This window comes from Danio rerio, chromosome 22, assembly GCF_052040795.2.
Source record: "Danio rerio strain M-AB ecotype USA chromosome 22, GRCz13ab, whole genome shotgun sequence".
In the NCBI taxonomy this organism is placed as follows: domain Eukaryota; kingdom Metazoa; phylum Chordata; class Actinopteri; order Cypriniformes; family Danionidae; genus Danio; species Danio rerio.
The window spans coordinates 11,113,955-11,239,722 of NC_141042.1; the positions used below are offsets into that span (position 1 = coordinate 11,113,955).

Here is a 125,768-nt window from a genome sequence, read left to right on the forward strand (position 1 = left end):
TCACATGGTCACAGGACTCAAAAACAGGCGCATATGATAACCTTTCACTCCATTATTGTCAAACTCTGCAGTAACTGCACAAATGTCATGTGCTGAGCTGTGGCTCCTAATCAACTATAATCCAGACTCAACATTGTACACTGTGAAACTATGTAAAATCTATGTAAAAGTTTAAATGTAAAGAAGAAAGGAATAATTGACGATGGGCAGGGCTGTTGAATAGACACTTTTCACAAGATTCTTATGACGCATTTAACGAATATCATCATTTTAAATCATTTAAGGTTTTAAATATTTAAATAAAAAATATATTTATATGTATTTAATATTCATTAAATCATCTTTGCATCAAATTACAAAAACGGAGTTACCGCATATGTGAGGTGTTTCTAATGCAGTGTCTACGGAAAGGACTAAATTTGACGTTTTTCTCTCTTCTGGCTGCCGTTCAGTCTCACACAATTTATTTTCCTTTTTCTAAAAGTCTTGATAACACTATTATTGAGTTTTTGTTAATATTTCAGCAAATAGTCGGTGCAATAGCCTAGTGGTTAGTGCGCCCACAAATGGTGCAATTGCACGTCAAGGTGTCGCGAGTTCGAATCCCGGCTCAAGGACATTTCCCTACCCTACGTCCTCTCTCTCTCTCTCCCACTTCGCTTCCTGTCTCAATACTGTCCTATCTAATAAAGGCAAAAAGGCCAAAAATAAATCTAAAAAAAAAAAAAATTCAGCAAATAGGATTGTAAAAAAATAGTTAGTTGTACTCTCCCTTTCACTGTGCTTTTAGTTTACCCAATCATGACGCTGCTGAGAATCAAGGAAATGTGAAAAGGGGTTGATTATTCGAAAATAACACATACCTAAAGTGGTGTTGTGGTCCTGTTGCAAACTGCACATTGCATTATTTTCTAATAATTTGATGGTCAGGTGTTAATTATTTATATTATACTATGATTTGATTTATATTACACTTTTCAGATGTTAAATTTAAGTCTTTTATCAGGTTTTTGTCCTCAAACTAATCCTGTGTGTAGGACTAGTTTCTTACAGGTCTCATCCAAAGCCATTTGTATTTATTTCCAAATTTTGTAGCTGTAAAATAACAGAAATCAATTAGTGTAGTAGTGATATGGGACTGTAATGCAGTTAAAACCACCCTGGGGCTACTGTAGCTGAGTGTTTATCCGAAAATAACTCCACACACAATCAGAATCAAGCATTTAAAAGCCCAACAGTATAAGGAATAATTGACAACAGGCTGTTGAATTACTAGAAATAATGCATTAAAGAACGGTTGGATATGGAAACTCCCAGACTTGATTTATTAAAGATGACATTAAATGGCATATTTAAAGGGATAGTTCACCCAACAATTTAAATTTACTCCATTTACACTCCCTCAAATGGTTACAAATATTTATTAGCTTCTTAATTCTGTTAAAAAAAGAAAATGTTTTGAATAAAGCAGGAAATCTGTAACATTTGACTACCACAGTAGGATAAATGAATACTATAGAAGTCAATGGTTACAGGTGCCAGCATTTTTCACAATATCTTCTTTTGTGTTCAACAGAAGGAAATCAAACAGGTTATGAAGAAGTCAAATGTGAGTGAATGATAATAGAATGTTTAGTTTTTGGTAAACTATCCCTTCAATTGCAGTAATATAAGTAATCGCACTTTTTATTTTTAATAATGACACCTTTTTCCCCAAAAAAGTTAAATAATTATATAAATAAATGTGGTTTCTCTTAGAAATGGGTAAAAAGTTTTTTGTATTTATTTTTTGGTCAACTAAGCTACTCTCTGGTTTCTGAAATGTAGGCTCCAGGTGGTGATGTCCAGTCCAGTGCTGTCTAAATGCCTGACTCTGGAGACCACCTACAGTATCGTCCATCTGTGTGTGAGATTTCTGTCGTTTATCATCTGTAATGACGAGATGGCCTCTAAGCTCTGCTTGCATGACTGTGAGTGTCTTTTTTAGTCTTCCATTTAAATGTATTTTTATTTGCATGATTTAAAAAAAAACCTCCCTCTTCCTCCAGATCCGTGTCCTTTTCTTAAAATATTCCAGTACGTCACATCCAGACCGGATAAATCCTCTACTGAGGACGCGTGGAGTCGCTTGGAGCTTGTGGTAATTCATCTTGTACGTTTTTGTTTAGAAATGTATTACTTGCATAAACGCTGTATGAAATATCAGATTCCTCTGTGTACAGGTCATCCGGTTATTGACTAAGCTGTTCACACAGAGGGCAGGAACATGGGCGGCTCTGTGCGAATCATCATGCCAGTGTGTTAATGAGGTTTGATCCAGAAATGTTTATTTATTTATTTATTTTTTAGATTTAAAATGGAAGGGGGTGGGGGAATTAATGGTAATATTTTCATTTAAAGCAGAGATGCCCAAAGTTGCCTATATTTGAGCGCAATAAGTTTTGCGAATGAACAGAGGAACTTGGCATGCGAGCAAAGAAGTTTGCGCGCTCGTACTACATGAATGCGCTCCTCACTTGTAATACTGTGCTCACAATGTTTGTCATTGAAATAACGCCATATAGATCAGATCTGGTGCAAAGTGCTAAACATATTTCAGTTCATTGGGGTCACATGACTCGGCAGGGAAAGTAATCAAAAATATCGACCTGGAAAAATTTGATCGATTATAGGTACTGAATGTCGATTTCAATTACTTTTCGATTAATCGCCCAGCACTAGTTTTAATAACTCATTTCTAATAACTGATTTCTTTTATCTCTGCCATGATGACAGTACATTATATTTTACTTTTACAAGTTTATTATGCAAGTCATTGTTTAGCGATTGGTTTATTCTTTAGACTATTAAGAAAAAAAAGGCTTAAGGGAGCTAATAATATTGAGCTTATATTAGTTTTTAAAAAATTAAAAACTGCTTATTTTGGCCGAAATAAAACAAGAATTTCTGCAGGAGACAACATATTATAGGAAATACCATGGAAATCCTTTCTCAGTTAAACATCATTTGGGAAATATTTGAAAAAGAAAACAAAAATTCACCGGAGGGCTTAATTTTGACTTCAACTGTAAATGTTTTCCCTCTTCAGGTGGTGCGGACGGTCGTTGTAGTTTTACACCGACAGTGGCTGAAAACGAAATGCAGAGGAGGTCAAACGGTGGGTACACAGATCTGGTCCAGTCCTGGATTGCAAGTTCTGAGAGAAGCACTGATGTTACTGCACTGGCTGCTGTTGAAGGATTCAGCATTTTCCGAACACTGTCTGGACGTCTTACACATGTACGATCAGGTCATTCCCGCCATCAGGGACACTTTCCGTCTGCTCCCAGATCTGTCCGAGAGCGAAGGTGGGTTCATGCATTTTTATTTGATTATGGGAATACATGTTAATATTGCTTTATATGGCTTTAAATTAAAATAGAGTTATGAATCTTTAAATGGATTGTTCACCGCATGAATGAAGATTTGCTGTTAATTTACTCAGGTTTTCCACAGTGTAACTGACTACTTACTTTCAGATTTATTTAGCTGAAACTTTGGTATTTGATGATTCAAGTCAGTTGCTGCCTGCGTTTTGAGGGTTAAAAACAAAGGCTAAAAAAATTAATACCTGTTGTTCCCTATGTTCTTCTAATGAAGATATCCTGAGGCGAGAAGTAAATTAATAGCCAAATTATTTTTGGGGGGTGGACTAAGCCTAAAGGTTTAAACATATTTGGTTTAAAAATAGTCAGTTATGATGGATTGAACTTTATATGTTGTTGTTTGGTTGCAGAACTGGCTCTGGAGGAGATCTGCAGGTCTGAAACGGAGTATGTTGAGGACATGGATGTGGAAACAGGGTCATAACAATCAAATATAAAGTCAAATTTTGTAACAAACGATGAAAGTTGGTAGAAGCAGTCTGATTTTTTGTCTCATGTCCTCATTTTTAAGACTACAGAACATTGATGATTGGAAATTAAAGAATTAATTCTACATCACATGTGGTGCTCAGATTCCTTAGGGACTACAGAATATTAATACTTTGAAAGCACATTACTGTTGAATAGTCACTGTCTATAATCCAAAGAAAAGTCAACAGCAAGTGACGAATTAGTAATATTTATCTGGCCTGAGTAGAAGTAATTGTATGGGTGTAATGTGCAGGGTAAGAAACATGCTTTAATGACTTGCTGCTTACCTTTCTTTATAATGCTACTAATGAAAGAATTTAATATTCTATATAAAAATTGTTGTATAGTTTAACCATTGTAGTCACGTATTAACCCACACTAATCATTGTTTAACCACAGTATTTTGTGGTAGATATAGGTGGTTGTAGAAAGAGTATAAATATAAATATATATATATATATATATATATATATATATATATATATATATATATATATATATATATATATATATATATATATATATAAAGGATCCTGGCTTGTAAAACGTGATCCAATAATGATAATCTCGAAGTACAAAATAATCAGTCTAACAACATGACGAACACTGCCAAAAAATATGAATGGATATCTGAGGTAAGTAACAAAGCCGATTTACTGAACGCGGAGTGATACAGGAGACGTGAAAGTAGCACCGGTTTCTGTTATCGCTGACGGTTGATGAAGGCGGGCGAATATTATTAGAAGATACCACAGCTGAATGACAAGTGAGAAATGCTAATGCTAGCAAGAAGACATGAGGACGGTGTTTGTGACAGGACAATAAATGGTATGTGCTGTAAGACTGTATAATATGGCTGTAACGCAAAGTAAATTACCATTATGTAGTTAATTAAACAGTAGTGAACTGTTTTATTGAAAATTAACCGTTGTATTCTTAGTAATACTATGGTCATATAAATCAGTACACAAAACGGCTACTAAACTAGCTCAGTTTATTTTCGTAAGGTCGTACACTTTTTAACTTTCTATGTTAGTCAAATAATGTGAAAATGTAAATCATGTGAGGGAAATGTCATTTGTTGGCAGTGAAATTGATTTTAAACTGGCTCCAGCACAATTTCTATTTTATTTGCCATGAGTTGCAAACATGGAGATGCTTGAATACAAACGTTTGAACAAAACACTGATTAGTAAGTAACATTAGTACAGTTAATAACTAAACGAGCACATCTCTAAAACATAACTCAATAGAAATATATGCAAGATTGTACAGAGTGATATAAATGATCTTTAACACAGTGTGTCGCCAGAGAGCTATGCAACAGTTGAACAACACCTTAAAATTTCACCTTTTTATGACCTGGAGTGATTTATTTATATATATATATACACTGTATTTTATATATATATATATATATATATATATATATATATTAGTTGTCAAAAGCAAGTTTCACATTTGGCTTAGAATAACAGATGTTTTTCCTCACAGCTTTTTAGACCCTCAATTAAATAACTCTTAAGGTAAATTTATAAAATGTCTTCTTTCCAATTGCAGCGCTACAACATACTCATTTTTAAAATGGCATCCTCTTACTCCTCAAATCAAAACACGCAGGGGGAATGTTGTAATTTAAGGTGTCCACTTATTTCTTGCTGCATAAGCTGCATCAAATAAGGCATATTCTGGAAATCTTTGCATGAGAACACTGCTACAAACATTCGCAGAAACCTGAATTGTACGTAAACTGTGAAAAAATCATGCTGGCATCGCTCAAATTAACCAACGGATAAAGTGTCAAGTTTGTGCAAATTCCCAGGATGAAACGAAGCTGACGAGATTTAAGGCGTATAGCAGTTTATCAAAAACAAACATATTCCCTTTTTTAGTAGAAGTAAAATCAGAATATGGCTTGGAGTCACAGATAATGGCCGGAAAAGATAAAAAAATACATTTATATAAAATGAAGTGTAAAGAAAGCAATCGCTGGCACACAGAGTTTAAAGCTACAATGATAGCAGACACCATTTTCGTTTTCAACCTGACTGGGGGATTCTGTCCACAGTAGCTGTACAATCACAATTGTAGTAGAACCTGCTCATGAAACTGCACAAAATGAACCATCCAGCTTGTGGTTTAGTAGCCGGGCTTTGGTGGCTCCACATACGCGGGATTATAGGCTGGTTGAGTTGCACTGTAGTCTGTTGGTGGATGTTGTTGAGGATAACCAGGCTGACCATAAGCTGGTTGACCATAACCTGGTTGACCGTAACCAGGCTGAGCGGGTGGTTGCATGGGATATGAGGCCTGTCCACCATCAAAAGCAGCCTGACTGTAGGGAACAGGATATCCCGGGCCTCCTAAAAACACAGGAAGATTTACAGCTTCATTCTGAGTCAATGATAGCTCTATCCTGTTTTTTTTACTTTCCAAAAAACAAACAAATTTAACCCAAATTAAGTTGAAATGGATAACACACTACACAGCTTAGTACAAATTTAGCATTTAATACTCAAAGAATGCTTTAAATTGAGAAAATACCTATATAAAATCATGAAACTTATCTATTTTAAATAAATGATGTTTCTCGCATGTTTCATCGCTGCTGATGTGTAATATACAGGAGAGCACGCGTGTCTTCCTCTGCTTGTAAACTCGTGAACAATGAGATCGGCCAGATTGGTGAGTACCGATGAAGTAAAAAAAAATTGTGATTATCGGTCGATACCGGTCTCTGGTCAATTGATCGTAGCATCCCTAGAATGTACTGCTTCAGTTCCGTTTTACATTCAGTATTGTCGGGATTTTATAAAAATACATAAATTATTCAAATTTGTTTCCAATCTGGTCATTTCTGACAGTGAACAACAAACTGACTTTATTTCAGGGAATTTAAAATTGTCCACGATTTTTTCTTTTATTGTGTGTTCACTGGTGGTTTAACGATACATCGTAATATTAAGAAACAATACTCATCATCACTTCGTTACTTATGTGTTGCAAAATTACTTATGAGCTGTACTGACACGTGGGTTTATTCACCATACAGAAAGAGGAAGCACCCATGAACATGTCATTATGCCACAAGACGCTCGTAGTGCATACTTCATTGTACATGCTCAGGCTGTGAATAACGAGTAATGCAGTTGTAAATGTTCGGTTTGCTTGCGTAAAGCAATCACTTTGCTAAATAAGACCTCAGCGCAACATTTGTAGCTACTCGGGTAGGAATTATAATTTTTTTTTTCAAAATATCTAATACACATTTTATGACTTGATCAATACTCGCTTATCACCAATCGTAGGTGTTTTGCGGTAAGTTTGTGGCTTTACAAGGAGAGGAAGATTAATTTTAACTTTAGAATCAAAACTGCACTCCAAATTTTTTCTTCATTGAGGCATGTTGAATTCTTCCATCATTTGCAGCATTTCCAAATTGCATTGTCAGTTATTTTTCTTACCAAATGTTTTACCCGTGTAATCTATTATTTTCTGTAAAGCTGCTTCTGACCATGATGTGTCCACACTTAATGGTTACAAGTGACTCGTTTAAAGGATCACATGCATCATTCTTTATTTATTCGTTTAAGAAAGGAGTTACCTCCACCTAAGTGTTGTACTTAGATGGAAAATTAGCTTTATGCAATGTTAAAGTTATATAAAGCTTGAAGCATCAGAATCAGTACTTGGTATCAGCCGATCACCATGACGAGGACTCAGTACTCTGTATCGGCTTTAAAAATCCTGATCGGAACATAACTGTATAACTTTGAGTATAATGCCTAAAAATGCAAGAGGGAACCTGATAATGACGAATGTCTGAAATGTCAAAAAGTAAAAATGGTCTTTATAATATGTAGTCAATGACAGAGTGGAAACATGCATCAAACATAATAATTCAACTACAGAATTATAAATAGTTGTATTCTGATGTCCAGCGAATTGAGATCCAGGATTAAAATCTGTTCAAGTCTATACTAAATTTAGCAGTTTAGCCAACAGTAGGCACACATATTGTATTATTATTGTCTGTTTTTTTTTTATGTTCATTTTGAGAAATAACAATATAAATAATACTGTTAAAATAATCGAGACAATATTGTATCATGAAATGTGTAAATTCATGCAGAAATAACCCAGTTACCCAGATTTGTACCATTCCAATGACATAAATGTATGAATAACTGGGAACCACAAAAACTGGGAACCACATAACAACTCTGTCATGCTTTTGACTCACAAGTCATGAGACAAGAACGAATTGCGAAACTACTTAATGACATATAATTGCTCAATGCTGAGATTTGAGAAGGTTGAGAAAAACGTTTTCATGCATGTCTGTATATGTCCTTTCAGTTGCGTAAAGCTGTGTAAAGTTAGTTTTTTATCTTACCAGCTTCCTGATATGGTGGAGGGGGTCCGGCTGCGTACGGATGACCCTGATAAGGTGCTTTTGGCATTGGTGTCGCTCCATAACCTGGTGCACCACTGTAGCCAGACTGGGGCGGAATGGGCTGATATGGTGGGTACTGCCCGCCCTGAACCACTGGCTGCTGAATGCACTGAGTGCTTACCACTGTGGTAGTTGTTGCTCCCATTACAGCTGGAGGGAGGGAAAAAAGGCATTTAGAGCGGATAGTTTTACTTGTTTATACCAATATGTGTAGGTCATAAGGATTTTTGAGCATGAAAACTATGAATATTAGAATGTGCTGATAATGTCAATCACACATTTTTCACATTAATACCATCATTCAGATTCAGAGCAAAACTGATTTGATCATATGCATGATCTTATTTAACGACAGACACAATGCAGCTTAGATTACAGATTCATTGTCATTTTGCATATTTATACTTTGGCAATATCCTTCAAACCACTGTTTTACCCAATAAATTTAGCATTAGCTGCATTTTAATTTTTAATAAGATGCGAAAATAAGTGCGCAGTTGAGTTTTAATACAAATATATTGAATGATGTCTAAACATAGTTTTAATCATCTTTTTTTTTATTCCTGGTATTAACAATAGTTGTTTAAAGCATTAAAATAGAAACTTGCATTAAAGGCCTAACATGTAATTTTTTGCTACTAGAGTTCATGTATTCACAACAAACAAAGGTGTATATTGATAACGCAGTGATAGAGTACTTATAAAATATTTTATGACCACATTAAAATTAAGGAATTAAAAAATAAAACACACTGGTACTATTTTGTTTTTATCTGAATAAATAATGCCATGCCAGTAATATCCATGCCCAGGTGGGCCAGTCCGTTTTTTGGCCGCGAGGGCCGGTGTCCCTAGCTCCAGAATCTGTTGCTCTCAGCAGTCACACTTTTTAAATTAATTAATTTATTTACTTGACCACAGTCTTCTTATTCATTATTTTACCGCAGCTCTCTGCTCTTTTTATATATAACCAGCCTGCAGGTTCATAATGTTATAAGTCACCTTTCACTATACAACCGTTGTGGTCCAGTGGTTAGCAAGTTAGATTACAACATCGCCGACCCGGGTTTGATCCTTGCCTGAGTATGTTATTATTTTCATTTTTATTGTTGAGACATATAATACTGTTTGGGTTGTTGAACATTTGAAGTTCTAAAGCAGCTGTTTTCTCAACAAAAAAAAAAGACGTGACAGTGTAATTAGAAACTGAATTGGAAATGACCTTATTTTAATATAGTCAGTCGTGAACTGAAGTGGGCCGGTCTGAGGCTTGAAACTCCAGGGCTGAAAAGGAGTCTCACTCCGGCCCTGTCCATGCCCACAATCAACTACTTCCTTCTTAAGAGTATTAGAGGGATGTTTGTCAGACACATTGTTTATTTAGAGTTATTCATGAGATCACATGTCCTCATCCTATGACAAGATGCACTGCTTAATTATTCATGACAGCAGGTGTTGCTTTCTCGACAGACACCTCAGTCAAGCTATAAAGAAGAGACATGTTCATGGTTCAAGTGACTGTTTTTGCTTTTTACACCTGTGTAGCGTAAATTCTCTACACACCTTGAACACAAACTATATGTTCCCTTTGTGACACTCTTCTCAACAGAAAAACGTCACTAAATAAACATTATGCCACATCATGTTCATAATTTATTTGTGCTACATAAATATTGATATTATATTGATTTCCAAGCTCTACAGATATCAATTGGCGTACTGTCAATCATATTGTTAAAAATGGTCAATTATATCTTAATTCTAAACATTGAACTTTAATAATATGATAAACCTTAAGTTGACCGAAAATAAAACCAATCCACCCTATGAAGAAATGCTGCTCTGCAACCTCACTGACAACATAGTCCGCTTTGTTATGGTTAACTAAAAACATAAGCAATATTGAACTCGAGGCAAATTTTAAAGCTAGCTGACATGGCAACCTGTCTAATTAATTTTATTTGATGTAATAAATATACACTGTTTCCCAGAGATGGGTTGCGGCTGGAAGGGCATCCGCTGTGTAAAAACGTGTTGGATAAGTTGGCGGTTCATTCCGCTGGGTTGACCCCGGGTTAATAAAGGGACTAAGCCGACAAGAAAATGAATAAATGAAAAATACACTGATAAACTTCTTGAAGGCACAGTGTACAATAAGCTTTTTTTTAGGTACACTGTCACTTTTTAGAAGGGCACTACATTTACACTACCCGGATAGGGAAGTCAAACTTCACTTTTTCACTCTATTTAGAACATTGGTAACAGAAGTTACACAGGTAAACATCAGCTGTCTTGTGATGATGATAGTTATTAACAGCAGCTTTTGCCAGAGCTATAGGCCTCTTCCTGTGCCTCTCGCCCTCTGTCTGTGGTTGCTGTGGACTTTATGAGTCAGACTGGGTGGGGAAATCCCAGAATGCTTCAGAGTTTAGATTTTCCACTCTGAGAAATCGCAGTATAGCATTTGTATCTTTGGTCAGAGAAAGTCTAAACAACTTTTATGCCCCGTTACCAAACAAAAAAAACACATTGGGCACACATTTTATCCCCAAAAATCAAAATTAAGAAAGTTGGAAATTCTCATTCTAATCCATCCCAATGTTTTTGATTATTATGAATATTATTCTATTGATATTATTATCTAATTAATATAGTGTACTAGAAAAATATGATGAAACTAAATGTTAATAAAGTGGTTTTTCAGTAAAAACTACATTTATTTTTATTTAAATCGGCACAAATACTCAATTCTTGAACTTTCATATAAATAATATCCCAATTAACTTGTTTCTAATTAAATTGAGCTTGTAAATTCAATAAATACTTTTCCATCGGCTTTACATTTATTTACAATTTATACTTGTATATATGCGCAACTTACGTCTGGGTTTTCTGCAGATTTTGTAGATGCAGCAGCAGGGACAAACACAGCAGACGATGAACACAATGATGAGGAGCACAATCCCAGTTATTGTCACTCCGACAACGATGGGTTTATTAAAATCATTGCTGAAGGACAGACAGTGAAAAACAACACATTTTATTGATTCAAATAAACCTTAATCAGGATCTTATTTTAATTTGCAAATCATTTTTGACCAAAACATGTAATGACTACTAATCTGTGGTAACATGAATCAATGATTTCAGACTTAAAAATAAGGATCATTAAAGGAAAACCATTGTTTTTAGTACTGAAAGTCTAAATGTATAGGCGGTTTGATTACATGTGTGAAAGATGGGTATATTCTATTATACTTACGAAAAAAAACAGTCGTCTTGTTGATCTTCTGTTAACTTACTCAGTGGATTAGAGCAGCAGTATCTGTTATCACAATTCCCACAACAGAATTGTAAAAATCCACAATCAATGGACGTCCTCATTTTACCACTGCTGGTAATGTAGGGCTTGCAGTCGTCATCGGCTAAACAACAAAAAAAGACAAAGACGTGGCTCAAAATTATGCTTTTAAAGTGCAAGTCATAAGATTTTTATCCAACGTCAGAAAAAAAAATTTACGTTTTTTTTATTTACTTTATGTAAAATTATGTTATCGCATTAGAAGTCCATCTATTCAAAATGTTTTTGAAAAATTAAACTCATATGTGCAGTTAAACAAAAAATAAAGAAAACAACTCAAGTTGGGATTTATGAGATTGTTTGACATATATACTATAGTATATTAATAGACTGTCAACATCCATTGTTCTTAAACTATAGATTACAGAAATTGACTTTTTTGTTTTATGCAAGAAAAAATATATTAAAAAATATATGAATATATGATGATTTTATATCAATTGTATGCATATGTATAGGTTTTTACTAAAGCTTTTTGGCACCCTCAAGTAATTGGGGTTCAAAGCCCCCATAAATATATTTGAAGGCCCCCTAGCCCTATTTATCTTTTCAAAACTTATTTTAATGTTTCTTTACTGAACAGTCAGTAAAATAATCATCAATGCATCATTAAACAGCATGTTGATGTACTTCCAACAGAGCAAAATATTGTGTAGGGGCGGGGCAAACTAAAGGTTGGAGTGGCATGGTTAATATCAAACAGATGTTATCAGAGAAGGTCAGGAAGTGGTCAGGCTTTAATTGAAGATTACCAAAACAAACTTTTTTCCAGTGGATTAACATGCGCGATAAAAAACAATGTGCACCAATAAAATAAACATTGTACATTTTGATTTCATACATTCATTTATTTTCTTTTCGGCTTAGTCCCTTTATTAATCTGGGGTCCCACTGGGGGCCACTGCATCCCCCATTTTGATTCCACACATATATTTTATATTTATTATATTCCACAAATATAAAAGTTAAGAAAAATATTTACAGTATTTAGCTTTTCTTGGTGGATTTATTTCTGTTATTACACATTTTCCAAAGTCAAATTTAAGCACTTTTTAGATGCATTTTCAAACTTTTCCAGCACTTTACAAGCGTGGCAAATGACAGATTTACATACATATACATACTTCATGCAACATCAGATGCTATTAGATGAGTATTCTGTCGATTGGTATGAAATAATAACCTAATAAACAATGTTGATGGTTTGCCCCAAGCAGGCCTGGATTGGCTAATCGGGAGGACCGGGAGAATTCCCGGTGGGCTGGTCCGTTTTTTTGGCCGCGAGGGCCGGTGTCCCTAGCTCCAGAATCTGTTGCTCCCAGCAGTCACACTTTTTAAATTAATTTATTTATTTACTTGACCACAGTCTTCTTATTCATTATTTTACCGCAGCTCTTCTCTTTTTATCTATTTTCTCGCAGCCTCATGAGCAGCTGTTGTGGTCCAGTGGTTAGCACAAGATTACGACGCCTCCGACCTGGGTTTGATCCTTGTCTAAGTAATTTTTTTTTTTTTTCATTTTTATTGTTAAGACATATAATACTGTTTGGGTTGTTGAACATTTGAAGTTCTAAAGCAGCTGTTTTCTCAAAAAAAGACGTGACAGTGTCATTAGAAACTAAATTGGAAATGACCTTATAATATAGTCAGTCGTGAACTGAAGTGGGCTGGTCTGAGGCTTGAAACTCCAGGGCTGAAAAGGAGTCCCACTCCAGCCCTGGCCTCAAGCCTAACATTGAATTACTGTCCTTTACTCTTGATTATTACCTAATAAGCAATAAACTATGAAAGAAACAAAAAATATATTTTCCAGCACTTCATCCAAAATGTATGTAAGCACTTTTCAAACCTTACTTCAATATTTACAGCACCCGTAAGAACCCTGTATTCTTTTTACAGGGCATATAAACTTGGAAATTAGCATTCATTACAAAACCACCCATTACTTCCCATTTTATTATTATGTAAAGTTTCCTGGTTTGGAAATCACTAGATAAAAATAAAAAAATTAGGGGCACATTTTGATGTTTGTTTATCTTATTTTAATATATTTTAAATAAAATTTATTTTAGCAGTCATCTTAGGCCTCGAAGAGTGTCCCCGGCCCCTGGTTAAGAACCACTTTTTTAAGGTGGGTTGCGTCACTTGTTGTGAGCAAATTTTAGACTCCTGGTATGATAAAAAGTAGGAAATTCATCTTTACACAAGAATAACATTAAAAAACACAAAATGAATATCGCAAAGGAATATCCTTTAGACAAGCAAACTAAATGTTTACTTATTAGGCAGTATTTACGATTACAAAAAAACGACCACTACTAAAAACAACCCTTAAAACCAACATCAGGAAAACTCATACGTGGCACACATGAAAAGGAGATGTTTGGTTTACAGATATATCTGGAGGTTAATACACTAAGTGCCAACAAAAACTAGCACGTTTTGCGGTTTTGACATGCCACCGCCAGTCATGTCGTGCGTTTATCAGGGCAGGTCCAGCTATACACTAAATATTCATCTGTTTACGTGACATAAACAACAAAACATACCACATAAACAAGACTGAACGTTAACAAAAGCAATTCTTTACATATTTTAATTACTTACCGAGCGTCGCCGTGAATAAACCCGCAAACAGGAGCAGAAGAACCGGGACGGTGGACGCCATAGCGCTGCTCTCTCGCGTTCAGTCCGGCTGGTGTAATATGAGAAGAAAAGACGCCCACAGCCTGAAGAAAACAGCCCGGCCCTGCTTATCTTACTGGTTTACCTCGTGCCCGCAAGACTCCCGACACTGTGACGTCTAGATCACAATAACGAGCCAAAACGTTTTTGCGTGAAATTGGTAATAAAACGGCACATAACAAATGGGTTAGGATGTTGGGTTGACAACAATAGGAATGAATATGGCTGAATGAACCGGAAATCGGTCACAATGCGGATCACCCATGAAATTGCCCCCCCTTAGCAGGAGCTTTTTGGGAGAAACGAAAACGAAACAAACTCTACAATTGTGTAATATAGAAGTACACTTTGACCAAACTTGAACGGAATTGCATGAGAAAGGTTGTCTTCACCTTAGTTAAATACTAAGCTAGTTTTGCGCTAAATTATGGGTTTAAAGAGATGCTCAAAATGATCACGCTCTCTCTAACTCTCCCTTGTGTGGGTCTTAAACCTTTAGAAGTTTCCTTTTTGATACAAAAATGTTGGTTGCTTGTACCCATCAACTTCTATAGGAAACACTATTAATTGCTATGGAAGTTGAAGAGTGAATTATCTCTTTAAAGAACTTTGATTTTTCAATCTCAGAGTACTTTTTGCAACTTTACTGACCCAATAAGCCTTTCATTGTCTGGTGATTTTGCCTATAGTTTAGAAATAGGCCTGTTGTTGGTTTGTGTGCGTTTCATAATACTAAAGATTTTAATGAGTGTTAAAGACTGTTTTCAGAACTTTTTAGTAACCATATAAGATATGATTTTAAATTTTATTAGTTCATATACACTCACCGGCCACTTTATTAGGTACACCTTACTAGTACCATGTTGATTAACTGCTTATCTTTCGTGGCATAAATTCAACAAGGTACTGGAAATATTCCTCCGAGATTTTTAGTCCATATTGGCATGATAGCATCACGCAGTTGCAGCAGATTTGTTGGTTCTCTCATTCCATCACATCCCAAAGGTGCTCTATTGGCTTGAGATCTGGTGACTGTAAAGGCCATTTGATTACATTGAACTTATTGTCATGTTTAGTCTGAGATGATTCGCGCTTAATGACATTACGTGTCACAATGGTCAGGTAGACTGCGGCGATGACACAATGCTCAATTGGTACTAATGGGCCCAAAGGTGTTCCAAGAAAATATCCCCCGCACCATTACACCACCCTAGCCTAAACCACTGATACAAGGCAGGATGAAACCATGCTTTCATGTTGTTGACACCAAATTCTGACCCTACTATCCGAATGTCGCAACAGAAATCGAGACTTGTCAGACCAGGCAACGTTTTTCCAATCTTCTATTGTACAATTTTGGTGAGCCTGTGCGAATTGTAGCCTCAGTTTCCTGTTCTTAGCTGACAGGAGTGGCACCCGGTGTGGTCTTCTGCTGATGTAGCCCATCTGCCTCAAGGTTAGACGTGTTGTGCATTCTGAGATGCTCTTCTGCATACCTCAGTGGTAACGAATGGTTATTTGAGTTACTGTTGCCTTCCTATAAGCTGGAACCAGTCTGGCCATTTTCCTGTGACCTCTGGCATCAACAAGGCATTTGTTCTTACAGAACTGCTGCTCTCTGGATATTTTCTGTTTTTCAGACCATTCTCTGTAAACCCTAGATATGGTTGTGCGTGAAAATCCCAGTAGGTCAGCATTTCTGAAATACGGTGAGTGTGTGTATATAAATATTCATGTATAAACTCTGTCCTCTAAATAAAGAGAGCAGGTTTAAAAACGCATTAAAATGGTATGTCTGCATCTCGTTCCCGGGGGCCATCTAAATAAAGTGAATTTTGCTTACGTAAAAATATAATCTTAACGCAAATTGAAAACAGATTTTTCAGAATGTCAATTACTAAATGCAGATTCATGCCATTAGCTCGGCCCTCAAATCATATGCAAGGTTAACTCAGAGTCAGCTTACTCAGTCTGACTGAACTAACTCTATTCATCAGATTTGAAACCGTAAACCCAGAGTTTCCCATCTGAAAGTCAACTCAAGAGTTCAAGTTTAATCTCAGAGTAGGTTGAAACTCCTTATCGAAACGAGCCCTGTAGATTAGTGTTAAATGTACAACATTTAAAAGTGCAAATAAAGCCCTGTCAAAACCTTACTTGCACTTTACACTATATTTTGTGTCTCAAAGTAAAAATACAACAGTGTTCACAGATATCCACATAACCATGAGCCAAATAGGAAACAGGAAACGCGTCATGCAGAAAAAAAGTTAGGTGCAAAGACCACAAGTGTGGGTATTTAAAAACTTCCTTTACATCCTGAACAAGAACAACTGAGGTTGCTTGAAGGCTTTTAGTTTTAGATGTAGGTCCACATTATATTAATAATAGATCAATATAATATAATTAATATAATAAATTATATTAATATGATTTGAATGAATCAGTGTGCTGATTTGTAAAGGATGTATAGTCTCAGACGGTATATGATTTTGGACGACCATTTTTATAATGTTTCTCTATCAGAGACAATCGAGCCAATTAGAGTAGTTGGACCCGCACACCAAGCACAGCTCTCTTTATCGGGCGGAAGCTTTTGTCACAGAAGTTATGAATTGCTTTTGAGCATACTGTAAAATTAAAATACACAATTAAGGATACAAAAATACAGTTCAAGGATCCCATGGGCTTACATTGATGGTTGGTAACAAATTAGCCATGGATTTATTATAGTAAAATTGTAGTAACAATGTTTTTGTAGCGTAGTGTTTAGTATAAGTACCTCCCGTTCCACCACATCCCAAAGGTGCTCTATTGCAGTGGTCCCCAACCTTTTTATCACGCGGACCGGTCAACGGTTGTCAATTTTACAACGGACGGGTATGGGCCGGGGGGTGTTCACGTTAACACAGCTGCTGCGCTCGTGCATCCAGGTTAATCCTGAACAGCTCAGTGCACATGCGCTAGTTGCACTATCGCGGTCTGATTATGTTTCAATCAAGGTTTGTATGCATCAAATACATAACATCTGTGCCAAACATTTCAACTGACGAACATATTAACAATAATACAATCAATCGTATAAGTTAGCCGAATTAAAACATAACGTTATATGCACAATCCTTAAATGCTCTGCTGATTTGGACTCTATAATACCTGTTTTATAACTTTAAACTATCAACAACCACCACTGAGCTATATTCTAGCGATCGTTCTTCCCGCTCCGTGGTGGACTTGAGATACGTGAGATGGCGGGGCTGAGTGGAAGAAACCAAGTCGCGGGGGGAATATTTTCTACAGAAATAATTTATGATTTCTTATGTCGCCCGGTACCAATTGTTCCACGCAGCCTGGTGGTTAGGGACCACTGCTCTATTGGATTGAGTTCTGGTGACCGTGGAGGCCATTTAAGTACAGTGAACTTATTGTCATGTTTAGTCTGAAATGATTCCCACTTTATGACATAGCGTGTTATCCTGCTGGAAGTAGCCATTAGAAGATGCGTACACTGTGGTCATAAAGGGATGGACATGGTCAGCAACAATACTCTCGTAGGCTGTGGCATTGACACAATGGTCAATTGGCACTAATGCGTTCAAAGTGTGCCAAGAAACTATCCACCACACCTTTACACCACCACCTCTAGCCTGAACCACTGATACAAGGCAGGATGGATCCATGCTTTCATGTTGTTGACGGCAAATTCTGACCCTACCATCCGAATGTCACAGCAGAAATCAAGACTCATCAGACCAGGCAATGTTTTTCCAATTTTCTAATGTCTAATTTTGGATTTATTATAGTAGAATTGTAGTAACCACGTTTTTTACATAGTGTTTACTATAAATACCATGGTTAAACTATAGTTAGTGAAGCAAAATCATGGTTAAACTGTTTTGTACCATAGTTTAACGACGCCAAACATGTTAATTAGGTAGTTTTTCTCACAATAAATGTAACATCTTGAGGAAACGAGGACTATGTTAACACCGTGAAAAATTACGACTAATATACAGTAGGATTTGTAGAATCATATTCAAAACATTTATTCAACATCAAAACAATAAAAGTTAAAAAGAGTAAACTGCACATTCTTGCAGTTTGATAAACTATACAAACACTAGGCATTGTTTCTTATTTCTTTCAGAAACATTCAAATGGTGAACATACATAAACTGTTGCCTTAAAGTCCTGTTTTTCACAGGTTTAAACATCTGAGATCAGTTGTTTTGTTTTCTTTTTTGAGCCATGCGTGTTTCACATCTCTCACACAGTAAGCTCTTCTGAATAAATCGGCTGTTGAAATGTACAAGAGTTGTAACCGGTAGACATAACCTGACATAATATAAAAGAAACTGTACAAAACCAAGTGCTTTCTTAATCTTTGCTTTTCACTAGCTAAAAGCGAGAATCTGCATATAATTGCAGACTACAGCATTTGAATATTGTAAGCTGCTTAGTTATTTAAATCTAACTGCATTTTAGTAGAACTCTAAATTGTTTTAAAACAATCACAGATAATGCTAGTTGATATATTAAAATTACAGATTTTTCATGTTCAAAATTGAATAAAACTGAAACTGAATCATGTCAACTAGCAAAAACTCGAACTCTTTTAGTATCTTTGATATATTATACAGCTCAATACTGCACTGTTAAACACTGGAAAATCACTTAGAAACTGCTAGTAAATTGCACAATTAAAAAGAAACAGTAACACATTGAATTTAATGTAAAATTTTCAAGTCAAAGGCTAAACTGAAATGGTATATTCTTGTAAAGGCTCAGTCGAATACTAGTCGTCACCTGATTAATTCATTTTGTCTTGCAGCACATTGCACCGTTTTCCTGTCATGCAATGTGCATCAACCTCCAGACTTCAATAGAGACGTGACAGACGCGTGCGGTTTTTAAAAACCTGTTTTTGCTGGCTGCGTGTAGGCAGGGTTGTAGGCCAACTGATGCAATGTCTCTTGGTGCAGATGACCTGGCTGTGTCTGGGGGTACATGGCCTGAGCAGTGGGATATCCAGGGCTCACTGGAACCAAACAGACACTTATTACTTTTGACATACTATATACGAAACATGCATCACATGAATAAGCAGTAAAACCAATCATATCAGAAAGTATCTACACACTGTAAAATTGGCTGATTTAAAAATGTGTAACCTGGTTAACAGTAAGTTTCCTTGATGAATAACCGTAAATGGACTTTCCCAGAATTCCCTGAACATGACATTACTATGTGATTTTTTTCTTTTGTTTGTGTATCAAAGTAGGGGTGGGCGATACTGAAAAATTTGGTATCGATACGATACTAACCCAGCAGCCACATAACATTATAAGACGTTAATATTGGGTTAGATTTAGATCATGGCGTCAGGTGATCAAAATTCAATGTCCAGCCAGCGTCTAAGGACAACGTTATTTTGAGGTCCAATAACAATGTCAAATTACGTAGATTTTTGGTTGATTTTAGGTTGTGTTAAAAGTGACCAAAATTCAACGTTTGATGGATGTCATAGTGGTAACATCCACACAACGTCAAAGTGTAGCATGATTAGACGTAGATTTTAGGTTGTTGATTTTAGATCTTAGGGTTGTTATTGTTGTTGTCGTTGTCGCACGCGTACTGAAGAGCGGTGTTGTCGTGCGCGTTCTGATCAGCTGTGTTGTCGCGTGCGTACTCAAGAGCGGTGTTGTTGCGCGCCTACTGAAGGGCGGGATGGAGGGTGTGTCGCGTCGCGGGGGCACTTTTGATCATTTTGGAAGGGCACTTTATATCCAAGACTAAAAAGGGCATGTACGCTGCACAGGTTGAGCCCTATGTGTGCACGTGCCTGGCCTGCAGGGAAGTAAATACACGGCCAGTATCGGCGATATTGGTGTCAGTACCGATACCAATGTTGGTATTGATACTATAAATATTACTGTCGATCGACCCCTATAACAAATGATATGATGATGATTATCACTCTAATTAAATGATAGTATTTCACAATATAAATAAGAAATTTTGTCAGTGCCAGTGGTGTAGTGGTTAGTACGTCGACACATGCACTTTGGTGCTCACAGCTACCTGAGTTCGATTTCGCCTCGCAGTCCTATCAATTTTCTCTACTTTCTTATCCGATAAAGGTGAACACCCCGAAAAAAATTATTATAAAAAAATGCGAAATTTCTTTTACAGTTTGTACCGTATTTTTAAATAGTAAAGTTGTCAACTACAGCTGTCATTTACCGCTACCGTTTTTTAGAGTGCACTTTTACTTAAGAGACCAGTTCTCTGTATTTTGGTCTTTTTTTTCCATTTTAATAATCAAATGTTAGTAAAGTAAAAAAAAAACATTTAAGAATCAACCTACAAATGTTTTTAGAATAAAAAAATAAATAAATAAAACTCATAGCTTGTGACTTACAACTCACATACGAGTGTGATTCACTCGCATACAAAATAAAACAACTTTGGTCAACAGTTTCTTCAGTTTAGCATCAGCTGAGTGTGCGCAAAAATATTCTTGTAGCTTCATAAAATTACGGTTACACCACAGAAGACCCGTGAACAGTTTTGGGACTCTTGTTGTCTATGGAGGGTCAGAGAGCTCTCAGATTTCATCAAAAATATATTAAATTGCTTTTCAAAGATGAACAAAGGTCTTACAAGTTTGGAGTTACATGAGGGTGAGTAATTAATCATTTAATAACACAATTTTCATTTCTGGGTTAACTAACCTATTAATAGCTGGTGGAAAAGAAGTCTACTTACTGGCTGTGTTATTTGGGACAGGTGCAGATAGCTGGGGTGGATATGGTCCCACTTGTGCAGGCTGAGCGCTGTAACCTGGTTGAGTCGGCACAGGCTGGTATGCTGGATTCTGAATGCCAGGCTGCTGCTGTACTAACTGTGTATTCATGACTGTAGTTACATGTGCTCCTGCCACAGCTGTTGGAAAAACAAGACTGCATCATTCCGTTTTTAAATTTTTACTGTATCATATTTACTTTAACATGGTAACACTTACGTCTGGTTCTTCTGCACATCCTGCAGACGAAGCAGCAGACGATGATCCCAATGATGATGATCACAACTCCCACGACTAAGGCAATGATAATATCATTATTGCTGTTGGACAGACGTGTAAATATATGAATTAGAAACACCCTTTGGTATGTTATAGTATTTATATAATCTTTTGTATTTTTTATTTTTCATTCTAAATTATTTTACATGACAGTTTAAAATGTTTATTTTCCCGACACTGAAAATAATTAGCTTTCACTTCAAAAATGATGTGTGAATCAAATTTGAAACAGAAAAAAAACAAGTTATTTAGTTAGTTTTTGTTGTTGTTAAAAACAGATTAGAATTAGTTTTAGAAGACAATACTAATTTAGTTATATACATACATACATACACACTCACCGGCCACTTTATAAGATACACTTGTCCAACTGCGTGTAAATGCAAATTTCTAATCAGCCAATCACATGGCAGCAACTCAATGCATTTAGGCATGTAGACATGGTCAAGATGATCTGCTGCAGTTCAAACCGAGCAACAGAATGGAGAAGAAAGGTGATTTAAGTGACTTTAAACGTGGCATGGTTGTTGGTGCCAGACGGACTGGTCTTAGTATTTCAGAAACTGCCGATCTACTGGGATTTTCACACACAATCATCTCTAGGGTTTACAGAGAATGGTCAGAAAAAGAGAACATATCCAGTGAGCGGCAGTTCTGTGGGTGCAAATGCCTTGTTGATGCCAGAGGAGAATGGCATCCAATAGAGAACCAAAATCTCTAAGGAATATTTTCAGTATCTTGTTGAATCTATGCCACAAAGGAATAAGGCAGTTCTGAAGGCAAAAGGGGGTCCAACCCGGTACTAGTAAGGTATACCTAATAAAGTAGCCAGTGAATGTGTGTGTAAAAACTGAATTGCATTGCTATTTTCTTAATCATATTAGTATATAAACATTAGCTCATATTATAAAAGGTTTGCAGGTTGTGCATTGCTTTTCTGCACCAAATTATTTTTCACTAACAAAAAAAAAGGAAATTGTGTCATGTTACTTTTCCTTTTGTCTTAAAAAACAAGAATTATTTTTTTTTTTGTCTTCAAAATTAATCTGGCTTTTTTCAACTACATTTTATTCTTTGATGTTAAAGCCATCTACTGCGGGAAGTTCATCTGCAAACTGCAGCTCAGTAAAAACAACCACAATCTGTGTTAGTGAAGCAGAGCGGAAAACAAAACCTCAATTTGTGCCCTACATTACAAAAATAATAAAACAACAGGTATCAAAACCACCACACGCGACCCATTTCACCTGAAATCAAATGTATGCGGGAGAAAATTACAAAGGGTTTAAGTAAAAATGGTTCTTTTTTGTAGATGTAAAACACAATGGACCACAATATTTATTTATCAGCCAAAACATACGTCATTTGCTTTTTTCTAATTCCTTACAAGTTGCAGAAGAATTGTTCACTTTCGGTAAACTGGAGCGATGAAAACGGACAGCAGTATCTAAGTTTACAGTTCCCACAGCAATATAACCCAAGGCAATTGATCGTGTCCTTGAGCTTGTTATCTTCTGTGAGGTAGCTGTAGCAGTAGTCACCTAAACACGAAATAGCACATGAGAAACATGAGGCATGGTATGACAGATAAACAAATGACAATGTAGACCAGGATTAAATATAAGTCACAGTGATATCAGAACTAATGTATTTTCTTATTCAGTGACAATGTATCTGTGCACTTCATTATTTGTTAAAATTCATTTACCCTCAAAATCTTTCATCAAAAACCATAATAATCTTCCCTCCCTCCTCATCATCACCTCTGCTCACTTGGAATGTCTTTAGGGCGGAGCTATCAAGGCTTTTTTTTTTTTTTTGCCCTGGCTTCATCCATCCAGCTGTCCAGTTTTTAATCATTTTGTTAGCAATATCTTTCTTCCAACAATTCAATTGGTTTCCAAATTATGAAATCATGCCCCACACCACTTTACTTTTTGTCTAATTTCTGGACAGTTTCAAGTGGATGTAAGTTTCATGGCAATAAGCAAAGTTTAGAGCTGGCACTTGTTGATCTGAGTTTTGTCGGAAATTGGTTTGTCGTTACAACATTGATAGTGGTTCTAAATTGCTGTAATTAGTTCTACCCTTTTGTCATTATTCACTTCAAAGGGCTCATGCAAATAAATTGAATTACTAAATTAAACATTACTAACTATCAGATCATACATTTTTACATTTGTACAATTCTTAAACCTCCTCTGCCTCAAATTTGAAGTGTTACAGTGCAAAATATAAATCTTAATTTGGAGAGTCACGATAAAAAAAATATTAAATCAGAATCAAAAGTCTTCTTCGATTATTATTATTATTAACTTGATTTAATGTAATTAATCTTGATTTAATCTAATCTTATTAATCTAAACTTGATCTTATTGGTTGAACCTACTCCGAGGAACAAAAAGTACTTCGCACAACATGAATGCCACAACAAAAAGAAAACGTTAGCTGACATCAAATGCTGTTTAAATTAGTTTTGTATTCTGCAGGAAATCATCTGTAAACCAAACAAACACAGTTACCAACTTACCAGTTGTTGTCTTAAATAAACCAGAAGACACGAGCAGGAGAACTGCAAAGGTGGAGGCCATAGCAAACATCTTCCTCGTCAATATCTTTCTACCTTCTGAAGATGTTTTTATAGTGTTAACAAAGCCTACCCAATTCCGGTGAAAGTAAATCTGGCAGATGGCCATATGAACAACCCCTCACCACATCTCCTTTTTTCTATCATCAACTGCACGATTTGGGTGAAACAAAAGTGAAACTTATGAAATCTTGAAAAAAAAAAAAAAGGAACCAGGGTTAGACATTATATGTTGTATCAATTCTTCATAAAACACATTTTATGCCACTCTTAGAAAGCTCGACTTCAAAGTTCCCCAGTGACTGGTAGTTGATAGAATAATATCCAGAAGTTAGTTATTTGTCATCTTTTGTTTTGTTCTCAATAAGGGGCATTATGGAATGGGAGCCAAATTATTAGAAATTCTGACAGATCTAAAAGTAGTGTCATTTGTCTGCCTCCAAAACAATTCTAGTTCAAGTTTTTTTTTTTCGTAAGGAAAATTACTTAAATCTTTTTATGCTGACTCTTTTCTATGTTTTAAAAGACAATATTAATCAATTTAATTGTTCGTTAAACAAATAAACGTGAAAAATTGCAGCTTGAATTTCATTACAGAGCATTTTAGGCGTTCCAAACATTTTCTGAATGTATTTTTTGTTACTTAATAATAGTGCTTTTTGCAATTTAATCCATATAGATACTGTCAGAAATTTATTTCCTATTAATTGTAGCTCTCTTTTTTTTTGCTATGAATGTAGCTGTGTTATGCCAATGTATGTTATATAGTTGTGTCATGTTTATGTATGTAATTTAGCTTTGTCATGTTCATGTATGTACATAAAAAGGGGCCAGGGTCTGTGGTGGCAAGGCTAGATAATACAGAACGTAAAGGACCACTCTGGCCAATTCCTAGAACACCAGTTGTTTACACGTGTATAAAAGTGGCTTGAAGGAAAGAGTTGTTAGATGGCCTGAACATACGTGAGGGACACCTCCAACCCGGAGCTCTGTATCTATCGAATTATTCAATTGTATTCATTAAATTGCTAATACTTTTGCATTAAAGAAAACCTCTCCTGACTCTCATTGAACACGCAAGGAAATGGCTGATGCCATCAAGAAATCCCAACAATACTTTACCAGTAAGGTATCTGCAAGGTATAGTGCTAGAACAACTACTATAAAAAGTTATGTAACCGTCATTCTTTCGCATGTTTAACTATAACAAATTTTAGAATAAATTTAAATTAAATTTAAAATGCAGCTTTTTGCATGCTTTGCAATCTCCTGTATAAATAATTTAATTCATGTTCATTTCTTTAGCGCTTTTACAATGTATATTGTGTCAAAGCACGTTAATGTTGAAGTTCTAATAAGTTGAAGTTTTTCAAAGTTTCAGTTCAGTTTAATTCAGTTCTGTGTGGTTTAATTTTCACTGCTGAAAGTGCAAACACTGACGTTGCTGTTAAACATTCTTGTTGTTGTTGTTGTTATGTCGAAGATTATTTTATGCACCATTTTGGACTGCTGTTTCACATACAGACTTTAAATTTAAGCATATTGCTCATCAATGTAAGAGCAGTATATGGCATCTTTTGACATAACTAAAGAACTTGAAATCATAGTTGTTGTAGATTAAAAAACTAGGCTGTTTGTATAAATAACGAATATATAAACTTTAAAAACTTTGCTAGTCCAATATTATTTGGCAGTTTTAACTTTGTTCTCCCCGTGCTCTCGTGGGTTTCCTGGATATAAGAGTGTATGGGTGTTTCCCGGTGTTGGGTTGTGGCTGGAAGGGCATCCGCTGCATAAAACATATGCTATAAGTTGACGGTTCATTCCGTTGTGGCAACCCCAGATGAATAAAGGGACTAAGCTGAAAAAAAAATGAATAAATTAATTCCAACTTTCTATTAAAGCCACTGTGCAGAAACACATTGCAAGTTTATTTTCTTCAGAATGAAAGTCACAGACACTGAACAATAAATGTATTATAAAAATGATTGATATTAGACTCAGGTTAGGTTCATGGAACTAATGCACTATTTTGTTCTTCGAGTAACAGTTGCAGCCATGCAGATGAACAGCCTGATGTGGATTAAGAGGTCTTCAGTGAATTCACGTAAGCAGGGTTGTAAGCTGGTGGATTGTAATCTATGGACAGCGGTGGTTGAGCTTCTGTTGGTTGTATGGAGTACAAGACTTGACCTCTGTCATATGCAGACTGGCTGATGGGACAAGGACACCCTGCTGGAAACAAAAGCCAGACTGTAACTTCATTTGGATTGCCTATCCATTGATTTAAAAATGTACAATTTCTTGTTTTCAGCCAGGTGTTGACTATACACTTCAACTGACTTGTATAGTCATATGTGACCCTACAAACCAGGCTTCACTTACGTGGGTATATTTATAGGAATAGCCAAGTATACATTACAAGTATGATCAATCACTCCTTTTATGCCAAAAATCGTTAGAATATCAAGTAAAGATCATGTTTATATCAACTTAGGCTTATTAGAAATGTGTTTCCAGGGCTACATATTTGAGAACTGCAAAATATAGGTATATTTGCAGCTTTTATTTTCGCAAATCCAATTGAGGTCGCCGTGTACATTTTAGCCAATCTTAAATGCGTTACATGGGCATGTTTTCTCATATGTGCCATTTCTTGTAAATCCACCAAAGGCCATTAGCCCTTTTCACACAGTGATACTGGTAAATATCTGGAAAACTCTGACATCATTAACCAGAAGTGAGCTCTAAACGGCTGCGCTTATATTTGTAAACATTGGACTACATTACAAACTCTGTGGATGAATCAGTATTGTGAACAACTTAGATGAAAATATAGAGAAACACTTTCACATGTCGAGATGTACATAACGTGTGTGTGCTGGCGCTCACTCTTTTACGGGCACACGCGACACGTCAAGCAACTGAAGGAAGCAGAGCTTGAAGGTAAATAATTATCGATAAGATGCTTGTGGTAAGCCGTTGTTTATGTACAAGTTGGCATTAAGAAGGAACACAAACATTATCTGATTAACATTTAGCAGCTCAGTGTGTCAGGAAAAACATTCAAAGGCTTTTATTTTCCTAAACCGCGCAGTTGTGAATGCGTCTGACTGTACTGTTTGGCTAAAGTTGACGTCTCACGTCAGCACGTTCTAGACGTGAACGTGCTCTTTCCGGCAATATTCCTTCTGTTCCTGCAGCACAGCATTCGGCAAATTACCGGTAGTCTTACAACTGCTCTTTCTGGAAAATAGCCAGAACGAATTTACAGGTATTTTCAAAAAGGGCCTGTTCACACATACAGACCTTTCTGGAAAATTGCAGATAAAGGGGCTATAATGTGCATTTCTGCCCATCTTAAAGTCCTTCTTGTGCGCATCCATGAGAAAGAGTGAGAGAGCGGTCGCTGTGTGCTTTTACCACAATGCCTTTTTTGTTTCGTTTTACCTGGTTTCCGGTCTTTCACCAGATTTAAATCCTGGTTCACTCCCCAACACGTCCCAAGTCTAACACCATATGTAATCTATCAACTATCAAGCAAACTTGTCACACCAGAAAAGTAATTCAAACGGAGGTAAGCATTCAGCAGTATAGCACTAAAAGGACCAGAAGATGTCGGTGGCGTAGCATTCATTTTACAAACAAAATACAGCAAAGCCCAGGATGTATATTTCACGGATGTCAAATATGTAGCTCTGGACACATATTCCCAGTGAGCCTGTGTTGGTTCCTGTTCTACAAAGAGACTTCTTCAATTTCCTACTATAACATAAAAACTTTGATACTTGATAATTCTTTGAATCTTTGATATGTAATACGCAATGGTAAAAACTAGTTTTCCAGATTTTTAAATAGTTGTATCTTGGCCAAATATCAACTCAAATACTGAGCATACATCAATGGAAAGGTCATATATTCAGCTGTCAGATGATGTGTAAATCTTCATTTTAAAACAGTTCACCCTTATAACTGGTTTTGTGTTCCAGGGTCACATATGCACATTTGATTCCACAATTTAAAATTAATACATATCTACAATTTAAAATGAACACATATCCACAATTTAAAATTAAGACATATCCACAATTTAAAATTAAGACATATCCACAATTTAAAATTAAGACATATCCACAATTTAAAATTAAGACATATCCACAATTTAAAATTAAGACATATCCACAATTTAAAATTAACACATATCCACAATTTAAAATTAACACATATCCACAATTTAAAATTAACACATATCCACAATTTAAAATGAATACACCGCAGTGATTCTGAAAATATTAAGCAATAACATTAAGTTTTAGTTATAATTCATGTGATTTAAGAAGCTTAAACATTTTAAAAACAAATTTTATTGTATTATTTTAGAGTGATGCTGTGTTATTTTAAAACAGTGCACCTGAGAAGTACGTTTATAATTCAGTTAATGACCACAGTTATTGCTAAAAGATTATAAATTGTAATCAGTAGCAAATTACAAATTGCATGACAAAATTTGTAAAAAAAAAAAAAAAAAAAGTCTGTAAATATAATTTTAGATTACACATTTAAGGTAATGTAATCTGATTACTTTTGGATTACATCTAGATTACTTTTGTGCCAACCCATATCAAAAATGGTAATCTTGTACTATTTTGACATACACATGGACAAATACATGAATGCATGAATATTTATCAGCAACAAGAGCCTCAACAGCTTCTCTTTAAAGTGCAATGACGGCCAGTTACTTCAAAATACTAATACCTCGCTGTTAGTGTTTGCTAATAGTAACACTGAATAAAACAATTACATCCTACGATTTTAAAACATTTCCTTAAAATTAAATACAGCTAGAAAAACACCAACATTAAATTGACATCAATAATACTGCAACCTTAAACATTAACAGTACATAATATGTAATCCATGAGTAACTGTAATATGATTACAAGTATTTTAAAAAGTAGTTTACTCTAAATTACAAATACTTTTGAAATCTGATTATATGATGTAGATATGTCAGCCATTTTAAAATCGACCCCCTCTTTAACACTAAAATCAAATATAACTCACTGCCCGCATGCATTTTATAAATGTCCTAAATAATCTCAAATAATGTGCAGATCTTACCAGCCTCATGGTATGAAGGCGGAGGTCCCGGTGCATAAAGCTGCCCCATTGGCAAAGTGGGTGATTGTGGATTATTAAACACAGGCTGGTAAGCGGAGTACAGGCCTTCTTGGGGATTGTGTTGTGTAGTCGTGACTGTAGTTGTCGACATCACATTTGTTGGGAAAAATCAATAGATGAAGCTGCATTATGAATAAAATCATCCAGCCCTTCACATGTTTATCATCGAAACTTACGTCTGTTTCTGATTCTTTTTTCACTGCAGCAGATGATGATGAACACAATGACGATAAACACTAAAAACATGACTATGGGCTCAATGAACACCGTTCGGTCCAGTTGATGGGGAGAATGACTTGGCAAGGTGTTGTTTCTGGAAAGAGACACAGTTAAAATTGAGTATTGTGACCTTAATTAATTCAGTCAAATATGTAGCCAAGCATGCAGACAGTTTTCAGAATTGATCATTCATTGGTAATTAGTCTGAAACTTGAATAAAAACAATGAAAATTACTACCAGGTTTCAGCTTTACAGCTGGTGAACTTGTTCTTAGTTATTAAAAATGTTAAAAACTATCATTTCTTACGAAAGACAGTCGTTTAGTTCATCTTTGGTTATTTTTTCCTTCCGATTGTTGCAGCAGTACATCTTATCGCACGTCCCACAGCAGAAGAAAGACCTTCTGCTACACAATACAAGATCACCCCTGCTGGCATTGTAGGATGTACAATCCTCAAGAGCTATGAAGGAAGAACAGAAAGTAAGTGATTCAGTTTTAAAAGGGAGTAACAAATCCAAGTGTAGTTATATTGTGAATCACAAATTACATTTTAATTTAATTACTAGTACTTTTAGTTTATCTGCTCATTTTTACAGTTAACATCAATATATTCGGTCACTTACCTAATGTCATTTTGAATATAACCGCAGAAAGGCACAGAAGAAACATGACTGCGTACACCATAGCGCAGCTCTTCCCATTTAGTGCTGGGTTTAGTGTACATGGCGTATTTCCGGACACTGCAGAATTAATTATGCTCAGTTATGCTGTTGTTGCTCGTGTAACCCAAACAATCCTGATGATAAGTGCCTCCCATGTCCATGTGACAAACCCAAGAGGAAACCAATGACCGCCAGTGCAGTTTGAACATTGTTTTTAATGTCTAGATCCAAGAAAACTGAAGAAAAAAAACATTTACAAAGAACTATACACAAAATTTCATCTGCTTTAAAACTGAAAGATTAACTGAACAAGTTCAAAACGTTTGGTTTCTTCAACTCCAGACTCTGAAAGTCAACTTAACACTTGCGTGTAACATTTAATGAACCAAATCAATATATTCACAATCCAACAAGTTTACAATCTCAGACACACTGGACGTGGTTTAGTAACCAGTCTTGGGCATCTGAACTCTAGTTGTTCCGGGTGATTCCACATAAACAGGGTTTACGGCTAATGGAAGCGACGTATAGTCCATCGGCGTTGCTGGTTGTTTAGGGTCCACAGTCTGACCTCCATCTGGACACGAAATTAAAGACAGCAATTATTTAAACAGTTCCACCACTATGTTTTAGGAGGTCTTTAAGGATATCAGTGAGAAAACAATACTGTTCAAATGGTGTCTAGTTGAGTTTGATATTGTTTAGGCATATAATACGGTTTGGGTTTACTAGCTCGTCTAGAAAATGCTTCTTGATTCAAGAATTTAGATATTTGGACTAGAAACAATTAAGAAAGGAAGATTTTACCAGCATCCAGATATGATGGTGGTGGTCCATTCAAAGATCCAGTTGGCATTAGTTGGTCTCCGTGTGGTGGGTCATTTGACAAAGGCTGGTATGGAGGGTAGTGGCCGTTCTTACTGTCAAGCTGTGGAAGGCATTGTGTCGTCACGAATGTAGAAGTCGACAACACGGCTGTGTGAAGAATCAAAAGTTGTACAATGAGTACATTTACATGGACACCATCTGATTTTAATACGATTAAGACAATACTTTGGTTGAGAGTCTACCATGTAAACATCGATTTTTGATTGATTTAATCCAACTAATGTCATAATCGAACTAAACTAAATCAAATTAAGACATTTAGAGTGTGCCGATTTTAGTCGCATTATTGAAGTGCAATATAGAAATGTAGGACTAGGACAGGATAGTCTTCACACACACCGCTGTTTGACACTATTCTCTGCACTTATCGAGTCAGTAAAGGGCCACATACCACAAAATGTGGAGTTTTTTTCCTCCCATTCAGCGTACGGTATCAAATTCCATTAAAACAACACTCTTCCACCAGTCCTTAAATCGTACTCTCATCCAATACCTCAGTTTGTCATGGGGGGCATGAATGAGAAGTTCCTAAATGAAAGTGAAACTCCTGAACTACAGTTAAAGCAGAAATATTAAAAATAAAGCAGCCGAAAATACATGAAACTCCAGAGGAAATGTGGACAGCGTGGTGACGCAATGTCGTTAATCGTCATTAATGTGCTGTAACGTAAAACGGGATTACAATTAATGACCACAAGCATTTTGGTTTAGGTAAACTTGTAAACCAATTTTACTGTACAGACGGATTTTTTTCCTTTCATACCAACATGTGTTCTCATCTTGTGCAGGGAGTACAAGTGGTGCAATCAAAATGGAGCAGAAAATACTTTCCAAATGCTCATAATAAGCTAGATACACGCATTACAGCTTTTAACTTTTGCACATGGCGAAACAGATTGGATTTGCATGCAAGGCCGCATGACTAACATGACTGTAGCAGCACAGCTGGTCGGCATGTTGCATGAAAAATGTTTCGCGCATGTCATCAATTTACCTGTGTGCGACCAATTTTCACAGCAAAATGTTCACAATGCTATCAGTCGCACGACTTTATCCACTCTTCGAAAAGTGTAAATGCTGGATTGACATTCATTACATGATCACTGATCAGATGTGCCATTATTTATAACTTTAGGTAGTTTCTAAAACTAAATCTGTCAGTGTTGCTTTCATTCTCTCGTATCCAGACCTTTACATTTTCACGATTGTAGCTCCCTGTCATCGGAATGGAGTAATTGACATCTGAAATTAACCAATCCATTCGCGTTCTGTTCTAGCGCCGTTGGCCAATAAGAAGAGCTTGAAGGTGGGGCAAGCATTGAGGGCTTTGTTTGCTGCAGCAAGTTGACATGACGACTGTTTTAAACCAATCCTGAGTGCTGCGTTTGGTGTTTTTAGGTGCAAAGATGCTTAATGCGTGAATGCCTTCTAAATCCGCGCATGTGGTGAAAATGTGAAAAGTAGTCGCGCAACAACAATTTTATGAACTCGCACAAATGCTCCCAAACATATTTTGAGGTCGCATAGATAAAATTTTGGGCGCATATCCGACCAAAACAGTTGCAATTTCGAGCCCTGTGTTCCAGTTTCATGTTTACATGGTGCATTTAATTTTTTTTTTACTTGCTTTAGTTTTATAAATTATTTCATTTATATGCGACTTTAGTGGCATATACATTTTAGTTAAGTGTTTGATAGCAATATGCATTTAATACATTTCAGTGAGTTCTCTGTTCAATCACACCGTGCAGTTCTAATGAATTAAAATAGATAGAAAATAAATTGGAATTTTAATTCGTCTGCTGACTTTATCAAGTTTTCAATATAACATGACACACATACTAATATAAACTATTGCAATATATCACAATATTTATTGTATCACAATATATCGTGATATGTTGTATCGTGCCCCATGTATCATGATGTGTATCATATTGTGAGGCCCTTGCCAATACACAGCCCTAATATAAACTTCATATAACAGCTTCTTGCGATTAGCTAAATCACAACGTTTTAAATTGCGATTCGATTAATCACACAGCCCTAAGTGAGATATATATATATATATATATATATATATATATATATATATATATATATATATATATATATATATAGCCAAAAATTATTAAGATCATGTCAATGTGTTGTACGATAAGTCGATATTTTATACTGTGACTGGTCTAATCTCACGCCACACGTTCTAGTGCAAGTTATTAATTATATGAGAAAAAAGGCCCACAGTAGCTTCTCATATCACTAAAATATTCTCATTTTAATGCCAACTTGTTGTTGTCTTTCATACATTGGCTGGAACCGGTGCTTTATTCGCAAGGGTTTTATGCAAAATACAATATTTTTCGCATAAATCGCATATAAGTCGCATGAAAACAAAGCTATAGACTCTTACATCCAGGATTTCTGAATCTCTTATGGAGAAAGCAGGAGGGAGAGACCCAGCAGATGATAAACACAACGATGAAGGCCACAACTCCAATTAAAGAGGAATAAACTGCGACACACGTGTTGTCAGTTGTGATTTTCTTTGGTTGAAGAAAATTCAACTTTCCTTCCAAAGCCTTGAAGTCTTTCCTTGTGGAGAGAAAATAGAGAATATATATTAGCAATGCAACTTTATACAACAAAAACATTAGCTTATGGGTCTGTTTCGCTTGTTTAAACTGAACCAAAGATTTGCTTATAATGAAATTCAAAGCAACACATTTATTTTCTGTTCTCTCGGGACCAAAGTGGTTTGTGCTCATAGTAAATGGGGAAATGATGGTAAGAAGGCATTTCCTCTTTAAGAGTTCCTGTACTCTGAATCTCACAGAATAATAATGTTAACACAAGAAAATTGACCATTGGTCAAACTTTTGTACATAAATTATGTTAAAGCTGTTGGGCTATGCACAGTTAGTGATTTACAGCCAATCATGAACTTCCGGTGAAAGGTTTATGTTGTTATTTTCAATTTCATAAGGTTCCTTTTACAACATCGATGTTGTAATGTAATTCAAATATAATCAGTTAAATAGACTTAAGCATCCATTTGGTTGTTAAATCTTAAAAGTGACGAAAAACTAATTAAACGCAAACTAGAAAAATAGAATTTAATGCAGTGCTTCTTGTTTGGTCTACCGATGTTTGGTCTTCTAGTTGGATACCGACTATATATTACATCTCAGCCAGGCAGTAAAGATTGCTGTTTTTAAAAGAAATCAGATCTTAAACACAGCGATTTCCAATTGGATGACTTAACCGAAAGCCCTGGGGCTGGCTGACTGAAAGTCTGTATGCATACACCCAATTTAAAATTGAGTTGTCTACTAATTTTTCACATTCATAAGCAAACAGCTGAACTGCTGGGTTGTTCATTATTCCAAAAATCTGGTTGCAAAATTATAACTTATTGCAAAATTATCAGAATAATTTCCCAGTGTTATCAGTTAGAGGGAACAACATGCAGTTTGATTTATATTTTTAAAAACAAGTAATTGCTTACCAAAAACAGTCGTCTAATTCGTTTCTGGTGATTCTTTTATGAGGGTCATCGCAGCAGTAAGTGCCATTACAGGTCCCACAGCAGAAATTGTTGGTCAACCAACCACAGACTACAAATTCATTCTTAATAACACTGTAACAGTCTTCATAGCCTAAACAAAAGAACAGAAAAAAATTTGCCAATTAAGAAAAAAGGGGCAATTTACATACTTTTATGTGGTGGATTGCTTGTATCAATTGTTTAAATCCAAGTTATGTTTATTAGAGACATCCTAGAAATACAAACTACTATTTTTTTTTTTACCAAAGTTCATAAAAGGATGTACTTGATTTAAAGACATTTTGCATACAGACAAAATTATCACAATGATCTGCTCACACTGATCGATGAATACGTTAGTAAAATAGACTGTCAAGTTACTGGGTGCGTAAATTATAGAATATATTAGTGCAGTAATTTATTGATAAAACAACAAAGTATCTTGCATGATGCATTTTAATAAAGCCACAGTTGTTGAAACAAAAACCCAAGTTACGTAAAATATATTAATATAACTTGCATTAAACAACTATAAAATTTTGTTGTACTTTAAGTACTTCAAATTAAAATATATTTGTAAAAGGCCAAATGTTCTGTATGAATTTACAACGTTTTGGTTTTTGAACAGAGTAATTAAAACTTTAAATCCAATTTTTTAATTATGATTAAAAAGTTATGTCTGGTTTGTCAGTAATCGGACATGGCTACGTTTTGTTATTATGAAATGAAAAAAAATACTACGATTAAATTTGAATGTGTTTATATTTAAAGACAAATATTACCGGTTTAGTTTACACATAAACGACTAACACGTGTGGGGAAAAGCTTGCATGAGTACCGAACGCGCGAAATTATCTTACAATCGGGACAAAAAACAAACAAACATCAGATGACAAGAAAATGTATCTTTAAAACGGTCTCGTAATAAATCATTCTTCAAGTTAACCGACGTCCGTCGTGTGTTTGTAGTTTTAACCTTTTAAATGAGTTAAACGCGTAGAGGCGCTTTCTTTCTTCAACACTTACTGACAATATTCTGGAATAAACCCGCGAACAGCAGGAGAACAACCGAGATGCTGGAAGCCATGCTGCTCTTCACTTCACTTTTCTTCGGAGGCGTGGGCGTAACCAGTCTTCAGGTGTGTGGGTGCGTCTTATTTATTTACTTAAAAATGTTACATCCATGCAAAATGTCTCAAGTGAATCCAAAACGTCATTGTAATACGAAACATTAAATTTTAATGTCTAAATCTGACAGTACCCGTGCAGACATCAGACAACACAAATACATATGTACAAGCAAACGGAACATATCGGAGACAAACCCCCAGGATAAAAAAGGCAAGAAAATCGTGAAGAGCAAGTAAACGGTAACCAAAATCAAACGATTAGAGTGAAGATTTGTCACACAAACCAACTTTTGTTCATGGTTTTTGAGTTTCTTACGAATAAAATGACTGAACAGTTGATCCCAGGATATCTGAAAACAGCTTATTTCTTACATTTCATCCATTTGTTAACTAAATACACCACCACTTATCAACTAAACTTGAAGCACTATCTTTGGTAAAACCTTGACTGGATATTTCCCAAAATGGCGCTCCAATGATTGTTGGTTTTATGATTAGCTTTGATACAGTACAAAGTAATGACTCCATATGGCAACATGAAAAATGTTTTAGTATATATAAACATTGAGCATCGCTCATTTGCTTTGGAATTGATGGTGTGCATGTATGTTTACGATGCAAACAACTGATTAAGCTATTGATAACTTAGCTAACACTGTCAATTATGCATTTTAACATTGCTTTTGATATTCAGAAATGATTTTTGGACAATGTCTCTCCAAAATGGGTTGTGGGGTTGCTGTCATTTGATTTATTTGTATCATCATCTTCTATTGCCGTTTGGCTTTGTATGGCCGTGAACGTTTCCGCCGATCAGGTTTGCGTTGTTTGTGAAGACGACCGATGCTTACGCCTTGTCGTCGACGCACAGAGATGTTCTGCTCCACCAGACTCGCCAACATACCTGCAAACCACCAAAGGCACATTTGATTACAATAAAATAATTGACTGAAAATGTATTTAAGTTCATTTTGGTGCAACTCATAGCTTGCTAAAGGGATAGTTCACTCAAAATTTTAACCGATTATTATTTACTGACACTTTGCTTGTTTGAAACATATTTCAGTTTATTTCTTGTGATGAACAGAAAAGATTGTATATTGAAAAGCCATTGACTTTCATAATATTAATTTACTGAAAAAAATTATTAAAACTCACTAGGAGATATTTAGCAGAATGTTCCCACTGCTATCATGAATATATCTTATTCAAAAATATCTTATTTTTATGTTCTGTGGAAGAATTAATGTTTTTTTTTACCTTCTTGTGCAAGCATTGATATGAAGGTGCAGATGAACTCGTCATAGTTATGAGTCCTCCTCTGGTCATCAATCTGAAAACATATCTCAATAAGCTCATTCCATACTTTGAGGACAAAATCCTGTGAGGAATCAATCACCTACCTTGTACTTCTTCCTTTTTTCCACTTCTTCTTTCAAATACACTTCGTAGTTGGCGATATCTGCTTCCACATACTTCAGCAAAGCTAGCAACTCCTGTTCGAGAGAAACCCTTCTATGTGACATCGTGTAATTTAACCATGATTTGACAAATAAACGGTCACCGTCTTACCTTAGGAGTGTATTTTTCCCCAGGAGGTTTGGTGCTGTTCTCAACATCAGTGGTCGGCAGGTTCTCCTTCTCAGGTTTGACGTCGACTAACTCTTTGACGTCCTCTGCTTTTATCTCCGCTGATGGTCCCTCCTTCACCTCCTCCTCCCCTCCTGGACCACTCGCCTCTTCTTTCTTCTTCTTATCCACACCACCCACTTTCTTCAACCCCTCCAATGCTTCTGTCAAATGAGATCAAAGTTAGCTTCAGTTCAGCTGGAATTTTCCAGATGATCACGGGGCAAGCAAAAATTCCAGTCTTTAGTTTGTCAATCAGTGCATCTCTAGTTAAATCTTGTAGTTTTGAATGCGTACCTGTAGGTGGCAGGGCAAATATGACTCCATCCTCTTGCAGTTGGAGCTGTGTTGAGCTCACGAGCACCCCCAAGTCTCGGACAGCCCGATTGTGTCGGGCATCTAACCTAGGCAGCCCCTCCTCTTCCCCAAACAGCACGCGGCCTACATGGGAAGCCACTGGGCTGGAAGGACGTGTAGTCGCCTGTGATCGGGCTGGTGACCGCAGTGGTGAGTTGAATGCACTACCAATCTCGGAGGCTGTGTCCGTGCTTTCGTTACTAGGGGTGGGCGACGGCTGGCAAGCCGAGGTGATGCTGATGCCACCTGTCCGACCCTCGGTACGTACATTCAGAGGTGTGGATCCAGTTGTGGCCAAGGCGTCTTTCCGCTGGACCTCCTTCTTGAGCTTCTCTGCTAAAACACTGAGTGCTAGTTGACCCTCCATTGCTGCGACTCCGCCCACTGCAGTGCGGCTCATGGTACGGGTACGCAGACCCAACTTTCTTCGAACCCTGCTAATTGCAAACACAAGTATTGAAGATTCAGAATGCACTCTATGGCTTGACCTACACCTATAAGATGAATATTTTGAAAATCCAATCACAAATTATCAACAATAAATATAGGTTATAATATATACACTGGGGCTAAAGCGTTTTAAACTCGTCTGTATTCAACCACTTCCAGAAGTACTTGAAATATGTACCATTTTCAAAGTGGTCGAACAGTAGTAGAACAGTAGTACTGACCTGTTATGTGATGTGTGTGACCTGTTGTGTGAAAGTAAATTAAAAACAAAATATTTATGCTACTTATATAGATTTTGATTGGAATTGCCATCAATGTTCTTTTAATGGTCATGTGTTGCACTGAGTGCTCCTGTGAAGATGTAGAGCATGACGAAAGAAGAAGGAATGCTCAAAATCCATACACAAGGGAGATAACATCAGTTGGAAAATACTTGTGTTTTGATAACAGATGTTTCCTGCTAGGGTGCTTTTACATCTGTAGATTGATTGTTTTGTTCTGAAACAGGGATTCAAATTGTTACATTGTTGCACTTTGTTCTTGGTGCGGTTCACTTTCACATGGCAAAGTTTCTAAACGAACCAAAATAGCTAAAACAAGTCACGTGCGAGTAAACTCTCCTTATGTCTCCTTGTGTGGTTTATTTTGCAGAGTCCCGCTCGGCTGTCATGCCTCCTTATTTTAATTTATGGCAATGAGCAATAAAGCAATATAAGCGAAAGCCTGCGCTTTCATTTTGAATGGTGACACCCACAGACATCGTCACCTAATATAAATCAGAGGTAAGACTTTCTCATACAGAGCCGTTGGCTAGAATTGTGCATTGTAGGCTTTACATTATAGAGAGAAATAATAGATAAATGAAAATTGTTTCAGCACATTTCTAAGCATAATAGTTTTAAAAACCTATTTCTAATAACTGATTTCTTTTATCTTTTCCATGATGACAGTAAATAAAATTTTACTAGATATTTTTCAAGACACTTCTATACAGCTTAAAGTGACATTAAAAGGTTAGGTTAATAAGGTGAACTAGGTTAGGGTAATTAGTCAAGTTATTGTATAACGATGGTTTGTTCTGTAGATTATCAAAAAAAAAAAATTAGCTTAAAAAGGCTAATAATTTTGTCCCAAAAATGTTTTTTTTAAAATTAATAACTGCTTTTATTCTAGCCGAAATAAAACAAATAAGACTTTCTCCAGAACAAAAAATATTATCAGACATACTGTGAAAATTTCATTGCTCTGTTAAAAATCATTTGGCAAATATTTAAAAAAGGAAATAAAAATCAAAAGGGGCTAATAATTCTGACTTCAACTGTAGTTCAGCATGCTTTCACTTTCGTATTTGACATAAAATGCACATTTACCGGTAGGAATGACATCCCGCCCTACTCATAATTCTCTCTTCATTTAGCCGTATATATGCCTATTAAATATCTATAATACACTGTGATATAGCTTGATTCAGATTGTATTGCTTTCTTACTAAAATCGATCTGTCCTAGAATTTGTTTCAATCAAGCCGAGATCACCTCAATCAGGTGATTTTAGATCAATTGTTTTGGCGTAGGTCCGAGAGCGATAGCTGGGTTCACATATGCCAAACGAACCACGATAACTTGGGAAATGCACCAGGTTCCAAAAGAAAAGGTGTGAAAGCACCCTTAATATTGAATGAAAAAGTATTAAGTTTGCAAATATTCACACAGTACTCGTCATTGCAGCACACAGGAATGGTTTTAAAATAAGTGCTACTTCAACCATGTTAACATCAAATTATACTGTTGTAAGGCCAACTTGTTTAAACAGAGGCCAGCGATGTTTGCCCATCCTCTTGAGTTATTCTGATTGGTCCATAGCTGTGGACAGGCCCGGATTGGCCAATCGGGAAGACCGGGAGAGTTCCCAGAGGGCCGGTCCATTTTTTGGCCGTGAGGGCCGGTGTTTCTAGCTGCTTGCACTCAAAGCAGTCGCACTTTTTTCATTTATTTATTTATTTGACCATAGCCTCACTCTTTTTATTCATTATTTTGCCGCAGCTCCGCTCTTCTTATTTATTGTCTCGCAGCCCCATGAGCAAAATGCTGCCTGCATGGTAATGATGATGTAACTATCATTCCGGCCACACAAGCGTAACAGCGCCATTGTGGTCCAGTGGTCAGCACGTTGCGTTATGACATCGTCGATCCATGTTCGATCCTCACCTGAGTAATTTATTTATTTTTATTTTTTTTCATTGTTATTGTTAAGACATAAAAAACTGTAAGGTTGTTGAACATTTAAAGTTCTAAAGCAGTTGTTTTCTTGAAAAAGATGTGACCGAATTAGAAATGACCTTATTTTAATATAGTCAGTCGTGAACTGAGGTGGGTCGGTCTAATGCTTGAAACTCCAGGGCTGAAAAGGAGTCCCACTCCGGCCCTGGCTGTGGAACTAACTTTAATGAATGGCTCTGCATGTAAAAGCAAGGCACCTTAAAATAAGTGAGCATAACATTTGTCCTTCACATGTGTTTACATGGAAAATAATGGCAAAGTTGGAATAGAAAGGAGGGAATGGACCATTATGAACTAGTACTATTGCAGTCATGAGGAGAACGTCACCTAGCAAACCCGGTAACGGTTAAGCTGTCACTATTTTTTAAGTCTACAGTTTTTAGTTCAGAACCACTCTATTGACCTTATTCTTCAATGTGGAAGTGCACTCGTTTTTGCGATTGCTTTAGGACTTCCGATTCAGTCGTCTATTGGAGAAATGACTAGGAATAATTAACGCCAGAAAATAGAGAAACTACTTCCTCTACAAACATGTGTTTGCATGACTATACAGACCAAGTAGAATAATATAATAAGAAAATATCAGTTAGCAACATCAAGCAGCATAATCTGTTTTTAACGTCTAAAAATAAATGGAAGTGAATGAGAAGTGAGAATGAGAATAAATGGAAGTGAATGAGATCCTCCAGCCAAAAAGATTTAAACGGCTGCACCCGCTCAAACATGAAGAATAAGGTGGAAAGTAGCGGAGATTTGTTACAACGACAAAAAAGTTGGACCCTTTCTTAGTACCTGTTTGTGACACCAGCAGTGCTGCACTCCTCCTCTTCATCATCATAGTCATCCTCATCATCAGAATAAGGGGGCTGGGGGGGGCGTGAGCGTCCCACACCTGCAGCAAGATCCTCCTCTTCCTGTCAATCAACAAGCTTATGAATGAAAGCACATATTAGTCTATTCCAGAGTGACGTGTTTGAACTAAATCTGATCTCACCTGCATGGGGGATTTGGCGTAGTTGTGATTGTCCAGGAAGGCTGGTAGACGCTGCACAATGGTGTTGGTGCTTGGAGCAGGTAGAGGGGCTGGTGGTGGAGCGCCCCCTGCTGGCAAAGCGGGTTTAGCCATGGATCTGACTTTACCAGCTGGACTTGGTAAAGAGGCAGCACCTTCTTGAGCTTCTGATGTGTTATAAGACATATTTAGATTGAGTTTTTGAATATTTACATTAATTATTAACAGTTACATTATATTTTGACTTAAAGGTCATTGCAGGTCGTTTGAAGTCAACATTAGTTATCAGGGTTCTTATTTGTAGAGATTAAAGATATTTTTTATCTTTGTCGTACTCCGCTTCACACTACCATGATAGTAAGTGCTGAATACTTTAGCTCATCCATTAACATGATTTTTAAGACCACAATTTTAATTAATTCCACACTCAATATACGCCTTTGTTTGTTGTGAAAACATGCCCTCTAGTGGCGAAAATGACATACTGTGACTTTAAAGGTTCAGGACACCCCAGAGAACTTTTTTTTTATATTAACAGATGTGTGTGTGTTGAGCATCAGTTAAGACAATGTTAGCACCTGTCAGCTTTAATTGTGGGGAAAACTGGATAATTTTGAGCTTTTGTCAGCTAATTTTAGCTTCCGGGTTTAAAATGATTTTTGGGGCGGGATCAAAATCAGCGACGTAGCACAGAACTGCAAGTGCAATGATGACGCGTCGGTTTCTCATTATTATTCATAGCGGAGTTTTCTTATCCTATGAGAAGAGCCGGCTGCTTAATTATTCATGAGACCTGCCAGACCTGCCAGAGTCAAGCCCGAGCTGAGAGACACGGAAACCACGGCACAGTATTTAGCCGTTCATGAAGGCTCATATGCGTTTGTTTCCATCATCCACGGGGTTTGTTGCATGTTTTCCCCCGCGATCTTGTCAGGGCCGATCATACAGCAAAGCTGTGTGCGTGCTGCTAGCATTTTTGTCGGGAGAGCAGCACGAGAATTAGAGAATGGCGACGCTATCAGGAGTTCGTTCACATTCAGACACATCGCCGTGCTGCTGTGTTTGCCTAAATCCTCCAGATTACCAGCAGGGCTAATGGGTAAAATAGACAGGTCAGGAGACCTGCTGCACTGAGTCTGCTGGATACGGGGATTGAGGAATGGTCCTCATTTATAGTGTTTACATGAACACATCTTTATAATGATAGAAATTGTGGTTGTCTGTAAATGAAATTACGAATAACAAATGTAGCAGGGCATTAAATCACTGTTCATTTCTTTGCATTTTAACTTTGTAAACTATAAACTCATGCGTCTCCTCACGGTTTGTCTCATTTTGTGAGCTAACTGACAACAACAGTTGTTCGCTCACGTTCTCCTCTGCTGGCCACGCCCACTCCTGCCCGATGCTCGCGGAGCTCCACGCCCATTAATCATGCATCTTTTGAAAAAATTCTGAAGTAGACTTTAACCGAAAGAGGGGGGTGTCATGGCCCTTTAAGTCTTATTTAAAAGGTTTAAACTTTAAATACATTTAAAAAAATATTCAAATCAAACTGTGTGGGGTACCTGTGGGTGTGGCCTGCTCGGCACCTGAAGGTATTGGTGTTTCTTGCACCTCCTCCTTTTTGACAACAGGGGGCGTGTCTTCTGAAGAAGAGGAGTCTTGCTGCTTACGATCCTGGCCTGATTCTTGCTGAGTCATCCGAATAACCTGCAGCATAAACATTGGTGCATATAGACATTAACAACACACCAAAACAAATTAAGCTACATTCACAGGTAGCCTAATACTCAGAAAATAACACATTTTATTCAAAACAAATACATGCTTGGACTCACTTTTTTCTCTCTTATCTGCTGGAGCCCTTCAAGTATGATCTGCCTGTTCCGCTTCAGGATGTCCAGCTTGGACTCGTATTTTATCCTGCGATCTGGAACCACCGCCATGAGATTAAACCGGATGTCATGGTAGGGCTCTCTAAAGAAGGATCAAAGAATGTATAAACATCAGCCAATCATGTTGCAGCAATTATTTAGTATTTATTTATGTAGACATGGTTGAGATGATCTGCTGTTCAAATAGAGTTTCAGAATAGGGAAAAAAGGGGACTTCGTGAATTTGAATGTCTCATGATTGATGTTGCCAGACAGGTTCAGCCTCCTGGTGGTAAAATGGGAGATACTTTTGTTGCTCAGTACCAGCTGACTCAACTTTTTGACCACAGTGAACCAATCTTTCATACTTCCAGCAGGATAAGAATGCTCAAACTGGTTTCTTTAACAGGATAGATTTCAGTAAAACTCAAATGTCCTCCACAGTCACCAGAACTCAATCCAATGGAGCACCTTCAGCATGTGCTGAGACGAGATTTCTTTATGTATTATTTTCTTCTTGAGGCTATTAATGTGCATACTCATCTTACCCAGCAGTGGCCAGTCCTATTCGCTCCATTATGACCCGTCTGGCTTTATCTGTCCACTCTTCATCCTCACCCCATGGTCCTGAAAGAGAAACAAAGATTACTTTAAAGCAGTCTTTCCCCAGGCTGGTAGGAAATCTGTATTTAATGGATCTAAATGTTCACCATGGTCAATGGGATACGCCTTCAGCCCATCTAGCTCAAACAGTCTGTCTTTGATTGGCACGTAACTGACAAAATGAAACGCCTCCATCGTCCGCACAGCGCTAATGCCGTTCTGTTTCTCCGGAAGATGCCGCGGCTCCGGCCTTCATAAAATCAAGACAAAAACAATAAATACAAAACAACAGATTTAAACCAGGACCAAGATTGTTTATACCAAATCTACTTAGTTGGCTAATTCACACCAACCCCTAAAAAAAAAAGTTAATAATTAACACACACACACAAAAAAAAACAATAACGGTATAAAAACACTTCTAAACAACTATAACAATAATGCCACAGAAGCGGCTTTCAAATGGGAACTAGCAATATTAAAGAGTTAGTTCAATATTCTGTTATTATTCATGTTCTTTGTCATTCCAATCCTGAGACCTTCGTTCATTAGACCACAAATACATTTTTTAGATGAAATCTGAGAGCTCCCTCATCCTCCATTGACAGCAAGAGTCTAGTGATATTCAAAGTCCAGAAAAGGAACCAAAATCATTGTCAAATCATTCCACGTGGCTTCAGTGGCCCAGCTGTAATCATACCACCAAGAACAATTTTGTGCATTAAAAAACTGTAAAAAGTAACTTTGCCTATGTCTTACATATTAAAATAGGGTGTGTGTTCACTACAGGCAATACAGCACTTGCATTCCACACTGCTAACTCTAAAGGCAATACATTAGCCCCTTTCACACATACAGACTTTTCCAGAAAATTTCCCGAAATTTTTCGGAAAGGGATCATGTGTGAACAGGCCCTTTTTGAAAATAACAGTAATTTCGTTACAGCAATTTTCCAGAAAAAGAAGTTATAACATTACCGGTAATTTCCAGTAATGCTGCTCAGTGTGAACGCAGAAGGAAAATTGCCAGAAAGAGCACGTTCACGTTTAGAACATGCTGACATGGAGGTCTACACTATCAGATAAATTCACAACCGCACTGTTTATGAAAATGAGCAGCTTCAAATCCTTCTCCAGACACTTTTAGCTGCTGCTTGTTAGTCAGATAATGTTTATGTTCCTTCTTAGTGCAAACTGTGGAAAAAATGATCGATAAATACTTATAACAAACTGCTTTGAGTTTAGCTGGAATCTCTGCGTTCAGTTGTGTGACGCGTGTGCATGTGAAGAAGCGCTGCTAATGTTTTAAGTAAAAGTCAAACCATCAAGACAAAGAATGACCCTCTTCATGTTTATTACAAGCGCAGACGTTTAGAGCTCATTTCTGGTTATTGATGTCGGAATATACAGAAATTTTGAAATGTTAGTATTAGTATTTTGAAATGGATGTGTGATAGACTTTTCTGGAAAACTCCGGAACGCCCTTGCCTGTGTGATTAGCACATATTTGAATGTATCGGTAAAGTCATTATGGAAATTTTCCAGATATTTACTGGTATCATTGAAAGCGGCTATTGTCTTGCCCATATCAAACACACACCCTAATGACCTGACAGAAAGTAAATTATAATATAAAGGTTTTTTTGGTGCACAAAAGCGTTCTTGGAGCTTTGTATGATTACATTTGAACCACTGAATTAATGTTTTGACAATGTTTTCGGTCTCTTCTCTGAACATCTCATGACCCTTATTCTCAACGGAGGACGAGGGAGCTCTCAGATTCCATCTAAAATATCGTAATTGACATTAGAAAGATAAACGAAGGTCTCAGGGGATTGAAACAACATGAGTGAGTAATTAATAACAGATTTGAATCGACTTTGACATATTAGTTAATGTTACATTTGGATGTATATCGTGTAATATTAAAGCTTGACTCTACCTGGCATGGCTGTTGTGGGCTTTCGCCAGCTCTGGGGCGTTTCCAATGGCGTAACCTTTACTCTGAGAAGTCAAAAAAATACACACAGACTTTAAAACACAACAAGGGTGAAGATCCACAGAAGAATCTGTTGCCATTTTTAAGCATATGCACAGAGCTGACCTCAGGATTGAAGCCCTTGGTGAAAGCCTTCATGCGGCTCAAAGTCATTCCCAGCTCCACACCGCTGCAGTTCAGGAGCACGCTGAGAAGAGCGTGAGTCGCACAGGAGTTCGGAATCAACTGCACACAACAACCGACAAACACACTGTAGGTTTTGCTGAAAAGCCTGAGAAATAAATGTTAGTAAACTGCAGTTGTTTTGTCCGTGTGGTTCCTTTAGCTAAGTGTAAATCCAATCATTGGCGTGTACCAAACATGCAGACTGAGACCCCCTTTTTTAATGGCCTCAGACCTTGTTTGGTGCTTATTAGGATTACAACACAATCTTGAAATAGGGGTTAAGGCTTAATTTTGTTATATAGACAAAAAACTATTCTACAGACTAACCTGATGTGCGAAAAACATGTCATTAACAATGTCGTCATCGATAACAGAGGTTTCATCCACCAGTGTGGAGACTTTACGCCGAGATCTTCGCTCCTCGATCCATTTGAAAAGAAAGATGAAGCCATATACAGGACTGAGAAAAAGAAAATGTAGGAAGGTTACATGAAATATACAGCGCTTATATATCACATATATGTTTTGCTTTTACATATATAGTTAAATAGTCACTTTATAAACAAGAAATCAAAGCAGTTATGATAATTTGATTAGAATTTTCTGTACAGTTTGCAAGTATTAAGTAGTTTATTTACTTGTGTAAATGTGTGTACATTTATATTTATTCAGTTTTTAAGTTGATTTCAGTAATATTATTGTCTAATATGAAAATGTTCATAAGATTTATTTACAATACAGTTTGTAAATGAATATTTAGTTGATATATTATATGATAGATCTAGATGGATTTGCGTTGTAAAGATTAAATATAAGTTAAAAAGCTTCTATTTTTTTATATATATATAATTGTTTTTAGTTACGATACTCCCAAAATAAATCTGCAGATTTTTTAGAAAACTTCTCCGCAGAAATAGCAAAAAATGATCACAGATTCTGTCGGGCCCTAATAATAAGGAACAAAAATAATGCAAATTGTATATTCTTATTATTACTGTTATTTTTGTCTTGTCTATTTTTTATATTAAATGACAAATTAGCAGTTAAATTAAATTAGCACTTAAGTTAAAATAACAAACGCATAAAATATGTGATAAACAATAAAAATTATATATTTTATGATATATGGTTATATAACTTAGGGCTGGATGATTTGGCCTAACATGAAAATCTTGATTGATTGAACATTTTAACTCGATTACGATTAATGAACGATTATTTTATTTATTTAATTTTGTTGCCCTCATAGTTCACTGACGAGTTTTACATTTCGTCTAAAGACGTCTCTGGCGCAGCCTCCAATCAATGTCAATGTAGTGCAAATTAAGGCTTAGGAATGAGTCCATCATCCTACCTGACCAGAGATCAGTTGTGGCTGCAAAGTGGCCACAGAAGTAGAAATCAGTCACAGCCTTTAACAGAGTGGGGTCATGTGACACGTAGGGAAAGTAATTGAAAAAATCGTTCTGGAAAAATTACATGTTCTGAATGTCGATTTCTTTTTGATCAACCGGCCAGCCCTAAGATAACTATATGCAATATATCATATATTCCAGAGTCTAAAATTGCATTACAAACACTATCATTTATTTGCAGAATTACAAAATAGTATTCTTTTATCATTTAAATGTTTTAAGTGTTCAAAAAGTCGATAAATTCACCTTTGACATTTGCTCTGAAGATCATAAATCTCCTCCACCTGAACTCCTTTCACGCCTGTTCAAACATAAGAAATTAAATTATTTCCCCCAATTTCACTCATATAAAAGATGCTTCTTATATAAATGAAACCACATATATCATTAATGTTTGTATTTACTGTAATTTACACCATAAAATCTAAAAATCATGTTTGCATACAGATCCACTCACCAAAGTCCTCCACCAGGAGTGTGAACAACCCTGAAAGAGCACAAGATATTAGAACAACTAAGTTAACGATTACATATTTGATCAGTTCAATGCGTTTACTTTTCAAGCCACAATAAATAATACAACCAAAATCTACTAACGTTACACAGCGAGAAGACATTTTAATAACCCTAACCCTAACTGAATTTTAACAATTAAATAATTATTGATCTAAATGTAATAAAGACAATCGGGTAACGTTTTCATATGCAGAAATGTTGATTTTGACACTCACCCGGGTCACTTTCTAACTCCAGCCAACCTTTGTTCATTTTTGCGAATTCAGAGTCACCAAAACCCCCGGTTAAACTATTGACCGATCCATAATATTAGAAAGAACCATGACGATCATTTTCTGGCACATATTTGATTCATCTTAAGGCGATCGGGACAGCTAGTAAACACAATAAAGAGCAGCTCCGTCGCCTGGACTTGACGTCATCACGCTGAGCCGTCGAATTTACATCTTTGTGTAATGCAGTGAAAGGTCACGCGGTGGCGCTGTGGTGTAAAGTTCAACACATAGTAATGACGGACTAACAATGGTTGTGGTTTCGTAACTTTATTTATTTATATATTTATAGCTTGTTCGGTGTATACCTGTGTATGTGTGTGTGTGTGTGTGTGTGTGTGTGTGTGTGATTTTTTCTTATATCTCAGCATGAACAGTTTATGCTAGATGTATTGGACATAATTATTTGTTTATATTCATTTATATTTTTTCTGTTTTAGTATTTAAACTAGTGATTTTTAGCTTGATTTATTTATAGAATAATTCATTCATTTTCCTTCTGCTTAGTCTCTTTATTTATCAGGGGTCGCCACAGCGGAATGAACCACCTACTTATCCAGCATATGTTTTACATAGCGGATGTTCTTCCAGCTGCAACTCAGAACTGGGAAACATCCACCCACACACATAAACTACGGACAGTTTGGTAATTCAATTTACCTATGGCGCATGTATTTGGACTGTGGGGGAAACCGGAGCACCACTAAACCACCAGGTCGCCCGAATATAATCAGTATCATGGCCAAAACTCAAGTTTAAGAGCATTTAACACTAATGAGACTAATAAAACATAAAGAATTAAAATGGTCATTTTTGATTTAAACTTTGTTTTTGCCTATTTGGATTATTCGTGGGATTTACACTGTAAGAAACCCATTGCAGCGTTGCTGTTTTATAAGGTGCCATAAAATGCTTAGTAATTACATAATAAGTGACGTAACAGGAATAGCGCGCACTTGTATCGTGTATCAGGATATAAAGCGTAGTAATTTTGCAATGCACTTTGACTATTTTAGTTAAAACAAATCATAATCAATACTCAAATTAGACCCTTTTAATACAATATATGAAATAAAATACCGTTTTTATAATGTTTATCTATTTTATTTTTATAATTTTCACTGAACAACAATATATAATTGAATTGTAATGTAATGTCATGCACATAAAATATATCCAGAGTATATTTAGTTAATGTATTCCTGAACATAATACATTTTATTATACATTTTTATGATTTTATTATATAAGATAACATGATTCATATTAACAAACTCAAATTTCAGACTTAAAAGTTTTGCGTACATATTTCTGTTTTGTAACATGCTTGCTCATTACATAATTTGTTTATATCAATTCTTTTTTGCCGCAGAAGTATTTAAACTAGTGCTTTATAGCTTCTTAATAATAAAGAATTTATTAATTAGTTTCCTTCGACTTTTATTCATCAGGGGTCGCCACAGCGGAATGAAACACCAACTTGTCCATATGTTTCACACAGCGGATGCCCTTCAAGCTGCAACCCAGTACTGGGAAACACCCATACACACTCATTCACACACACATACACTGAGGAAAATTTAGTTTATTCAATTTATCTAATAAAGCGCAGGTTTTTAGACTGTGAAGGAAACCGGAGCACCACTAAACCATTTATTGCCCGAGTATAATAATTATTATGGCCAAAACTGAATTTTAACGACATTAACACTAATAATAGACTATGCGTATAGATTATTGTATATGAAAACATAAAGAACTAAAATGGTCGTTTTTGATTTAAACTTTGTTTTGAACGTCGCCTATTTGGATTATTAATGGGATTTACACTGTAAGAAACCCCTTGCAGCGTTGCTGTTTTATAAGGTGCCATAAAATGCTTAGTAATTACATAATAAGTGACGTAACAGGAATAGCGTGCACTTGCATCGTGTATCGGGATATAAAGCGTAGTAATTTTGCAATGCAATGCAAAAACAGCCCAGATAGCAAAATACACTCGGGCCAGTTCCGGCTAGATTGTCGCCTGCCGAAGACTTACCCCTCGGCCCAACTTCGGCTGCCGGACTCGGGCCGGATGCCTGTGGACTCACTGCCCGATTCCGGCCCGAATCAAGCGGGCCAGATGCGGCGGCCGTAAGCGAGCCGACGCTGCGCATCCGCGCCGGAATCGGCGCGAGGGTAATGTGCGCTGCGGCCCGGAGCTGGCGCGACTCCGTATTTATACACCTTATAAAACCTTTTGGTATTACATTGGTACTTAATATATGGTATTACAACCATTTGAATTTATACAACAGCAAACACAGGCTATAATGTAGACACAAAGTGTAAGCACTGTGTTTAACCTTTGAATAAAGTGCAAACTGCATACACATTCTGTAACGAAAATAATCAGACAAATGACAAAATAAATAAATGTTAAACGTTTATTAATTGCAAGAAAAAAATAGTACTAAAATTTTATAAATAATTTTGTAGTGCACAAGAATATCAATATAAAAACAACAATAAAACAACACATTAAAGACACACAGAAAGATTTAAACAAAAAATCTAAAAATTACACACAAACACAGATGTTTTTAAAACAACCCTGTTTTCCCAATAGACTTAAATTAAAAATTTGTACAAACAGCTAAATTTTATATAAACCTAAATATAGAAACCAATTTAAGATATAGCAAGAAACATCTTAAAAATACCAATGACAATCCGTAAAATATCCAAGTCAAACTTGTAAAAAGTACTGCAGAATTCTGAAGAAACATCTTGAAACATTTTTTAATAAAACAATTATAATAAATAATAATAATAATAATAAACAAACAAAAGATCTATATATATAAATAATTGCAGAAGTATAAAGTCAAACTTATTTTTAAATAAACTTGAACAAAATCAATTGCACAAACAGCAAGACATGAGTGAGATGATTATACATTTCATATATATACACGTCTTGTGCAAGTTTATATTTATAATTTTATTTGTATTACGTTTATTAAAAATGTATCAAGATGTTTCTTCAGAATTTGGCGCACACACATACATACATACATACCATACATATATACACACACACATATATACATATACACACACATATATACATATACATATACATACATATATATATATATATATATATATATAAAAATGCAAATGAAAGAAACAAATTGTTCAAGTATCAGGGAACATCCTAATACACTTAAAATGTTGTTTAAAAAATAAAACAAAATAGTGATGTAGACATTTATCACATTAGCTTTCTCTTCTTTCTTCCTCCATCCCTGTCAGGGGCAAGTTGTAGCTACCTTGTAATGCATTTTTCCACTTCTTTATCAGTGGCGTGGTATGGACATTTGTCCTCACTCCATCTGTGATTAAAAGATAAACAGATAATTAGTAGTGAACAAGTACTAATGTAAAAAAAAGAAAAAATTAGGAAAAAAGTAGGCTACCTACGAAGCAAAAAAACAATAAAAAAAAAACAAATAAACTTAAAACACTTTGAAATTAGCAAGAGCTTGAACTTACCAGTTTCTTCATTTGTTCAGGCTGCTCCTTTAGTTGATTTTCAAGCTTTTCCAAATCAAATTGGCCAAAGGAAGGTCAAATGTGTTCACATCTGGAATTTCATCACGTCTGTTTTGGTTTTGTGAGAATCAGGCCCAGCTGCTGCTTTATGACGTTGCATGATTTTAAAACTTCAGTCAGTCGTGCTAAAAAAAGAAAAATAACAGATTAGTATAAATCAACCTGTAGCTTATTCTCATACAACTTCTGTAAATACAACAGTGGATTAGACACTGCTGATATTCTCTACTTGATCTTTACTTTCTAGCTGCATTAAACCTTAACAAATTTAGTGATATCTTCAATTCTTACAAAGACATCACGAGATGCAATAAGTTATGTCTTGATCTCAAACTGCACTAGAACAAAGACTGTAAATGTTCATAGGTGTACTGCAGGAGTGTCCAAACTTTTTGGGCCGAGGGCCAGATGGGCCCCCTAAATTATTAGCCACCGTTTATTTTTTCCCCAATTTCTGTTTAACGGAGAGTTAAACATTTTTTTCCACACATTTCTAAACATATTAGTTTTAGTAACTCATTTCTAATAACTGATTTATTTTATCTTTGCCATGATGACAGTAAATAATATTTGACTAGATATTTTTAAGACACTTCTATACAGCTTAAAGTGACATTTAAAGGCTTAACTAGGTTAATCAAGTTAACTAGTCAAGTTAAGGTAATTAGGCAAGTTATTTTATAACAATGGTTTGTTCTGAAGACTTAAGGGGCTAATAATTTTGACCTTAAAATGGTTCATAAAAAAATTTAAACCGCTTTTTATTCTAGCCGAAATAAATCATAAGTCTTTTTCCAACATCATTTGGGAAATATTTAAAAAAGAAGAAATAAATCAATGAGGGGCTAATAATTCAGACTTCAACTGTGTGTAGACAGACAGACAGACAGACAGACAGACAGACAGACAAATAGATAGATAGATAGATAGATAGATAGATAGATAGATAGATAGATAGATAGATAGATAGATAGATAGATAGATAGATAGATAGATAGATCATAACAAGAACTGCTGCTTAATTGAATGCATGTAATAGCGACACCCGGTGGTTATTTATTGAATTACGTTCATTTTTGTATAGCGGGCCAGATTCTATTGATATTTATAAAAAGCCTGGCCCGCAGGCCGTAGTTTGGACACGCCTGGTGTACTGGAATGTACAGTATCTGTGCATCTTCATGGTGGTCTTAAGATTTCTGCCATAGTCATTGATGGTGATGGTACTTGTGGTGCTGCATTGATTTCTGAAATCTTCATACCTGCCTTTTATCCAGCCTCTTTGTTTCAAGTAATTTTTCTTCATCAAGGTATAGATGCGTCTATACTGTCCCTTGATCAAATACATTTACAAAACAAAACATCACTTTAGTATAGTGCCAGGGCAAAACTCACAGGTTGTAATAGATCAATGACAATGTTGACAGTATGTGTTTAAAATAATTGCAAACAAACCTGTTCTGTCTTTAGATGTATGACAGGCAATCATCGTCCTCATCTGTCTACCAGTCAGAAATCACAGTTGCATGTGGATGTTTTAGTCAAGCTTCCTCATATGCATCTATAATAAAACATCACATTGTTGTTATTGTTGTCCCGTAAAGAAAAGTTCAAATCCTGAAATACTATCAAAGTTAATTAATGCATATAATACCTATAGTGTAAATAATCAGTACACAGAAGGTTGCACAAGATTTATTCGGAGATTCATGCAGAGTGACAGCCTTATGAATCAGAGACATAGATTTGTAAGATGGTCAAGCACATGCATTATTCTGTACCCATGAAGATTAACCAACCATTGTGAAAAATGGTTGATGATGATAGCCAATAACAATAAACCATTTCAGCTGTTTGTGAAGCAATTAGTAATGTAATGTCTGAAAAGCTCAATCTATGTTGAAAATGTATCAGCAGTTTACAGCTTATAATGGACTTAGCACACAACTATAACATGCCTATTCACGTTCAAAAGAGTGTGCCATTGACTTCTTTGGTCGTGATGTGCTGCAAAATGATCTCACTAACCTTTGTTAAACAAGACCAATAAGACTTAACCAACAACTATTGTTACCCATTCATTTAAATCAGAATTTATCACTGTCAATAACATAAAAAACAAACAAAAAAAACATCAAAATCTGCTTTAAGACGTTCAGTTTTACATTAACTGACCATTACAGCTTGAACAAAAGATATAATTGATTCACATAGGCTAACACATATGAATTAAAGTGCACACTAATATATTTCTCTTGGATAATTTAAAGAGAATAGTAAACAGTCGAGTTTCGATCACTTTTCGTGACTAACTGCATAAACAAGATAAACAATATATTTTATTAATCCAAAACGATTAGTTTTTATTTACACAATCACAGAATTAATACTGTTGGATAAGTATACGCCTGTACAATGATTTTTTCAACTTCCACGGTACTTTATAATGTTAAATTAGGATAAAAACACGTTTTGCCATGTTAGTTAATGGATTCGTCTACAGAAACTTTCTTTAACGCAAAGTTAGCATACACACAAATTCGTTTCATGTTTCTTTAAAATAATTAAAATAGTTTTCAGTTACTACACACGTTACAATCTAACATTGTGTTAAAGGAAAATGAACTTTCAGGCGTGTTTGTAACTGTTAGCGTTAGCATACATTGGCTCCACTCGTGTTTCTTAAAGCAAGTTACATTTCGTATCAAACTGTTTTAAATTTCTAAACGCTGTTACAACCAAACACCGTGGAAATGTTTTAAGCTCTAAATTCGCTAATTATACAGTACACAAGCAGTAAAAAGCTTACCTTTCTGACCGGCATCCACGTGAAGTCTTTAAAAAAAAAAACTTTTTCTTCTTGTGATCTTCGTGCCAAGGTGGTAGACAACCAGCTTTTTGGAGCATTACCGCCACCGTCTGGATTGGAGTGTTGATCATGAGTTTAGTCACGCATGTTTATTATGAAACCAACTTCTGCTTTAAAACAAAAACAGTCAGCACAGGAGCGTGCTATCTCAAAAATAAGCGAATTTTACATAGTTTTTCTCTAGATGACATGTATAATCTATTTATACATAATATTGTTTTGTTTGCGTCTAAACATTGCGACCATCCACACTAAATATTCTTTTTTTTTTTTTTTTTTTTTTGCTATCGTACCATGAATATTTTCTCAAATTATCATTAAACGTGGAGCTAACAGATTACTAGATAAAATAAGAACTTAATCGGTTGCCATCAGCCTTAATCGGTTGCCATATGGTTGACCGGAATCGGGCCAGTGCTTTACAGCCGCATCACAACCGCATGTGCGCGAGCGAGCTGCGGGCCGCACTCGGCCCGGATAACACTCGCCGATGCCGAGTCGGAGCCGGAGGCGCCGGAGGGCAGCCGAGCTCGGGCCGATTACTGCCTGCTATCTGGGAGTACTTAAATTAGACATTTTATAAAACAATATATAAAATAAAATACCGTTTTTATCATTTAAACTGAATAACAATCATATATTTGAATTCAATATCAATATTTTTGAAATTGTAACGTAATAACATGCACTTACAATATATCAGAAGGACATTTCATTAATGTATTCGTTAATGTGTTAGTACATTTGTTATTACATTTTTTTATTTTATTATATAAGATTAATATTAACAGATTTAAATAAAGAGTAAAAGTCATTTATCTCGATTTATTATTGCGTATTTGATAATCTACACAAGTTTTGCATATATATTTCTGTTTTGTAATGCTTGCTTTGTTACATAATAAGTTACATAATGTATACAGCCATCACACACATATCAAGTATACAACAACACATTAGATATTGTGTTTACATAAATACAAACACATATATGTATATACAATAATGAAATGCAACATTTAAAAATTAATAATCTATTTATAGACCATCAAACTGTATTTATATACCACTAAGCATGACGAAAGCAAGTTGAAGTGACAGCCCTATCGCTCAACTTCCTTCAGTAAGTCATCGAGCTGGATTATTCTGGTCATTTACACAACACGCCACCTTGTTGTATTTACTTTTATGCAACAGTCGGCGATTATGAAACGCTGGATGACATTCAGGCCCCCGGACCGAAAGAGGAGCCGGAACCTTCAGCCTCAGCCGGCGCGCCTCGGGGGCCGTTTGAGCTCGGTTACACAGATAAAATAAAAGAATCAGGGAGTATAACAAAAATTAATTTTAATAATTTAATGCGTCGCAGCACCGCAGCAGCATCCTAAGGAGGGGGTAAAAAAGGTAAGACGCCGATTTGACACCACACACGCGAGGTTAATCGCTAACATTGTGCTTTGTTGGTTGTATTTGAGCACAGTTAGCACGGATGCTAACGTCAACAAAAGAGAGCATCGCGCGCTCGTGCTAACGCGCTAACAGTTAGCCGCTCGATAGGCTCGTAATGGAGCTGTTTAACACCAAACGCGTGTAATATAACGCAGTACGTCTGTCTGTTTGGGTCTGAGGTGATATGCAGCTGATTTTCGGGATATTGGGTGAGTTTTTAGCCGGGTTGTTCATGTGGTAGCGGCTGCTGCTGGTCACAAAGTACAGTTATGTAAATGTGCCTCATTCTGTTTAGTCGGAAAAAGCGCTTTAAAATGACTTCTGTTTTACATGTGAGGGAAATGTGAGATATTGCAGTGTTGGTGTGATCAAATATGATGTAGATATTTGTGTAAACAGCGGATTTGTGGAAAAGAGCAGGTGCAGAAGAGCTGAACAATCTACCTGAGCTTAAATTCATTTCACACAGTAAAATAGATGAGAAACCTGAAAATATTTAGAATTTGTGATGGAGTTTGATGTGGGGGATTGTGTTTTTGTGTTTGCTTTGAATAGAATTGAGGTCAGTGGGTTTGTAATGCTAAAAGTTGTCATGGTGATGGATTTCATACATTTAATTCATTCATTTATAGGTTATGTTTATGGAGATATAAATCTCTATAGCTCATTAATTGTCAGCAGAAAGGAAATGCATAGTTTTTAGATACTTTTATTGTTAGGTTGGATTGAAAGTTATTGAATTTCTGCACATTCTTGTTTGGAGCAGATGTAGGGGTGAGCGATGTGGTATAATAAACAATTATATATATGTATATATGTATGTGTGTGTGTGTGTATATATAGTTAAAGTCAGAATGATTAGGCCCCCCCTGTTTATTTTTTCCCCCATTTTCTGTTTGACGGAGTGCAGATTTTTTCAACACATTTGTAAACATAATAGTTTTAATAACTCATTTCTAATAACTAATGTGCTGCTGATGATGTGACAATAAAAGTGATTTGATTTTAACTTATTTATTTTATCTTTGCCATGATGACAGTAAATAATATTTGACTAGATATTTTTTAGACACTAGTATTCCGCTTAAAGTGACATTTAAAGGCTTAACTGGGTTAACTAGGCAAGTTAGGGTAATTAGGCAAATCAATGTGTAACTATGATTTGTTTTGCAAATAGTCGAAAAAATATATAGCTTAAAGGGGCAAATAATTTCAACCATAAAATGTTTATTAAAATTTTTTAAAACTGCCTTTATTTTAGTCGAAATAAAACAAATAAGACTTTCTCCAGAAGAAAAAATGTTATCGGACATACTGTGAAAATTTCATTGCTCTGTTAAACATCATCTGGCTGATATTTAAAAAAGAAAAATAAATTCAAAGGAGGGCTAATAATTCTGACTTCAACTGCATATATCAGTTGTTAATGCTTCTATATTTAGAAGAATACCCCAACAATGACTGAAGCTACAAAATCTAGAGGGATCATTAAATGGCATAACATATTAAAATTTTCGGCGTCCAACAATTTGCCACATCTTAATATTAATAACACTCTTGGATTCTTATTGGTGCACACATTTCTGCTGTGTTTTTGACTCTTTGAGTCGAATATCGTTTATCAGCCCAGCCCAAGTTCACTTAAAGTTAAGGATGTCACTGTTTACTATTTCTTTCTTTCTCTCTTTCTTTCTTTCTTTGTAAAATAAAAATTGAGATGTTTTGTAGAATGTCAGTGCTGCTCTTTTCTGTGTAAATTAACTGAACTTGTCAGTTTTTGAAGTATTTGTTTTTATTGGCAAAAAATTGAAGGTGTTATAAAGTGGCATTTTTATAAGATCTAACAAATATATCTAAATAATTATTAATACTAAATATTGCACAATTATATTTATATAATAATTTAAATAATAAAGAAATGGTTTTTATTAGTCTAATATATAATATTTTTATATAAACAATAAATGCAGGAAAATTTAAAATTTGTATTATTGTTTATTTAAATTATTGTTATTATGATATTTTATTAGTATAATAATTATTAATTATTGTAAATAAAGATGTTCAAAATTTACAATGATACATAAAAAAATGTCTTATTTAAAAATATAACGGCTGTAAAATGTTGCCTGTTATACATAATAATTTACACGTGTAATAAAGCAACAACTGTCTTTTATTATTAGAATTTTATTTAGGTGTCACAGTGGCGCAGTGGGTAGCTCGATCGCCTCAGCAAGAACGCCACTGGTTCAAGCACCGACTGGGTCAGTTGGCATTTCTGTGTGGAGTTTGCTTGTTCTCCCTGTGTTGGCATGGGTTTCCTCTGGATGCTCCGGTTTCCCCCACAGTCCAAAAACATGCGCTACTGACCTTATTCTGCAATGCTGAAGTGCGCTCGTTTCTGGGATTGCTTTAGAACTTCCAAATCAGTCACCTATGGGCGAAATGACTAGGAATACCAAACGGCAGAAAACCGTCAAACTACTTGCTCAACAAACAATTGTTTGCATGACTATACAGACCAAGTAGAAAAATATAATAAGGAAATATCAGTTTGCAACATCAAGCAGCATAACAAGCTGTTTTTAAAGTCTAGAAATGAATGGAAGTGAATGAGACCGGAAGTCTTGAGAAAAAAAATTCAAATGGCCAAAAATTGCCTGTAGTGTATGTGTTTGAATGCAAGAGTGTATGGGTGTTTCTCAGTGATAGGGTGCAGCTGGAAGGGAAACCGCTGCATAAAAACATATGCTGGATATGTTGGTGGTTCATTCCGCTGTGTGTGTGTGTGTACGTGTTTTGTGACATATCAGGACACAAATCTGTATAATGACAGGGGTATGACACTGGTATTACAAAAAGGAGGTAAAATAGGAGGACATTGGTGACGTCCTTATTTCTCAAAATGCTTATAAATCCTACAGAAAGAGTTTTATCAGAGAGTAAAGCTGCACACAGTCTCCTGTGATGGTTGGGTTTAGGGGTGGGGTGAGGGCAATACAATATATGGTTTGGACAGTATAAAATGAATGGAAACCTGTATAATGTCTCCACTTTTCACAAAAACAAACGTGTGTGTGTGTGCAAAAAACTAAAGTGTTATTTCTGATATGTAAAGAAATGTTTATTTACAAAATATATATAAATTGTTATTAAAAACTGATTTAAATCTCAAACACATTCATAAAATCACAAATTAAGCGTTTAAATGTATTACTAAAATGTACATGTTCATATTTATTGATGCAATTACATTTTTAAAAAGCTAAAAACTTGATTTGGCGTCTTCATTTTGCTTTGGGGGGATTTATATCATAACCCAACCTCATTTACTTTCTTTCTGTGAGCAACTGCAGCTGCGATGATACTCGTAATATTCACCCTCTCATACGTCACTCAAGGAAAACACAACCTGTTCAGTTTTAAAAACAACAGCCGGCGATCTTGCTGTAAGTTTCTGTCAGTCCAGACTGCATGAACCTGTGTGTGCAGGCGGAGCGGCAGGTGCCGTCTGTAGGTGCGTCTGCATGAGTGTGTGACTCAGGCTGTTGTTGTGGAACAGGCTGTGCTGTACTGTGTGAATGTGTCAGTGTGTCACGGCCAGCATGGCCTACATTCACACAGCAGCCTTCTCTTATATAACCCGCACTTATGTAAGCAGGCCTCAATCTCGCGCTCCCTGTCCTCCCTCTTCTGTTTTTTTTTTCTTCTAGATCTTTCTCTTTCTTCTTTTTAACACGAAACTCCGACTGCCAAATTACATTTTTTGTGTGAGTCGCGTTTGGCTTTAATGCTTCAAGGGATGGTTCAGCCAAAAAGGAAAACTAGCGGTTAATTACTCGCCCTCAGGCCATCCAAGATGAAGGCGACTTTTTTTTTCTTCACAAGGAAAATAAAGAAGATTTTTAGCTGAAACTTGTGGTCTTTGCTGATTCATGAAATGTAAGTAAATGGCTACCCCTATTTGCAAATTAAAAAACAGAGCATGACAGCACAAAATTAAAACAATCCAGACTTAGCAGAGGCTGTCAAGTGTCGTTTTAAGAAATTATGTTGTTGTCAATGATGTGGTTATAGTTAGAGTTGGGAATTAACCGCGGTTTACAGGACTGAATCAGATTTCAGACTTCAGTGCTATTTAAATGCCTAAGCTGTGTATTTAAGGGGCACTTGAGTTATTACTTGTTTATTATGAAGACGTCATCTGCTCTATTTTAAATCAGTAACCTGTAATTAATCTCACTGTTATTTATATTTACTGTTAAACTTGCCTACTGCTTACTTGCACAGCTCGAGTTTTTCATACGTAAGGTCGTAATTCGACTTCTCATCAATTAGAAATGATCAGACAGGAGGTTTTGAATATCAGAAAATAGACTTTATTCTCCATAATAAAGCAGAGAAAGAGCAGAGCAGACCTCATAGCATTCTCCTCCTGCTCCTTCTAAAGTCTCTCCTGCTCCTCCTCCTTTATACATGTTTTTGACACACCCCTATTTGTCTCTTTTTAACTTTTGACCATTTTTGAATAGGTTTTCTAGTCTAAGGGGTCCTGCTATTCTTGGCTCTCAGCCCACTAGCTCATGTCAACAGAGATGTTACAGGTCTATGTCAGCAAAGTATGGATGCAACTTATGCAAAGAAACTAAGTGTTTACATACATTGTCATGATAGCATAATCACTTGATAATATGTTACTCATTCTAACTTCTGACACATATAGCTTCATACAAGTATTTAACATATGTAATCAGTGCTTTACATATTCAGTTATTCTACACAATCAGTCACTCACCCTAATCTTACACAGTATTTTTAACACACGTTGGTATGTTTGCTGCAAACACTACATACATTTAAAGAAGAGAAAATTAACTGCTTTACACTTAGAAAATACTTCACACTGAGAGAATAAAATCTTCAGTAACATGTATGAGCAGCTTACATTTTAAATTATTCTGCACTACTTAGTTTGTCCACAAGATGTCAGTGCTGATTCAGATTGTTATTTATTTTACAGTATGCAAAGAACAGAAACAACAACAAGAAGATTTCTATTGAAAGCCAGAAAGACCATTTCAAACTGCATGCAGATTTCCGAAAGTTGCGTTTAAAGATTATGCAAATTTTATTCAGATGCAAATATAATTTATAATTGGCCATAAATTTATTATTATTATTAATTTTTATTTATTTGGCTGAAAGAGAATAACAGATAAAAAAATAAACTGAATAAAGGCTATTATTGTGCTAGACTGGCCGATTATTTGAAATGAAATTGCGATTCAGCAAACACTACAATTCTCATGCACATCTTGTCAGGAAAAAGCTAATTCTGCTCTAATGGACCCTTTTCACAAAACGTTAGGATGAATTTAACGGTCAGTTGTTAATATTTAGATTTTTTCAAAAATGTCTAAACATATTCATTTATGAATCATAAATGCGTCAAATTACAAAAAATGAATTACCGCTTATGTGAGGTGTTACTAACGCAACATCTATGGGGCTGAGAGTAAATTTGCTGTTATTCTCTTCTCTGGCTGCCAACATCAGTCTCACACAATTTTCTCCTCTTTCTAAGTCTTTATAACACCATCATGGAGTTTTTCTTTAATTATTTAAGCAAATAAGATTATAAATAAATTATTTGTTGTACTCTCCGATACACTGCGCTCTTAAGTTTACCTGTCACGCCTTCTGCTACTGAGAAACTCATAAATGAGAAAAGGGTCTATAACCCACCAACAGAACATTTCTATGTAGTATACTTGTTCCTGCTGCTTGCAATAGCGATACTATGCTGTCAGGGCAACATTGATAACATGGCACCTTGACTCATTCACTGTCAACAAAGTGTTTTTATTGGCTTGTGTTTTTCAAAATCATTGTACAATTTAAGCTACTGAGTTACATTTAAAAATATTACAAAGCAGTTTTGGATTTTGGCCAAGTGCATAAAGAAAATTTCTGATTGAACATTTTGGATTACATTTCGATGCTTCTCTGGTAACATTGCTGAGATTAGTCCTAGAATGATTTTTGTGTGAACAAAAGCTGGAACATATTACCTGGGTATTTTCCAGATTTTCTCTGTAATAGGGGATGTAGACATGTGTAGACAGGTGCAAATATGAAGGGAATAATGATATCACCTATACTGTAATAGTACAAAGATATTTTTAGCACTCATAACATTTGTGAAAAAGTAGACAGTTGTTGACAAGTTGTTGCATGAAAAGTTTAATATGAGACTTTTAAGTAATTGGCAAATAATTGCAGACATTTGGAACTGGTTTGTGGCATACCAAGTATGCAGAATGTTTTGTGGTTGTAAATACTGTTGCTGTCATTTAGTGTTTAGGGTTAGGTGCTACCTAAAAGTAGTAGGCCTGCACAATGTTAAAAATCTGTTGCAGAATTTTTTCCAGTTCCACAAGATGGCTTGAATAACACTATTGCATGGTTTTTTGGGAGTCTGGTGCACAAATTAATTAATCACAATGCAAAAAATGCTTTTCTTACTTTGTCTTGTTTCTAGTCCAAATTAGGGTTGTCATGATACCGTTAATTCAGGCCACGATACTATACCAGCTGAAGTATCGCAATACCAAGTCGTATTGTGATACAGTATTGATTCATAACTCAAATCTATGAAATAAAGCAAATTATCAGAAATACTATTTTCGATATGTCATAATACTTAAATTCAATTCAGAATTCTCTTATTATTGAAAACGTATAATTTGTACAGACTTTTATTTGTACATACAAATCAAAACAAATCACTTCTATTGTCACATCATCAGCAGCACGTGTGCTATGATGAGTGAAAGCTTAGGTGCTGGCTCCAGACAGTACAAAATATAGATACAACAACAGTGCAAAATACAGACGATGCAAACAAAATGACAGTGCAAAATACAGACAATGCAAATACAACAACAGTGCAAAATACAATCGCATACTCCTCAAAAAAACAAAACAAAAAAAACCAGGACAATGTAAAATTGACAGCGATATGTACAATATTGTGGGTTTTGTTGTTATTGCAATAATAATGATAAAATAAATGAATAAATCTTTGATCACGTCATAGGATCTATCATAACTGCAGCAAGCTAAGACCCATATGCAGACAGTTAAAATGTGTGATTTTAGTGATTTCTCCACATGCAACATTACCTATTGTAGAACTGTTAATGACGATACTACCGTTTTCAGACTACAGTGGCGTCTTCAGTATTTTATAGCCATAGTATCACAGTGCTACTGAAGTACCGGTAAATCGTGCAACCCAAGTCCAAATATCTAAAAATTCTTATAGATCAAGTAAAATTATCGTTTTGATTTCAACTTCAGAAGAAATAAGACAAAATTAAAAGAGTTTTTTCCTTAAAACAAGCAAATTGATCTGCCAGTTAGGGTGTGTAAAGTAATATTGGAATTGCATTGAAATGTAGATATTTGAACTAGAAACAAGACAAAAATTTTAAGTCAGAAAATCTTTTTTCTCTTTTGCATAAATTGTATGAATACATTAATTAAATACAATTATGTAGCTCTTGGTCAACTATAATTATTGCATATCATGCAATGTGAGTATTGCAGATGCATACATTGTGATATTGATGCTGAAATGGTTTATTGTGCAGCTCTAAAAAGTAGTTTGAAAAAGCAGGCAGACCAGGGTCAGAAATTACTAAGCATCTGAGGCAAAAGTGACAATCAATTGAACAAACATGTCTCCCAAATTCAAGATTCAAGGGGGCCAAAATGCATATATGCACATCATCTTGGTGCTTAGAGAATTATTTTGATGTAACTCTTGATTCGCTGCTTAAGAAACATTTCTTCTTATTATTATCAGTGTTGAAAATGGTTGTGCTGCTTATTTTTTGGATGAAGCTGATCCATTTGTTTTCAAGTTTCTTTGATGAATGGAGATATGTGACACTGGACCACAACCAGTCAAAAGGCTTGACTTTTCTTGACTGCATCTGAAAGCTGGTTATGTAAGCTTTTCATTGATGTATGGATTGTTATGAAGACATTTGTATTTGGCCATGATACAACTATTGGAAAATCTGAAATCTGAGGGTTAAAAAAACTAAACATTGGAGAAAAAGTTGTCGAAATTAAGTTCTTAACAATTAGGGCTGCACGATATATCGTTTCAGCATCGAAATCGCGATGTGCGCATCCGCGATAGTCACATCGCAGGAGGGTGCGATGCAAAAAAAAAAAAAAAAAAATTATATATATATTATGGGTGGAGCCGAACCGGAATACGGTATTCGGAAAAGCAGGAATAGCGTGTTTTTACGAATACTTATTTCAAACAATACTTGATAAATTATTTGTATTTGGGAACAAGAAAAACATTATATCAAAAAGCTGCGTTTCCTCATGAGACCGCACTGCATGCCCGCGTGAGTGAGTGAGTTAGTGAGTGAGACGTTCAGGAGTCGGTGGGCGGGGTGGGGCCGGGGTAAGGAGACTGAGCAGGCTGCTTCTCTATACAGCAACAGAGAAGGCTTGGCAGAGCGAAAAATACTTTTCTGCATTACTATTTTTGTTTATTTTATCATACTAAAATAACACGTGACAGAAGTTCACTCAAAAGTGAAAGTTCTTTCTGTTATTTACTAACACTCCCGTCATTCCTACTACTTTCAGAACATAAATTTTGATATTTTACCATATGAGAATGCAATGCAGTTATGAAAATTAAGAAATTAAAGCAATACAGAGATCTGGTCCCCGCGTCAGGTCAGGGTGCACCTGTAACCTTAAAAACGCAGACGCGGCGGAGGCGCACTAAACTCACACGGGAAAGAACTGGGCATTCAATTCATGTTTTAGTGAAATAATTATTTAAATACAGCTCTTTTGATCTCTAAAGGGGAAAAAACGCAAAAGAAATTTGTCGTTAAATTAATTTTAGCAAAGACGCAACTGCCTGTCATTTTCACATTCGTTTTTCAGTTAGGGATTTGGTCTATTAGAGTAACCTAATAAAATTGTTTTGTTGAACACTGTAGTCTACACAATAATCGATATTATAATGTATTATATACATTAGCTATTATTAAAACTAAACTATACAATTGATAAAACAAAACCCTTTTTAATGTTTGCTTTCATTTTGACACCGCTAACAGTTGTAATAAGAAACATCACATTATGCAGAAGCATGCAGTCTCAAGTTAAAAACACCTTTTGAGTTTAAAGATGATCAGCCTGCCAAGTCAAGTTTACAGTGTCATAAATGAAATGGGTAGCATGAGTAAAGGGGATTTGCCCAGCACACAACCTCATGCGCTGCAGGTAGGCTGAATGATAATCTTTAAAAATATATAGGCTATGCAATACAAAACTTTAAATATTTATTTATTTTTTAATGAAAAGAAAAGAAATCAGGAGAGTAAAATATAATTTAAACCACTGGTCTGGCGCTGATACTTTATTGTTTGTATCCAGAAGAAGGGGGAAAAAAAGCAGATGAAAACCTGGCTGGGGAGACGGCGATAACATATCAGTTCTTCAGCAAAGATCACGACATCATTGTGATGCGTTTATCATACAACGCAGTTCGTGTTTATAATCATTAATATTAACTAGGATTAATTCTCTCTCTAGTTTTAGGGCTTGTTCTTGTCGGCGCAATATAGCCTCGGCTTATTGCACGTACGAATCCGATTGTGAAGAATGATTAAGCGCTTGCATTTTTTTATTGCATCCTTTTCGCAAGTTATTCATTCGTTTTGTTTTTTAAGTGGTGGGAACATTATTTACTGGCAAACATGTTCCTCGATCTCGTACATCAACAAATAATGTAGCCTACCTAAGTTAATTTACCTTTTATGTAAAAATTAAGGAATAACCGAATTTAATATTAATAAATAAAACATCCGTATAAACGTACATGTTTATTTTTGAACTTTCGTTAATAAAACAACACAAAACTGTTTATAAATATTGTAGTTAAATATTACATTACTTTAACTGCTTGAAACTGTATAATAATAACATTTTTAAGAACTTAACAAAAATTCTAAATGGCACTTTACTAATCAGTGTAATAATAATATAAATATTAATAATTATACGTAAAAAGAAAATATTAACCTAGTAACAATATAAGTCAGATGTTTAAAAAAACAGCGTAGTTTCTCTCCACCTTTTGTAGTCATATTTTTAATTATTTGCCAGAAAAACTAACATGTTGACTTTGTCCGGTTTAAGTGAAGAATGAGGTTATAATGTTTCCAGCAATACACTGTCAGACGGTGTGCTTGTAGCGAAAAATGCACAGACAGGATACTTTTTCACAACCATGCGAGAGAGGGCTTCTCCTTCTGTTTCGCCGCCCGCATTTCTCGCAACGCAGGTTTCTCTACGCTGCGGAGCGGCGCGTTCTTAACTAGTTACCAAATAGCCTATGCTCAATTTCTCGTCAATGTCTTCCATTTATCACTTTCTCTTTTGTATCTGGCCATTTTTGCAAATGCCTCTGCCATGCCTGGCTGAGCTGGGCTTCTGCGTTTAGAAGACAGGAGTTGATTACATGGCTTTTTTCCCCTCGCCGTCAATCGCCACTAGCTTGCATGGTTCTGGACGTATCGATGGATTTGCTCCTCAGTGTTTGGACTCTCAGCACTCAGCAGTGAATATTAAAACACACTTTACTTAAAACCCCCATACAAAAAGCTTAATCCAAATTGATTTCTAGTTCGGCACGAATCCAAAATGTTCCCAGATGTAAGAGTTCGTTTTCTAACAAGATTCATGGTTGAACTTGAACTTGCTGAATCGCGCCTAATGTTATATTCTAACAGATATGTAATACTTGGCAACATAACAGTAATTTGTGTTTTAAAGTGCTTGACGTCACGTACTACGGCCGGTGGCAATGGACAACCGAGGTGGCAATGACCACCGCGGTGACGCGGTTGTCATGGTGACCGTCACAGCCCTAGTTTTAAGTATATATATATATATATATATATATATATATATATATATATATATATATATATATATATATATATATATATATATATATATATATATATATATATATATATATAAAATATCGCAATATATATCGCAGAGGAAAAAAATATCGCAATGTCAATTTTTTCCAATATCGTGCAGCCCTATTAACAATGCATATCACTTATACAACTATATTTACAGTAGTACATTTACTGAATGTCTTCATGGAACATAATCATTACATAATATTCTAATGATTTTTGGCATAAAAGCAATTCCATAATTTTGACTTATGCTATTTTTGGGGGCTATTCCTACAAACATACCAGTGCAATATCAGACTAGTTTTGTTGTGGCACATATTATTAATGTTTTTACCACAACTTCTGATCATTTTAAAGCATGTTTGCCGAATAAACATGTTATTTTCTTATTCTATTCCTCAGGAGGTCTGAATGGAGATGTGTAAGTAATGCTCTTGGAGACCCAGGGGACGCCATGTCTGAAGAGGCGATCTCAGGAAGCGACCTGGAGCCCAGCCTTAACAGTGAAGAGGAGGAGGAGGAGGAGATGGACGAGGAGGAGGAAGAGGATGGAGAGAACGATGGCGATGATGAGGAAGACGCAGGCGGTGAGCAGCAGTTTTGAGTTTGATTAAGACGTTTACACGAGGTCAAGCGCATTAGGTTTCCGTCTGGCATCATGGCAAATGCTAGCGCTCGTCTTTCTGACTGTATTATGAATTATTGATGCGTTGGTGTTTTCTCTGAACAGACCAGCTTGAGAGCCTGGAGATGGAGGATCGGAGAGATCCCAGCAGTCCGGCACCTACCTCACCAATGTCTGGAGACTCCAGCCCCGAACGCTTGTCACGGCCCGCATCCCGGCCCTCGTCCACCTCACGGACGTCATCGCGACCCGGATCTCAGCCACCATCCAGCCCGGACACCCGCAGCAATGCATCTGCAAACAGCAACACTAAGAAGAAGACGTCCAAAACCTCCAAACCAGCTCACCTAAGGAGAAACATCCGGTATTCTGATCATTCACAGTTCTTAACTTTAATTTTCTGTTTAGTTATCTGCTTTTTTTTTGGCATCTCTCTAATGGACAAGTGGATGATGTTTATTACAGGTGTAAACAGTGTCCAGAAATTATTAAAAATTTGTTTGTAATGCTTTTTTTTTTTATAAAGTGAAAAAAACAAATGGTAGCCTGGCATAATACTGTATTTTCATCTTTTTTAAAGCAATTTGATTAGGATAGATTTAATTTTTTAAGTCATGTATGCAAATATATTTAAGTAAAATAGAAAAACAATAAATGAGTACGTTTCCATGGACACCAATAATCCGATTTTAATACGATTAAGACAATACTTTTATTGAGAGTCTACCACCAGGCTATTCAATTAGTTTGTCATGGGGGCCGGTTCATGAAAAGCATCCCAAACGAAGGGCCGGAGAGATATGACTTGCTATATGAATAATAACACAACATAATATATGCTGTATTTTTGCTCCTTAAGACACCCACATTGGCTTTTTCTGCATTAAAACGTTCTATATTATATTAGAATAAATTGTATTTTGAAACCGCATAAAATCAATGCATTGCACAATAAACTGCATTGCACAACAGACACATTCAGATGCTATGTTTTAAACTGCATTACAATTATGGATTATAGATTTGGGTTGGACGATGTATAGTCTGAAGAATAATCATGGTTTCACGGTTCTCATGTCTAATGTAAATTCAAGCTTTTTATTAGGTAAGTAGCTATTTAGATTAACTGTTGTTATCATCTGCGTTCATACATACATAATCATTTTAATAATATTTTGTCTAACATATCCTTCGTGTTCATTGCACTGAAAGGCATGCACAACTCTCACTGTGAGAGGTTTTCTACTGCGTGCGCCCGGAAAGCCGCAAGCGCATTGCTCTATTTGTGCATGCATATTGTCATATATTCTTACATTAGAAATAACAAACTTGCAAGCCGAAAAGACGTGATATGGGAACGGCCGCTGCTGTAGTTAATCTGGTGTGCGTGCGTATTAGACTCGGCGTGCATACTTGGAACTTTAAACTAGCGCACTGTTGGCTTGGCAACTTGGCATAACTTAGTTTAATTGCAGCAGTTTCGTTTCGTGCAACAGAAATGCGGCTTAGAGAAGCCTTTACGATCAATTTACTGTGGCGAATTAAATCGCAGTTAATAGTGAAATCGGCTAATTGTTGTATCCCTAATAACGAAATCATTGCATTATACAAAAGGCCTTTTCTACAAACATATCCTAAAGTGCCCAGCCACTGGCTGATGGTGACTCACGCTTTGCGCAGCCTCTGCAGCTCATGCTGTATTGAACAGACGCACGTCACTTCATAACAATAGCGGACGTTATTCGACTGAACTAAATTTATTTTTGATGTCTTGATCACACTGTTTCAAGGGCCAGAACAAATTGCCTCGGAGGCCAAGTTTGACCTGCGGGCCGCTTATTGAATAGCCCTGGTCTACCATGTAAACAGTGATTCAGATGTAGAGCAGTGCTTCCCCCACATAGACTTCATTTAGGCAGGCCGCCCAGGTATATTAACGGCTGCCCAAGTATATTTAATGTTTTTCTTTTTTTTAACTATTATTAACATCCGCTCAATATGTGCCTGACTTCCTTAGTATGTAAAGTCAACGGATAAGAAACTAAATGAGGCTTGGTACAAGCAAGAAGCGAGTATATTACACTTTTAGTTTCACTTTTAGGTAAAATATCCCTTTATATAATAGTTAATTATTAAATAGCTTTTTATATCGCTAATTAGACATGATTAGCATAGAACAGTAGTCTATTTTGCTCATATTCAGTATAGATTTGCCCACATTGAAATATCCGTGGAGCTTTACTTTGACATTTTCTTGAGCGACAATGACGTCGACTGCAGCTTTGTTGTACAGCATACCTACCAAAAGGGAACTATTGGTACCCCTTTGGCAGTGGAGACACAAGCCTGATAAAGCTGACCCATACCGAACCATACTGTACTGTACCACCCATATGAGTTTTCTCCTACTGTCTAAAACAAAATAATATATTTAGAAAAATGCTGTTTTCAGGCATCAATTTACTTCCATAGTAGGAAATAAAATGTATTGAAAAATGTAAATGTGAAGAAAAAGTCAATGGAAAAGAAATTAAAACTGGTTTGGTACCTGGTGAGTAAATGACTAAACTTCCACTTTTGGGTGAACTTTCCCTTTGAATACTGCCTTAAATATTAAATATCTTTTTTATAGCTAATCAGACATGATTTGTGTTGCACAGCAGTGTATTTTAGTCATATTCTGAATAGAATCGCCCCCACTGAAATCTCATTGTGAGCGTACTGATCACCGTTTCACTTAATTACAATGATTTACCCTCCTGCTCATGGCATCTCTCTGCTTCGGTTCGCAGGAAGCTCCTCACGGAGAACCAGCTGGAAGCGGGAACCAAAGCTGCTCAGCAGGAGGAGCTGGAGAGACGGCGGCGTCTAGAACAGCAGAGGAAAGAGTTTTCTCTTCACGCAGGTCAGACTCGCTCCTCCTCTCTGTGGGAATGTATTTTTTTATTATTACTGATGTGGTTTGCTTATTGGTTGTGTTGTGTGTCTGTTGCACAGATTTAGCCACTGCAGCAGCTGGATCCAAACAGGAAGTGATCTGTCTGGACAGCAGTGGAGACGAGGGTGAGGAGAAAGAAGCCCCGCCTCCTCCGCTTCCTGACCACAGAGATGGTAAAGTCAAAATTAAGAAGAAGCACTATTAATTATATTTGTTAAAAATGTATTATTGTTGTGTTGTTTGGGTAATTTGTAGTATTGGTGGTTATAAATTATAATATATCAGGATTTAGGATTTTATTTATATAATCTATTTTTTAATAAAAAGGCACATAACCATTTTAAAAAAAGCCAGATGTTAATGTGACTAAACTCTTTCTCTTTTAAGTAAGTTAGGATTATCAAATTTGTTTCTGTTATGCTTAATAGCAGAATAATGAGGTATCTTTTGAGAAATTGTTAGAACTTTTCTTGAAAGTCAACTTTACATACAATAAGATTATTCTGCCTCTGAAAAAGCTCAGATGATGGTGTCAAGGGTTTTGGAAGTTTCTGATTGGCTAATTGACAACATTTGAGTTAATTGGAGGCACAACTGTAGAATAGTATTTAAGGAAAATCTCAAACACACTGCTTCCTTGTGTGACAATATGGGAAAGTCAACAAGCCAGAATCAACAAAAAAAGCCAGATTACACTTAGCTAAATTACACTGGGAAAACAAATCATTTTTGGTGACATGTCCTGTGGTCTGATGGAACTAAGATTGATCTGTTTGGCCATGATGACCAGTGTTACATTTGGAGGACAAAGGGGAAAGCTTACAAGCCTAGGAACACCATCCCATCTGTGAAGTATAAAGGCTGATTTATACTTCTGCGTCAAACACCGGCGTATGCTACGGCGCTGACGCATAGCCCTTCGCCGTGGCCATCGCCGTCACTGACGTGCACCTCTCAAAAAATGTAACTACACGTCGCAACGACGCGTAGCATAAGCTCTGTGATTGGTCGGCTTGGTAGCGCTGACGAGTCTGGGCGGGACCGAGAGGCGCGCGAATGGCGCGACGCCGCGCGAGCGATTGTTTACAAGTGTGGAGTCCCGTGAAGGAGCTCCGGATGGAAAGTTTTGTTTTGTGTTTACCTCATAGTTAAAGTTGTTTCACGTCCGCCGGTTCCTGCCTCAAAATGAGCGAGTTTGAGCCACTTGTACATCCCGGAAGTGATCAGGAAATGCAAAAAAGTAGCGAAGAAACTTGACACAGAGGAACATTTACACCTCACTGCCAACTAGCGTTTCGGAAGTGTTAATGCAGACCGGCAGAGACAGCGCGCAGAAGTATAAATGCACAGCCACGCGCGTTGCCTGCGCCGTGGGTTACGCCGGTCACCTGACGCAGAAGTATAAATCAGGCTTAAGGGTGGCGGCATCATGTTGTGAAGCTGTTTTTCTGCAGGAGGGACTGGTCCACTTCACAGCATAGATGGAATCATGAAGAAAAATCATTATGTAAAAATACTGAAGCAACATCTCTAGACATCAGCCAGGAAATTAAAACTTGGCCACAAATGGGTCTTCCAAACAGACCATGACCCTAAGCATACTGCCTAATTAGTTAAAATGTGCTTTAACAGGTCTCCAAATGAACCTTTTTGCTTGGTAGCACCGGTGCTCCTAACTTTAAAAATTTAGGCGCAACAGACAAAATTTAGTCGCACCAATCAATTATGAGCACCGTTACTACAAGTTTTATACAAACATATTGGTTGTATTTGAAAGCAACACTAATCAAACTAACAAGCAAAAAAAATTCATATATAACGTTATATGCAAGCGTGAGGAAAAAATGTCTCAACAAAATCCCGTTATCACAAGAAAATAGATTTTTATAACATAACTGAGTGACCAAAGCATACACGGAGCACTCACCGGCCCTGCACGCACTGCTTGAATTAATTGTTAACGGTATAACTAGTAAGATGTGTCATTATTTGTAACTGTAGAGTGTTATGTTATCTTCATTCTCATCTTCAGCGCTTTACAATTTTTCGCGGTAGTAGCTCTCTGTCATCCGAAGCCAGAAGGCGCTGAGTGATTGACAGCTGATATTAACCAATCATTCGCGTTCAGTCCTAGAGCAGTGGTGGGCCAATAAGAAGAGCGCGAAGGCGGGGCAAGCATTACGGACTTGGATTTGTTTACTGCAGCAAGGTGACATGACAACTGTTTTAAACCATTCCCGAGCGCTGCATTTCGCGTTCCAAGTGCAGACAAAGAGCTTAGAGATGCATTCTGCGTAAATGTCTCCCGAATCCGCGCATGTGCTGAACATTTTGCAGTAAAAATTGGTCACACACTACAATTTTAAACACTCGCAGAAATGCTCCCAAATATATTTCAAGGTCGCATAAATAAAATTTCAGGCGCATATGCGACCAAAATGGTCGCAATTTCGAGCCCTGTTTAAGGACAACAGAGTGAATGTTTTGAAGGGGCCATCACAAAGCCCTGATGTCAATCCTATAGAACCTTTGTGGGCAGAGTAGAAAAAGCTTGTGCAAGCAAGACAGCCAACTAATCTTACACCAATTCCGTCAGGAGGAATGGGCAAAAATTCCTTCCACCTATTGCGGGGAGTTTGTCGAAGGATATCTAAAACATTAGACCAAATTTATACAGTTTTAAAGCAAAGCTAAAAAAAATACCAAGGAAATGTATGTAAATGTTTTACTGTCTAGAAATTAATAAAAAAATTATCTTATTATTCTGGCACTTAGCAAATGTAAATCATTTAGGTAATCCTAATTTTAGTTTAGTGTGATTTACCATCAGACGTTTTTAAAAAATGGTTATGTTTCTTTTTTTTTTTAGAGTGTATGTAAACTTCTGGTTTCAACTGCATGTATGTATGTATGTATGTATGTATGTATGTATGTATGTATGTATGTATGTATGTATGTATGTATGTATGTATGTGTATATATAGTAATATTATTATTTACATATAATATAAAGTATGAACACCACAAAAAACTAAAATCAGTAAATAATTCTAAATGGTAGACTTTTGTAAATATTAATAATTGTTTTGTAATTTAATTTAAAGCTATAATGATCTTTATATATTAATATATAACTTTTAATAATCACATATATTCAACATTAGAACATATGTCACAAACTGATAAATGATTATGTTCATATTAACTGGATAACATGTTTTAATTGTAATATAATCATGTTAAATGCACACAATTAAGTGTTGTTTTGTTTATCATTGTCATTATTATGTATTTCTTATTTAGTCTCATTTTGTTATGTAGTTCTGTGTATATTAAACATTTTGTCGATTGTATTCTTTAAACAAAAATAAATTTGTTAAATTGAACAGATCTATAATGCTCCTGCTGCGTTTGTGTTGTTCAGACGTGATCGAGTTGAGTTCAGGCGATGAAGGCGATGCTCTGCGGATCAGCAGTGAGGAGGAAGAGGATCGCTCGCTCACTCCGGGCACAGAGGAGAGCAGCGGCTCCCACATCAATGACTCCCTCAATCAGCCGGACAGCCAGGGCAGAGTTCTGATCAACATCAACCATCCTGCAGAAGAGGAGGACCTTTTCCTCGCCCCGCAGCTCGCCCGCGCTGTCAAACCACACCAGGTACTGCCATCTACATTAACTCTGCATTTCACAACACTGGAAAGAATAACCGCTGTTTGTTTGTAGACTTTGAATATTTGACCGTGGAACACAAAACATGCTGCCCAAAATGACTGTATGACTTCTATGCTTTCTTTTCTTAAAATTTGCAGCAATTTTTGCAACAGATCTTTCTTTAAATTAAGATTATTTTTGAGATTCAGAGCAATAAATCATATTCACATGCATGTACTCATCTTATATACTGTCATGGAAAATAATTACTTAATATTTGTTCACCAAATTTCTATACAAGTGAAACTGAGCAGCTTTTTGTTCCGTTTTCTCACTATAAATCAGGTGAACCATTAAAACATTTTTGTATCAAGTAGCCTAAAATAAAATGTAAAAAATCTGAGCACACTTTTTTTTTTCTCTGTCTTGTTCAGTCCAGGTTAAAATAAAACTAATGTTTGAAAATAAATACTAAGCCATTATTGTTGTTTTGTCGCTTGACATTTGCAAGTCGAGAAATGCTCAACCCATCAGACACTCTTTGCTGCATTCAATGTGTGGACATTTGCGCTCAACTTCCATGAAGATTAACTGAAAAAACTTGCTACGCTGAGCTCTTAAAATGCCATTGATAATGTGTTGTTACAATGCGTCTTAACTGCATGCAACTCAACGCTGCGACGTGTATTAAAAAGCTATCTTTTGCATGTTAAAATGAGTTTTTGTCTGAATCATCCGTAAAATCCAAACCAAATGTCTATTTAAGAAACAGTTTCTATTTCTGCGACGTCATGGCTGAACAACAGCTTAAACTACCATGACCGTAATTAACTCAGGTAATGATTATGGGCTTCATTCAGTCTTAAATGCTACCCGTGTGAGTTTGAACATTATTTATACATTATTTATTTCAATATTTACAAACATTTGTTATTTAACATTAGATTTAACAGTTACAGTAATATAAATTGAATTTGGAGGAAATTTAAACCTTTTTTCTTCCCCGTTTTCCATCAGATCGGCGGGATCCGCTTCCTGTATGATAACCTGGTGGAGTCTCTGGAGCGCTATAAGACAAGCAGTGGCTTCGGTTGTATTCTGGCGCACAGTATGGGGCTGGGCAAAACCCTGCAGGTCATCTCCTTCATTGACGTCCTGCTGCGGCACACTGGAGCCAAAACTGTCCTGGCCATCGTTCCTGTGAGTCTCTGACCGCTGAACACTTCATTCGCTCTCAGCTGAGGGTCATGGCTTAATCTGCTGTGGTTTCTCCTCAGGTGAACACACTACAGAACTGGCTGGCCGAGTTTAACCTCTGGCTGCCTGCTGCTGAGGCTCTGCCCCCTGACACGGACCCACAGCAGGTCTTACCTCGAACCTTCAAGGTCCACATCCTCAACGACGAGCACAAGTACGAAGCTCTTGTTTTTGTGCATTTCAAACTCTGATATCGTGCCAGTGGTTTAGAGCTTGTGTAGGTCTTGTCGCACCACCAAATTAAAGGGAAAAATGATTTATATTTTGCTTGATTATAATGTTGTGGTGTCATTTGAATGAGCAAATTTATTAATAATATTTCCTTTAATATTTTTTGTTATTTATTCTATTCTATTATAAATTTAGTTTTGAAAATATCAACATTTACATTAATTATGATGTATTTTATAAAGCATTTATGGGATTTTAATATGTAGTATATGTTGTGCATTTAATATGATATTGATCAAGATTAATAAAACTGAAATTATAATCATAATGATTTATGTATTTATAGTTTAATGTAATGCTTTAAATTATGGTAATTTAAAAAAATGATTAATGAGAATCAATGTTATCTGAATTAAAACAATTTAAAAAACACTCAAGTGTTACAAAAACGTTAAAATAGTATGAATTTGTATTGAAAATGTGCTTAATAATGACAATTAATAATATTACAATGCAAAAAAAAATTTTTTTTTAATTATTTTTTGTTAATTTATTTATTTAAAGTAGTTAGTTCCTTTTATATTCATCAGATTTTAATGCTTAAAAAAATTACATTCGCATTAAGGACTGCATAATATTAAAAAAATTTATGTTATTGGCTAAAACGTGCCAAATTTAAAACAATAGCCTCAGAGCTGAGAGCTGAAAATAAATATTAAGAGAAGGAAAAGGGTGACAGTCAATAAAAATCTGAATATCTCCAGTATTTGACAGTGTTTTAAAGTCTAAAAGTTAGCTTTTTTCTTTTTGGCTGAATTAAATTTAAGAGGCTAGCAATGCTATCTAGTGTATAGGAGCACTGTCAGTTTCAGTCTGGTTTTTTTTTGTATGCCCATATTCACAAAACATTAACATCAAAATGTATAAAGGTATTACAGAGAGTGTACAGGCTTGAGAGTGGAAAGTAACAAATTAATGAAAAAAAAAATAAATAAATAGGTAAAAAAATAAATAAAAGTACAATCACATCATATTAGAGTAGTCTTTAAGTGTAGGTTGTAACAAATGTACATGCATGACAAGGATCCTGTGTTAATTTAAGAGCTATTTATGTACTCCCAAAGGGGAGACCAAATTGGCCAAAATGTGTCAGATTTTTTATGTTTGTCATAGGTAAGTTTTTTAAATGGTAGCCATGTAGCAATTTGTGATATCCACATTTTAAAAGTTGGAGCCTTTGATGCAGACCAAAGTAGCAAAATACATTTTTTAGCTAAATATACCAAGACAATAAATAACTGAAATGCTTTTTCAAACAGGTTGTTTGCATTAAGATTCAATAAATACAAAGCTGGGGAATATTTTCCAGTACCTCATGTTTTTTCTTCCAAAATGGCAAAATTTTGTCACAGTCCCAAAAACAATGAATAAATGTACCTTTATCTTTTTTACCTTTCAAACACAAGTCTGTGGCATTGGCAAACATTTTCTTAATACGAATTGGTGAAATATAGATCCTATTAAAAAAAATTAAAATTAAGCTCATGGATCCCAAGAGAGGTAGACTTCAGGTACACTTTTATCACATAAAATTTTCCAGTCATTTTCTTCAATAGTTTGACCAATATCCTTCTCCCAAACATTCTTAAGTCCTAACCAGGCAGAAGTGCAATTGTTAGACAAAATATCATATGTCCTTGTTATCCATCCTTTTAAACAAGGTGAATTCAGTAAAAGGTATTCAATCTCTGTTGTTTTGGTCCTCAGCTCTCCTTTGTCCAATTTTGGTTTAAAAAAATGTCGTAATTGTACAGATTTATAGAAATTGGATTTTGGAACTTTATATTGTTCTACAATCTGTTGGAAAGGTTTTATGGTGCCCTCTGAAAATAAGGGCTGTTTAAGGTTGGGGTTATAAAGACAAACTAATATTTTTAAAGATAGAAGATAGAGATAGAGACCTGATAACTGTATTCGGAAGTCGTCACCTGAAATAAATTTGATCGATCAGAAAATATCCCTCACCTCTCTACTTTAGTGTGATCATTACATAATAATGTTAAATCACAAAAGAGCTGTTTCTGGCAGTGCTCAGCAGCAGGATGGTGTGTGTGTTTGTGCAGAACCACAGTGGCGCGGGCGAAGGTGGTGGAGGACTGGACTGGTGATGGTGGTGTCCTGCTGATGGGCTATGAGATGTACCGCCTGCTGTCCCTTAAGAAGAGCTTTGTCACCGGACGCAAGAGGAAGAGCAAGAAACCTGCTGGACCAGTTATCATCGACCTGGATGAGGAGGACCGGCAGCAGGAGCTCATGAAAGGTCACTGTGCTTTTAATGCCGATTTGACATTTAAAAATTATTATTAGTAATTTTTGTAGTTGTAGTTTACATGTAATATATTATTGTTAGTGATTATGGTTTATTGTTTGTTGTTTTTTATTATGGAAGGAATGACTGATTTCAGGAGTTTAGTAATTTTTTGTGTGTATAATAATAATTTGAGCAATTGATAAAATGTTATTCCACAGTAAAATAAAAGTTAGCGCTTGTATATTTTATTCCTTGCTGTTTAATTGTTAATGTGTTATTTTGTAAATCTATTGTAATTGTTTGTTTAGTTTTAGATTATTTTATTATATAATATTTACAGTATCGTTTTGTGTTATTAGTATCAACATCATTATTTAAAAGTACTAATTACAGTTGTTTAGTAACATTTCTGTGGTTTTATGTTTTATTCCATAATTCAAAATGTTTTTGTAAAAATAATAATATTTTAAATAGAGTTACTTAGTTATCTTTTACTTAATACAAATATTTCAATAGAAGCACTGGTGTTGAATAATATATATTCAATGTTAAATGTCTGCTATTTGTGAATAGTCTTTATTTTTATTTATTATTAGATACTGTTTTGTTTATTATTATTCAACATTATTATTAATAATGACTTTTTATATTTTATGCATTAAATTTGAGGTGTAATTATTACTTAATAATAAATACCTTAATAATAAATATCATATTACTTTTCTTAAATCCTTCATACTTATTTTTTTATTTGTTGACAACCAAAAGAAAGATAAAGATATTTATTATTATTATTATTATTAGTAGTAGTAGTAGTAGTAGTCTATCATTAGGTAATTTAAAACAGATCTGTAAAGAAATTAGTCATCCAAATACTTCATATTTAAAAAAAAAAATGAAATATATATAAATATATATATATATATTGTCATTGGCCCATAAACATTTCGGCCGCATCCACACTGCATAGCTTAAGTGACTCAATTCCGATTTTTTTCTCCCATGTGGCACAGATCAGTTATGGGCCATGTACGCAGGAAAAAATCACACGGATTCTGATTGACTCAAATCAGATTCAGGCCTTGTTCATATGTGGAAATTTATCCGATATGAATCGGATTTGTGCCCTTGTGTCTGCAGTGTAAGCAGGTAGATCGGATTTTCACCTGTCAATGCGAGTCGTGCGTCATTAAAAACAATAGCGAATGACGTCAAGTCTGACAGTTTCATTTCAGAAAAGTCCCAAACCTTAAATCTCAGACACGAGGACTTAAACAGCTTTTATATTGTCATATAGCACACATATCTAAGCATGTGCACAAGAGAGAGAGAGAAAGAGAGAGAGAGAGAGAGAGAAAGAGCAACATCCGCAATGTAACCAATATAAGCTAATATAAAACTGTTGCATACATCACTGCATAAATCACGCTATGGACATTACGTTAAGATGCCTACTAGTTTAAAAAGCCCTAGATTAAAAGAAGATGGTTAAATGAGAACTTTTCTGTCATAAACTAAAGTGAAAACTTGTCAAAAAGAATTACAAAAAATTAAACCCAGTGAACAAATTGAATACAGGACTGGAGGACTGGACTTTTTTTTTTTAACCCTGGTCATTGCATCTTTGCCATGTGCTAAGTAAATGCAGACAATCAAATACAAGTCACTTTTAAAAGATGATGTAAAGCAGGTCAGCAAAAAATCAGATACAGTCACAAAATCGGAATTGATCATCAAGATCTTCAGTGTACATGCAGCCTTCCTGTTTATTGTCAAACTATTTTGTAACTAACAAGAGGCAACTTAAATAACTTAAACAGCGATCGTAACATTATTTATCAATATGTGGACATTTTTGGATTCTTGGAAGCTATGGAAATTAAATCGTAATACAGGAAATAGATTAGGACTATTGTTTACACACACACACACACACATATATATATATATATATATATATATATATATATATATTTATAAATACACACAAAATTAGATTTAGCTTACATTTTTTTACAGTAAAGAAACTAATTGTCCAAATGATGTATGTGTGTGTGTTCAGCTATTGAGCGCGCTCTGTCTCGTCCCGGGCCGGATGTGGTGATTTGTGACGAGGGTCACCGCATTAAGAACTGTCACGCCAGCACCTCTCAGGCCCTGAAGAACATTCGTTCACGCCGGCGGGTGGTGCTGACCGGTTACCCGCTGCAGAACAACCTGATCGAGTACTGGTGCATGGTGGACTTCGTCAGGCCGGATTTCCTGGGCACTCGACAGGAGTTCAGCAACATGTTCGAGAGACCCATCTTGAACGGCCAGTGTATCGACAGCACACCACAGGACGTCCAGCTGATGAGATACAGGAGCCACGTCCTGCACAGCCTGCTCGAGGGCTTCGTCCAGAGGTCAAACACTTTATTACTTACTGAGTCTTAGACATATTAGTATGAGAATTTATTTACTGGAGTAATGAGGAGAATATTGTATATTATTATTCTTATTATAACTATTATTTATTAGACAAAAATGTTATAGGTTTTATGTATGTTTGTTCTCTTGTTTACAAATTTATTATTCACTAGTTTTGAGAATGTCATTGTTTATTATTATTATATTATTTATTATATAAATATATTATTATAGTGTATTTTTATTATTTTATATTATATACATATTTCTGTAATTGTAAAAATATTTAATTACCATTTGTTCTTTTGTTTACATGTTTATTTTTTTACTTTAGTAATAATATATATTTATATATACATAATATATAATAATATACATTTGTTATTATAATATCTATTTTTATACATAAGGTATTTTATTTCTTATTGTTATTAAGTGTGTATTAGATTTAATGTGTTATTTATTTCTAAATGGTTTTGTTACATTTATTTAATATAGTTAACAATCTAATTTCAATTTACAATTAATCGTATTTTTATTAATTTTTATTGCAATTTTTTGCACATTGTTAAACATTTATTAATAGTATTTGATATTATTTATCACACATTTTTATTGTAACTATTAATGTTTTCAAATTTTATTAATAATGTGAACATAATAGTAACAATATTAATAATAGTTTCAATCAAATGTTTGCGTTTTAAACTACTTTTATTATTAGTAATAATAATAATTAATTTTAATAATTGTTATTTTATAGATTATTAATGTACACAATAATACATTCAAAACTAGTATTGATTATTGACTTATAAATTGTCATTGAAAAGTAATAATGCAGTATTCATTGTTATGTCCTTACATATATTTTTAATATTTATTGTGTTATGGATATGTATTATTGTGTTTGTATTGAATATTTATTTTTTAGTTATTATTTTAATCATTATAGTGACACATTTCATTTAAGAAAGTGAAAGTAAATGATGTTTTTCTTCCCCTGTGCAGACGAGGTCATGATGTGCTCCGTCATCAGCTTCCCCCAAAAGAAGAGCATGTCATTCTGGTGCGCCTGTCCCGTCTGCAGAGGGCGCTCTACACCGAGTTCATGAACCGCTTCCGAGAGGCAGGAAACAGCGGCTGGCTGGGCCTGAACCCGCTCAAAGCCTTCTGTGTCTGCTGCAAGGTGCAAACACGCACACACACTGAACTTCATTTTGACGCTCGGTTATATGGAAATCCATGTTTCTGATTGCTGTTAAATAGTAATGACTTTTATTGTGAAATATTTAAGGATAAAATTACATTTATTTGGTTATTGTTGTTACTATTTTTTAATATTGTGAAACATTTAATATTTTTATATTTAATATGATTTATTATAAAACGTTTGTTAAATTTAATGTGAAATATTTATTATTTAATGGTCAAATTATAAAATGCAAATTTGTCTTGTTAATTTTACATTTTTTTACTTTTTATAGTTTGTATGTTTATTATTTTTAAAATTGTTATGTTAGCGAATATTTATTATTTTATCATATTTATAATAATTACATTTGCTAAATATTATTCACTTGTTTTTGTATCAGTTCAGCATATATTCACTGGTATAACTAAATAACTGTTTATTAATAGTATTAGTGACTTAAATGAAATTAAGTAGGCTACATAGTTGTTGTTTTTATTATTACTATTTTATTGATAATATTAAAATAATTAAATGTATTAATAATAAAACATACTTACATTAATTAGAACATGTGTAATTTACTTATACTGGCTGTAATTATAATAGACAATAATAATCGTGATATTTCTACACATTTTCATTCATAATAATCTTGTTTTTACAGAATATTGCTCATTATAATAAAAATAGCAATTGATTTTGTTATCGTTGTTATTAAATATATATTATTTACCTTGGTATTGTCATTACGTAATTATTAATAGTAGTATTATACGTTTTAATATCAAACAAGTTAGACACAATTTTTTTTTTTATTATGTTTCGTTCAGATTTTGCTTCAAGACTCCAATCACACCATCTGCTGCTTTTGTCAATGTTTTTGTTAACAATTATTATTATTAAACTGTTATCAATGTTGTAATTATAGTTCTTATTGTTGTTATGTTTTTGGCTTCCAGATCTGGAATCATCCAGATGTTTTGTACGAGGCTCTGCAGAAGGAGAATCTGGCCAATGAGCAGGATCTGGATCTGGATGATCTGAACTCCTCCAGCGGGACGCGCTGCTCCGCTCCGGGCATCAAGAGCAAGACAAGCGACGCGGCCAACAGCAGACAGATGAGTGTGGGACACCTCAACCCCCTGCAGGAGAAGGCCAACCAAGTCATCACTTATGAATGGGTAAAACCTGCTGTAACCTGCAGTTTAGCAGATCCCACATGAAGAGTTCAGATGAAAAAAACTCTAAATGCCATTTTATCCTAAAATGAGCATTTTTCCCAGCCTCTTGTGTTTTTATTGTTATTTACTATAACACTAAAACTGCTAAGCCTACACACAGAAGTTTGAGAAAAATGCTAATCTTAGAAGTAAATATCAAACAGCATTTACAGGTTTTTGCATCTAAACGCTTCATATATATATATATATATATATATATATATATATATATATATATATATATATATATATGTTTAATAATGTTTCGTTGTTGTTGTTGTTGTTGTTGTTGTTATTATAGTAGTTATATACAACATTGTTGCTAAATTAAAACACACACACACACATAAACAGCATCCATGCAGGTGCTCGGGAGCAATATTGTTAGAACACTCGCCCACTCCCTTTCAAATTACACCAGAGTTACTGACCGCTCCCGAGCTTTATTCGGAATGCAGACCTCTAGTTCGTATTTACCACGTCTCCCTTCTCGTTCGGTCGAAACCAGAAATACTGCCAAACTGCCGATCACTTGGTGCGCGACTCGCCATCTTACCTCACCTCTCTCTCTCTCTCCTCCACACTGTCCCGTGATGACAATCACGCATACACATTTGTAAGCATTAAAAAAAAAAAAATTATTATTTAATACTTGTCTCCTATTTAAGTGCATTGTTTTTTATAACAGCATAACGGTATTGAAACTGACACCGTTTGCTATTTTTTTTATATATATAAAAAAATTTATTGTTATTATTAGTATTAGTTTTGTGATATACAGTTGAAGTCAGAATTATTAGCCTCCTTTGAATTTTTTTCTTCTTTTTTTAAATATTTTCCAAATAATGTTTAACAGAGCAAGGAAATTTTCACAGTATGTCTGATAATATTTTTTCTTCTGGAGAAAGTCTTATTTGTTATATTTCAGCTAGAAGAAAAGCAGTTATTAATTTTGTAAACACCATTTTAGGGACAAAATTATTAGCCCCTTTAAGCTATATTTATACTTGATAATCTACAAAACAAACAATTGTTATACAATAACTTGCCTAATCACCCTAACCTGCATAGTTCACCTAATTAACCTAGTTAAGCCTTTAAATGTCACTTTAAGCTGTATAGAAGTGTCTTGAAAAATATCTAGTCAAATATTATTTACTGTCATCATGACAAAAATAAAATAAATCAGTTATTAGAGATGAGTTATTAAAACTATTATGTGCAGAAATGTGTTGAAAAAATCTGCTCTCTATTAAACAGAAATTGGATAAAAAATAAACAAGCAGTCTAATCAATCAGGGGGGCTGATAATTCTGACTTCAACTGTATAATCATAAAATGCTTTTTTACAAACTGTGCAGCTCTAAAAATACAAGCTAATGACAAAATATTTAGTTTACGATTTTTAGTAAAATTAATTTCAGTTCATTTTGATTATCTGTTTGCTTAGTTTTGATTTGTTGCTGTTGTTGTTGTTTCTATTATTATTTTATTACGTACCTGCATAGCTTATTATTTAGTACAAATATTATAAAACTTTGTAGCCCTAAAACAAAAACAAACACATGCAAACAATAATAATATTTATTATAATAATATTTTAGGCGACTTAGTTGCGCAGTAGGTAGTGCTGTCGTCTCTAGGCAAGAAAGTTGCTGGGTCGCTGGTTCGAGCCTCGGCTCAGTTGGCGTTTATGTGTGGAGTTTGCATGTTCTCCCTGCGTTTGCATGGGTTTCATCCAGGTTCTCCGGTTTCCCCCACAGTCCAAAGACATTCGGTACAGGTAAATTGGGTAGGCTAAATTGTCCCTAGTGTATGAGTGTGTGTGTGTGTGAATGAGTGTGTGTGGATGTTTCCTAGAGATGGGTTGCAGCTGGAAGGGCATCCACGGCGTAAAAACGTGCTGGATAAGTTGTGGGTTCATTCCGCTTTTGCGACCCTGGATTAATAAAGGGACTAAGCCTACAAGAAAATTAATGAATGAATAAAATTATTTTATTTAGTACAATATTTTTCTAAATTGCAGCACTGAAAAGGGCAAAGGGTAATGTTTGTTATTGTTTTATGATACAAATGCTTTTTTTTACTTTATTATGATTTGTTTACTTTCTTGGTAGTATAATCATTTTAATATCTAATCACAGCTGTTGATTTGCATCAGAAATGAGAAAAATTCTACTTCATGAAGCTACTGAACTCAGTCTCTCTACGCTATAGATGCAAAAGAATTGTAGATCTGTAATAAATTTGACAGGATTTTGAAGGTGACCGTGAAGGGCTTTAAAATGAGAATTGTTTTTATTCAAAGTTTGATGTAATCTCAGCCAAAACATGAAGACAGGGCAGGACATATAGTAGCCCCTCTCCTTTAAAAATAAATAAATAAAAATAAAAAAGCCAATAGGGTTTGGTTTTTATCACAGCTCTGCCAGTGAGAGTAGTTGGGATCAAATGAAAAGTGTACTGAAAGAAGCGGAGCATGTCAGATACTAGATTAGAGAGCATATCATAAGTCAAAAGATTTGATGACAAACTGAAGTATAAAGTGATGTCAAGAATCGTTGATCCATTTAGGCAGAAGTGACAAACTGCAGGCTTTGAATGTTTATATGTTCTAAATTATAATATTTTGAAACCGTTTTGGAGCACACTAGCTTCTAGATGTAGGACTAACATCCTGAAACAAACATCTAAAATACTTTATTTTGATTTCATGGGGATTTTAATGCATTTGTTTTAGGCAAAAGAAGTCATGACCAACTATCAGACGGGTGTTCTGGAAAACTCAGCCAAGATGGTGCTGCTCTTCTACCTTATTGACGAGACTGTCGCACGAGGAGACAAAATGCTGGTTTTCAGGTGCGACGTGTGTTTGTAACAGTTTGCAGATGTTTGTCTTCTTCTGTAATCTCTGTGAACTGTCAGTCAACAATGTTATTGTTCTGTGTTTGGTCAACGCTGACAGTCTTATATCTGCATGTGGTTGTGTTCTTACAGTCAGAGTTTATCAACACTCACGGTTATCGAAGATTTCCTGAGTCGAAGGCCAATGCCTATCCAAACAGAGACTGGCACGCACAACTGGGTCCGAAACATCAACTACTACAGTGAGTTTGCTGACTTTATTATCTATCAATAAAACTTATTAAATATAATCAGGGGTGGATTTAACCAATATGCAAGGTAAGCACACATTTCTGGCCCCCCGAGATATGGCGGCCACCAATAAAGGTCAATAAATTTTATTATAGCATAGTTTATTCCTGTTTGTATGTTGAGGGTCTAACAAATAAAATTTACGTAATTATTCAATCCAGAAATTATTACTTTTACTTCAGAAAATAGGCCAGAAAAAAACTAAAAATAAAATAAAAATACAAAGGGTGAATACTAGGACTGTTGAGCCCCATGGCTGGAATTGCTTAGGGCTCCCAAATCACTAAATCCTCCCCTGAATATAATACATATAAGAATACATGTGTATTAATGATGACCTTGTCAATTAACTCTCCACACGTTTCCTCTTGGTTTCAGAGTAGCGTCCTTCATTAATACTCAGTGTTTTATCTCCTCCACAGGGTTAGATGGAAGCACATCAGCTTCAGAAAGAGAAAGACTCATCAACCAGTTCAACGACCCGGCAAACACCCAGGCCTGGGTCTTCTTGCTGTCCACCAGGTGAACAATCTGCTACCAAACACCACACATTAGCTGCGTCTGCCTGTATGTTTATCTGAAAATGATTAACTCAAAGCTGTCAGAGTAGTTCCAGGCAGGTTTTGACTGCATTACAGTTTCACAAAAGAAAACAAACAGCTGTGGATGAGATGTGTAAGAAACTAGTCCTACACACAGAACAGTATGAGGACAAAAACCTGACTAATGTCTTGAAATACAACATCTGAACAGTGTTTAAGTGTTGTAAGCATAGTATACGCTTAATAATTGACTTGATTGTTGAATAATTCAAAAATATTAAGATTTAGCAGGAACACCACTTCGTGTCGTGACTATATAAACACCTAAAATTGTGCATTATGTATCAATGACCTGTTGTCAATTATTTTTTACATAGTAAGAAAGTCAGGACTAAAATGTCTGCTGTGTTTGCAGGGCTGGTTGTTTGGGGGTGAATTTGATCGGTGCAAACCGCGTGGTGGTTTTCGACGCCTCCTGGAACCCCTGTCACGATGCGCAGGCGGTCTGCCGCGTTTATCGATACGGTCAACGCAAACCATGCCACATCTACAGGCTGGTGTGTGACTTCACACTGGAGAAGAAGATCTACGACCGGCAGGTGTCCAAACAGGGCATGTCCGGTAAGAGATGGCAACTATATTTTTTATGAGAGTTTGTGTGAAAGTAGTTTTAATGTTTTGATTTTGAATAACAAACGGCAAAGAGAATGACTCCACATACAACAAACAAAACTTCATGAAATTAGCAACAATATTTATAAAAGAAACATCTTTAAATTTTCTTAACAGGGGGGAGCAGATTGTATAGACCATTTTGAGGGGGGTAAATACAAAACAATGGTCCCAGCATATTTACTGTTTTACATTTTTAATTCCTATAGCTTACAAGAATCCAAAAAGAGCCACATATTCAGGGTATCCGCGGGATCTCAAAATGTCTTTATTGTCAAGTGGTAAATTTTAGTCCTTTAAAAGTCTTTAAATCTACTGAAATGTTGTGTTGTAGGTCTTAAATCTTTTTTAGCAGGTCTTAATTTTCCTTTGTACATGTATATCTAGCAATTAACGCCCATACAATCACCAACAATCCATCTCATTAAAAAACATTTTGTTTAAAAATATCATTTAATTACTGTCCTTACAGTAACATTTTCTTAGAAGTTCTCTATTTATTTACTGCTGTGGATACTGACCTATATCTATTCATATTAAATTATCATTATTATTGTAGACTGAAGTAATTGACCGCTATGTTTTGTTCTATTCTTGATAAGGGTTATAGACTTTGTGAATGAATATACTTGAAAATTAATTTAAAAAAAAATAAATTCAAGCTACATTATTATTAATGTATTATTAAATGCGTTAAATTTTCAACATTTTATGATAGGGCAAGTGAAGATCTTTTTAACTGGGATATTTGAAAAAATCCTTAGCATTTAGCTCTGTACAAGTCTAAAATTTCATTCATAATGGTCTTAAAAATGTCTTTAAAAGTCTTAAATTTAACTTGGTGACACCTGCAGAAACTCTGAAATTAATAATATCTCTACTTCTTCTCTTTGTAAAAGAACCATCAAGAATATTGTGTTAGATTGTGTCTGCTTTAATTCTCTGAGGAATTCATTCAGTTTATTCTTTTGAAGTGATTTTAACACTGTTAATCCAAAAATAGTTTTAGAATTCTTAGAAAAAAAAATTTCAATTTAATCTATATCTGCATTTTCTTTCGCCAAAAATAGCCATAAATTCTACCTTGGTGTTAAACACACAGTAAAAACGTGTTGGTATTATTGTGTGTTGATCAGATCGAGTCGTGGATGATCTGAACCCCGTCCTCAACTTCACAAGGAAAGAGGTGGAGTCGCTGTTGCACTTTGTGGAGGAGGAGCCTGATCCCGCAGAGCTGCAGCCTAATAATGAAATGGAGACGGTCATTCAGCAAGCCTGTGTGATGTACCCACACCTCTTAACCAAGGTGAATATTCTGTACCAGCAGGAAGTTTTTAAATACTACTTTTCCAAATCATGAACGCTTATAAATGTGAATCAGGACATTTTTACAGTGGCTTCTTAACTTGTCAGAATCTTGCTAGTTCTGATTTCCTAAAGTTCGTTGCACACTGACTGAAATTTTCTCATATTTAAAAATTTTACTTGACATTCTAAATTGTGAAAGCCTAGCTCATGTATATTTATTAGATCACACTAATGTTGGCTCCTTTGCTAATATCTGTCTGTTTTTGACACCAGCCGCCCTTCCATCATGAATCCCTTTTAATGGACCGCAAGGAAATGAAACTGACCAAAGCGGAAAAGAGAGCAGCCAAGAAAAGTTATGAAGATGAGAAGAGGGCATCTGTGCCGTACCAAAGGCCCTCTTACGCACATTACTACCCAGCTAGTGACCAGAGACTCACTAATATCCCAGCCTTTAGCCAGAGGAACTGGTGAGTCCTTCACAGAAAACCCTAACATTTAGCCTTTGTGTCGTAAATGATGTAAAAGTGTTTGCTCATCCTAACCTCTCGTTCAGGCGCCCTCCTCCTCATTTAGAAGAGAAACCAGTTGCAAGTGTGAGGCCAGTTCAGTCCACACCAATTCCCATGATGCCCCGACAGGTACCCATGGGCGTCCCTAGTTCAAGCACAGGATTCCCTGTCAACTATCTGCAAAAAGCCGGTGTTTACGTACAGCGAGTCGTCACAACCACTGGTACAGATCTTTCGATTATTAATGAGTTCAAAGTTTATAGAGTGTTTATTTGATAGTTTCTTGTTTTTGCTTTGCAGATATTGTGATCCCAGGCTCCAACAGCAGCACAGACGTCCAAGCCCGAATCGGTGCAGGAGAGAGTATTCATGTTATCAGAGGATCCAAAGGTACTCCAGTGGTATAAAACTGTTAAGTGTTTACTGTTCTTTAGGTGTTGGTAATGTTTATTTACTTGTTATTCTGTTTTTGCTTGCAGGCACTTACATCAGGACTAATGATGGGAGGATATTTGCCATCCGCTCTGGAAAGCCAAGACCACCTGAAGGAGGAGCCACAGCTTCAAGAGGTTTGCCAGTTACTTTAACAGTCTTTGGCAGACTTTGGGACAAATTTGAAAATTGACATCATTTGAGTTCTGGGGGGGAACATGTAAAATCTAAGTGTTGTATTTCATTTAAAGTTGAATGTGGGGAAAGTTGTAGGTTCCTTTGCTTGAAAGGATGGTGAATAAATATGTTTCTTCCAAATAGAAAGTTCTAGAAATTCCAACTTTTCCTCCTAAGAGAAAAAAACACTTATTTTGGGCTGCTGTGACCTAAAGGTCTTTGTGGGTTGATTATTTTAGATATGCTCCTGCAAGACTCTTTCCTCCATAGGGGCTTTTGCACCAGAGGAACTGTGTCACTTAGAGGCCAAAAGAAGGTGCTTTCCTTGAAGGACATTTACCAACTTAAACTAAATCAACTTATTTTCTTCCTTAATATATGAATTTTTGCTCTTCCCACAGTCTCATCAATATTCTGCCTTCCACACCTACACAATTCAAAACTTGTCTTGTACCAGACTTTGTATAGGATGTCAAAGATATGCAGAAGATATATTGATCCAATACCCATAGGGTATATTGTTAATGAAATTTGAAAATCATCTGGTTACTATTCCACAATTGTTAGTCTACACCAGGGGTGTTCAATCTCGGTCCTGTAGGGCCGGTGTCCTGCTGAGTTTAGCTCCAATTTTCTTTAACACACCTGCCAGGAACTTTCTAGTATATCTAGTAAGAGCTTGGTTAGTTGGTTCAGGTGTGTTTGGTTAGGGTTGGAGCTAAACTCTGCAAGACACCGGCCCTTCAGGACCAAGTTTGGACACCCCTGGTCTGCACCCTGCATCACCAAACTTGGTCCTGGACAGTTGGTATCCTGCTAATTTTTAACTCCAACTCCAAGATACCTTGATTACCTTGCTTCTTCAGGTGTGTTTGATTAGGGTTGGAACCAAACTCTGCAGGACACCGAACTTGTTGACCTCTGATCTACACATTTAAAAAAATTAACCAAGAAATATCTTTCTTTTTCACAGAGGACTGTGGCCCTCCCTTGCATTCTGTCAGTAATGGTCGTGCATCTCCTCAAGAGCCAAAACGTTTAACCCCTGAAGCTCTGCCTCGCCCTTCTTCCCGAGAAAGTCCCAGGTTCCACCGAGAATTCCACAGCAACAAGGAAGCAGTTGCTTCAGCAGAGAATCTAACATCTTCAGGAACTCCTGAATCTTCTGGAGCAGACAGACCCATCCAACACCCAAGTCACCTTCCCGAACAGCACCGGCAGCTCAGCAATGACATCGCATCATCTGTGGATGTTCAAAGTTTGAAACGAAAGCTTTTGGAAAGTCGGACATCCAAACAGCCTGGTGGCAAACGGACCTCAACGTCAACTAGTGCAGCTGGGAGTTATCCAGGATTTCCTCTAAACAGCGGATTTGGGTTCCCCTCCATGGCGCTAAACACTGCCTTGCTTGGCGCCCTCGGTCACGTGACCCCACCCTCTCTTGGAAGCAGGTCACACCTCATGCAGCAAGCTGGACAGACTCTGGGTGACCTACATGCCATGTTCCCCACTGAACCACTCGGACTTGGTGTGTCCAACAGCACTCTTTCCTCGACCTGTTCGACTAACACCACATCCTCCAGCCACTCTGGAATGTTGGCATCTGCTTCATCTTCAGTACCCTCTTCGTCCTTGTCCTCTACTTCCTCTTCTCTCCCACCCTTCATGATGAACCCAAGCATGGCGAGTATGCTTTCTGGCTTCCCGGTACCATTTTCCCAACCACTGTTTCCAGGTTCCCTTCACCCCAGAGGCTTGTCCTCTACATCAACCCCTGCCTCCACCGCCTCCAGCTTCCTCTCGTCCTCCAGCCTGCTGGGGACAGCGTTCAGCCGCCCTGACACGCACCCCTCGCTCACGGAAAACGGTGGGAGCAGTTCGGATGACGATGTCATAGAGGTTATGGGCCAGTGATTGTTGTGATTTGCTGCTTCGGACTTCATAATTCCGAATGGAAGAATCCTATTGGACGAAGCTGAAATTATATAAATCCAAATGCTGAATATGCATGGAGTTAAGAAAGGTGATATATATTTTTCGTTAACAAAAGGGACCAGAGCACAGGGCTAATGTGAAGAGCCCTAGATGTATGTCTCTTGCGAGGGCGTGGACACGGACCTGCCTAAGTTCCCTCGCAGAGGATACCGAACTGAACTCAAAATGTGATTGTCTTTAAAGACTGTTTGCGTTCGTAAGAGAAGACTTTAGAGATACGTTAGCTGTTTGCTAGACCTTGTAGCATCACCTGGAATGATAAATGAGAAAAAAAACATATGTGACCTTTTTTATTATAATTGTAAGTACTACTATTACTTTTGTAAACGGTGGTCCTACATGATTATTCATAGTTGTTTCGACCATTGAAAAATGCAGACTGGGCAACGGAGGGAATTCGTAACAATCGAATCGTAGAATGACAGAAGCCATGCCTAGCGTTAGCACCGCCGAGACCTTTTTGCTTTTCCTTTAAGAAAAAAATAATACTACAAGGAAAACCTTAAAACTCGAATGTATTTTCATGTTAGCCTTTAAAATTTGGTGGAGGGACGTAAGTTTAGTGCGTTTAGTTCAATATTAGCCTTAAAGCAGACAAATGGATCTGTGTTCTTGTTCAATTGCGTAGCAAACAAAGTCATGCGTCATTCTCCATGGGGATCATCTTACAAATGTGTAGACTGTTATGCGACCCTATTAGCCATTTTTTTCAACATTTGCGCTTCGCATCATCTGTGCGGCCATTTAGTTTCATCCGTGTTGGGGCCACAGTCATGACCAAAGTGTTCATTCAGCCGTTTCGAAGAAATTTGATGTTATACGTTTGTGTTAATGTTGACTCGTACACGCCCGCTGGTTGACCTGTGACTGGACAAATCCCTCAGCCAATAACACTGTTCATTCTCTGTGCCTATTAGAGCTCTTTATTTTGACTCCTCCCACAATCTGCTTTCTGATTGGCAGATGCCCATGTCACAATCTTTGGCCTGAGTCTGCAGACGCTGTTATACAAGTACAATGGTGTGCTTTTTGACATGTGATTATATCTTTTATTTGTTGTTATTTGAATCTTTGTTTTGTAACATGACATACCGATGTATTAGTTTCGTTTTCTCTTTTTCGACTATGTATAAATTTACCAGAAATATTTATTTATGACGCTGAAAAGTAATTCATTTTCATTCTTTTTTTTATTTTTATACATTTTCAACCTTTTTTAAGAAGAAAATAAAATCCCTCTACCGGAGAGACGCAGGGTTTTTTTGCCCCCATAGGTGAGTTCAAGACCATGATTTGTGAGCGAATGAGCTGTCGGGACCCACAAACACATGTTGTCCTGGGAGGTGTCCACACGTCATCTCATGTGCCCAGCATGGGGAGGAGTACACTCAAATGACATTGTATTTATTAAATATTGTTTTAACATAAATAAACTTGAGTCCTCCTGTATTCAAAATAATCGTTTTATTAGTTTTATGCAATTTTTAGGTTGACTTGTAAAAAGTTTGTGTGTGTGTATAGAGAGACTTAGTAGACCATATGAAAATTAATATTCTATAACTATATCTATATAAATATAATAATTTATATTATTATTATTATGAGAAAAAAATATTTTTCAAATATATGTATATTTTTCAGTAAAAAAAAATTATAAACTGCATTTTTTATTACAATAGGCAGCATGGCACTTGCATAAAGTAAACTTTTTGTGCACAAGCATCAACAAATAATTTAACAAACAACAACTAATCACTGTAATTAAGAGAAATATTGTTCCCTTCAGTCATCTCTTAAGACATTTGGACAGAATACAACATCAATGCAGCTGAAAGACACATCATATAAAACTTGTAAAAATACACAATTTAATTTTTAGCTGAAATATTTGCAAAGCACTTCTTCAGTCTATTTGCAATGAGTATTTCATTAAACTGACACAGTCCAAACATTTCTTTAAAAAAACATAAGCTCAGAAACTTGTAAATCTGACATGGCTATTAAAGTTTACAATCTCTGTCATTAACAAATAATCTGAACTGCATTCGTCAAATTTTGTTCAAATGTAGCTATATTGTAAAGTTCAAATAATGTTTCTTCAAAATAACAAATAAAATTCTCATTTAGAGCTTTTATCCCCATAAAATGATTGGTCAGAATAACAAATAACTGCTGTAATTGGGAAGAAAAAGGGTTATTCAACCAAATACTATATTATCAAATTGTAGTTGAATAAATTTGATGTGCTGGAGTTGACAAAACAAAAAATAGAATTAATGCCATCAGTATTATACAAAATATAACAACAAATATAAGTAATAAAAGCTCTACATCAGTTTCTATATCATTTTAACCATGTATTTCAATACTGCATTCGTTTTCGCGCCATATAAGCGTTCGTTACTTGACTCATAACGACCAGCGCGCAAACAACCGGACAGAGAACTGCCAGATACCAAACGTACCCGCTCACAGCACCGCTAAACCACGACGAACACAGCCCAAGAAACAAACTGAAACTGCCCAGCAGGTAGGTGAGTAAACCTGAGGTGGCGTGGTATCGCTTCAGTTTAGCCAGAGTCCAGTTTTTGGCTAGTTTTGGATACAGAAGCAGAAGTCCAGCGACCGCCTGAAACACGACGACCGCGACCGTTACCACACCGATTAAACCGTGCCAGGACGTGAAGTGCGGCTTGTCGTTGAGGCTTTTGTTGTAAAATATGGCGAAAAGGCCCAAAGTGGCACAGAAAACACACAAACATTGTAGAATCCAGTGCAGGCGGCCTTTAGTTTTGTGTTTTAACTTGCTGACGGGAGATGAGTGAGGGTTGAAGAGCAGGATGGCTTCGGTCATCAAAAAGGAGAACTGGAAAAGGTGAGAAAAAATTACTTGATAAATTATTTACTTGTGGAGCACATAAGCGTTCAAACTGATTAAAAATAAAGGTCTATGTGAAGTTTAGCTTCCTGTACTCACAGAAAGAGTCATCAAGAATGGATGCCATGAGAACAGACCTGTGAAAATCAAACAGCAAGTGTAAATCTTTAAATATTTATGGATAAGAACATTCAAAATAAATTTCGTTTATTAACACATATTGTTTATCATTATTAAAGTATATTTTACCATTTTTAATCATATAAAAATGTAAAAATATTTGACCCTGGAGTCAAAATTATTGAAAAATCAAGATACTTAGAAATTTTGTAAATTTACCTCCTGTAAATGTAAAACTCTACTTTGATTAGTCGATCGTGTGCACAGCTAATAACTTAATTTGGACAACTTTACTGAAAATTTTAAACGGTTAAATTTTCAGTAGTTGTATCTATTGACCATTAAAAACAAGCATCAATGGAAAACCACTGATCAGAAGATGCTTTTTCCAAAAAAGTTGACCTTTTGTCTGATTCTATAGGCCACTGTCACATCAATTTGTTATTAATAAGTAAAACACTCATATGTAAAACTTAAATTTCACTGTATTAACAGTAATTAATTTATGTACTTTCTTTTTTTTTATTTACATGTTATTTAACATTTTTGATACAATTTATTGTCTGTTTTACAGTATTATGTAAAATATATCTGAACTCTTATTCTATCAGGTTTAGCAAAGTTGTCAATTAAAAAATATATTAAATATTTTTTATATTTTGTTGTTGAATAAAATTTAATAAATGTATACTATACACTCATATATTTATTAGTAATTTTTTTGTTAAAATTACACCATTTGCTAAAAAATAATTGTAAAATATAAACATTCTGAATACATATAAACCATTTATAATTGTTTTTGTTTTAAAACATTTAAGTTTTATACACAAACACAAATATAAAATAATTCATCATCGTATTAATATGTATATTACAAATAATATTAAAAATATTTTAGCACAGTACTGGTTAATTAATTCGTTTATTCATATAACATCACAAAACATGGACAGATGCTCCACAGTAAACACAGTGTTGTTTTAAAATATAATGCAACAAACAGTGTTGCTCATTGTTTTGTATCGTGGACTCACTGGACGAGGGTCTGGCGAGAGCAGTGATGAAGCCGGTGAACAGCGCGCACAGCACATGCGTGAAGATCCCGCACACAGTCCTGCTGTAGCGGTACAGTTTGGGCTCCGATTCGTGATGGACTGACATATTTCCACTGGCTTTATATAAAATATACTCGGTTTATATACATTTCTATTTATAATCAGATCAGCTACTCTAAACTATGTCGCACATCCATTTGTGCTGCTCAGTAGTGATTCATTCAAAGTTTCCGGTTACAAATCAGCTTGTCAGGATAAAAGTCTCTCTTTTTTTGGATTAACAAAAATTTGATGTTGGAAATAAAATAAGCATGACGTGTTTTAATTCGTAAATTATATAATACGATTACTGTAAAGTAATACATTTTTTCATGAATTACAAATTTATAAAAATTGTAATTTATTGTTTAGTCAATATAAAATAGCTATGGCATGCAATAGCGGTTACTTTTATTTTGGAAATAATTGTAACTTAATTTCTTACAGATTGCCTCTGTTGAAAAAACCATTTGCTCATGCTGACGTGGATTTGATGTTTACATTCTTTTTATTATTATTTTTTTTAATTTAACATTATCAATTTACTAACTCAAACGGGGAACAAAAACAATATATACACACTTCCAATCACATTTACATTCTACAGTGCAGACACACATTTTAATACATAACATTAAAAAGAAAGAAAAAAATGAAGGGTGGTTACACCAAAAAATTATTTATTAAATAAAAATAAAATAAAATGTAAAATACGGCCATAGTTTTGTATAGTTCCTCTGTAGCCTTATTTACTTTTGATATTACTTTTAACGACTCTCAATATGTTTTACATTCATTTTTTTCAATTTAAGCAATTAATCAAGGGTTTACTGTTATTCCATTTACTTTTGTGTGTATAATGTTTATCTATAATAATAACAATGTTTAACATCAATGACATTTTTTGGGAAAACCATCTGCATAAACCACAACCTTAATCAAGTTTAGGGATGGAATGTCAGTCTCTATATTGTTTCAGGCTCTTCTGAACAAAAAAAAATCACAAGGGTCCACCTCAAATTTCATTTTTTATTATTATTTTTATATTTGTTTTGGTAAAATTTCTGCTGCTGGATACTTTGATGTTTATTCATGTGATTTTATCTTTTGACATGCAGGGATGAGAATATAATTTATTTATTAATTTATTTTATTTATTTTTGATATCAGAAATTATAATTTTTTCTGTTATCATGCATCTGTTTTGAGAGTAAACATTTATTTATTTTTATTGTTGGTCTTTGTCTGTGCTAAACTGCAGATGTCAGTTTTGTCTATAAAAGTTAGTATTGTTTTTGTACAATAGTATTTCCTCTATACATAAAAGTATGTTGTTTTTGTTTTTTCATGTTATAAATAATATTTTTTTTATTATTGATATATAATTTATATCAAAAATATGTATTTATTTTGATAATTATCCTTGTTAAAGATTAACAAAAATAAGGTTGCTGTATAGACCATTTTGATGGATGTAAGCAAAAACAAGGGTCCCAACGTCTTTCCTGTTTTACATTTTTAATTTCTATAGTTTTCGAGAATCGAAAAAGAGCCACATGCTATTGTAGTTGTTTTAACATTAAGTTATGATTGAATTGACTCTGGTTACAGTTAGGAAATGGTTTGATAACAAGCAGGAAATGTTCATGGGCCAATCACATGACCTCATTGAAATGGTCTATACTAAAGGTTAAAGTAATGTAGTTGTTACTTAATAATTAAACATGATTTTGTCATATTGATTAACATTTCCGCAATCCAATATATTTTATGAAAAATTATATCTCCTCTAACTCATCTTGTCACTGACCCAAGCATAAGCTGCTCAGACAGTTTATATTCTCGAATAAACAAACATTATCCTGAGTCAAAGCTCTAGATTTGCCCCTAATATAGTGACAGTCATATATCAGGGAGAACAGCAGGGTTTGTTGAGGGAAATGTCATGAAATGAGTCAGTTAATTGGGGAATCCAATGACCGTAACAAAACCAGACATTCACAACCAATTACTGCTCTCTGTCTCTGTCCTGTGACCCGCTGGCACTCGTCCAGTTCGAACAGAGGACACAAACCATCTTATCTCCTTCTGTGAGGCTCCCAGACCTCCCTTCCTGACCATACAAGACATCCGCTATCAGAGAAAACAGAGAAATACAGTATAGTGTCAAGCCCATGGACTTCTGCCAACTCCTAAGCAAGTAGGTGCAATGGGTTTCTGTGTAGTCATTGAAACTGATCTACCATGTTGTGATTTTGTTAAAACATTTCCAACACTGATGGATTATTTTCACAGTATTCATAATAAGTACTAAAACTCAATCTTCACCTCACACAAAACTAACATGTCTTCAGAATACTTCAATCATTCATCATGCAACCCTACAGAATTAAACTATAACTTGATATTTTTGTTCCACTGAGGCAGGGGCGGATTTAATGATTTGTGGGGTTTAGGCAAAGTCCTATCTAAAAGTCCTGAAATGCACCCTTTCAACTGTTATTTAATATTTATATTGCTGTTTATATATATATTATCACTCAATCCTCTTTTTGAAATTTAAAATTAATGCACTCTTTACATTTTAAATGATTAGTTTTCTTAAAATAAATTTACAGCTAAAAATAATAAATATGTATATATTTATAAATTTGACTGCTGGACTGCTCCATGATGGATTTTTTATTTGGTATTTTTATTATTAATACATCATATTACATTATTGTAATAATATTATAATTGATTGTCTATTAAATGATATTTAATTACGTTAAAATTGTATTTGTTTAACTCTCACCATACAAAATATGTTAGAAGACAATGTTATAGTTTATATATAAGTATAATTTATACTTGTATTCATTGGGGGCTCCCAGATTTCCTGAGGCCCTAAGCAGTCTCTCACCTCGCCTATTTTTTAAATTCGCCTCTGTAATGCTGAGTATGCGTTCACATTAAAAGGATAGTTTACCCAAAAATGAACTCTTCCTCAAGTTGTTCCAAACCTTAATGAATTTCTTTTTTATGTTGAAGACAGAAGATATCTTAAAAAAATTAAAAACATGTAACCATCGACTTGTATACGGAAAAACAAATGCCATGAAAGTCAATGGTTACAGGTTTCCATCTTCTTTGTGTTCAACAGAGGAAACTCATAAAGGTTTGAAGGTAAGTATGAGTAAATGATGATTTTCAGATATGTGAACTGCCCCTTTAAGAATGAGTTTAATTTTAAACAGGTCATTGTAAATAGACCCACAGGCGGGGATTGAGAATATAAAACCCGGGGGTCCACCACATGCTCAGGAAATGAAGTCTGCTCTCCGTTCGCTCCTCAAAGTAGGACAGATCGCGCCGGATTAAGCGTTAATCTGAGTCTTCTGCGCATGCGCATGAACGCGCGCTACAAGCGGACAAGGTGCGCGTTCGAAGAAGAAACGAACCGAGCCGGTTTCGAGCAGCGACAACGCGAATGAAGCCCACGGAGTACCGAAACCTTGAGGAATTCATCTTTCTGCCAGCGGAGGACTGTTTTCAGTTTAGTTTTGAGCGTAATGGAAGATGTTTGGGCACTTTTGCGCAATCCCTCATGTTATCGCCTCACAAACACGCGTCGCGCGCGCAGATTACGCTTAATTTGAGCGGATTTGAGGAAACAGACGCGTTTTCTGTCAGTCGAAGCTCTACTGAAGACTGAAAGTGGCTTGTTTGGGTTTAAGGTAGGTTGGTTCATCTATAATAAGACATTCCTATACCAGTAAGTAAAACTATGATCTGACTTTATCCAACAATTTATACTATATAAACTGTGTACTTTCTAAAGATTGTGATATTTTATATTTCATTTGCTACTTAATTATTCTATGTCTATAATCATGCAATCCACCTATAAATGTTTACTCTTTGTTTTACACAATCAACACTACATTTTCACATCAATGTTTTTATTTATGCATTTGCTATTGTTAAAATATGATTTAATTATTTTATGTTTCATATTATTTTGTGTGTATAATTCTGTTGTTTTGTATGTTTATGCATTGATGTTCTATGTGCTGTAACATCTAGGCCTAATAATAGGTTTATTGGTAATTATTTAGTTTGAATAAAACACTGAATCACTTTATTTATTAGGTATACATTTACAAATTTGAATATGCATGTATTTATTATTTATTATACCTATGTTTGTGAAACTATTTATTAATAATTATTTATTATTCAGAATTATTTACCAGAGTCAAAATCACATATATTTTCACAATTAATCTGTCAGGCTATTCTGTTCTCCTCTATTGTATTCCATTTTAATCTATTCCATTATGCTCTGCATTGACATTACTTCATTGATCTCTTATTAATAAAGAGTTATGATGAACAATTAATCTTATGGGGGCAAACTCTATTCAGTTTCTGATATTCACTGTGTTTATTTGTATATTTTATATATTATGTGTGTATTTATTTGCTGTGTTTATGTGACCCAGTTTACATCTATTTTCTATTCTGGCATGTTTGGGCCTTTGGGTTTCTCAGGATTAGGACAGTGGCCAAAAGAGGTGCCCTACAACAGAAACGGCCCAAAACACCCTTGAGTGAATTTTGCTTCTCACGCATACTGATCAGCCTCCATATAGGTGCTGTTGTAAAGGACAGATCGGTTTGCACAAGCTCACTGGAATGTTAAATCTTCATATATTCTGTAGTCTGTGGACTTTGTGTTGGATGTTTGAAGAAGAGGTTACCCTGTATAGACTAAATATTTCATTTGGCTTTACAAATATCATGGGTCTCTGTTCTAGTAAAAATAGAAAAAAATGCATTATAATATTAATTATAAAATAATATATAATATTTATAATAAATATAATGTAAGTTTAATATATAGTAGTAAACTGCATTAATGGAATCTGCTGAAGAGCAGAAAGATTATAACTGTCCACATTTGTTGTAATCATACAGAACACACCATAATCTAATGTAATCTCTGATTTTTCTCAGATTGACCCAGATGCTACTGAAAACTGTCAATCAAGAAGCAAACTCTTGAAGCAATAAAAACATCATCTCTGTTATAGGAATACTGTCAGATCCACACAGTGATCCATGTTTGTGGATATGCAAACACATCAGAACGAGACGCTAAATTTATCAGCTTGCTTTGGAGTAAACAGCGTTGCTTTAAAACACTCCACAGTCATAAATCATCTCCAGCCCTAACCATGGTCCACTGAGCCATGCCGTTCATCCTCCCACGATCCCAAAATGGCAAAATGTGAGCTCATCGAGTTGCAGGACTTGACTCCGAATGACCGTATTGAGCTGGCACCCCCTAGTGTCCCTCCACCCACCGTGGTGCCCACTCTGGACAGGTGGAGCAGAGGGAAGGTGGTGCGCATGGTGGGCGAGCGCGTGCGCCTGGAGGACCCCGACTGGCTGACTTGTAAACCAGGACGAGGACATGACTTTCAGCCCTGCAGCCAGACACAGCTGAGCTGGTGTGACCTGTGTGGAGAGTTCATCTGGGGCCTGTACAGACAGAGCCTCCGCTGCACACGTGAGTCCCCCATCCTTCAGAGACCTTCCTAGATGAGAAGGGTATAAACAGGTTAGAGTCAGCTCCAAGTGGGCTTTGAAAAACACATTTATTTAATAGTCCAAACTATTGTGTTTATGTCTACACCTACCTCAACCTTAAAGCCAACCTCACAGTAACCTGTTGTGTTTTATTAACGTCCACTACACCTTCATCAACCCTAAACCCAACCTCACAGTAACCTGTTGTGTTTTATTAGCGTCAATGTTACAAACCCCTGATGTTAGTCTAGGGTGTGGGGTTTGACATTTATTTAATTAAAATATATTTATATAAACAGTGAATGAGTGGAAAGACAACCAAAGTAATGCCAAAAAATGTGTGCTTTTATTTACAATCCCAAAGTGAACAACAACAACGAATTAATCAAAAATAAAGAAAAAGTAAGTAAAGCAAAAATATACTATTTACAATATGTACAAACACTGAAACAAATAACGACGGGAAAAACAAGAGAGCTGGCAGAAGGGACGCGGGCGGCGCTAAAGAAATGAAAAGAACAAAACCCAAACTAAATCTAACTTCCCAGAAGCATCTAGCTAACTAACTATATGAAAAACAGTATAATTAACACACGAAGATCTTCCGAGTCCTAACTATCTACTCTATCTATCTATCCAAAAAGTACAAGGAGTGGCGCTCGCCCCTAACCTAGTGTACTAGACAGCAGAGTAGTCCTGAGTGTTGCGAAATGTATGTCACGTGACCTTCTTACCTGTCCGCTTCGTCCAAGCCTCGTAAACAACGATAAACTAAGAACAATGTACGAATAACGGACTGATAACGTGCACACAGAAACAAGCAACAACAAAACACAGTTAGACAGGGTTATTTCAAAACGCACGCGGTAAATACAAACAAGCGACAAACAGCAAAAGAGAAAAATGCAAGCAAGAAAGAGCTAGTGGTCTGGCGCGCGCTTTTAAGACGGGTGGTCTTTGCTCATTGGATGTGACGTAAGAGTGACGTAACCGGGGAGGAATGACTGACAGCTGAATGGACCAATGAACGGAACCTGAGAATACATGAGAGCAGATACGGGAGAACAGAGCGAGAGAGAGAGAGAGAGAGGGAAAAAACACAGAGAAAACAGAGCACAAAAAACACAAATACATAACAGTCAACTACACCTACACCACCCCTACTACACCTACATCAACCCTTAACCCAACCTCACAGTAACCTGTAGTGTTTTATTAACGTCTACTACACCTTCATCAACCCTAAACCCAACCTCACAGTAACCTGTCGTGTTTTATTAACGTCCACTACACCTACATCAACCCTAAACCCAACCTCACAGTAACCTGTCGTGTTTTATTAACGTCCACTACACCTACATCAACCCTAAACCCAACCTCACAGTAACCTGTAGTGTTTTATTAACGTCTACTACACCTTCATCAACCCTAAACCCAACCTCACAGTAACCTGTAGTGTTTTATTAACGTCTACTACACCTTCATCAACCCTAAACCCAACCTCACAGTAACCTGTCGTGTTTTATTAACGTCCACTACACCTACATCAACCCTAAACCCAACCTCACAGTAACCTGTAGTGTTTTATTAACGTCTACTACACCTTCATCAACCCTAAACCCAACCTCACAGTAACCTGTAGTGTTTTATTAACGTCTACTACACCTTCATCAACCCTAAACCCAACCTCACAGTAACCTGTAGTGTTTTATTAACGTCTACTACACCTTCATCAACCCTAAACCCAACCTCACAGTAACCTGTAGTGTTTTATTAACGTCTACTACACCTTCATCAACCCTAAACCCAACCTCACAGTAACCTGTAGTGTTTTATTAACGTCTACTACACCTTCATCAACCCTAAACCCAACCTCACAGTAACCTGTTGTGTTTTATTAACGTCTACTACACCTTCATCAACCCTAAACCCAACCTCACAGTAACCTGTCGTGTTTTATTAACGTCCACTACACCTACATCAACCCTAAACCCAACCTCACAGTAACCTGTAGTGTTTTATTAACGTCTACTACACCTTCATCAACCCTAAACCCAACCTCACAGTAACCTGTAGTGTTTTATTAACGTCTACTACACCTTCATCAACCCTAAACCCAACCTCACAGTAACCTGTAGTGTTTTATTAACGTCTACTACACCTTCATCAACCCTAAACCCAACCTCACAGTAACCTGTAGTGTTTTATTAACGTCTACTACACCTTCATCAACCCTAAACCCAACCTCACAGTAACCTGTAGTGTTTTATTAACGTCTACTACACCTTCATCAACCCTAAACCCAACCTCACAGTAACCTGTTGTGTTTTATTAACGTCCACTACACCTACATCAACTCTAAACCCAACCTCACAGTAACCTGTTGTGTTTTATTAACGTCCACTACACCTACATCAACCCTAAACCCAACCTCACAGTAACCTGTAGTGTTTTATTAACGTCCACTACACCTACATCAACCCTAAACCCAACCTCACAGTAACCTGTCGTGTTTTATTAACGTCCACTACACCTACATCAACCCTAAACCCAACCTCACAGTAACCTGTAGTGTTTTATTAACGTCTACTACACCTTCATCAACCCTAAACCCAACCTCACAGTAACCTGTAGTGTTTTATTAACGTCTACTACACCTTCATCAACCCTAAACCCAACCTCACAGTAACCTGTCGTGTTTTATTAACGTCCACTACACCTACATCAACCCTAAACCCAACCTCACAGTAACCTGTAGTGTTTTATTAACGTCTACTACACCTTTATCAACCCTAAACCCAACCTCACAGTAACCTGTAGTGTTTTATTAACGTCTACTACACCTTCATCAACCCTAAACCCAACCTCACAGTAACCTGTAGTGTTTTATTAACGTCTACTACACCTTCATCAACCCTAAACCCAACCTCACAGTAACCTGTAGTGTTTTATTAACGTCTACTACACCTTCATCAACCCTAAACCCAACCTCACAGTAACCTGTAGTGTTTTATTAACGTCTACTACACCTTCATCAACCCTAAACCCAACCTCACAGTAACCTGTTGTGTTTTATTAACGTCCACTACACCTACATCAACTCTAAACCCAACCTCACAGTAACCTGTTGTGTTTTATTAACGTCCACTACACCTACATCAACCCTAAACCCAACCTCACAGTAACCTGTAGTGTTTTATTAACGTCCACTACACCTACATCAACCCTAAACCCAACCTCACAGTAACCTGTTGTGTTTTATTAGCGTCAACTACACCTACACCACCCCTACTACACCTACATCAACCCTTAACCCAACCTCACAGTAACCTGTAGTGTTTTATTAACGTCTACTACACCTTCACCAACCCTTAACCCAACCTCACAGTAACCGGTTGTGTTTTATTGATGTCTACTACACTTTCACCAACCCATAACCCAACCTCACAGTAACCTGTTGTGATTTATTAACGTCTACTACACCTATGCCAATTTTAAACCCAGCCTACCTGCAGCGTAAATCCCTCCTACTTGGAGGTCTTCGAGCTGCAGTGATACCTACTTGGGTCTATATGAGTCTGTCAAGACCAGCCGGCACTCAGAGACCACAAGCACATCAGAGAGAGGATGTTTACTCAGGGAAACAGACAGTTTACACTGTGCCGTGTGTTGAGGGGAGATTGTGTGGGTGTGTGTTGTAAATACTGGTTGTTTGTTGAGAAATCGAATCAGTCGTTGAACTTTGTGCGCAGTTATTCATGAAAGCCTTGCAAATAAATAATAACAAAAATAAATAAATACTATAAATAGGATAGAATGAGAAGAGCAAATAAAAAAAATGCATGACCTCATAACTAATTAAATATTTGCTTAGCAACCACCCAAAACACATTTACAACCATATAGAATAGTAACCACATAGAACCCAGACAGTCTGCACTTACAGATCTCTGCAGATTTTTTAGCCTGTCATTTCTCTGTTGAGTATATTTATTTACCTATGTAAATGTGTGTAAATATGTATACAGTCAGCTTTTATAATAATTTCTGTAATATTATTAAATAATATGCAGATGTTTAGATGATTTATGTAGAGTGTAGTTTGTGAAGTGATATTTTCTGTCTTTTAGTAGACATTTTATGAGAGACTTAATTAGATTTGCATCATAAACTCTAAATAAAATTAAAAAGTTAATATTTTTTATTTCGCATATTATGTTTTTAGTTACTCTACTCTCAAATTCCATTACACCTAAATCCACAATTTTTTTTAAGTCTGTGCAAAAATTGCAAAAACAGAATGTGGATTCTGTTTGGCCTTTATAATGATTAAGAACACCTTAACAACCATCAAGTTCACAACCACACAGCTACCTTAAATCTGCAAGCTTGGCAACTACCAAGAGTTCCCTAAAAACAGCCTACAATGCCATATCAACCACCAAGGCTACCTCAACAACTTAATCAAGGTTTAAAAATAAACACAGTATGACTTTTTTCATTGAATTATCCAAAAACCACACCGCCTGATACGCCTTGCTTTTTTGCTGTTGCGATCTGTACGCCTGCAGTTAAAAAAAAGTGAAATCTGAGCGAAAAACTCATGCTACATCAATCACGTCTTTTTATATCATCCAATCAAATGAAAGCAGAGATGAGGCTTTCATTGAGGTGACATTAGTGTTTCTGTTGTCAAGATCAGTGGTCCTCAACCACCGGTCCACAGTATTCAATTGGCTGCACAAGAAATCATTAATTATTTCAGTTTTATTTATTACCTGAACCATCTTTTATTTTGAAAATATTTCATTTAGAACCGTATTATCTCAGTCACTTGAGTTAGCTGGGTAAACTTAACCCACAAGCAGCAAAATGAGTCAGAAACAGACATCTTTGGAAAGTTTCTTTGGGAAGAGAAATGGCCCAGTGAAGGACCCACAAACTGCCAAGGAATAGATACGCAACCCATTTGTCAACAAATCAGGTAAATCCAGCATGTCTGTACAAGAAGATCAATAGCTGGAATTCGCAAAAGATGGTAGCCTTTTGGGGGTCTTTCGCATATTGCGTCTTTTTGAGAGTTTACGCAATTTCGTTTTTTCCAATTGAGGTGCCCTGCTCTCACCTTTTAGACGCACTCAGTTGAAAGAATGCCGTCAATGCATCGCGAGTCACGAGACAAGAACTGACCAATCGGCTTTATACCATGCATGGATATACACATTTTGGTAGACAAATTATCTCAGACAAACACAGAACACTTAGACACCGCAGTGCTTTGTAATTTTACTTTGGTAATAAAACTTGTATCAGAGTTGCTGCAATGTTATTCTCTGAGAAAACAGTTGTTGGTCGCCCAGCAATTTACGAAAACCCCCATCCCCCGGTCCGCGGTAAAATTGTCAATCGTTGATCAGTCCGCGGTGATAAAAAGGTTGGGGACCACTGGTCAAGATGACTATGAAGATGATGGTACACCTTTCACTCTTTAAATCAAATGCTCTCTGTCTGTTCATTCTTTATTGTTTAGCAGTTTCTGCTAATATTACAATTATAACAATATCAACAGCAGCGCTCGCACACAATATGCAGCTGAAGACCACAACTCCCATGATTCCACACTCTCTAGCGGTGAAAACTACATATTGTGCCTTTAAAATGCCCAGATTATCAGACCTGAGACAAACAGAACCCATGATTATTCATTATCACCAGCAGGTGGCGCTATAGATTAATTCATTGTGCCCTGGTCTCTGTCATACACTCAATTTATGACCTAAAACAACAGAGCTTTGATCTCCATTTGTAAAAATAAAGAACTGTCTTGAACACTGTTCTTGTGCTTTTGCTTTGTGTCTCCTCAGACTGTAACTACACTTGTCACTACCGCTGTCAACCCTTCATTCAGCTGGACTGCAGCTCCAACACCGACACTATCTGCGAACAATCAAACTACAGCGAGGACACCATCGAGACAGACACCAATGTGGTGAGAAAACAACTACTGGAAAGGACAGATAGCCATGATGTTAATCAGAGAGGAGGTTGTACGATTGAGTTCAGCAGCCATATGCCACCAGCACTGATTTTATTACCGTTCACAATTTACGACAGCGCCTTGGAGGAGAGGTTGCCTGGCAACCACACAATAAAACAGCTGCTCACTTTTTAATTTAAGCCTACAAATGTTAAAAAATAAAAAAAAATTGAACTAAATTCATGTATTGGTAGTTGCATGGATTGTTTATTTTAGTGTGTAAGCAGCAGTCGTTGAAGCTCATAATGAAAGAGGATCTGCCATTGATGTCCCTGTAATTGAGTGAGGGTTTGATCAAGTGAAAGTGATCTGGGGGAGGTGGACGGGCTGACAGATGGCTAAATGAACTAATCACAAGTCAATGGCCCTTCATAATGGAGCTTTTACTTGATTACAAATGTGCAAATCATCTTAAACTCTCAATCTGGTCATTTCACATGTACATGTCAGCCTTTCTGATACGTCTAATCCTTTTAGGTACACATGATGTTGCCCAGCGCAGATCATATGAAACATTTATATATGTATATAATCTCCAGAGACGCTGAAGTCCATTGTGCACTGCAGTGAACAGCTTTTGTATCATAACATATTTGTATTTTAATTCATATATATATATATATATATATAGTTTGTTTTTGTTTGGCAGTTTAGTAATAGTGACAAATTATTATTATACCTAATATAATTTACATGTATAACTAAATAGTTTTTCAATGGTGCTTACATTATAATGACAAGTGTGATAATACACAATAGTTACACTTTATATACATATACATAACATTATTACTTAACATTTTTAAAGCTATAAACCAAAAAATAATCATTCCTATTTTATTAATGTATGTTTTATGTTTTTAATAGAATATTTTGTATTACATGAATAGTGATATTTTAAAATAAACTTTATATTACTATTTAGAATGATCTTGTTTAAATGCATATTTAATTAACTTTTTGTAATGTTTTATTTTATCATAGTGAATGTATATAATAGTATGAATGATTTAAAATGGATATTCTCATTTGCTATTATTTGCTTATGGTGTTTATGGTGGTTTATAAATGTAATTATTAATATTTCTAATGTAATAATTTTATAATTATTATACTATTATGCGTATATGTAATTATATTTGTAATTTTTCCTACCCAAAATACTGAAAGCGACATTAAATATGCATTTATTGTGTTTCAGAAATTAGTATGTATGGCATGTATTGTTCTACTGGGCTCGGGGGAGGGGTCAGGATTGAATAGAGGGCGGAGCCTGCGCACTAAATTCGACTTGAGGGGGGCGAGGTTTAAGCGGAAGGGTGGGGTTTCAAATCACGCCCAATAACGGTTTCTTCCCGGTTGCACGAGGTCCGTCAGAGAGCCACATCATCCCGGTCAGACACCGCGGAACAGAGAAAGTCCAGTACTGTTGCGGTTTCGCTTGGTTTTTAGTGTGAAAATGACGGACTGCGAGTGGTTTGACATGACGTGGGGCAGCAGCGCGAGCAGCGGTTACTGCAGCCAGAGCGACTCTGACGAGCACGAGCTTGAGCTCTTCTATACCGCGCGCACGTCTCTGAGGAAGAGCAGAAAGTGCAGAGATAAAGTAAGACAGCCGTTAACTATTCGTGAAAATATTATATTATCTATATATGTATGCTATTTTGATGTTTTGGAGGTAGTTTTGCGATTTTAGAGTGCAGTCTGTGGAACATGAGAGGGAAACCGCTGTAACGGAAATCCTCTGTTCGGCGTGGCAACAATGCGTGTGCGCGTGCGTGTTTATTTTTAAATGATGCTTACATGTACTTTCAGTTATAAAAAAAAATCTAATTATTACAGTGATAACAAACTATTTCTCTTTTAAAGCTATTCATATATTATATTTATTCAACACTTCATATTTATTGTAACTTTCTTAATGTAATGTTTAAAAGAGAGAGGACTAGTGTGTGTGTGTGAGCGTGTGTGTGAGCGTGTGTGTGAGCGTGTGTGTGAGCGTGTGTGTGTGTGTGTGTGTAAAGGGGGGTTTCCTCTTCGGATGATGTCATACCGAGTAGCACTCAACGTGATTAATAAGTCAAAGCATTTGCGCAGCACCAAATTCAGTATACAGACGTGGATGTTAACTAAAACGTAATTACTAATCATAAAGACCGCAATTTTAATCAAATGTAAGAGTGCACCAGATTTATTGTTTATTTGTATGACTTGAATAATACATTAATTTATAAGCTGTGTTGTTTTAGCTTCACAGATGGATTTTATTAACTATTTTATTTTTTGTATGCGTGTGTGTGTGTGTATGAGTGTGTGTATGAGTGTGTGTGTGTGTGTGTGTGTGTGTGTGTGTGTGTGGAAAGTGAATTCAAAATCTTACTAATTTTTGTTTTATTTCAGTCAACATTTCTGGTTATAGTTAAGTTCTAAATAGCTACAGTAACCCTGGTTTGTAGTTTTATTAGACACAACAGTAATATACCTAAATTATTATTACTGAACATTATCTTACGTATTTATTATGCATGAGTACAGTAAATTATTTATTTAAATATTCATTAATATTTAGTTAAAGAGTCATTCAAAGTATTTATTATTCATGTATTGCTAAATATTCAATAACTGCTTAAAGCAACCTGTATGTCTGTAATAATTTTAGACAATTTAAAATAGTATTACCATTATTAGTAGGTCAACAATTAAAGCTATATATATATATATATATATATATATATATATATATATATATATATATATATATATATATATATTATATATTATAAGTATATAATTATAACTTATAATTATATATTATAAGTAACACCGTTATTAATGTTAGTTAATGTTAATTTCAACATGAAATGAATTTTAAAATGAGTTTATACATATATTTAATAAACCTGAACCAACAGTATTGAGCAAAGATTAACATTTAATAAACATTGAACAATATATTTATAAAAACATTGTTGGTCAGCATTAGCTTAGTCGTTAACTAATGCAACCTATTGTGAATTATACAAAAAAAAATCAAACCAATCAGTATGGTGTTTTTCATGTTACATATTTTTCTGAAGTTTTTACAAAGTGAAACAAATCTTGAGAGTATTTAGACCTTGAATGTAAAAGCAGCTTTTTCCGTAAATGTAATATTTTTGACTAAGATTCATACTTCAGCTTTCGGGTTAATGAGGCGCAATGGAAATCTGTTGCTTAGACACATTCAGAGCCTGTGTGTGTGTGTGCGTGTGTGTGTGTGTTTCCACTTCCTGTAGTCTATTTCGGGATGAGGGAGGGTTGTTTTCCCATGAATTGTGGGTTTAAGACATCCAGCTGGATCTCACAGACTATGTGAAGCCCACTTTATGCCTCGCATCATGATTGTTCGTCTATACAAACTAAAAACACAATTAGCTTTAGCTGCTAAATGTAAATAGTCAGTCATATAAAGTGTTTTTATCAGACAGAGTGCTTCAAATCATACATGTAATATATTTTTCTGTGTATATATAACTAAAACTCATAAATATTAGTGTTTATTTTAAATCATTAGGTTTTTCTGCAACGTGTTTGGCGGAAGTTGTGTTTTTAGTTATACCTCAGACAAACCGAGTTTGGTTTCTTCATTGCTTTCTTTGCTGCCCTCTTGTGATGACGTGAAGTATGACACACGTCCTATCTTGTCTCTCAGGATGAGCAGTCTGAAGTGGACTGGAGGAAACAGGATCTGTCTGTCACTGAAATACAGCAGAAAGTGAAGGAATACAATGCTCAGGTCAACAGTAACCTCTTCATGGTTCTGGTGAGGAGAACTTTCGGTCTCAAATATGGGAATCTAGCATTATCTGTGTTAATTTGTCACATGTTTTAGAATATATCGTTCAAATTTAAACAGTTATTAGAAATATTATATTTATGTATATTTCAAAAATAATTTGTATTAATATTAATTATACTTAGAAGTATTGCTGTTGTTTCTAGTTATAATTTGTGTATTTTTCAATATTTTATATAGTTATACATCTATAGTTAAATTAAGTATAAAATATAGTTAGTATAGCATTCATTCATTTATCTTTATATTTTTTTATCCATTTCTTGTGAGTGTCAGACTTAATGGTGTTTTTTTGATGTCTGCAGAATCGTGACGGCTCATACACTGGCTTCATCAAGGTCCAGTTTAAGCTGGCGCGACCCGTGTCTCTTCCTCCTCCCCGCAGCGTCTCTTCCTCCTCCATCTCCTCCTCTTGTTTAGGATGGGATGGCGGCTGTCAGGAGCGAACTTCCTTCTACCTGCCCAGAGACACAGTCAAGCACCTGCACATCAGCTCCAGCACCCGTGCCAGAGAGGTCATCCAGGCCCTGCTCAACAAGTTCACTGTGGTGGACAATCCGGCTAAATATTCCCTGTATGAGCGCAGCCAGCGGGACAATCAAGGTGAGCAGAGCTATTCAAACCTCTTTTATTCACTACTTCCTGCATTCAACAACATAAACACTGTATATTTATAAAGAATATTTTATTGTGATATAGAAAGAAACATTTTAAATATGCTTTTGTTTTCTCTACCTTCAAAAAAGTACTTTACATGTAGTATAAAATAAATCATTTAATTATAAACTGAGTATGCATTCTGGAAAGAGAAATGTGAAATATTTAACAGTTATTTCTAAAATTAATAATCTATATCAAGTTTTAAAATATATACACTTTTTTTTTTTTTTTAAATACTGTATTTTCTTTTCTTTTTATACATCAATGTCCTGACCAGGATTATTCAAGATTTTGGTTTTTTGGAATTACAAATTTTGTCACACTTAATATAATATGTACACTTAATCTAGTTATGTGTAATATATTAAAATAATAAATTCAGTCATTATCAAAATAAATAAATAATAATAATGACAAAAACAACATTCAATGATTAAAAGGAAAACCAAAAAGATATTTTAAAACAAATTTAATGTCAATATTATTATCAAAAGCTGCAATAGTTGCTTATTGATACAATAGAGGGTGTTCAATAATTATTTTCCATATTGAACAATAATGATATATATATATATATATATATATATATATATATATATATATATATATATATATATATATATATATAGTATTTTTTATTATTATTATTTTTTTTACATGAATTGTTAATACTTCGAGATTAAATTAAAGAGTATCCTAACAATGACTGAAGCCACAAATATTAGGGTCCATTAAGCGGCATAACATTTTTGGCTGATACATTTTCGGTGGGTGACGCCGTGGCACAGTGGGTAGCACATTCGCCTCACAGCAAGAAGGTCGCTGGTTCGAGTCTCGGCTGGGTCAGTTGGAATTTCTGTGTGGAGTTTGCATGTTCTCACCGTGTTAGCGTGGGTTTCCTCCGGGTGCTCCAGTTTTCACTGTCCAAAGACATGTGGTTTATATTAATTGAGTTAGCTAAAATTGACCGTTGTATGAGTGTGTGTGAATGAAAGTGTATGGATGTTTCCTAGTGATGGGTTGTAGGTGGAAGGGCATCCACTGTGTAAAACATATGCTGGATAAGTTGGCGGTTCATTTCGCTGTGGCGACCACAGATTAATAAATGGACTAAGCCGAAAAGAAAATGAATGAATGAAATTTTCGGTGGCTGAAAATTTGGTGCTTCTTTAATATTAACACACTTTTAGATTGTTGCACATTCCTGCTGTGTGACTGGCTCTTAGATCAATATAAAGTAAAGAAAAAAAGTCCAGAATCTATTGTTATTGACATGAATTTTATCCATATTCAATATTATATCGTTTATCGGCCCAGCCCTATTATGAATTGTGATCATTTGTATATAAATATATAGAATATATATCGTTAGTAATGCAATTCATGTTGTCTTTCTGTTTCAGTGTACTTAAGGAAGTTAGCTGATGATGAATGTCCACTTTTCCTGCGTCTGTGTGCTGGACCCAATGAGAAAGTCCTGAGTTTAGTGCTTAAAGAGAATGAAACCGGGGAAGTGAATGTGAGTAAATCTATTTCTCAGAGGAAATCAGTACCTTTGTGTTGTCACATGGAAATAATTATTTTTAGAACAAACCAATGCAATTGAATAAGGTAAAATTAACCCATATTTCTGGAGTTATACCCATACTCCCCAGTTGATTGATCACAATAATGCTAACAAAAAAAAGTTTTCTATTTTTGTTATATTTAGATATGCTAATGAGAAAATGTTTTATTAGTTATGTCCTATTTTGCATACAGTTCTGGCACAAAAGTATATGAAGTCAGGATCAAAATTCTTGTTTGTATTTTTGCTAATTAAAGATTTTTTTCTCTTCATAATTCAGAAAACACTTTGAACAGCTTAAAAAAAATTATATATATTTTAAATTTTGTATATAATTAAGTATATTTTCTATTATAAAATGCTGCTGAAGTGGATTTTTAACTTGGAAACAAGTTTATAATAATATTTTTCATATTTAAAATCTAAAGTCCTAGTACAGAGTTGCAAATGGAAGGGAATCAGCTGTGTAAAACATGTGCTGGATAAGTTGGTGGTTCATTCTGCTGTGGCGACCCCTGATAAATAAAGGGACTATTCCAGAATTAATTAATTAATGAAATCTAAAGATGCAATTTGAACAAATTTAGCAGAAGAAATGCTTAAAGGTGCATTACTACAGGACTGGCCTACTGGTATTGGAGTCCAAATTCAAATGATTGGATATCCAACAATAACTTAACGCAGGTTGCCAGATCGACAACAAAAACAGAAGCAAGTATTTGGCTTAAAGGATAGAACTCAAGTCAAAAGTTTGTCTTGAGGAAAGGGAAAACAACCCACTATTTGATTTAAAAACAGCCTTACACTGTAAACTGCTCAGCTGATGTTTACGTTTATAATATTTATTTTATTTGCAAATTTAAAACCACCCGATACATTTTTTTTTATAATTCTGAATCCGCTTCTCATTTTGGAGGCTGCTACTGTCCTCTGGAGGTTGTTTTTTTTTTTTTGCCATGAGCCCATATATTAAGGCAGCCTTCATGACTAACATAACATCCGCTGTGTTTTCCACCAAGAGAACTTGGGGTGCTGAAATATAACATCGTAATCTGGCAGTGGGCAGGTTATCGAGACCAAAACAAAGACAGATATTCCCACACAGAACGCACATTTTTAAAGGAGAATAATTGACTTTACTTTTGTTTTGTTTTTTGTGTTTATACAATTATGTTCACAGTTTTTAAATGATCTGCAAACATATTAAGGTATGTCATGCTATAGAAGACTCAAAAACTCCCATACAGCACTGTATTTTGGATTACAACAGACTGTAAAAATCTATAAAGAGCCAAAATCTCATAATTGCACGTGCATGAAAAGCTGTTTTGCCTGTAGTGTCTTGTCTTATAGGTATACACACAGATTTAATGTATTTATGATATTATTCGTCTTGCAGTGGGATGCGTTCAGTTTTCCTGAACTCCAGAACTTCCTGCGGATCCTCCAGCGGGAGGAAGAAGATCACGTCCGGCAGATCATACGCCGATACACTCTGGCTCGAGACAAGATGAAAGAGGCTATGAAGAACTTCAGCACGCCTGGCTGAATGAATCTGTGTTTATACCTCACAAACAAGAGAGATCAAGGAGGAAACACGGCTTATTACTGTCTGAGTCCAAAGAGTGTGTGAAAGAGCCCTTCGTCCTACTGTGGACATAATGAGGGTTGAAAGTGAAAGTGAAATGCAGTGAGCGAGAGAAGAGATGCGTGTGTTTGAAGCATGACTGTTGAGTGTGACTTCACACTGGAGGAAATGCTGCGCTCGTAGCCGTAGATCCAGTGGAGAGATGTCTTCCTGTGGAGAATCTATATATCAGTGCAGATTACAGAGTATTTTCAGCACCATTTAAACTTGTCATAGAAAATTAAACAAGGACTATTTTAATATCTGTATCAAAATGCCACCTGTTAGTGACACAGTAACTTGTCATATTTTGAAGCTCCCATGTATATATTTGGATGTTTGTTGTCAATTATTCTGAAATTAGATACAAATAAACTATTTTTCCCTTTAAAATGACTGGTTTTGTTCAGTTCAATTATTAAATTATATATATATATATATATATATATATATATATATATATATATATATATATATATATATATATATATATATATTAAATTCAACGTGCAACATTTTGAAAAGTCCATCATTTTCACATAAGCGAACGGGAACTTATTTATAGTTTGTCATATGAAAAAAAAATGTGTGTGTGTGTGTATATACATACAATTTGGTGTAGATTTTTTACTTAAATGGTAATATAAAAATATGGATTTGTTCATAAAAATATTTACATTGAAATAATTAAATAACAAGTAAAATAAAAAAAAAATAACAAATAAAATTAAATAATAAAATAAATTATAGTTTCCCAGTATTTGTTTGCGGTTGGAAGGGCGTCCGCGATGTAAAACATGCTGGAATAGTTGGCGGTTCATTTCACTGTGGTGATCTCCATATAGAAACTAAGCTAAAGGAAAATTAATGAATAAATTATAAAATACATATTTTAAGAATGTGTGATTGAAGTATGCACAACGGTATTTAATTAACAATCATAAATTTATAATATAGTAATTTTATTTTAAAAAGATATAACATATTGTTAAAATATCAAACGTTTATACATTTACTAAAATATTTAGTTAATCGGATATTAATTCGAGAGATCTTTTGGACCAGTGTTTCTCAACCACATTCCTGAAGGCCCACCAGCACTGCATATTTTGGATGTCTCCTTTTTCTGTCACACCCATTACCGGTTTTTCAGACTCTGTTAATGAGCTGATGATCTGAATCAGGTTAGTTGGATAAGGAGACATGGAAATCGTGCAAAGCTGGTGGTCCTCCAGGAACATGGTTGAGAAACTGCTTTAGACAAACCTTTTCAAAGGACAAAACACATGTATAATTTGAAACCGATTTTTGGTTTAAATGTTATTTAGACACACACACATACACACACACACACACATATATATATATATATATATATATATATGTATGTATATATATGTATGTATATATATATGTATGTATGTATATATATATGTATATATATATATATATATATATATATATATATATATATATATATATATATATTGGATATATATTCATACTGAAATAATTCATTCATTCATTTTCTTTTCAGCATAGTGCCTTTATTAATTAGGAATCACCACAGCGGAATGAACCGCCAACTTATCCAGCATATGTTTTACACTGTGGATGCCCTTCCAGCTGCAACCTATCACTGGGAAACACTCATACACTCGCACACACACACACATACACTACGGACAATTTAGCTTCACATATAGCTTGTGTTTGGACTGTGGGGGAATCCAGAGCACTCAGAGAAAATCCATGCCAAGACATGGAGAACATGCAAACTCCACACAGATATGCCAACTGATACAGCTGAGGCTCGAACCAGCGACCTTCTTCCTGTGAGGCAACAGCGTTACCAGCCATACATTTACTCAAATTATTTAATTCTATTAAATAATGTCTTTTTTAAAAAGCGACAATAAAACGAACTCAAATAATATTACATTAAGCAAAACATGACTGAAAAATTACTGTTATTCTGTAAAAAGTGTGAACTTTTATTCTATCCGGTCTCCTGTATTTCCGGTTTCATCGGGAGCGGTTGAGAGTGTCGTGATTCACTGTCTGATCAGCAGCGGCTCGTTTGTGACTTTGCACACTCAATAAATCTGACCAAAGCAGAAACAATTCGCACCATTTCCGCTGCTTTGCTTTATTGAACACCAAAAGACTTCAATCAGGTAAGTGTCATCATTATTAAGAGTATTATGTTGAGTTAAAGACAAAATCGCAGTAGGACATTATGAAAATGTTAGCCGTATTAGCAGCAATGCTACATCAATTTAGTCAACTACAAAATACACCAAATTAAAACAGCGTTGTTTACTATTTAAAAACTTACGTAAAATGATCGTGTTATTGAAATTCCCTCAAATTAAATCTTGTTTTTACTCATTTTATATGCTGACATAAACAATATGTCCTCTTTCTAGATGCTAGTGCTAATGCTGAGGTAAAAAAATCTGTTACATAAAATATTATGTCAAGTATTCAGTTATTATGACTCTAAAGCTCATTTTACCCTTTTATAATTGGTTTAACTCGGTGAGAAAGCACATTGCACAGATTTCACATGTCATAAAAAGTTGCCATATTTTAACATGACTGTCACTATTATCAGCTTCATGACAGCAGCGTGTCAATTATTAACAGTATGGGTTAACTAACAGTCTGTTTTGGTCTTCTTTCAGAACTGAGCACCCGTCCCAGTGTGACCCGACCAGGAGGAGAATGTTTTGCGGTCCATGATGGGTGGCAGCGGGTCTAAAGGTAAAGGCTATTGGCCATTTTCAGGTTCAGGTGGTGGGGATGAACCAGCCAAAGAGGGCCAGGAGCAGAGCCTGTCCCGGGTGCGCAGCATCCGAAATGCGACGCCATTCGTGTTTACCAGGAGGAGGTAAATATAACCACAGAATCTGACATGTGATTTCCTGACCGCATAACTGGACTGCTGTGCAGTTGTGCTGTGAGATAAACAGATAGGGAAAAACATACATTTAACACAGTTTTACTACACATTTTGGAAATGACTAGCCAAATATTTGAGGTAATTGAACCTTTAATGTTAAGTAAAGGTTAAAGTACAGTTGGTATGGTAAGTTATTGCAAAATAAAGCTTGATAGGGTAGTCAGAGCTTGTATTTTACACTGGTGACTGGCTGACTTTTTATGTTTTTCTCTCATATAATATAAGATGGTCAATATTGGTGTCTACATATTATAAAATATACAAATAATATTTTATATACATGCATATGAAATGGAAATGACTTTTATTGAAAAAAATGATAAAACGTGGGTTAAATAACAATTCACTGTCATTCATATATTGTGTATTTATGTTAATAATGTGTGTATATATATATATATATATATATATATATATATATATATATATATACATTTATGTACAAATTGAAATTTTTTTTCTTATTAAAAAAGGAGTGATCCTGCAAAATTGTGTTATTTAATATGGTTAAAATAATTAAAGGATAGAGACAGTTTAAATATAAAAAATGGCAATTAATTTATATGTTTATGTGTATATGGGGCTGCACTGTGATCCTTATATATAAAAAAGATTTTACACTTGAATTAGGCTTCTTCTAGGGTTGGGTCGAAAGACGATGCCATCATCCATCGCCGAGGGCTGACAGACATAACGTTGCTAAGCAGGCATTGCGATCCCTACGCCCCGCCCCCATTGCAGCAACCTGCTCATGAAAAATACACACTCCGGCAGCATTTGCACTAATATGTCTCAGTTTTAAAAAGGCATTGCAGAACAAAAACGATCCTTGTCTACACTGCTTTTTCACCTAACATTTCTGAAAAGCTCTCCTTCCACGCTATACCACTGAAAACGCACATCACGTGTCCACACACACAAACACACACAGTCATACGCTCCAGCAGTCTTGAGTAGTAAACCCCAGAGAGCAGTGCAAGCTGGACAGTTTATCAAGGATGTACTGCTGGATCACTATTCACTTCAGTTGTTAAACGTGATATTTAGTTAATCTTCAGGTAACTTGTCACAGCGTCAGTACACTGCTTCAAACTTTCGCTTTCACACTTGTACTTAGTAATTTTAGCGAGACCTCAGATACTGTTGGTTGGGCACCTTTTTAACCAACCAAGTTTATCGACGCCATTATAATGACACAGATTATTCTGCCTATTCATGCCAGAGTCCTGCGGAAAAAGTGATTGGCAGGTGGTAATTTGTGTGTAACTTATCTTAATTTATTTATTATTTGGTTATGGGTAAAACAAAGACCATGTGGGTCGGGCAGTTGAAACAGTAAGCTGCAATAATCAATTAGTTCTGTCGGTGCAATAGCCTAGTGGTTAGCGCGCCGACATATGGTACAATAGCACGTCAGGGTGTCGCGAGTTCGAATCCCGGCTCAACGACACTTCCCTATCCTACCCCCTCTCTCACTCTCCCACTTCGCTTCCTGTCTCAGTACTGTCCTATATAATAAAGGCAAAAAGGCCAAAAAAAAATCTTAAAAAAAAAAAAAATCAATTAGTTCTGAATTCATTATTTATAAATAACTAATTCACCGCCACCTACGGCGACGATGCCATCGTTTTTTTTTTTTGCAATGTTTCATATTAGACATAAAACAATGCCAAATTGGTCGACATCGCCCAACCCTAGCTTCTTCTTTAAATAATGATAGAAATATGTCATTTTTATTATAGTTTTGCTAAAAATAGATATTCCAGTATACTAGAAAATACATTTATGGTATGCAGTTAAAACAATTATATCATCTATCATCAAGTAACCACTCAGAATCACATGCTTCTTTTGGGTTAATCAAAAGTAAAGTGTTTTTTTTATTTTTTTTTTACACTTAATAACAAAAGCCATTTTTACTGCACCAAGTAGTATTTTACATCATTAAATGTGTATAAAAATTGTTGCACATGTATGCGTTTCATTAATCAATAATCATCTTTTAAAGCTCTTTGTACTTTGACGAGGACGGTGACCTGGCCCACGAGTTTTACGAAGAAACGGTAGTAACAAAAAACGGCCGCAAGAAAGCAAAACTAAAACGAATCCACAAGAACCTCATACCTCAGGTCAGTCAGCATGGGAATATTTAGGTTCGGTTGCCTGCATGTTTACATTACTTTCAATTATAGCATTTAGATATTCATGAAAACTGTTTACGACTTGTTCCGTAGGGAATCATCAAGTTGGATCACCCGTGTATCCACGTTGATTTTCCAGTCGTCATCTGTGAAGCCTGATGCCGTCGGTGACCTCATGCGAAGAATCCGTCCTCCCTCATTTTCCTCCCGACCGCTGGATCCCGAACACGCTTGCTGTGTAGCGCCCCCATGTGTCCTGGAGGGCTGAACGCGTGTATGTGGAATCCCGGCAAACCCGGCCGCGAAACGCTCCGGCTGTCTGAGAAGAGGCTGCGGCCTGACAATGATGTCCTGACTTTTTTCGTTTTCTTGTAATCCTCCACATGTATGTCTTGAAGACTATTATGGGCTGTACAGCCAAGACACTAAGTGTGGTTTGTATACGAGTGTATGGCTGTTTATGTTTGTATGTGACCATAGAAATAGAGAAAATTTAGCGATGTTTGACTTTTATCAGGAGCACATCATGAAGGACTCTTCTAGAACGTTGCAAATTTAGACGTTCTAAAAGCCATGGTTGTGTTTGAATGCATTAATCAAAGGGCATTGTATACCAAGCAGAACTCCAGAGAGGATTTTCGTAGAGGTAACGTCGTTAGGGTTAGTACAAAAAAAAAAACATAAAAACTACAGCCTGACTTTTGCATGTAGTTCCTATAGACCTGATTCTGCTTTCTTTTCAGCCGGTAGGGGAGAATCAATGGCTGTTTACTATGCTGTGATTTGTTTGTATGCTGATGGGATGATGGAATTGCTGCCGCTCTTTGATTGGACGGCTGAGGCACTGACTGACACGGTGCTGCCAGTCACTGTGAGAAGCCCCGCCCCCTCACACTATTGTGTCAGTCTTTATTTATTACAAATAAAATGACCAGATGGCATTAAAAAAATACCACGTGTAAATGCGCATCAAATCGTGTGTGTTCTGTCAGTTTAGTAGTTTAAAGGCAAGGACACGCTAACAGTGGCGGATTCAGGCATGGGCAATATGGGTGACCGCCCAAGGCGGCATCTTGCTGGGGGTGGCACGGGGAGACAGTGCAAAAAAGTTTGCCCCAGTAAAAGCTTTAAGGGACAATTTACTTTATGCAAGTGTATTAATTTAGAGAGGTAATCCCAGAATAAAGATGCTGGGGTTCGTTCACATTTAGCATCTTTTGCACGCGCAAGTTTGTTACTCTCTATGTGCACCCAAAACAACTCTGGCGAAAGCAAACGGATGCATGCAGGAAACCATTCCGGCGCACCTCACATGCACTGCTCCAGCTCCCAGTATTAATCCTGGTTATTAGCATTCACGCCGATAAAATATGTGAATTTGGAGCAACAGGCTTTTATGCAGAGGTGTTGACATGCAGGAAGTCGACTTATCTTATTTTGACTAAGCATGGCTGTGAAGCAGAAAGGAGTGATAATGATTCAGGGACTAAAGATTTAACATTAATTCTCGGCCATGGGTCGGGTCTAAGACAACACATAATTCTAAAAAAAAGTTTTTGTTATATTCTATAGAATTCTAATAATTAATATTCATGCAAAAGATTTCTTAAGCAATCTAAGGATCACTCCAGTTGTGTTTTTACATTGTTTTCCAGTTACATTTAAGATTGATTTCTGTTATTCATTTAGAATAATAATTGTATAATATATTAATAATAATTGTGTTTATAATAAATATAAATAAATTGTTAAATTTAATGAAAATAAATAAATATGTATTTTATTGGGGGATTTATGTCTATATATCTATGGTTGTACATGGGGTCCTTCGCCCCGGGTGCCATTTAAACTAGAACCGCCACTGCATGCTAAAACAATCCCAAATACTATCAGTAGCCAAAGACAAATGTGGTGTTGTCTCACGTCAGCCATGTCAGGACTTTTCAACTGAGACATAAAGTCCTGAAGTACAAAACGAAAAGAAAGTAGCATGAAGGACCACTATCACAATACATGTCAGTCACCATGGAGGGATTCACTCGTGTAAATGTCTAATAATTCATATCATTTGCAAATATTTGAGAAATGCAGCTAAATAACAGCGAGTCGCTTTGTGCTTCTTCTTAGTTTGAATCTTTTGCTTGTGTTCATCACTTTAATTTTTAATTCTTGCACTCTGATTGGTTGCTGCTTAATGCTGATTCTACATGCTGAATCGGACCAACTCACTCCGACAAGAGGCGACTTGTATATCGCACTAAACCACATGTCAACGTCAGTTCCTGGAGGGCCACAGCTCTGCAGTTTAGTTCCAACCATAAATAAACACACCTGATCAAACTAGGATCAGTCTGGTTTGAAACCTACAGGTAAGTGTGATGAAGCAGAGTTGCAACTAAACTATGCAAAGCTGTGGCCCTTCAGGAACTGAGTTTGACTCCCGTGCACTGCCAAAGAGACCCTCACATGTCCCCATACTGCCCAATAGCCCATCGTTGCTTGTGTCCTGGCTTCAATAGTAATTTCAATGAAAATTGTGTGACAGGACATGATTTTTTTTATTATTATTATGTTTAATATGGCATACATTTTGATGCTCAGGAAGTGTAATCATTTGGATAATTATACTAAAGTATAATACTTTGTATTAACTAAAGGTAAAATTTTTTAGCTGCCATTAAAAAAAGTAAATGCAAACTGTGAACAAACCCTTCAATGTTCAATAGAAACAAAATTCATTTAAAATACTTGAGTATTTTTTTGTAAATTAAGTATATTCCAGATGTATCTACAATTAAGCAATTTTGCTTGTACAGTTTTGATGTCCAGTGTAGGTCAGTGTGTTTTAGCGATGTTCTTCAAAAAGGTCTAGATTTTCACTGCTAAACATTCACCCCCAACATGAGCAAAACCAATATTCATGAACAGGTTTATCAATGTTAAGTTTAATTAAATTCCATCCACAACAGCTTTTTTAATCTCTCCTAGAGTTCCCATCTTTCCCTCCTGCTGTCTGTTTTTCCCAGTTGTCCTTTAGTTGAACTCAATTGTACTTTACTTTCCACAGGCCTGAACTCATCCTTTGCTTCATTTCCTTTGTTCCATTAACAAACAGGAACTGAAGGAATCTTTTATCATTCCAAGGACTGTTTTTCCACCAATGCTAATCTCTGAACTGGACAAAGAGACTTGCGGAAACAGAATACAACCATTCGAGTCTCTGTAAGACAAATTAGGATGTTTGCCAAGTCAACCATCACTATGGTTGGCAATTCAATAGGAAAGAAAATGTTAGAAACTGCTAATGCCAAGTATTAGACTTAGCAACATCTTCCCCCACTGCACTACAGACATGATTTGTGAAATCCGAGACTTGTGCTAAGTACCTGCAAATGATAAAATGAGCTAATGCATCCCATTGTAGAGACTAATGGGTGTGATTTATTGATTTAGGCCAGGAGGCAGCCACCTAGCAACCACTCAGAACTTGCTAGTTAGCAAATAGCTTTGAGGTAATAATCTCTTGAAGCATTGTAGCAAGAAAATAACGTTTAGCTTTTATTGAGGAAAAAAGAAGAGCTCATCGTTATCTTGTCTTTGGTACAGTATGATGTTGTCATGCTCATATAAAACTGCATTCCATGTCCTTGAATTCATCCTTAAGGAACCACTGTCTCCCGCCCATGCTCCAAACTGGGACGTCAATTCCCGCTTGGATTTCTGAAGACCAGCTATAATTTCCTTGGAGGAGCCAAAAATGAGCAGGGATGGCTTTTAGATGGTGTGCCTGGGGGCTCGTAATCTCTATCATATGGCTTACTCAAAATGCTTCAGTGCATATGAAATAACTTTCTATCCCAAATCTGCACTAAAACGCCCACGTTAGAATCAGCCTCTCTGACAGTTTTCCATGGGAGCTTCCATCCATCTCAAATGTGCAGCTGCATTAAGCATTAAATATCTAGCATTAGCTGTCGGTATTTAGAGCGTGAGCTTTGAGGTTCAGTTTTGAGGAGATTAGTACAGAAATGGATGCTGAATGCCCCTCATCTATGTATTATGTTCTACTACAATAGTTTTGGGGTTATTTAAGATTTGTTGCTTTAACCTCTCTGGTTCTAAATGTGCAAGTCTAGCTGGGATTTAAGTCGGTGTCTATGGCATAAAGCTTGGAGAAAAATGTAGGATGGTACACGATTGGATCCTTCAGGAATTGATTGGATTATTGGAAGATGGGGATTGCTAACAAATTGGAGGAAGATTGACCAACAGACAAAAGTGACGGCGCCCTCATATCCCTGCCCAAAAGGCGTTCCATGTGACCCGAATTGAAGAATTTTTTTGAAGGGACATCGAAGATTAAGGTATTTGGTAAAAGATTATGAGGGTAAATTTAATATGACATGATAAAGAAGTGCACAGATACATTGTTTGTGTAATGTAATGTGTGTATTTCTATAGCCCATTTATCGTGTATGGCCATACACTCAAAGTGCTTTTTAATCATTAGGATGGTCTCTCCACACCACCAGCAGTGTGCAACATCCACCTGGGTGATGCGACTGCAGCCACAGGACAACGGTGCCAATGTGTTCAACACATTCCAGCTATTGGTGGGGTGGATAGAGAATGATGGAGCCAATTCAGTGGATGATTGGGAGACCATGATAGGTAAGGGCCGATGGAGGAAATTTGGTCAGGACACTGGGGTCACACCTCTACCCTTTACGAGAAGTGCCATGGGATTTTTCATAACCACAGAAAGTCAGGACCTTGGTTTAACATGTCATCCAAATGAAAGCGTTTACTGACAGTATAGTGTCCCCTTCACTATACTGAGGCATTAGGACTCGCACAGACTGCAGATTAAGCGCCCCCTGCTGGTCTCTAACACCACTTTCAACAGCAACCTAGTTTTCCCATGTGGTTGCCCATCTAGGTACTGACCAGGCTCAGGCCTGCTTAGCTTCAGTGAGTAACCAGTCTTGGGCTGCAGGGTGATATGGCTGTTTATAACCATCGCTACTATAGAAATATAAAAATAAAAAAAAACTAAATTTAGATTTTTTCCTCACTGTAAGGCTTGTGCACCCTAGGACATCTTTTGTGTTTGATAATCTATAATGCTGGCATTTAATGCCATGTGATTAATTAGTTAATTTTTTTGGTTTGCCACATGCACCACATTAAAAATTGGTAGACAAATAAAATATTCACGTTAGTTCATGTGCCTTAAGCTGAATTGATAGTAAAAGACACCTTGGTGGCCCTAAAGAACAGGACAGTCTAACCAAGCACACAGCCCACCTTGAAAAAAACTCATAGAGATCTATTATTACTCTCAAGATAGGACAGAATTACACATCCAATTCACATCATTTTTTTGTCATGGCATGTATAACTTTTTTCCAGCAACTTTTATGCAGGTGTTTATGTCCTGTAGTGACGGAGAG

General features: G+C 35.8%; 10 protein-coding genes and 2 long non-coding RNA genes across 38 annotated transcripts in view; 4 read left to right on the forward strand and 8 right to left on the reverse strand.

The window, feature by feature from the left end:
• The window catches only part of atrip (ATR interacting protein), a 16,692-nt gene extending 12,709 nt beyond the window's left edge, over positions 1-3,983 (forward strand). For 5 of the 6 annotated variants that reach the window (XM_087302903.1, XM_087302905.1, XM_087302906.1 and 2 more), the window contains 5 exons: positions 1,828-1,970; positions 2,049-2,140; positions 2,223-2,309; positions 3,089-3,347; positions 3,776-3,983. In XM_087302903.1, the coding sequence (XP_087159029.1) occupies positions 1,828-1,970; positions 2,049-2,140; positions 2,223-2,309; positions 3,089-3,347; positions 3,776-3,849 (655 nt within the window). In that variant the 3' untranslated portion in view covers positions 3,850-3,983. 6 annotated transcript variants of the gene reach the window in all.
• A 1,022-nt stretch (positions 3,984-5,005) lies between these two features.
• shisa10.1 (shisa family member 10, tandem duplicate 1) lies at positions 5,006-14,641 on the reverse strand. Its single transcript, NM_001044870.2, is given in 5 exon segments — positions 5,006-6,259; positions 8,293-8,502; positions 11,234-11,361; positions 11,615-11,777; positions 14,321-14,641. Coding segments are annotated over 5 exon segments (786 nt in total). The 5' UTR covers positions 14,382-14,641; the 3' UTR covers positions 5,006-6,035.
• Positions 14,642-19,235: 4,594 nt separating this feature from the next.
• On the reverse strand, positions 19,236-24,108 carry shisa10.2 (shisa family member 10, tandem duplicate 2). Its single transcript, NM_001128696.1, is given in 5 exon segments — positions 19,236-19,436; positions 21,167-21,343; positions 21,423-21,523; positions 22,870-23,023; positions 24,013-24,108. Coding segments are annotated over 5 exon segments (630 nt in total). The 5' UTR covers positions 24,083-24,108; the 3' UTR covers positions 19,236-19,308.
• A 1,871-nt stretch (positions 24,109-25,979) lies between these two features.
• LOC137488908 (uncharacterized) lies at positions 25,980-30,280 on the reverse strand. 2 transcript variants are annotated; one of them, XM_087304006.1, is made up of 5 exons: positions 30,098-30,280; positions 29,781-29,934; positions 29,430-29,566; positions 29,194-29,328; positions 25,980-26,301 (listed from the first exon to the last, which is right to left on the reverse strand). In XM_087304006.1, the coding sequence occupies exons 1-5, from the start codon at positions 30,156-30,158 to the stop codon at positions 26,153-26,155; spliced, it is 636 nt and encodes a 211-aa protein (XP_087160132.1). In that variant the 5' UTR covers positions 30,159-30,280; the 3' UTR covers positions 25,980-26,152. The 2 variants fall into 2 exon arrangements, with proteins under 2 accessions (XP_087160132.1, XP_087160131.1); XM_087304005.1 differs by having other exon boundaries at positions 25,980-26,304; positions 30,098-30,277.
• Positions 30,281-30,331: 51 nt separating this feature from the next.
• On the reverse strand, positions 30,332-35,701 carry shisa10.4 (shisa family member 10, tandem duplicate 4). Its single transcript, XM_087304004.1, has 5 exons — positions 35,598-35,701; positions 34,533-34,683; positions 33,438-33,619; positions 30,944-31,111; positions 30,332-30,713 (listed from the first exon to the last, which is right to left on the reverse strand). The coding sequence occupies exons 1-5, from the start codon at positions 35,656-35,658 to the stop codon at positions 30,580-30,582; spliced, it is 696 nt and encodes a 231-aa protein (XP_087160130.1). The 5' UTR covers positions 35,659-35,701; the 3' UTR covers positions 30,332-30,579.
• Positions 35,702-35,787: 86 nt separating this feature from the next.
• bap1 (BRCA1 associated deubiquitinase 1) lies at positions 35,788-48,425 on the reverse strand. Of its 6 annotated transcripts, none has more exon segments than NM_001163837.1 (17): positions 35,788-36,605; positions 36,962-37,034; positions 37,105-37,197; positions 37,274-37,494; positions 37,628-38,124; positions 41,209-41,330; positions 41,411-41,595; positions 42,997-43,141; positions 43,270-43,408; positions 43,854-43,932; positions 44,016-44,158; positions 45,850-45,911; positions 46,012-46,131; positions 46,399-46,531; positions 47,733-47,787; positions 47,944-47,973; positions 48,218-48,425. In NM_001163837.1, coding segments are annotated over 17 exon segments (2,268 nt in total). In that variant the 5' UTR covers positions 48,255-48,425; the 3' UTR covers positions 35,788-36,471.
• Positions 48,426-50,689: 2,264 nt separating this feature from the next.
• On the reverse strand, positions 50,690-54,738 carry LOC147838447 (uncharacterized). Its single transcript, XR_015521710.1, has 6 exons — positions 54,684-54,738; positions 53,330-53,435; positions 53,137-53,207; positions 51,815-51,999; positions 51,451-51,654; positions 50,690-51,045 (listed from the first exon to the last, which is right to left on the reverse strand). It is a non-coding gene; the product is annotated as an uncharacterized LOC147838447 (long non-coding RNA).
• Positions 54,739-56,024: 1,286 nt separating this feature from the next.
• Positions 56,025-93,267, forward strand: rad54l2 (RAD54 like 2). Of its 3 annotated transcripts, none has more exons than XM_087303915.1 (22): positions 56,025-56,147; positions 67,643-67,827; positions 67,971-68,229; positions 70,658-70,770; positions 70,863-70,976; positions 74,228-74,460; positions 75,472-75,654; positions 75,732-75,865; positions 78,006-78,202; positions 80,256-80,598; positions 81,614-81,791; positions 82,757-82,978; positions 85,758-85,876; positions 86,015-86,124; positions 86,596-86,695; positions 87,131-87,336; positions 88,524-88,693; positions 88,969-89,165; positions 89,252-89,430; positions 89,508-89,597; positions 89,687-89,776; positions 90,790-93,267. In XM_087303915.1, exons 2-22 carry the CDS (start codon positions 67,695-67,697, stop codon positions 91,728-91,730), a joined length of 4,311 nt encoding a protein of 1,436 aa, XP_087160041.1. In that variant the 5' UTR covers positions 56,025-56,147; positions 67,643-67,694; the 3' UTR covers positions 91,731-93,267. The 3 variants fall into 3 exon arrangements, with proteins under 3 accessions (XP_087160041.1, XP_087160042.1, XP_087160040.1); XM_087303916.1 differs by lacking the exon at positions 56,025-56,147 and adding an exon at positions 56,241-56,401; XM_087303914.1 differs by lacking the exon at positions 56,025-56,147 and adding an exon at positions 59,955-60,137.
• LOC147838448 (uncharacterized) lies at positions 84,890-88,405 on the reverse strand. The gene is made up of 2 exons (XR_015521724.1): positions 86,396-88,405; positions 84,890-86,349 (listed from the first exon to the last, which is right to left on the reverse strand). It is a non-coding gene; the product is annotated as an uncharacterized LOC147838448 (long non-coding RNA).
• A 389-nt stretch (positions 93,268-93,656) lies between the features above and the next one.
• Positions 93,657-96,081, reverse strand: cyb561d2 (cytochrome b561 family, member D2). Its single transcript, NM_001006102.1, is given in 3 exon segments — positions 93,657-94,677; positions 94,789-94,826; positions 95,847-96,081. Coding segments are annotated over 3 exon segments (669 nt in total). The 5' UTR covers positions 95,974-96,081; the 3' UTR covers positions 93,657-94,173.
• Positions 94,228-115,602, forward strand: rassf1 (Ras association domain family member 1). Of its 14 annotated transcripts, none has more exons than XM_087302647.1 (8): positions 94,228-94,686; positions 97,961-98,106; positions 100,908-101,514; positions 107,348-107,472; positions 111,212-111,322; positions 111,661-111,958; positions 113,419-113,534; positions 114,982-115,602. In XM_087302647.1, exons 5-8 carry the CDS (start codon positions 111,314-111,316, stop codon positions 115,129-115,131), a joined length of 573 nt encoding a protein of 190 aa, XP_087158773.1. In that variant the 5' UTR covers positions 94,228-94,686; positions 97,961-98,106; positions 100,908-101,514; positions 107,348-107,472; positions 111,212-111,313; the 3' UTR covers positions 115,132-115,602.
• A 1,630-nt stretch (positions 115,603-117,232) lies between these two features.
• Positions 117,233-120,994, forward strand: tusc2b (tumor suppressor 2, mitochondrial calcium regulator b). The gene is given in 4 exon segments (NM_001002402.2): positions 117,233-117,386; positions 117,897-118,102; positions 120,183-120,303; positions 120,409-120,994. Coding segments are annotated over 3 exon segments (336 nt in total). The 5' UTR covers positions 117,233-117,386; positions 117,897-117,953; the 3' UTR covers positions 120,475-120,994.
• Positions 120,995-125,768: the final 4,774 nt, after the last annotated feature.

Excerpts from the sequence above, each read along its gene's own strand:
- bap1 (XM_087302909.1), bottom strand. The coding sequence starts at position 48,254 with ATGAACAAAGGTTGGCTGGAGTTAGAAAGTGACCCGG. Across the intron at positions 43,409-43,853 it reads ATAGGACTGGCCACTGCTGG|AGAGCCCTACCATGACATCC; the intron begins GTAAGATGAGTA and ends ATCCTTCTTTAG. Across the intron at positions 43,142-43,269 it reads AGCAGATAAGAGAGAAAAAA|GTTATTCGGATGACTCAGCA; the intron begins GTGAGTCCAAGC and ends TTTATGCTGCAG.
- LOC137488908 (XM_087304005.1), bottom strand. The coding sequence starts at position 30,158 with ATGGTGTACGCAGTCATGTTTCTTCTGTGCCTTTCTGCGGTTATATTC. Across the intron at positions 29,935-30,097 it reads TATATTCAAAATGACATTAG|CTCTTGAGGATTGTACATCC; the intron begins GTAAGTGACCGA and ends CTTCCTTCATAG. Across the intron at positions 26,305-29,193 it reads GCCTTCATACCATGAGGCTG|CAGGGTGTCCTTGTCCCATC; the intron begins GTAAGATCTGCA and ends TTTTGTTTCCAG.
- rad54l2 (XM_087303914.1), top strand. Across the intron at positions 82,979-85,757 it reads AAGTCATCACTTATGAATGG|GCAAAAGAAGTCATGACCAA; the intron begins GTAAAACCTGCT and ends CATTTGTTTTAG. Across the intron at positions 89,431-89,507 it reads GCGAGTCGTCACAACCACTG|ATATTGTGATCCCAGGCTCC; the intron begins GTACAGATCTTT and ends TTTGCTTTGCAG.
- rassf1 (XM_087302639.1), top strand. The coding sequence starts at position 101,172 with ATGGCAAAATGTGAGCTCATCGAGTTGCAGGACTTGACTCCGAATGAC. Across the intron at positions 101,464-107,347 it reads ACAGAGCCTCCGCTGCACAC|ACTGTAACTACACTTGTCAC; the intron begins GTGAGTCCCCCA and ends GTGTCTCCTCAG. Across the intron at positions 107,473-111,211 it reads TCGAGACAGACACCAATGTG|GATGAGCAGTCTGAAGTGGA; the intron begins GTGAGAAAACAA and ends CTTGTCTCTCAG.
- shisa10.4 (XM_087304004.1), bottom strand. The coding sequence starts at position 35,658 with ATGGCTTCCAGCATCTCGGTTGTTCTCCTGCTGTTCGCGGGTTTATTC. Across the intron at positions 33,620-34,532 it reads GAATTAGACGACTGTTTTTG|GAAAGACTTCAAGGCTTTGG; the intron begins GTAAGCAATTAC and ends TCTCTCCACAAG. Across the intron at positions 30,714-30,943 it reads ACCATCATATCTGGATGCTG|ATGGAGGTCAGACTGTGGAC; the intron begins GTAAAATCTTCC and ends TTTCGTGTCCAG.